This window comes from Panthera onca, chromosome B1 (assembly GCF_046562875.1).
Source record: "Panthera onca isolate mPanOnc1 chromosome B1, mPanOnc1 haplotype 2, whole genome shotgun sequence".
In the NCBI taxonomy this organism is placed as follows: domain Eukaryota; kingdom Metazoa; phylum Chordata; class Mammalia; order Carnivora; family Felidae; genus Panthera; species Panthera onca.
The window spans coordinates 11,723,827-11,834,301 of NC_138342.1; the positions used below are offsets into that span (position 1 = coordinate 11,723,827).

Below are 110,475 nucleotides of genomic sequence, written 5' to 3' on the forward strand. Positions count from 1 at the left end.
ACAACATTGTGAAGTAGGTTACGCCAACCCAATTTTACTGAAACTAAAGTTTGGAGAGGCAGAAGTAGGGTTTGCAGCCGGGTCTGATGCTTTCACCACACCACAATGCTCTTCCTCTTGTACAACTATCACACTTTATTTTCTGTGAAATACAAGTCCTTCCATGCAGCTTTGCTGGGAATTTCAACAGAGGAAAGGGGTGCAGAGAGTGGGAAATGATACATGGCAGAACAGGAGGCAGAGTGCACACTGCTTCAAGGTTCTTAGCTAAGTGCTTGCTCTCAGCTAGATTAATAATAGAAGATCTGAAATAATAACTAGGAGGTGATACTCTGTATGGTATTGGCAATGTAAGTGCCGTAAGACTTCACTCGGAGAGCCACGAGCACCTGAACCAGCCCCATCCTTAGTGTTCCTCAAAATATGGTCCTAGGAGAACCTACATTGGAATCACATCAGGTTCTTTTAAAGACCTGATTTCCAGGGGCGCCTGGGTGGCTCAATCGGCAGAGTGTCAGGGTAGAGTCTCAGGCTTCAGGTCGGGTCATGATCTCACAGTTTGCGGGTTCAAGCCCCTCATGGGGCTCTGTGCTGACAGCTCAGAATCTGGACCTGCTTTGGATTCTGTGCCTCCATCTCTCTCTGCCCCTTCCCCACTTGTGCTCTGCCTCTCTCTCTCTCTCAAAAATAAACATTAAAAAATTAAAAAAAAAAAAAGACCTGATTTCTAAGAGTCACCCTTGGACATTTGATTCAGTACATTTGGGGCAAGGACTCAGGTTCTGTATATGATTCTTATGTAACTAAAGTTTGAGAAATGCTATTCCAGTTACTATGCTTCTATAACTAAAACTGTTTTTCAACCCTGATAAGGTGGTTATAGAATTCATGGAACTCATAGTATCATTTGCAAAACATGACATGATACATTAAATGTAATAGAGCCAAATTTGGAAGATAGATTACTATAGAAATAGTACAAACTTGGGGAATAAACAGAACTGAGCTCAAATCTTTCCTCTGCTGCTTAGAAGTTGTACAACTATAGGCAAGTTTCTGAACATCTCTGAGCCCTAGTTTCCACTGCTTTAAAATATTGCTTATGACACGTTGATGGGGTATTGTGAAGACTGAAGACAATATATGTGTAATGCCTGATACATAATAGCCATCCAGTAAATGATAGGTATTCTTATTTTAATTTTTATTTGAGAGAGAGAGAGAGTGCAAGCGGGGTACAGGGGCAGAGGGAGGGAGAGGGAGAAAGAGAGAGAGAGAGAGAGAGAGAGAGAGAAAGAGAGAGAGAATCTTAAGTAAGCCCCATGCTCAGCGTGGAGCCCAACTCAGAGCTCAACCCCACAACCTAGGATCATGACCTGGGCCCAAATCAAGTCAAATGCTCAACCGACTGAGCCATCTAGGTGCCCTGATAGGTATTCTTATTATTAAACATCGAACAGTGTATAAAATAGGATGCCATATCTTAATACACTCTAGTATTAAGAGATGTCAGGGGCCAGAGTTTTTATTATTATTATTAAATATAATTCAGTGTCAACTTGGTTTCCATACAACACCCAGTGCTCATCCCAACAGGTGCCCTCCTCAATGCCCATCACCCATTTTCCCCTCTCCCCCACCCCCCATCAACCCTCAGTTTGTTCTCAGTATTTAAGAGTCTCTTATGGTTTGCCTCCCTCCCTCTCTGTAATGTTTTTCCCCCTTCCCCTTCCCCATGGTCTTCTGTTAAGTTTCTCAGGATCCACATAAGAGTGAAAACATATCGTATCTGTCTTTCTCTGCCTGACTTATTTCACTTAGCATAACACTCTTTAGTTCCATCCACGTTGCTACAAAAGGCCATATTTCATTCTTTCTCATTGCCAAGTAGTATTCCATTGTATACATAAACGCAATTTCTTTATCCATTCATCAGTTGATGGACATTTAGGCTCTTTCCATAATTTGGCTATTGTTGAAAGTGCCGCTGTAAACATTGGGGTACAAGTGCCCCTATGCATCAGCACTCCTGTATCCCTTGGGTGAATTCCTAGCAGTGCTATTGCTGGGTCATAGGGTAGATCTTTTAATTTTTTGAGGAACCTCCACACTGTTTTCCAGAGTGGCTGCACCAGTTTGCATTCCCACCAACAGTGCAAGAGGGTTCCGGTTTCTCCACATCTTTGCCAGTATCTGTAGTTTCCTGAGTTGTTCATTTTAGCTACTCAGGGGCCAGAGGTTTCAAAATGGTTCAAGTCATTGTAGTGGTTCAGCACACCAGCTTTGGTTCAAATCCCAGCTGGTCTATTTTCTCACTTACCACCAACACAGTAAATCAGCCCTAAAGGAAAAACCTGCTCATTTCTAACACTATGTGACTATCTGGGTCAGGAACACCAGATTCAGTATGTCCCAAGAGTGAACTCACCATTTTCTCTGTCCTCTGAGTTTGCCAATCCTCTGTATTTTCATTTCAGTAACTTTTATTGCTGTTCACCTAGTTACCCTACCTAGAATAACGATAGCAAACAAACCTCGGCACAAGGCACTCTTCTAAGGACTTTTTTGGTATTCAGTTAGATCTATTCACACAGAATGACTGTATGAGTGTAGGCACTATTACCATCCCCATTTCACAGATGAAAGAACTGAGATGGACAGGATACATGATTTGCCCAAGGCATTCCCATCCGTGGCGCCAAGTTTCAAATCTAGGCAGTCTAGTCCCAGAACTCGTATCTTTTAGTGTGCAAAATACTGCCTCTAGGGGCACCTGGCTGTTTCAGGTTGTGGGGCCTGCGACTCTTGATTTTGGGGTCATGAGTTTGAGCCCCATGTTGGGTGCAGAGATTACTTTTACTTTTTTAAAGATGTATGAATCTTTTTTTTAAGTTTATTTTGAGAGAGGGAGAGCACGTGGGCACATGCTTGTGAGCAGAGAAGGGGCAGAGAGAGAGAGAGAGAGAGGGAGAGAGAGAATCCCAAGCAGGCTCCTTACTGTCAGTGCAGAGGCTGATATGGGGGTTCCATCCCACAAACCACGTGATCACAACCTGAGCCGAAATGAAAAGCTGGATGCTGGGGCGCCTGGGTGGCTCTGTCAGTTTAGTGTCTTTGACTCAGGCCATGATCTCATGGTTTGTGAGTTCGAGCCCAGTGTCAGACTCCATGCTGACAGTTCAGAGCCCTTTAATTTTATTTTTAAAAGTAGTATCTATGCCCAACATGGGGCTTGAACCAGACCCCAAGATCAAGAGTGCATGCTTTTCACCTACTGGGTCAGCCAGGTGCTCCCACATAGTCCTCTTAAACATCTCTCATCCCCTCTGCTCTGTTCACACTGATACAGACTAGTTTGGGCCCCACTGGCCCTCTGATCAAACTACCGGTTTCCTTGATTTTAGCTTCTTCTCATTCAATCCTTCCTCCAAACCAGCTAGTCAGAAGTTTTTCTAAAACATAGATCGGATAAATGACTCCCCATTAGTTCAAAACATTTAACAGCAGTTTCTACAGAATGTGTTGTTTGGTGAGGAACCCAGCGCATTCCTGTTGATATGAGCATCTCTTGTTTCCCCACTAAAGTGAGCCCTCTTTGAAAGTAGGGACATTTGGGATGCCTGGATGGTTCAGTCAGTTAAGTGTCCAACTCCAGCTCAGGTCATGATCTCCCAGTTTGTGAGTTCAAGCCCTGCATCAGGCTCTGCACTGACAGTGAAGAGGCTGCTTGGGGTTCTCTCTCTCTCTCTCTCTCTCTCTCTCTCTCTCTCTCTCTCTTTCTCTGCTCCTCCCCTGCTCTCATTCTATCTATATCTCAAAATATATTTGAAAAAGAAATTAAAAAAGATAGAAAGTAGGGACACTTTTGTTCATCTTTATATAACCATATCTCCCCAAGAGCCCACAGGTACAAAGGAGGTCACAATATCGTTAACATAAGAACCTTAACGATTCATGGCTCCTCCAGCAGGTGCAGGAACTGCAGCTTTAGCAAAATCCACCATTGCTACCAAGAACTTTGGACTCCCCAGGGATGTTTCTGACACGCTCAGGAGCAGATTCTCTCCCACTGTAGCTAGGCCGCTGCCTCGCATGACAAACGAGCCACTGCGGTTCTCCCGTTCATCCTCGGGGTCCCGTGTGCTGATCATCATCATGAGCTTAGGTGCCACAGTGGTACAGAATGGCTTTCTTCCCTGTGAAATGATGTTAAAGGAGGGTTGGCTTCAGCCTCGTGAGTTTCGTGCAAGAGCTTTCACACAGAGCCCTCTAGCTCCCTGGGCATGAGATCTGTCAGGGGTCTGAGCCAGGACAAATTTGAGGTACAGCCATACCATCATGTTCGAATCCCTCCTTCCCTGCAACAATGGTTTTGTATTGGTCCAACTCATTTCTTTTTCCCTTCGGATGGTCTGCCTTATTTAAGTGACCTCGGCAAATCTGGTCAAACTTCTGTGGGGCCACCCTGGCAGTATGCTAGGTGTATACGATATGAGTCACAGAGTGACCACAGGGAACATACATGCCAAGCTACATCTGTCTCTCCCTCCCCACAACCCTCAGCAACCCCACTGGTTAGCACGGAGCTCTGTGCGTACGAAAATCTCAATCAATGTTTTTAAACGTAGTAAAAATAATTTATATGCCACTTGAGAAGAGCCAGAGTTCATCTGAGGAAAGCAGCACAACTTTGGATGAGATGAGACTCACTGGCCCTAAATCTACAACTACACGGAAATTCTGGCATTTCAGGAAAAAACAAAAACAAAGATCGTGGGCTCTCAGCTGAGATGCATTTGACTGTTGCCAGGACTCTGGGGACTACAGGATAAAATGCAGGGATGTTCTCCAAAGCACCCCTCCAAAGGAATCTGGGTCACAAGTGAAGTGCGCAAGACCACATGCCAAACCCTTCGGCTGAAGCAAGGGGAAGCTGATTCAGTTTTCTCGTGACCTACTGGAGACCGGATTGCAAGCGCCTATTGACACACTCTTTCTAGAAAGACCATTTATCCGGCAGTGATGACCTCCCCACGAGAACATGACCCTTGCAAAGGGTCCTCCACTCCTCCCTGGAAGAGAAGAGGAAGCACAGAAGAAGCGCCTGGGGCAGAGCCCCACCTCCTACTTCATGGGCATGAAATGCCAAAATGACCATCATCTTTAGCCATGCACAAACAGTAGTTTTGTGTGTTGGCCACTCCACTGTCCCCTGCCAGCCTGCAGAAGGAAAAACAAGACTTACAGAAGGATGCTCCTTCAGACGGAAGCAGCACTAAAAGCATCCCGAATCAAGATGAGTGGGAAAATATCCCAATAAGCACACTTTGGATTGAAAAAACAACAACAAAAAAAAAGAGACCATTTAGTTATCTCGTTCATGTAATGCAAATCTTTTAGATTGACTTGACTTTTCAGATTCTAAATATATGAGGTATTTGTTGTTGGTTTTATTTTTATGAAACTGGAGCCTATTAAACATTAGGTATCAATGGAGAAAACTCACCCAAACTGCTAACTGGATCAGAGTTTTCAAACATTGGTTGTGTTTTCAGTTCACTGGTATTAATTAAGATTCATTTAAAAAGAAATTACCAGTTGTTGAATACGTTCCAGTTTAATGTGAAAAATTATAAACTGCATTATTGTACTATTACAAATTGCAACTATTAATCATGAAATTTCAAAAAAAGTCATGAAATTTTATCCCATGCTTAATGATTTGAATCATGGTAGGTGTAAAGGACACTTGAATACATGTCACAGTACTTAGGTTCTATTCTTTGGTTCTTTCACTAAATAACCATATGCTAATGGGCAAGATCTTTAACCTTTATAGCAATCCCTGAGAAAACACAGTAAAAGTGCCTAGCATAACACGACATATTCTACAGAAATTCGACATTTGTTTTTTTTTTTAATTTTTATTATTTTTTTAGAGAGAGAGAGAGAAAGTGTGAGCGGGAGGGGGAGGGGCAGAGAGAGAGGGTGACAGAATCTGAAGCAGGCTCCCAGCTGTCAGCACAGAGCCCGATGTGGGCCTTGAACTTATGAACCGTGATATCATGACCTGAGCTGAAGTCGGACGCTTAACCAACAGAGCTACCCAGGTGCCCAGGAATTCAATATTTGTAAAGATGGAAGTTTTATCACATATTAAACAACTTGTATTCTTTATGAGTTACATACTAAGTAGGAATATTCTCCTATCTGACACATAAATCTGGAAAGACTCATGATTGCATTCAAATGAGACTAAGCAATATTTCATATTGCCTCTAAATGCAAATTAAATGGCATAGTATAGTGCTTTTTTATTTTTATTTATTTATTTTTTTTTAAATTTTTTTTTTTTTAACGTTTATTTATTTTTGAGACAGAGAGAGACAGAGCATGAACAGGGGAGGAGCAGAGAGAGAGGGAGACACAGAATCTGAAACAGGCTCCAGGCTCTGAGCTGTCAGCACAGAGCCCGACGTGGGGCTCGAACTCACGGACCGTGAGATCATGACCTGAGCCGAAGTCGGATGCCTAACCGACCGAGCCACCCAGGCGCCCCAGTATAGTGCTTTTTTAAACAACAGGTCACAAGCCAATTGTGAATTGAAACCAGCAAACCTTTTTAATAGAAAATGCCAGAGCAACTTGCTTAAAGTCTGAGCAAGGACTATTGCCTGTTGCCACAAATACCATCATCAATCGTAGCAACTGTTATAAGAAACAATCAGGTAGGGGCGCCTGGGTGGCTCAGTCGGTTGAGCGTCCGACTTTGGCTCCGGTCATGATCTCACGGTCTGTGAGTTCCAGCCCCGCGTTGGGCTCTGTGCTGACAGCTCAGAGCCTGGAGCCTGCTTCGGATTCTGTGTCTCTCTCTCTGTCCCTCCCCCACTCATGCTCTGTCTCTCTTTCTCTCTGTCAAAAATAAATAAACATAAAAAAAAAAAAAAAAGAAACAACCAATGGAAAGGATGTAATAAAACATGAATCGCTAGGATGGTTTGATTGCTGACTTCTCTTTTGCTTTCCTGGTATAAGATGGTCACCTTAACTATTGCTTTACTGGGAAAGCTCATAATTGTACAAAATGTTTGGCTAATATATTCCAATTATTTGTGGCTTAATGTGTGAAGGAATTTCATCTGCTACAGACAGGAAGTATCAAGATTTTCAGCTACAGATGTTCAGTCCATTTGTCAGAAACTATGTAGTAGGACATTTTCAACTTTGTAAATTGTAACATTTTAACCAAACTAATACAAATTGCAGATATATACAAACTGCATATAAACTATATTTAAAAAATAATAAAAAAGTATGAAGTGAAGGAATGTCTGACTGGCTCAGTTGGTAGAGTGTGTGACTCTTGATCTTGGGGTCGTGAGTTCGACCCCATGTTGGATGTAGAGATTATTTTTTGTTTTTTGAGATTACTTTTTAAAAAGTTCATAATTTTTTTTTTAAGTGTGAAGTGAAAACAGTATTCGAGCTCAACCTGAACGCTGAGTTGAACATTCAACTGAACATTGGCTGAACCTGGAATGTAAGGTAATGACTATATGGAGAAAAGTGTTTATTTTTTAAATCTTTTAACAGAGCTTATTTGTTTTTGAGAGAGGGTATGTGTGCGAGTGCAAGCAGGGAAGGGCAGAGAGAGAGAGAGAGAGAGAGAGAGAGAGAGAGAGAGAGCGACAGAGAGAGAATTTCAAGCAGGCTCTGCACTGATACACAAGACTCAAACCTACGAACTGTGAGATCATAACCTGAGCTGAAACCAAGAGTTGGATGTTCAACCGACTGAGCCACTCAGACACCACCAAAAATGTTTAAACAGCAAAGCTTTACTTCATCGAAGTTACATTCTTCTTCTTCCTTTTTTAAATTTTTTTTATTTTTAAGCAGTGTTTATACCCAGTGTGGGGCTCAAACTCATAACCCTGGCATGAAGAGTAACATGCCCCACCAACTGAGCCAGCCAGGTGCCGTCATTCAAGCTACATTCTAAAAAGAAAAAAAAAGTACAGAAGATTATAATAAAGATAATTTAATTTGTGGGCTTATCAAATAATTGCTACCTTAAAAATGAAAGCATAAGATCTTTACAATCAAAAAGCTACTTGGAAACAAGCTAAAATTATTGATGAAGAAAAGGAGAAAAATACATTCAAGTCCCCAGTCTAATTTCTTAGTCCACCATTGTTACTGATGAAACTTTACTATCATCATGAAAGCATATTGTGAGACAAAAGAAAGAGACTCACATGATTTCTTTGATCATATTTGGATACAGTATGTATACCTTTAAGTCTCAGCTAATTAATTAAAATCTCTGCAGACAGCACAGCTTATTTACTATCTTATAACAATTAGAAGCAATAGTTCTTACTGTAGTCTGTAGATTTCAAAATCCAATTTGATGAGAACAAATTGCATAACACTTTGATATATGTAGCAAGATCAGTTAGTACAGATCTATGTCGTTTAAATATTACATTGCACAATACCACCTCACACTTGTCAGAATGGCTAATATTAACAACTCAGGCAACAACAGATGTTGGCGAGGATGCGGAGAAAGAGGATCTCTCTTGCATTGCTGGTGGGAATGCAAACTGGTACAGCCACTCTGGAAAACAGTATGGTGGTTCCTCAAAAAACTAAAAATAGATCTACCCTACCACCCAGCAATTGCACTACTAGGCATTTATCCAAGGGATACAGGTGTGCCGTTTCGAAGGGACACATGCACCCCCATGTTTATAGCAGCACCATCAACAATAGCCAAAGTATGGAAGGAGCCCAAATGTCCATCCATGGATGAATGGATAAAGATGTGGTATATATGTACAATGGAGTATAACTTAGCAATCAAAAAGGGTGAAATCTCGCCATTTGCAACTACGTGGATGGAACTAGAGGGTATTATGCTAAGTCAAATTAGATAGAGAAAAACAAATATCATATGACTTCACTCATATGAAGACTTTAAGATACAAAACAGATGAACATAAGGGAAGGGAAGCAAAAAGAACATAAAAACAGGGAGGGGGACAAAACATGAGACTCTTAAAGAAGGAGAACAGAGGGTTACTGGAAGGGTTGTGGGAGAGGGAGGGGCTAAATGGGTAAGGGCCATTAAGGAATCTACTCTTGAAAACATTGTTGTACTATATGCTAACTAACTTGGATGCAAATTAAAAAAATAAATTTTAAAAATGCCAAATAAAATAAAATAAAATGAGGAACAAAGGCACTAAATAAATAAATAAATAAATAAATAAATAAAACACTGTACAAAACTTAATTGGATTTATTTACAGGAGATAATATATTGTTGGGTAATGTAAATTAAAAAAAAAAAAAAACTTGTGGAAAATCCAACGTAAGAATAGACAATAGTATAATGAACACCCTCATGTACCTAATACCAGGCTCCAATAATTGTCACCATACTGGGGCGCTTAAAAAATGTGCAATCCATTCTAAGCTTAAAGCTTAAATAACAAGCCACAGACTAGTTTTTTGGTCTCCAGTGTATATCCATCTGCCTGAAAGACTTGACTTCCTTTAACATTTCTTGTCTAATAGATCTGCTAGTGATGAATTCTTTCAGCTTTAGTCTGGAAAAGTATTTTGCCTTTGTTTTAAAGATATTTTATTTTTATTTATTTATTTATTTATTTTTAAATGTTTATTTATCTTTGAGACAGAGAGAGACAGAGCACGAGCAGGGTAGGGACAGAGAGAGAGGGAGACACAGAATCCAAAGCAGGCTCCAGGCTCTGAGTTGTCTGCACAGGGCCCAACGTGGGGCTTGAACTCATGGACCATGAGATCATGACCTGAGCCAAAGTCGGACGCTTAACCAACTCAGCCACCCAGGCGCCCCTGTTTTAAAGAGATTTTAAATAAATCTTATGTTTTACCTAAACACTTAAATACTTATCTTTAAATATTCTTTCTCTGGGCATAGAATTGTAGGTTGACAGGGCTTTTCCTAATACATCATGTATACTGACTTTTACAATTTGTTTCCTGAAAGAAATCTGATTTCATCCTCGTCTTTTAACTGTTTCCAAGTTACTTGCAAATAGTGCCTTTATCCTCTTGTCTCTCTCACTTTTTTTTTTTAATCTCTCATTGGTATTAAACAATTATGATGTGCCTTGGTGAACTTTTTTGCATACTTCTTGTCCTTGGGATTCATTGTTCTTGAATCTGTGGGTTTATGGTTTTCATCAAAATTTAAATACTTTTTAGCTATCATTTCTTCAAATAGGTTCTTCAAATTCCTTCCCCACACCTTAGTCTATACAACATATTGGATGCTTTTAAAAATTTCTGTTATCTTGCATTGTTTCCATTGGTAGGTCTTCAAACTCATTAATTTTTTTCTGCTGCAATATCAAATCTGCCATTTATTCCAACCGGTGTTTTATATTTCACATATTATACTTTCTTTCTAGAAGTTTGGTTGGTGTCTTTCCATCTTCCATGTCTCTACTTGATTTTTGAACAAATGGAATAGTTACAATATAATGTCTGCAAATTCTAACATACTTGTCAGTTTCAACTGATTTGACTCATCATGGGTCCTATTTTCCTACTTATTTACATCTTTGGTAGTTTTTGACTGGATGCTAAACATTAGGAATTTTATCTTTCTGGGTACTAGATATTTTTTTATTTCTACAAATCTTTGCTCTGGTACAGTTCCTTGGAAATAATCTGATGCTTTCAGGTCCTGCTTTAAACGCAAGGCAAGACAGAACAGTGCTCAGCCTAGGACTAATTACTCCCCACAACGGAGGTGAAACCTTTCTGTGTACTCTACCCAATGCCCTGAGAATGATGAGGTTTTCTTTTCCAGTCTGTCTTGTAGGAACAGACATTATTCCCAGACCTTTGAGCTGCTCTATTACTTTAGGGTGGTTTTTTCCTCAGCTGCATATGCTGATTAGTACTCACCTAAAAACTCAAGAAGAGTCCTTCCAGATTTCTAGAGCTGTTTCTGTGCAGCTCTCTTCCCTCTAATGGTCTCTGCTGCAAACTCTACAAGGACTCTCAGCTCTGTTTCCTAAGATTTCACCAGGCTGTCTCTGTTTCCCCCCTCCCTGTGCAGTGGCCTAGAAACTCTCCCAAGGCAGTAAGCTGGGGCAATCATAGAACTCACCTTGCTTCCTCTCCACGAGGGCTCACATCCTTCGTTGCCTCATATCTTGAAAAACAGTGTTTCAAATATTTTGTCTATTTTTTATTGTTAGTGTCCTGTCTCAAACTTTTAACCATCATGCCTCAGAAACAAACAAACACACACACAAACAAACCTTTGATACATTCAAGAAAAATATCTGGATAGATTCACTTGCTTTCTAAAACTCTGAATCAGAAAATCAATTATACTCGAGAAGAACATAAAACATTAACACTTTTCATAAACACTGAACAATGATTATGAGACATTAGCTTTATCATTCTTTTGAATGAAGACTGCCCATTAAAAAAACAGAATTACTATAGCACTACTTATTAATGGTTTTAAATAGTTAATCCAATTAAAAACAAAAGAAACAGGGTTAATAGTGTATCAGGCATGTGAGAATTACCCTTGTGTATCCAACTGGAACGAACTCCTAAAGACAGCACACTCATCACATTAAATAAAATGTCGCCCAGTTTTTATTTGCATTGTGTTTATTTGGGATTATTTCTCTGTTGTATTTACACATTAGTGAAATTGCATGGGACATTTTTTTCTTACAAAGGGATCATTGCATGAAACTTTTCAGTGATATAACCTTCTGTTCTATCAGCTTACATATTTCTATTGTGTTAGGAAATAATCAAGGTAATGGCGCTTAATGATGAATTAATTTGTCATATACCTACAACCATTGTTTTTGCAAATTCCATGAGTTCACTGGGAGTTACTAAAAAAGAAAACAGTGAGTCTGCCACTGCAGGCTACTTTTACATATCAGACAGATGAAGCAACTCTAAGATAGTTCAGTGAAGTGTAACCAGGCTTATAGAAGATTTTTTCACATCACTGACTTCAAAGCATCTGTTCAGTTATATAAGCTGTAGAAGAATGTGACTTCCCTCTAGTTTTCTTATATTTTGTTACATAACTCATTTTCTTCAAATTAGTATTAACTACACCTAATATTTATAGGACAAAGAAAGTAAAATGGGAAACAAACCATACTAGTACAAAAAGAAATAAGAGGAGGGACACCTGAGTGGCTCAGTCGGTTAAGGGTTCAACTCGATTTCGGCTCAGGTCATGATCTCACGGTTCTTGAGTTTGAGCCCCTCATTGGGCTCTGTGCTGCCAGTGCAGAGCCTTCTTGGGATTCTCTCTCTCTCTCTCTCTCTCTCTCTCTCTCTCCCCCCCTATCTGCCTTTCCCCAACTTGCGCTCTCTTTCCCTCAAAATAAACAAACTTAGAAAGAAAAACAGAATTCTGACAGTAGGATTGCAAATTGGTCCAATTACTTTAGCAAAACACGTGAGCACCACTAGGTAAGCTGCACAGCGACACACTGCCATCTAGCATTTGTACCTGTATTTGTTTACCAGAATTGCCATAACAAAAGTACTACAGACGAGATGGCTTAAACAACAGACAGTTATTTTCTTGGTTTTGGAGGCTGGACATCTGAGGATCAAACTTCAGCAGGTCCGGGTCCTCCTGAGGGCCCTTTCCTTGGCTTGTACGTGCCTTCTTCCAGTGTCCTCAAACGGCCTTTCCTCTCTCCATGAGTTCTCTGTATGTTCTAACTGCCTTCTGTTATCAAAACACAAGTCAGACTGGATTAGGGCCCCGTCTCAAAGGCCTTATTTGAACTTAATTATTTCTTTAAAGACCCTATCTCCACATACAGTCCCATTCTTAGATATCGGGAGTTAGGGCTTCAACATATGAATTTGGGAGACACACAGTTCAGTCCCTAACACTACCTCTAGGCATTATCAGCCAGAGAAATTTTAGCACATGTTTGAGCATGCTGATGGCAGTTTAGTTCATAATACTAAACAGACTGGATAATTCAAGTGTGCTGTCTTTCTAAATTTTCTTTTAATGTTTATTTATTTTTTAGAGAGAGAGAGAGAGAGAGACAGAGTGTGAGTGGGGGAGGGGCAGAGAGAGACACACAATCTGAAGCAGGCTCCAGGCTTTGAGCTGTCAGCACAGAGCCCGATGTGGGACTTGAACCCACGAACCACGAGATCATGACCAGAGCCGAAGTCAGACACTTAACTGACTGAGCCACCCAGGTGCCCCAAGTGTGCCCTCTTTCTAAAACGAAATGCTGTACCATCTAGTAGTGAACAAGAAGGAGCTATAGCTACATGCATAAATTTGCACTTCAGATTCTTACAAAGAGTATTAAGTGGAAAAAAAAGCAGTTACAAAAGTGTATATGTAATATAACTCCATTTATATTAAGGTGAAAAAAGGCAAAGATAAGTACTTATTTGGGGGATACATCTACGTAGCCTTAAAACTAAAATAAAGTAAACTCTAAAGAAAAGAAAGCCAATCAACAATAGCCAAAGTATGGAAAGAGCCCAGATGTCCATCAATGGATGGATGGATAAAAATGTGGTATACATACAATGGAGTATTACTCAGCAATCAAAAAGAATGAAATCTTGCCATTTGCAACTACATGGATGGCACTAGAGGGTATTATGTTAAGCAAAATTAGAGAAAGACAAATATATGACTTCACTCATATGACGACTTTAAGATACAAAACAGATGACCATAAGGGAAGGGAAGCAAAAATAATATAAAAACGGGGGTGGGGGGAAATAAGAGACTCTTAAATATGGAGAACAAACAGAGGGTTACTGGAGGGGTTGTGGGAGAGGGAGGGGCTAAATGGGTAAGGGGTAGTAAGGAATCTACTTCTAAAATCATTGTTGCACTATATGCTAACTGGGATGTAAATTAAAAAAATAAATAAAAATTAAAATAAAGAGAAACTCCCACCAAAAAAAAAAAAAAAGAAAGAAAAGAAAAGGTAATTAGTAACACAAAATTCACGATAGGGTTTCCTCTGGGAAGGAAAGAAGGGGGAATACATTCAGAAAAAGGCATAAGAAACTTACAAAGGTACCTCAGCATTCCATTTAACTTAGATGTTAGGTATATGTGTTCATTTTATTATTCTTTCATGGAGTAATAAAAAATGTATCTGATCTTAATTCCTGGTTTGGAGCTCAAAAAACCTTGGCATTTCCTGAGAGATAGGAATGTCTTGTTATTCTGGAGTCCCTTTCAACTTTATGTGAGTTTATGGTAATGAGGGGACTCGAGCAGGGGTTGGGCATATGAGGACCTTAGATTCAGGATGGAAACTGGTCAGCTGAAAAACAATCAGGTGATTACAGGGCAGGAACTTTCAGGCCCATCACCCTTTTTCCAAGTAGGGGAGAGGAACTAGAGATTGAGTTCAAATAGTCAATTATTTAATCAAACATATCTACTCAATGAAATCTCATAAAAAACCCTGAAACAACTAGGCTCAAGCTTCCAGGTTGGTGGATACAGAGACAGGCCGGGACAGTGGCATACCCAGACAGGTCATGGGAGTTCTGCACCCCCATGCCTCCCTTACCTTGCCCTACAGATCTCTTCCATTTGGCTGTTTCACTGCATCCTTTACAATAAAACTGTAATAGTAAGTACATCACTTTCCCAAATTCTGTCAGTCATTCTAGAGAATTTTCATACCTGGGGAAGGGGTGTGGTGGTCATGGGCATCCCCAAAATTTGCAGTTAGCTACATAGAAGTGGAAGCAGTTTGGGGATACCAGAGATTTGTGGCTGGTGTCCTAAGTCAGGGCAGTCTTGTGGGATTGAGCCCTTGCTTGACCTGTGGCTCTGCTCTAGTTAGATTTACATTATAGGATACCAAGTTGGTATCAAAGGATTGCAATTGACTTTAAAAATAAAGGAGAGGGGACGCCTTGATCTTGGGGTAGTGAGTTTGAGCCCCATGTTGGGTGTAGAGATTAAATAAATACACGTTAAAAAAAATTTTCAATATTGCTATTGAAATAATGTATCTTTATTTTTTTTTATTTTTTTTCAAGTTTTTTATTTATTTTAGAGAGAGAGCATGAGTTGGGGAGAGGCAGAGAGAGAGGGAGACACAGAATCTGAAGCAGGCTCCAGGCTCTGAGCTGTCAGCACAGAGCCCGATGCAGGGCTTGAACTCACAGACCTTGAGATCATGACCTGAGCTGAAGTCAGACACTTAACCGACTAAGCCACCCAGGTGCCCCTGTATCTTTATTTTTTTAATGTTTATTTATTTTTGAGACAGAGAGAGACAGACAGACAGTGCAAGCCAGGGTGGGGCAGAGAGAGAGAGAGAGAGAGAGAGAAGGAGACACAGAATCCAAAACAGGCTCCAGGCTCTGAACTGTCAACACAGAGCCCGATGAGGGTCTCAAACTCAGGAACCATGAGATCATGACCTGAGCCGAAGTCAGATGCTTAACTGACTGAGCCACCCAGGTGCCCCTGAAACAATGTATCTTTAAATGAGGTATATGCATGTATCACACACTCTCTTCTCTCACTTATATATTATATATTTAATAAGGAAAAATTCAACTACGTGCATTTAAAATCAATAAGACACCGTGAAGTAGCACATACCTTTAACCATGGGGCAATCGTTACCCAAATGTTCTAAGTCTTGAAAGAGCTGGGATTGCCTGTATCCTCACATCTAATCTTTTAGCCTAATAAGAGCTTCATTCTTTTTATGCACAAAACATTACCAATCTGTCCTTTTTCCAGCTTATTTCCCAAGAATTTACTTACAATCTGGCACACTAAAAACCCAACTTCATTGCTATTTGCCTCAGTCCTGAAAAAAATACATAAATCAAATTATTCCCAGGTGGCATTATAATGACAACCATTTGATTTTCCCCAGGTTCAGAATTCCAGAATTTAATAATAATTCATAAGGAAGCCATAATTCATGCAAAAAAAGTTATGTTAATTTCATGCATAGGTTTACTAAATATATATTTAATAGAGTCTCAAAATAACCTTTACCTGAAATAATATTTGCCAAATAACAAGAATGCAATAATTTTTGGATCAAAAAAAAGTCTTTGATCTTCTTAAGTACTCATTTAAATATATTTGCCTCAAACTGGTTCCTAAGTTTTTTAAATTAAAGCTAGCATTACAGGGGTGCTTGGGTGGCTCAGTCGGTTGTGCATTGAGCAGCCGACTCTTGCTGTCAGCACATGATCTCATGGTTCATGAATCAGGCTCTGTGCTCTATGAGATTGAGTGACCCCTACTCCTCCCACACTCACACTTTCTCTCTCTCAAAATAAATAAACTTAAAAAAATAAGGTAGCATTAGAAAAGTAAACAAAATAAATTAAACCTAGTATTATACAATAAATTGGCTTTTGGTTATAATATTTTATCATAGAAAATATTTATAAGGTAACTTTCATAGGACATAAATATGTGTGTGTATATACATATACCATGAACTTACTTCTCATCACATATAAATTTAGACCCCTGGGAGCTGTCTTTTCTCTAAATTATGCAAGCTCTTGGGGTGCCTGGGTGTCTCAGTTAGTTAAGTGTCCCACTTTGGCTCAGGTCATGATCTCGTGGTTTCGTAAGTTTGAGCCCCACATTGGGTTTGCTGCTGTCATTGCCGAACCTGCTTTGGATCCTCTGTCTCCCTCTCTCTCTGCCCCTCTGTGGTTTGTCCTCTCTCTCAACAATAGAATAAACACCGAAAAATAAATGTTATAAGCTTTTAAAGCTTTAAACCCATTAATTTTTTTAAGTTTATTTATTTTGAGAGAGAGCAATCCATGGAGGGGCAGACAGAGAGAGAGAAAAATCCCAGGTAGGCTCAGCGTCGTCAGGGAGGAGCCCAACACGGGGCCGAACTCATGAACCTGAGCTGAAATCAAGAGCTGGACATGGGGCACCTGGGTGGCTCAGTCGGTTAAGCGGCGGACTTCGGCTCAGGTCATGATCTCTCCGTCTTTGAGCTCGAGCCCCGCGTCAGGCTCTGTGCTGACAGCTCAGAGCCTGGAGCCTGCTTCAGATTCTGTGTCTCCCACTCTCAGACCCTCCCCTGTTCATGCTGTCTCTCCCTGTCTCAAAAATAAATAAACGTTAAAAAAAAAAAATTTAAAAAAAAAAGAGTTGGACACTTAACCAACTGAGCCATACAGGCATCCCAAACCCAATTTTTAAATGATACATACACTCACTGTAAATGTTAACAAAAAATGATTTCAAGAGAAAGTAAAACAATTAAAATAACTTGAAATGTCACTTCCTTCTTCTGCCTTCAGTTTGGCTAAATGAAAGTAAAATAAACTGCTACAAAGTGTATTTCTCACTCCTCTGCAGGTTCATATTTACAGACTATCATAATGTATTTAAGGTATGAACACGTGCCTCCTGAAAAAATGTTTTACTGATACCCAGAAATATAAAAACAATCCTTCAAACTACATTGTTAAGTCTTTATTCCTAGCACTGACCTAAGACTCCAAGGTATTAATAATTTCTCACCAAACTAAAATCTTTATTCTTTAATAACTCTTAAATGCCTATCCAGCAGGAGAAATTATTAAGATAGCCTTGAATAATCATTTACTCTTGCTCTCCTGTTTTTGATTTATTTCTGTTATGGAGCAAGGCAGCACAGATTTTGATTACAAAAGATTCTCTTGATTCTTCTACACACCCTTCAATCTATTTAGGAAAGATACATACAGTTCAGTTAAAAAAAAAGAAAAAAAAAAAAAGGAGAGCACCTGGGTGGCTCAGTCGGTTAAGCTGCCGACTTCGGCTCAGGTCATGATCTCTTGGTCCGTGAGTTCGAGCCCCGTGTCGGGCTCTGTGCTGACAACTCAGAGCCTGGAGCCTGTTTCAGATTCTGTGTCTCCCTCTCTCTGACCCTCCCCTGTTCATGCTCTGTCTCTCTCTGTATCAAAAATAAATAAATGTTAAAAAAAAAATTTTTTTAAAAAAAGGAAAGAAAAAACCCACTGGTGTCAATTCAACACTGCCTTTTACAATTACGCTTTCCTATAATACAGCAATTTCTTTTCTTTTTGATGAATTGTTTATCATTGTAACTCATATTCCCACACTGTTCAGGATTTCACTTACAATTTTCTTTTCTATCATAAAACATCCTCTCGGTTATATTCCAGTGGTTCCCAAACCTCCTTCTCCTCCTCAAAACAAACAAACAAAAAAAAGCAATACCTCTCATCCTTGGCTGCTGGGAGTGTAGAATGGACCACTCTATGAAGGGCAGCTGTCAGTACTTATCACATTTACAAATCCCTTTCCTATAAGGGGCACGTGGGTGGCTCGGTCAGTTAAGCTTCTGTCTCTCGATTTCAGCTCACGTCGGGATCTCAAGGTTTCCTGAGCTCTAGCCACCAGTTGGGCTCTGCACTGGCAAAGAGGAGCCTGCTTGGGATTCTCTCGTTCTCCTCTCTCTCTGCCCTTACCCCACTTATGCTGCTTCTGTCTCTCTCAAAATAAATAAACTTAAAAAAAAAATGCATTTCCTACTTGACCCAGTTCTCTTCAGACAATCTGACAGTTAATGCAGTGCAAATGTAGGATACGACATGTATTCATTAAAATATTGTTTCTAGGGGACCTGGCTGGCTCAGTCCGCAGAGCACGGGCTCTTGATCTCAGGGTTGTGAGTTTGAGCCCCACCTTGGGTGTAAAGATTAAAAAAAATTGTTTTGAATATGTAAAGGCTGGAAACTGTGTACATATAGTGGATTGGCTATAAATTGGAGTATGTCCACAAAATGGAATGTCACAGCTAAAAAAAGAAAAAGAAAAAAAAGAGAGGAAATGTAACTAGACAGTGATAAGGAATATCAGAATATACTATTAAGTGAAAAAAGCAAAGTACAAAACAATGCAGAAAATATTGAAGAAAGAATGGAGGGAAATAAGCATGCATAGTCATATTTGCTTGTATTTGCATGAAGACTGGAAGGATAAACAAGAAACTGATTAAAAATGGTTACCTTTAGGGGCGCCTGGGTGGCTCAGTCGGTTGAGCCACCGACTTCCGCTCAGGTCATGATCTACACAGCTTGCGAGTTCAAGCCCTGCGTCGGACTCTGTGCTGACAGCTCAGAGCCTGGAGCCTGCTTCTGCGTCTGTGTCTCCCTCTCTCTCTGCCCCTAACCCACTCGCATTGTCTCTGTCTCTCTCAAAAATAAAGAAACATTTAAAAAAAAATTTTTAAAAATGGTTACCTGTAGAAGACTATGAGGGACAGTACTGGTGGGGACTAGGAAGGAGCATTTCTTCTGTGTAGTTAGTGCTTGTAAAATATTTACTGATTCATGTCGTGTGAAGTCTGAGTTAAAATAAAAACTCCTGCACCTAACATTTTTTTCTATTTCTTAAAATCATAATAAAAGGCAATAAATATACGGGCGCCTGGGTGGCTCGTTGGTTAAGCGGCAGATTCTTGATCTCAGCTCGGGTCTTGATCTCAGGGTTGTGAGTTCAAGCCCAGAGCTGAGTCACCACCACCACCACCCTCCACCCCCCCATCCCCCTAACCTCCCCACCACCCCCACCACCGGTACTGGGTATAGTCTACCAAAAAAAAAAAAAAAAAAAAAAGGCGATAAATATATCAACCTTTAAAGTCTCTGGTTTGTAACAAAGATGCACTTATTTGCACTGATTTTGTCAAGAATTTAAAAGTGTGTTTTGTTAAAATCATTACAGGGCAGAAACATAAATATGTACTTATATATGTATTTTAAACCTAGTTTAATGAAATGAAGATGTATGTTAAAAGTCCGTGAGCTGTTAACCTAAAGAGACACAAGACTATGATCATTAAATACAACATGGGTCTCTAAACAAGTAAACCAGGTAAAACGGTACTAAAATTCAAAATTCCCTACAATCGTCTTACGAAGACCGTCAGGGGTAGCGTGCGCTCAAGGGCCACTCGGGGGTCCCGGGAGCGCGGGGGGATGGCGGCCGAGGCTGGGGCCGCGCTGACCTTGCAGTAGGTGCGGCTCAGCGCCACCTCGAACTTCGCCTGGTTCTGGTGCGGCTGCTGCGCCAGCTGAAAGGTCTCTTTAACCGACAGCAGCTTCTTCTCCGCCCCCATGGCGCCGTGACTCCGCTGGGACGAGCTTCGTCCGCACAGGGGTACTGCGGCCCCGACAGACTGCGGGACCAGACTCCAAATCCGCCTCCGGCTCCGGTCCGCCCGCGGCTGAGCACCCAGGGCGGGGTTACCGCCAGAGCGTTCAAAAGAACTCCCGCGGGACAAGCAAGTACCGCGAGACTACCGCGACACTGCCGGGAGGCGAAAATTTCGGCCCTGTCCGCCGTTTTGCGCGTGCGCAAAGGGTCGAGCCAGTGTTGTTTTTTGTTCTTTGTTTTTTTTTCCCGGCTGGAAGTGAGATGTTAGTGAGTGGTGAGATTAGGCCGGAAGTGGTGTTGCGTAGGGAATGGGGGGAGGGGGGACCAGCTGAACCGCCGCTCGTCGGGCGAAGCGGGAGGCTTGTGGCGCTGGTCTGGAGGTGAGAAGAAAGGCAGCCTCTGATAGGGATGGACCAGAGTCTGCTAACGGGAGATATCCCGGGTTTCATTGGGGGAGGCACCTTCTGGTTTCGCACAGGGGACGAATTGAGGCCTCCCGGGGCGAGAGGGACAGCAATCCGGGGTCTGATTGGAGCTATTCTAGGGTCGGTTGGAAGAGGCAAGCTGAAATTCTTAGAAGGCCTAGTTGGGCCCGAGAGGACCGGGGAGAAGTCAGGAATCCGCTGGAAAGAGGATAACATGTGAATATACCTGAAGGTGATACCTGCAAGTTGCTACCCTTAGGATCTAGTGTCCTACCTAATGAGTGCATCGAGGCAATACGGTAAACGAGAGTACAAGAGACAGAAGGTAATTTTAGGTTACGGGTTATGAGACAGATCTGCAGTGTCTTCAGGAGGGAATCAAGCCTTACATATCCTTTACAAATGTAGAATATTTTATACAGACAAAAGTATAAATCATACATTGTGTACTCGCCACCTAACTGCGGAAATAAATTACATAAATTCCTTGATAATATAAATTGAAGTCCTTTGTCTGACCCACGCAGTCTCATTCTGTTCCCTCTTGCCCAAGGTAGCCACTCTCCCAAGCACTTTTATGCTTTAATTTTAACAACATATATAGTAATGTTTTGCATAATTTTAACAATCAGCAGTGTATATATCCTTTTGTAGCTTGCTTGTTAACTTATGTTTTTAAGATTTACCAGTGTAACGTAACTCTGGTTCATTCATTGTAACAGCTGAACAGGTATTCCCTTATATTAATTTTTCAGTATTTATCCTTTTTTTTTTTTTTTTTTTTTTTTTTGCTTTGTATGCCCAGTGCCTGATACATTGTAAGTTCCTAAATATTAGTTAAGTGAATGAATGCTGTAGCATTTGAGGTAAATCATTTAAAGAATGACTAGGATCTCAAATGACTTAAGGATATTCCATACAAACAGAATACTAGTCAGAAGCAGAATCGTGGAAGTGCAGGACAAATTTCAAGAACTTTGGTAGTCTTAGAGCTTAAAATATAGAATTGTACGAAGGATAAGATGAGGCTTAGATTTAGAGAAATTGCCCTGAGGAGAATGCACTAGCTCAGAACCATTAGAGGTTTTGAATTATGAGAAAACTGATCAAAACTTTTTGTGAGTGCCTGGCAATAAAAATAAATGAAAAGCTGTACTTTTATTTTTATTATTACTTTTTTAATGTTTGTTTTTGAGACAGATGCAGACCACAAGTGGGGGTAGGGCAGAGAGAGAGGGAGAAACAGAATCTGAATCAGGCTCCAGGCTGCACAGAGCTGGACACTGGGCTCGAACTTGCAAACTGTGAGATCATGATGTGAGCCGAAGTTGGGCACTTAACCAACTGAGCCACCCAAGTGCCCCCAAAAGCTGTATTTTTAGAGGATAATATTCATAACACCATGGAGATATGTCTAAGATGTAAGAATTAGTGTCAGGGAATTAAAGATCACCTGTTATGCTTACAGCAAGAATGATCATTGCATTAAACATATAAGACAATCATGCATACTTCCTTAAAATCCTGAAACGTTTTCCTAGACCATTCATTCATAGCACCACTTTCCTGAAGAACTGTTTCACACCTTCTGTCAGACTTGTAACATTTTCTACTTCTGTGTTCCATGTAGCTGATACCTTGCTGATACCTTGTGTCCTGTTTCAGTTAAAAAAGGACTTACCCCCCTGGAGGCCTGGCAGGCTGAGTCAGAAGAGCTGGAGACTCTTGATCTCCGAGGTCAGGAGTTTGAGCCCCACATTAGGGGTAGAAATTACTTAATAAAAAAATAAACTTAAGGGGCGCCTGGGTGGCTCAGTCGGTTGGGCGACCGACTTCGGCTCAGGTCATGATCTTGCAGTCCGTGAGTTCGAGCCCCGCATCGGGCTCTGTGCTGACAGCTCAGAGCCTGGAGCCTGTTTCAGATTCTGTGTCTCCCTCTCTCTCTGACCCTCCCCCGTTCATGCTCTCTCTCTCAAAAATAAATAAACATAAAAAAAATTAAAAAAAATATTTAAAAAAAACAAAAAAATAAACTTAAAAAAAAAAAAGGAAAGGGTTTCCCAGGCTTTCGTTACCACTTGTACCAGGTCTATACCCTAATACATTTCCTCTACTATTATTGTAGGTGAATTGTCTGATTTAGGAGAGGGAGTACGCTCTTTAAGAATGCTTTTTGAGGGTGCCTGGGTGGCTCAGTCTGTTGGGCATCAGCCTCTTGATTTTGGCTCAGGTCATGATCTCACTGTGGGTCCAGCCTTGCGTTGGGCTCTGTAATGGCAGTGTGGAGCCTGGTTGGGGTTCTCTCTGCCCTTCCTCACTCCTGTGAGCATGCTCTCTGAAAAATAAATAAACTTAAAAAAAATACTTAAAAAAAAATATTTTTTAATGTTTATTTTTTTGAGAGCGAGCGAGAGACAGAGCTCGAGAGGGGAAGGGCAGAGGGAAACACAGAATCCGAAGCAGGCTCCAGGCTCTGAGCTGTCAGCACAGAGCCCAGTGTGGGGCTCAAACTCACGGACCGTGAGATCATGACCTGAGCCGAAGTCGGACGCTTAACTGACTGAACCACCCAGGCGCCGCCCCCCTCAAAGAAATACTTTTTTAATTCAACAGCCTGAAGTATAGCCAATTATAAACTCCTGAGAGGATTGGGTTGAAATAGGAGTGATAAAAATATTTTAAAAAACGCTTAAATGACAGTTGGTTTTGTCTAAAAGAATAGTAATTCAAACTTATAAGTGAGATACTAGTATTTTACGTGAGTTATTTTTAGGTAGATTTAGGTGCTAAGTTTTATAAACTAAATCTAAACATAGTTTACATGTATCTTTGTATAGGACCCTTCTTTCTGCTACTTAACTTTATAAGCAGTTTATTGTAAAATAGGGTATCTTTGATTATCCTATTTTAAAGAATATGTTTTACTAGCCTTTGTCTTACATATTACCAAATTGTTCAAATATAGTTTGGTAATTTATTTTTCACTGACTGGTAAAAATAGTGTCATTCATTCTCTCGTTTATTTCAAATACATTTACTGAGTACCTACCGTATGACAAACACATTCTAGGAACAGGTAGATAAGATTCATTTGTGCAAAATCAGTAACCTGAAACTACATCACATAACTATGTTAGTGCATCTTGGTATATAAGGAAACTTCCCCTACAACTAGTTGGTCAACTTAATTGAAATTCTATCCTAAAGGATGGCTACGCTATATGCACATCTGATTAAAGAGCATTATTGCTCGGAAATGACAACGGTCAACCTCAATATGTCTATCTTAAGCATCAGTGCACACGTTTATGATCTTTTAAGTTTTGGCCATGAAGGGATCTGTCCCAGCAGAGCCCATTTGGGCTGTAGACTTACACTGATGTACTTGCCCATGTTATGTATGGTATGTATATGTTCTGATGTACAGTGACTCCTAATTACGAATATGTCTCTTCAAATTAAAGTTCCCCAACTTATGGTTAGACCAAAAACAGGTTTGAGCCTAGACCCCAAAACTCCTATGACTTCCCATTAAGAGAAGTTAAACAAAAGGAGGGCAGACAAAAGACTTTGTAGCACATTTAACCCCTTTTTTTCTTTAGCTGTATAAGGTAAATATCTATAAAATACCTGGGGGAACATGGCATATTTTATCCTTAAAATTGTAATGGCTTGTGGAGCATCTGGCTGTCTCAGTTGGGAGAACATGCTATGCTTCATCTTGGGGTTTAAAGTTCAAGCCCCATGTTGGGTGTAGAGATTACTTAAAAATAAAATCTTTAAAAACAACAACAACAACAACAACAAAAACCGCTAGTGATTTGAGATTTCTTGGAGGGAAAGAAGTATTAAAAACAAGAAAGCATCCTTAGTGGAACTTTTAACTGAGAGGAAGAGTCAATAATTGTTCTCTTTCACCTTTTAAGGGCAGCTATGTATCTAAGGCAGATTGCTTTTAAGGCTACTGTGATTTCCCTCCAACTCTTCTTATTCATTAAAAAGAAATCTAGATGCAGTTGAGTTTCCAACAATTTAGTTCTGGTTTAAACATCGATGATATACACCGTGCTCTGACATCCAAGAGAAATAAACTCTCTAGTCCTTACCAACCTATCTTGGAAGACAGGACATAAGAAAAGCTCTGCCTTTTTCAGACCATGGTGAAATATTTGGAACATGCCATCTTTCAAGGAAACCTCTAACCAAGATTAAGTCAAGGCATCTACCAGTCCCCGAATTCTCTCCCAGATGCACATCTTTTTAAGTATAGCCTGGTACTGTATACAGTAGATTTCTAGTTACTTAGGCTACTTAGCCATCATTAAAGCATTTATAATAACTAGTCAAGCTGATATTTCCAAGCCCCTCCTAAGGCAACCAACATGTAAAATTGCCACCACTCTAATAAACCCTGACCTCTGTCCCTATCTGTAGGTCTTCCTGAGGGCACCAACCCTTTATATTACGGTAAACAGAAAACTATGCCAAGAGAGTGCTAGCCTAGAGACAAGGTGATGCATTTTGTGCTGTTGCGTATTACAACTTCATCCTACTCCTACAGCAACCCCCGTTTCCTCAGTGGCCTCTCCTGCCACTTCCCTGGCACCTTCCTGAAGCTGCATTCCAGCATTGCTCCAGGGTGCCTATTAAAGCTTTTTGTAAAGTTTCAGCCCTTAAATTCGAGATTTAACATTTGTCCAATGCTAAACTGACCAAACAGGACAGATTTCTCTTGACCAGCTCTTCACATCCCTGTTTCTCACTGAATTATGCCACATCGTGTGACCCATCTCACAGCCATCTTTACTCCTGCCTGTACCTCCAGATCTGTACCCTTCAGTTCTAACTTGCTTCTGTTTTCTGACATTTCATATCAGAGACCAACAAGGTACCTGAGTAGCATGCTAGGCCGTTATGACTGATGAGATCCTTGAGTAGTCCCTTTGGCATTTGAAGTCGGCCAGTATGAATGAGTTCACATTGGCACCTTTACCAAAAAAAAAAAAAAAGAAGAAGAAGAGGCATCAACAACTACACTTTGTCTATAATGTGTAATCTGTGCCCACAATTATGGTATGCTCCAGCAACAAAAAGATACACAGCCTTTGCTGATATCCTTATTTAAAATGCACCCATATGTACAGTCCAGCAGATTCCTTTGTATTTACCCACAGGAGTTGAAAAGTTATGTTCACACAAATATCTGCAACTGATGTTTATAGCTGCTTTTTTGATAATTGCCAAAATTTGGGGATGCCTAGGTGGCTCAGGCAGGTAAGCGTCCAACTTTGGCTTGGGTCACGATCTCACCATTCATGAGTTCGAATCCTGTGTCAGGCTTCACGCAGGCAGTGTGGAGCCTGCTTGGGATTCTGGCTCTCTCCTCTTTCTCTCTGTCGGCCCCTCCTCCACTTGTACATTCTCTCTCAAAATAAATAAATAAATTAAAAAAAATCGCCAAACCTTGGAAGCAACCAAGAAGTCTTTCAGTAGGTGCATGGATAAATAAACTTTTATATCTAGACAATGGAATATTATTCTGTGGTAAAAAGAAATGAACCATCAAGCCATGAAAAGACATTAAGGAACCTTAAATATGTATTACTAAGTGAAAGAAGCCAATGTAAAAATGCTTCATACTGTAAGTTCCAGTTTATGACATTCTAGAAAAGGTAAAACTGGAGACATTAAAAAAAAAAAAAAAATCAGTGATTACCAGGGATTGGAGGGAGGTAGAGATGAATAGGCAGAACATAGGATTTTTAGAGCAGTGAACATATTCTGATATCATAGCGATGGATACATGTCACACATTTGTCAATTATTGTCAAATTATTGTTAATAGTAAAGTCCATATAGGTATAATTAATGAAGTCTCACAGAAGAATATCACCAAGACTATAGCCTTTTCTTTATAGCCTTTTCTGACATCTTTTTTGCTCAAATTTACCGTTCTCTGTGATGCCTCTTTCCAAGCTGGCTTTATAGTTGAAAGGGTAGGTCCCCACATAAATATAACAGCAATAGGCTGATGAATATTGATGGCATATAGATAATGTATGGCTCATTTTTTTTTAATGTTTATTTTTGAGAGAGACAGAGACAGAATGTGAGTGGGTTAGGGGCAGAGAGAGAGGGAGACACAGAATCCAAAACAGGCTCCAGGCTCTGAGCTGTCAGCACAGAACCCGATGCGGGCTCGAACTCGTGAGCCACGAGATCCTGACCTGAGCCGAAGTCTGACGCTTAACCGACTGAGCCACCCAGGCGCCCCTGTATGGCTCATTTTTGAGAGCTGCTTGATATTCCTTATACCCATACCTTGCTTGTGTCCTAGTATACAAGTCTACTCTTTAACTCAGGTGAGGAATTGGTGGTAGTTAGAAAGGAAAATACTTAGTGTGTCCCCCTAATCAGGGGATTCTAATATTCCTCTCAGGTGAGTGGGGGAAATCTGCTCACCAGGCAAATAATAAGTAATCTTAAGATAATGTGTATTTCAGCTTTAACACTATGACTTCCTGGAAGAACTCAAGGGATGCAGGATTTATACTAAAAAGTAACAGGCCTTATGGGGACAATGGGATTAGGACCAAACTATATGACTGTGTAACTAGAGCAATAACAAAAATGATTCAAAACCTCTTCAGGATTTATCTTAATCAGGCATGATAAGACACACAGACACAGAAATGTCACACAGTAGGAAGTTTTTATACTCCCAGATCCCTAGAGGCAGGACATAGAGCATGCCAAGCCATGCAAGGGGCCACAGGGGGAAACAGGAGGTTTCAGGAGGCAGAGGGAGCAGAAGGGAAACTGCAGAAAAGCCTGTATTGTGGAAAAGCCTGGATATTTTCTAGGACAGAACCAGTGAGGCAGGATGAGCTGGCTAGGCAGGTTTAAAATTGGGTTTTTGATTGATTTCAACAGGCTCTAGGGCATAGGGGCTGTTCCTAGTTGTCAGATACCTGACTGTGAGATGACTGGGGTGGAGGGGAATATTGCCTGAGTTTAAGAGCCTGATTGGGGTGGGGTGGGGTGTGTGTGCAGGTGGGGTGGGCTCTAGAATGGTGAGTTTGCATATGAAAGTTGTGTTAACTGGTTGAGCTGGTTGCTATCTGTTGAGTTGTTTGCCATCTCTAGAGTAGTTTTGGGGGATGCCCAGTCCCTCTCTGATTCGTGAGAACCCGCAAGCCAGAGTGCATCAAGAATACAGATAATAAGAAAATATTAATGCAAATGATTCTAATAACAGTTATTCACGCTGTAAGATGTTGATTTTTTTTTTTTTATTTACTTATTCTGAGAGAGAGCGTGTGAGTGGAGGAGGGCTAGAGAGAGGAAGAGAGAATCCCAAGCAGGTTCCACACTGTCAGCACTGAACCAGATGTGGGGTTCAAACTCACAAACCGTGAGATAATGACCTGATTCGAAAGCAAGAGTTGGACACTTAACCGACTGAGCCACCCAGGTGCCCTTAAGTTGTTGAATTTCTAGTAAACACTACAGTAAGTGTAAGGCTTTACCTCCCTCCCCCAGAAAGGCGGAACAACTTGATGGAACGCTATGTAAGAAAGTGCTGTGTATGATACTAAGACCCAAATAACACCAAGGTCAAAGGGCAGTGCAGTGAGCACAGGTTTCCCCTTTGAAAATAGGGCATTCCTCTGAAATCCCCTGCTTTCAGAAAGTTGGTGTGAGGCCACTTTGCTTTTACCAAAGACCTACGTTAGTATGGTAACGGCTCTTTTCACAAAAGTGAAAATCCTCTTTGGATTTCTTTCAGTTAGCAAAAACAGGTATCAATGTAGGTCTGCCCTAGAAGTGAAATGGCATAACACAACCTTTTAGAAAGTGGGGGATACCTGTGCTTCTACGATGGACATACCCAAACTGAACTGGGAGGAAGTCTAAAGTGGCAGATAAACCATGGGCCTCCATGGCTCGCTGTATTCAGCTTTATTAAGTATACTTTGCAGTTTCTGATGCCAACTTCCAGGTTTTACAGACATCATTTTTTCTTTTTTTATTAAAAAAATTTTTTAGGGGCACCTGGGTGGCTCAGTTGGTTAAGCATCTGACTTCAGCTCAGGTCATGATCTCACAGTCCGTGAGTTCGAGCCCCATGTTGGGCTCTGTGCTGACAGCTCAGAGCTTGCAGCCTGCTTTGGATTCTGTCTCCCTCTCTTTCTGCCCCTCCCCTGCTCATACTCTGTCTCTCTCTGTCTCAAAAATAAATAAAAACATTAAATAAAAATTTTTTTAAATGCTTAATTTACTTTTGAGAGAAAGAGAGACAGAGACAGGCATGAACAGGGGAGGGGCAGAGAGAGAGAGACAGAGACAGAGACAGAGACAGAATCCGAAGCAGGCTCCAGGCTCTGAGCTGTCAACACAGAGCCCGACGCGGGGCTCGAACTCACGGACTGCGAGATCACAACCTGAGCTGAAGTTGGACGCTTCACTGAGCCACCCAGGAACCCCTGATATCATTGTTTCTATTTACCAATCTTGGTTTAGGTCATTTGCCTTACAGAAATAGACCTAAGCTGATGTGACATAGTGATGAGAAGAGCTTTAGGCCTTTTGCTTCAGGACCCGTGATCTTGGATATCCTGAAGGTTGCCATAGCTGGCAATAATAACCTCTGTATTCTAAAGTTTTAATGTCATCTCTCTGCTCTTATTCCCAGGCCAAGGATGCAGTCCAAGGAAGTTCTAAAAATATATCATCAGGTCCAACTTGGTAGTTGACCTAGCCATGGAAAGCCTCATTGGATCCTCACTGGGTCAGACCATAACTGGCATTCTTAAAAACTCTTCCCATCATAAAGTATCAAGAAGGAAAGTGTAGGATATATACCTACCACTTCAAGAAAGCTCCTGTACCAGCCAACAGCCTAACAGATTAGCTAGCTGCTTTGATCATCAAGCAGACGTACTCAAGCTCAGCACAGCACAGGAAAAATCTCTCTATCAACATTTTTTCACATTCTGTGTGTGACCTATTAGCGGGTCATGAAATCAGTTCTGTGAGTCACAGTGAAAGTTTTTTTAAAACAGTAAAATATATCAAGTGTTTTGTGTGATTCCTCTGCCAGAATTGTGCTACCAGGAATACTAAGGTCAATTTCAAGATCTGAAAAGAAAATTAACTAATGGAGGGCATATAATGAACAGAATGTATACTGGCTAAGAAATGGCTTTTCAAGCATTTGTCCACTGGTGTCTTGTTTCGTTTTCATAATAATAAAATTGGTGAGCAGTCTAGTTTATGTTCCCGTGACTTACAACTAGATGTGAAGTCTGAGATGTTCAACTGAGATGCATTTGCAAACTATATTTTTTGGGAAAGATGTTATCTAGGCTATATATATATATGTATACATATATATATACAATTTTTTTAGTGGCATTTAAAACATTTTAATTAGCATTACTTTTAAAATGGATCCTATCGTTTTTAAAAGAAAGAGGAAAAATGAAGTGAAATGTGCAGACACTTGTTCAAGTTCAGCTGCTGCACCTGGAAATGTGAATAGTGACCATGTTGAGAGAAATACTGACTGTAATCTGCAAACTTCAACCTCGTTTGAGCCACATTTCAAAAAGAAAAAGGTAAGTGCAAGACGTTATAATGAAGATTATTTAAAATACGGTTTTATCAAATGTGAAAAACTCTTTGAAAATGACAGACCTCAGTGTGTTATTTGTAATAATATTCTTGCAAATGAGAGCTTAAAACCTTCTAAATTAAAAAGGCACTTAGAAACTCAGCATGCTGAACTTACTGATAAGCCTCTTGAGTATTTTCAAAGAAAGAAAAAGGATGTAAAGTTGTCTACACGATTTCTCGGTTGTCCTACAGCTGTTAGTGAGAAAGCCTTATTATCGTCGTATTTGGTTGCATATCGAGTGGCGAAAGAGAAAATGGCTCACACGGCTGTTGAAAAAATAATTCTTCCAGCGTGTTTGGATATGGTGCGTACAATTTTTGATGACAAATCGGCTGATAAATTAAAAACGATATCTAGTGATGACATAATATCTCTTCGAATGTGCACTATTGCGGAACACTTAGAAACAATGCTTCTTACCCGGTTGCAGACTGGTATAGACTTTGCGATCCAGCTCGATGACAGCACCGATCTGGGGAGCGGCACAACACTCTTAGTTTATGTCAGATACGCGTGGCAAGAAGATTTCATGGAGGATTTTTTGTGTTGTTTAAATATAACCTCACACCTAAGCGGGTTAGATATTTTTACAGAATTAGAAAAGTGCATTGTTGGCCGATATAAATTAAACTGGAAGAACTGCAAAGGGATTACAAGTGACGGAGCAGCAAGCATAACCGGAAGACACAGCAGAGTAATTAAAAAATTGCTAGAAGTTACTAATAATGGCGCCGTGTGGAATCACTGTTTTATACATCGTGAAGCTTTAGCATCCAGAGAAATCCCACAGAATCTCTTGGAAGTGCTGAAAAACGCAGTGAAAGTTGTTAACTTCATTAAAGGCAGTCTACTAAATAACCAGCTTCTTGAAACATTTTGTTCAGAGATTGGAGCTAATCGTACCCACTTACTATACCATACCAAAGTTCGTTGGTTGTCTCATGGCAAAATACTAAGCAGGGTTTACGAACTCAGGAACGAGATCCACCTTTTTCTTACTGAAAAAAAATCTCATTTGGCAAGTATTTTGGAAGATGACATTTGGGTGACGAAATTGGCATATTTAACAGATATTTTTGGCATTCTTAATGAACTGAGTTTAAAACTACAGGGGGAAAATAGCAATATATTCCAACAGGTTGAACGCATCCAGGGATTCCAAAAGACACTATTGTTATGGCAAGCAAGGCTTAAAAGCAGCCGTCCGAGCTACTACATGTTTCCGAGATTTTTGCAACATATCGAAGAGAACGTTATTAGTGAAAACCTTTTGAAAGAAATAAAATTAGAGATATTGGTGCATCTCACTTCTCTGTCTCAAACTTTTAACTATTTCTTTCCAGAAGAGAAGTTTGAAACGTTAAGAGAAAACAGCTGGGTGAAAGATCCCTTTGCTTTTCGAAACCCAGAATCGGTAATTGAGTTAAACTTGGTGCCTGAAGAAGAGAGTGAATTACTGCAGCTCAGTTCCTCATACACATTGAAGACTGACTACAAAGCATTAACATTATCGGCATTTTGGATTAAGGTAAAGGAAGACTTCCCTCTGCTAAGCAGAAAGAGTGTCCCGCTTCTGTTACCATTCACGACAACCAGTTTGTGCGAGCGTGGGTTTTCAGTCCTGACCCAGTTAAAAGCAAAGGAAAGAAACGGGTTGAAAGGTGCAGCAGATATGCGGGTGGCACTGTCCTCCTGTGTTCCCGACTGGAGCGAACTTCTCAGCAGGCAAGCGCACCCGTCACCTTAAGTGAATCTTCCCTGATTTGTGTTCTTGTGTTTCTTATTTTGTGACATTTTTCTATGCTGAATTCAGATGCTAACACAGCATTGTATGTGCTAACTTGGTTTTTATTTTTGGCATATTTAAATATTAATGAAATCATAATGTAATTTCCATTCTTTGACCAAAACTTTAATAAACTTCTGTTAGAGGCCAGGAAGTTTTCTAGAGACATTTGGGATGCAAAATGAAGAAAGCAAAGATCATTCTGTAGTGGAACTTCGTGGAACTGGCAGGGAGAGAGACAGACAGACCATAAATAACCCTTAAAATATTTTAAAGGTAATAAGTGCTATAGAAAGAGCAATAAGAAAGAAGGCTCGGGAACTGTTATATGGGCACCAAATCATGAAGGGCTCTGTAGACCATCAAAGGGCCTCTGGGTTTTTGCCTGAAATGGAGAGCAGTTGAAGGATTATGCAGAGGAAAGATGTGATGTGAATTAGGTTTTAAAAGATTCACTTCATAGGTGCCCAGCTGGCTCAGTCAATAGAGCATGTGCCTCTTTTTTTTTATTTTTTATTTTTTTTAATATTTATTTATTTTTGAGACAATGCGAGAGACAGAGTGCAATCAGCGGAGGGATGGACAGAGGGAGACACAGAATCTGAAGTGGGCTCCAGGCTCTGACCTGTCAGCCCAGAGCCCGACGCGGGGCTCAAACTCCCAAACCGTGAGATCATGACCTGAGCTGAAGTTGGATACTTAACCAACTGAGCCACTCAGACGCCCCTAGAGCATGTGCCTCTTGATCTTGGGGTTGTAAGTTTGTGCCCCACATTGGGTGTAGAGATTACTTAAAAAAATAAAATAAGCTGAAATAAATAGAAGACTCTGGCTGACATTTTGAGAATAAATGGAATTCAACGTTAACTTCCCTAAAGAGGATTTTCCTAACCCACCTTAGTTTTTGTTCCATTATTCCCTTTGTTTCTTTTCTTGGTAGTGTATCATTTGTAATATTTTTATTTATTTGATAACTGATTCTGTCAATCTGCTACCCTGGAATGAGTGCTTCATAGGAGCAGAATTCATGTCCATTTTGTATGATACACAGTAAGTGGGGATGTAATGTACATCTTATTAACAAATAGTGATCTCTAACATCTGTAACTTGAGGTTGTACTCTCAGGAATAATTATTAAATGTGTGGCAAAGTCTCTTTCACATTTTTAAAAATATTTATTTTTGAGGGAAAGAGACAATGTGCGAGCACGGGAGGGACAGAGAGAGGGGGACAGAAGCGTGCTCTACATGGACAGCAGCGAGTCCAATGTGGGGCTTGAACTCCCCAACCTTGAGATCATGACCTGAGCTGAAGTCAGATGCTTAACTGACTGAATCACCCAGGTGCCCCCCACCCCATTTTTTTTTTTTTTTAACATTTTAAAATCTGATTTGGTCAGATAATCTCTATAAGCATTCAAAAATGGCATTGATTGATATGGCTTCCTCACATTGTTGCTGATAATTAAGCAACTTAAATTGCTTAATATGTGTTCCTCAAATTAATTTCAACTTCTGCCTTTATATAGTCACTGATTCCAGTGGGTGGTGTTTCTCTTGGCAAGGGCTCTCTCTAAAATTGTAAAGGTGAGCAATTCCTTTCCATCAGCTACCATGCTTAGGATTCTTGTAATATTTGTGTTTTCAGATTTTGTCTTCTATTGAAGGTGATTTTTTTACTTGCCTTTTTGGTACTCGAAATAAAGTGTTGGAATACAGTTCCCCATGAATATCTCACATGTCTGCTCAGTGTGGATTCTCTGAATGAAGGTATTTGCATCCACATTAAGAATGTTTGTAAAGGGAGACAGTTGAGGATCATGAAGCTAGAGACATACCAGGGAAGTAAAGATAAAGCCTTCTTTCCCTCCCTTGAGTTGTTTGCTTGCATTCCAGAGTAATGGATAATCTCCCTGGAGACGAGGATGGGAAGATATACCAGCAACCCCACAAAACCCTAGAGTCTAATATCATGCAACCCACTGCATGATGGAGAGGTGACATCTGATCCTTACCATGTCACGCTGTGGGAGTTGGGGTATGGGGAGCTAACAAACAAAACTGATGTGTCTGCTTCTTTTTTTTTGGCTGTGAGTAATAAATTGTTTCTGACTCAAACATCGTGTGTCTTTTTGTCGGTATATGACACTCTGCCGAATCCCTTTGTGCAAGGCACACATTCAAGGTTTCGGGGATTAGGATCTGGACATCTGTTGGGTGGTGAAGGGGGGACTCAGCCTATCACAGTCCACTCTTACCAAAGACTCAGACGCATCTTGCATGAGAAAGATACTCACCCATCTTGAATGTGACCAGAAGTCTCAGCCCATTACATCAACTCAAGTCCAAAACCTTGTCTAAGTCTCACTGGCTCAAAGGCTCAAGTCTTCCACCTAAATCACCTAGATTAGGTGTGGGTACAGTATCTGGGTATAATCTATCCTGAGGCAAAATCTTGCATCTGTGACCTGTGAAATTAGAAACCAGTTCTGTGCTTCAAAATACCCAGACTGTTCTAGGGTAATAGTCACAACCCATTCCCATTCAAAAAGGGAGAAAAACATTAAATTCTGGTTCCTTTTTGTAACAGTTCCCTCCTTTTTATCTCTTTTACATTTTACTAAAAGCCACAAAAAAACCCAGGACATACCTCCAATACTTCGCTTGGAAATCTCACATAAAATCCAAGTTCGTTGCTCTCAAGTCCTGTTTTCTATATAATTATAGGACATAATCCATCCTAAACTTCCCCTTTCTATCATTCTATAACAGAACCCCAAAAAACCCAAAAACTGTTGGTGAGGTGCTTCTGAGCCCTCACAGCAGTGCTTTTAACATCCAATTATGCTACAGTTTGTTTACAATGACTTAGGTATTCTTTTTTTTCTTTTTCTTTTTTAAGTAGGCTTCACGTCCAGCAGGGAGCCCAACATGGGGCTTGAACTCATGACTCTGAGATCAAGACCTGAACTGAGATTCAGAGTAGGATGCTTGGGGCACCTGGGTGGCTCAGTCGGTTGAGCATCCGACTTCAGCGCAGGTCATGATCTCAGGGTCCGTGGGTGTGAGCCCCGTGCGTGAGGCTCTGTGCTGGCAGCTCAGAGCCTGGAGCCTGCTTCGGATTCTGTGTCTCCCTCTCTCTCTCTGCCCCTCCCCCACTCACACTCTGTCTCTCTATCAAAAAATGAATAAACGTTAAAAAAAAATTAAAAAAAAAGAGTAGGATGCTTAACCTACTGAGCCACCAAGGCACCCCAATGATACAGGTATTCTTTAAGACCATATAGGTTTGGGGTGCCTGGATGGCTCCTTTGATTTCAGCTCAGGTCATGATCTCATGTGGGGCTACACGCTGACAGCATGGAGCCTGTTTGGGATCCTCTCTCCTTCTCTCTGCCTGTCCCCCAGTCACTCTCTCTCTCTCTTTCAAAATAAATAAATAAACTTAAAAAAAAAGGATGATATAGGTTTTTTCTACCATGCTCTTCACTCCTGAGACCTCAGAGACCTGAGTCTTTGACACCCATATTTCTACTAACAATCTGTTTTAAGGCAATGTAGATTTCTTCTACTGTGTTCCCCCAAATGGTTTCAGCCTCCGTGAAGTTGCAAACCACTTCCATATTTTGAGTATTTGTTCCAGCAGACTTGCCAAAATTTGAAGCCAGAAAAATCTCATTGTTTCGATGACTAGCTGTCTCATCTGTTCTCCAACTTCACCTCTGCTTTGGGGCACCTCCTTGCAGATTCTGGCCAAGATTAGCCAAGAGTAACTGTCCCTGGTGACATCCCAAGCTCAGTCTCGGAACTGAAGAAAACAGGGAAACAGAAAAGGGATACTTCCAGATCCTGCTCTAACAAGCTACCATAAACCTAGTGGCTTAAAACAACATGTATCTGTTTAGAAATGAGGTCAGAAGTCCAACGACAGTCTCCCAGGACTAAAGTCAAGATGTCAGCAAGGCTTGTTCCTTCTGGAGGCTCTAGGGAAGAATCAATCTCTCCTTTTTTTTTTTTTTTTTTAATTTTTTAATGTTTATTTTTGAGAGACAGCGACACAGACAGTGTGAGTGGGGGAAGGGCAGAGAGAGAGGGCGACACAATCTGAAGCAGGCTCCAGACTCCAAGCTGTCTGCACAGAGCCCAGTGCGGGGCTCAAACCCACAAACCGTGAGATCATGACCTGAGCCCAAGTCGGACGCTCAACTGATTGAGCCAATCAGGTGCCCCCCCATTTCTTTTTTAATATTTACTTTTGCAAGAGAGAGAGTGAGAGGAAAAGGGGCAAAGAGAGAGAGAGAGAGAGAGGAGGACAGAGGATCCAAAGCAGGCTCTGTGCTGACAGCAGACAGCCAGATGTGGGGCTTGAACTCACGAACCGCGAGATCATGACCTGAGCCAAAGTTGGACGCTTAACTGACTGAGCCACCCAGGCGCCCCAGGAAGAATCTTTCTATACATTTTCAAGCTTCAAGAGTCTGCCTACATACCCTGTCTCATGGCCCCATCCTGCAGCATAGCACCCCCAAGTATCTCTCTGCTTCCATCATTACATTGCCTTCTCTGTGTCTCTGATCCACCTGCCTCCCTTTTATAAGGGAGACAGAGCGGGGACTGGACTCAGGCCCCCTCAACCCTAACCCAAAACCCAGCATTCCTTGATAGCTGGAACTCTAGGCCTCTTGAGTAGCATTATCTTGCAGGAATGCAAATGAAGCATGCTTACCTAAAGGAGGGACTTCATCATGTACACTGGCAGAGAGCTAACCAAACCAGCCTTCGCCAAGGTGGACCCCAGTGCTGACCTTTCACCGACTTTCTCCCTCATTATAATACTAAAAATCCTGCGGGGGCGGGGGAGGGAGGGAGGGTGGAGATTGAACATGCTAATGAGACATGCCCCAAGTGCTTGCCCCACTTCCTATATCTCTTCCCACCCATTCATGCTTAGGTCACTCCTTTCCCTCCTCAGTCTCTTTAAAAACATTCCCTGGCCTTTGTTCCTGTTGGACCCCCATCAATTTCTATTTCTTGGGGAACCCAAGGACTGGAGCTGGTGATATAAGGACCCTTTAAAAGACATTGGACCATCCAGACAATCCATTATAATCTTTCCATCTCAAGATCCTTAACTTAATCATTTTTGCAAAGTCCCTCCAACTGTGTAAGGTAATGTATTCACAGTTTCCTGGGGATTAGGATATTGTGGAGCCGTTACTCTGGCCTGCCACAACGGAAAATAAAAACAAGAAGCAAATAAGATGATAAGATGAATAAGTATTCAAAACATTCATTGAGAGAACATTATGAAACACACTGTGCTAAGACCTTTAAAAGCCTCATTTCTCTTCATCCTTTAGCAACCAAGAATGCCAGCCAACAAAAGAGACATGTTTAATAAGGAAGTCCGGAATTACTGAAAACTCTTAAAGTTCAAGGAAACAAAGTACAAATTAGTACTGAGTTCAAGGTTTTTGACTTGTGACCCTAGCTTTCCTATCAAGTCTCAGGCTAAACTCTATTTATCAATAAAACTAGCTTTTGATCTTTTTCCAGAAAAAGTCCCATGCTTTCCCATTATTCTGCCTTTGCTTGAGCAATTGGTACCATCTGAAATCTCTTTCCTCCAACTCTGGATGTCAGCATTCTATTCCTTTTTCTAGAACTTCCTATAAGGGGAATAATAAATTATACATATATTTTTTCCTGTAGCTTCTTTCACTCAGTGTGAACACTTTTAGATGCTTCAGTGTATCAGTAGTGTATGCCTTTGCATCGCTGAGTGGTATTCCATTGTATGACTAGATCACAATTTGTTTATTCTTTTCTTGTTGGACATTTACATTGTTTAGTTTGGGGGTTTTATGGACTAAGCTCAATGAACATTTCATGTGTAAATCTTCAGATAGACATGTGTTCATCTTTTTCTTGGTAAATATCTTCTTTGGTGAGGTATTTTTTCAATTATTTTGCCGATTTAAAAATTTGTGTTGCGTTTCTTGTTGTTTCTGAGTTGTTGAGTTCCTTCTATTTTCCAGACACAAGCTTTAAATCAATAATCAGCATTCACAGTATTATGACCTGTGAATATCATTCACAGTTAAACTTACAGTATTCTATGATTGTTTCCTTTCTTGTAAACTTCCTGCTCACCCCAGAGGTAATAACTATCTCCCCTCAACCCCCAGCCAAGCTTATTTGTTTATGTACTTGGTATTCTATTTAGTTTCCATGTATTGTGCTCTGGGAAGGATGTTTCTAAGGAAAGAAAAAGAAAAAGAAAGAAAGAAAGAAAGAAAGAAAGAAAGAAAGAAAGAAAGAAAGAGGAAGAAAGAAAGGAGGGAGGGAGGGAGGGAAGGAGGAGGGAAGGAGGGAAGGAGGGAGGGAAGGAAGGAAAGAAAGGAAGGGAAAGAAAGATATCAAACACACCACCTAAAATACAGACTGATACTTAAAAAAAAATTTTTTTTTTACTGTTTATTTATTTTTGAGAGAGAGAGTGAGAGAGAGAGAGAGAGCGTGCACGCACAAGCAGGGGAGGAGCAGAGAGAGAGGGAGACACAGAATCCCAAGCAGGCTTGAATTCATTCACAAGCTGTGAGATCATGACCTGAGCCAAAGTCAGAGCCTTAACCCACTGAGCCACCAAGGCGCCCCCAGACTGACACTTTTGAATGCATTGAGAGATTCATGCGTCTTGCAGAGAATTTGACCATAATCATAAGTGTCCATAGGATACCAAGCAAGCAAACAAAGAAGTGTGGGTGGTGGGTGAAGAATGGGGGAAGGGAGGAGGATAACAGAGATTAATTCTTTCCTCTAGGGTAAGGAAAAAGTTCACAAAAAAGGAAACAGAATCATAGAATACCACAAGCTCAGCCATGAATAATACTCACAGGTCATAATAGATGCTGATTACTGATTTCAAGCTTGAGATAAAACACTTGGGATGATGAAAGGCACAGAAAGATGCCTTCTGAGGATGTGTGAGGTTAAAGATAAAATTTCCTTTTCCATCCTAGGAAGTCAAAGAATAATATCCAAGATGGAAACATCAAGAAACAGCAGATAGCAATGTTTTTTGGAAACGCAGAAGTAAGTAAAAGGTTTTTTTTGAAATAATTAAAAATGCTCATTTCTGGAAAGTGAATTGAGTCAGGGAGGACTGGACAGGAGAATGTGGGTTTTGGTTATAAACTTTACAAATGAAAAAGAGAGTCAGGGCGCCTGGGTGGTTTAGTCGGTTAAGCATCTGACTTCAGCTCAGGTCATGATCTCACGGTTTTGAGTTTGAGCCCCACATCGAGTGAGCTCGAGCCCCGCTTTGGGTGAGCCCCACTTCCCTCTCTCTCTGCCTCTGACTCACTTGTGCCCTCTCTCTTAAACAAAACAAAGCAAAAAACTAAAAAAATAATAAATAAAAAATGTAGATGGGACACCTCGATGCCTCAGTCAGTTGAGTGTCCGACTTCAGCTCAGGTCATGATCTCCAGGTTTGTGTGTTGGGTTTGTGAGTTCTAGCCCCGCATCTGGCTCTCTGCTGTCAGCAGGGAGCCCCGCTTCTATCCTGTCTCGCATTCTCTCTGCACCTCCCCCACTTACACTCTCTCAAAAATAAATACACGTTTAACAAAATAAATAAAAAAGAGAGAAAGAGTCACATAAAATGTTATAGAACCCCCAACCCCTCCCCTCGCCAGCTCCCCATGTTTACCAGATGCTTGCTGTGGGCACTCCGTTCACAGCTATCATTACTGTGAGAATTGAGGATTAGGGCCTCCAGAATTCCAAGTGCAATTCTGGCAATCCTGGCTGTCTGAATTGCCTACCTCTGGGAGTTTGCATTTATCTGGAAGGGAGATTATAACCTCCCACAAGTTCCTTAACTTCCCGGCGTTTCCTCATCTCTAAAATGGGGATGAAAATAAATAACAAAATAAATAAATAAATAAGTAAATAAATAAATAAAATGGAGATAATAAACCCAGCTGGGAGGGATGTTGTGAAAAGTAATTGAAAACTATGCTTATAGAGCGCTTGGCACATAATAGCAGCTCAACAAACATTAGTGTTTGTGGTTATTACTTCCTGAAAACAAAACCCACTCACCATTGACCAGTAGAAAAGAGGGCTTCTATCAAAGATGTCAGAGTTTGGGACCAGAAATATCTTTCTTTCAATGACTAAACTTCCCAGGCCTATTCCCCAACCTTGTTTCTTTGGGAGCTCTTTCCTCCTGGCCAATATTAGCCCAGAGCCTGTTTTTCTGTTTGTTGTTTGTCAGACTGGCGGTTGCCAGGACGGGGGTGGGATGGGCGAAACAGGTAAAAAGGATTAAGGGGCTCCTAAATTAAAGAAGTCAGGAAGATGAAAAGTATAGCCTGGGGAATGTAGTCAATAGTATTATAATAACCTGTGATGACAGATGTTGACTACATGTGTGGTGAGCATGCGGTAATGTACAGAATTGTCCTACACCTGAAACTGTATGCTAATTACACTTCAATTAAAAACAAAACAAAAGATGGGGCGCCTGGGTGGCTCAGTCGGTTGAGCGTCGGACTTCGGCTCAGGTCACGATCTGCGGTCCGTGAGTTCGAGCCCCGTGTAGGGCTCTGTGCTGACAGCTCAGAGCCTGGGGCCTGCTTCTGCTTCTGTGTCTCCCTCTCTCGCTGCCCCTCACCCACTTGCATTCTGTCTCTGTCTCTGTCAAAAATAAATAAACATTAAAAAAAAAAAAACAAACAAAAGAGCAGAAGAACAAAAGGGGCGTCTGGCTGGCTCAGTCCGTAGAGCAGAGCACGCTACTCTTGATCTCAGGGTTGGGAGCCCAAGCCCCACCTTGAGCGTAGAGATTACTTAAAAATTAAAATCTTTAAAAAGAGAAGAAGGAGAAGAAGGATGAGGGGGAGGGGAGGGGAGGGGAGGGGAGGGGAGGGGGAGGAGATCAGCCAAGAGCCAGAGTCCTGTTCCCGGTGAAGTCCTAACTCAGTCCTGGAACTGAAGCAGCTGGCAGGGGCGGACAGCGAGGGGGTGGGGGTGGGGTGCGCGTCTGCGGAGCGCAGCTGGAGGGAGCCGGCTTCGTGCAGGGGAGAGGAGCGAGTCCAGAAGACAAAGTCCGGGGGATGGCAGCCCTGGGGCGCGCGTCCTCGCTGCTGTCGCTGCTGCCGCTGCTGCTGGTGCCCGCTGCGGGCGCAGGGGGCGCGCGGTGGCGCGGGGAGGGCACCAGCCCGCACCTACGGAGCATCTTTCTGGGTCGCTGCGCGGAGTACAGCTCCCTGCTGAGCCCGGAGCTGCGGTGAGCGCGGCGGGGGCGGCGGGAGGTCTGGAGGTGAGGAGGGCGCGGGGAGTCTGAAGGTCGGGGCCTGGGGGGAAGGGGAGGATCTTGACCCGAGAGGGGTGGGGGAAAGTGGGGGTTCTAGAGGTGCGGGGAGCCAAATGTGGAGAGTGGGGAGTCTAGCGGTGTGTGTGTGTGTGTGTGTGTGTGTGTGTGTGTGTGTGAGGCAGGCTGTGGGTGGTCGGCCTAGAGGGTGAGGCTTAGGTAGAGGGGAGTTTGGATGACAGACAGCATGTGCTCAGCCAGAGGGGTCAGACCCAGGAAGAGGGCCTTCCGCTGGAATTGGTGAGTCCCGGGACTTGGGCAATTCATTATCAGATCCCCTAAGGTAGAGGACTTTCTAAGTTTGAGTCTCTCTTGCCAGCACAGTGCTTTGTACTAATCTTTATACCTTCTTTGGACCTACTTTTGCTGTTTTCATAATGTCCTTTTCTTGTGCCAGGATTTTTTTTTGGTGACAAGGTTCAGACAAATAAAAACAGCAGACAATCGTGTACAGAACACCCATGATAGCCACTGCCCACCACAAGACATAAAAAGTTACAAATGCCTTGGGGAATGTTTTTGAAAAGCTAGAATGGACTTCAAGAGTGGTGGCTGTCGCTGGAGGGCATCCTTCCTGCTTCAGTGTCACCTGATGCAAAGGGTGACGGCTTGGGCGTGTCAGCAGATAGATCAGCCCAAATCCCTTGGCTTGAGCGATTGTTTTTTTGAGCGAATGTTTTTTATTACTTTCAGCGAGGAAGGAGACAGGGATAGTTCTCAAAGCACTGTCTCCTCTAACACAAACTTCAGAGCTGCTTATACTGCCAGCCGCACCATTTTGTTCAGTTATTCTTACAAATAGGTAGCTGGTCACAGGAACTTGGTAAACTTTGTAATCTTTCCAGCATGGCTTACAAGGGGTTAGCTTAACTACAATTTCCCAGGAACATTTATGATCTGTGTTCCCAGGCATCTACTCTCTCTCTCTCTCTCTCTTTTAAAAAATTTCTTTAAGTTTATTTATTTTGAGAGAAAGGGACAGAGAGAGTAGAGAGTAGAGGGTGCACGCGTGCGCGCAGACACACACACACACACACACACACACACACACACACACACACACACACACGTGGGGGAGGGGCAGAGAGGAGAGAGAATCCCAAGCAGCCTCCCAACCATCAGTGCAGAGTCTGATGTGGGGCTCCCAACTCACGAACCATGAGATCGAACCATGAGATCGTGACCTGAGCTGAGATCAAGAGTCAGACACTTGGGGCGCCTGGGTGGCTTGGTCGGTTAAGCGTCCGACTTCGGCTCAGGTCATGATCTCACGGTCCGTGAGTTTGAGCCCCGCGTCGGGCTCTGTGCTGACGGCTCAGAGCCTGGAGCCCATTTCAGATTCTGTGTCTCCCTCTCTCTCTGCCCCTCCCCTGTTCATGCTCTGTCTCTCTGTCTCAAAAATAAATAAACATTAAAAAAAAAAAAAAAAAGAGTCAGACACTTAACCGACTGCACCACCCAGGTACCCAAGGAATCTACTCTCCCGAGTAACTTTGGAGGGTTCCCAGAAACAGTGAGGTCCTCAAGGACTCGTGAAGCTGAAAACAAATATGCTGGAGAAACAAGATAGTTATTTTCTCACTGATGAGACATTAGGTCCCTGATGTGACCTTATTCCTAACTAACATTAGCAGCAGGTGTAACAGCTTTTCTCAACACACAGAGCCCATGCCTGGTTTTATAAGGTCTTGTCCACCAGCCTGATCTCACCTGGCCCCTGACACAATGGACCTTAGGTCTAAATGGAGAGGCACCTCAAATTGGGGGCCTGCATTGGCTTATTGGAATTGTCATCCTCCAGCACAGTGCTTTTTCTGCTGGTCTCTGGGAGCCTGAGACAAGACTTAGGTTCCTTAGCTCTGAAACACGTGTGTAACTCCTTCTGAGACCACTTTCACGGTCAGATTCCTAAATCCGTCATGGGTTTGTCTTCTCCTCTTCTGAGCTGGGGTTAATGCATGAGACATGACAGTTTGCTGCCCTTCTCATGCCTAGTTCTGCAGAGTTAATAAATGGCAAAATTGCTTGTAAAGCTGTTGAACTTTGAGAGAAACGACAGTATTTCACATCACATCATGATGTCGTTGTTTTTTTTTTTTCTTTTCTTTTTTAACTTGTACTTCTGTACAGGGACAAGAACTGCACAGCTATCTGGGAAGCCTTTAAAGTGGTTCTGGACAAGGATCCCTGTTCTGTATTTCCCTCGGACTATGAACTTTTTATTAGCCTCTCCAGACACTCCATTCCCAGGGACAAGGTAAAATGTTCTTCTCTGTCTCTACAGAGATAGATAGTGCCTGGGCCAGTATCTGTGACCCTGTGGGACCCTGTTTCAGTATCACCAAAAAATCAAGCAACAAACTCACCTGAGCTCTCTGATGGGAAGGCATCTTCACTGGTAATCCTGGGTCTCCTGCCTGTCTGGGCAGAAGGGACTTTCCTAGGTCAACAAGTCTGTGCAGGAATCACCACATAAGGACGTTGCCACACCTTCTTCCTGGGCCTCTGCCCCGAGCCAATTCTGAATAACCTGTGTCCCAACTGGCCCCATTTGGTCTGAACTTTGAGGGACTCAGAAAGGCTTTAACCTCAATATCTTCCCAGAAGACTGATCCCTCCTTTTATTATTATTATTATTATTATTATCATCATTATTATTATTATTTTAATGTTTATTTATTTTTGAGAGAGAAGGAGAGACAGAGTGTGAGCAGGGGAGGGGCAGAAAGAGAGGGAGACACAGAATCCAAAGCAGGTTCCAGGCTCTGAGCTGTCAGCACAGAGCCTGACGCGGGGCTCAAACTCACAAACTATGAGACTGTGACCTGAGTTGAAGTCAGATGCTTCACCAACTGAGCCACCCAGGTGCCCCCTGATCCCTCATTTTAAGGAACCTTAAGATTCTATCTGTTCAGTATCATTAAGAAAACCACATGTCTATGTTCTGAGTTATTTTTTTTTTTTTTATGTTTTGAGTTCTAATAAAATCAAAATAAATGAGAAAATCTACATAAAATGCTTGCTTAGAACAATACCTTGAGTTTAAAGAAAGATACCTTTATTGTTTCTCTGACAACATAATTCTTAACCTGATTTTTCATTGTAAAATCAGGTAACAATAATGTTTACCAATGAGAAAATCTTAACATCATTTCTGATAGAGCTGGAAGGTTCAGTGATATAATAGATTGAAAATAGGTTGCATTTTGTACCTTGCCAGCTCCCTGCCAGTAAAAAGAGGAACGATGAATTTTGTTCTTTCTTTGGTGCTAGCTGATGAACTCAGGAAATAGTTCCCAATTTACTTCCACCTGCTGAACATTGTGCTAAGGCAACAAGTGGACAATGTGCAACAGAGAACAAAACAGCCCCTCCCCCAGGAATCTTCCAGTCTGGGCATAGACCAAGTGGACTACTAAGGATCTAATGAGATTATGAGCGGGATATCGTTATTTGTATTACTGTTGTGTGAAAACACCATAGCTTTACGGTGGAAACTGTAAAACATAATATAAAAGTCACATATTTCTGAGGCACTTTATGCTCTGGGAAGTGCTTTTTTGTGGTTACATATTATCCTGAACACAACTGTGGTAGAAGAGAAAGGGCTCATGCTCCCCATTTTCCAGATGTTGAAACTGAGGCACAGGGAGATTACATGCTTTGCTCAAGATCACACATCTGGTGTATGAACAGACTCAGGATTCAAACCCAGGTCCTTTGATCTTTTTTTAAATCCAGGAATGTTTATATAAACGCTGCTGGGAAAGTATTTTGTTAATGTTTGCCTGATACCCTAGGAATAAGGGGAGTAAATATCGGGATACTCTCTGGGTAAACAGAGACACAAGAAAGTTCAGTTGTCAGGCAAGCTGGAGTTGAATGAGCAATGGACTGCCTGACGTGTCTGAAAAAAATCTGCCTTGATTTTATTTTATATGGTAATTTTGTGTTTGTTTTTTCCTTAGTCCCTGTTCTGGGAAAACAACCACCTCCTTGTCACTAGCTATGCAGAGAATGCCCGTCGCTTTATGCCTCTGTGTGATGTTCTGTATGGCAGGATTGGAGATTTTCTGAGCTGGTGTCGACAGGAAAATGCCTCCGGTAAGACTCCTGCACAAACCACAAGAAAAGTATGAGCTCCGGGGGCCTGGCTGGCTCAGTTGTTGGAGCATGCAGCTCTTGATTTCGGCGTTGGGTTTGTGAGTTCGAGCCCCCGTGTTGGGTGTAGGATTACTTAAAAAAATAAAATCTGTTTTTTAAATGTTTATTTATTTTTGAGAGAGAGAGACAGAGCGTGAGTGGGAGAGGGACAGAGAGAGAGGGAGACACAGAATCCGAAACAGGCTCTGAGCTGTCAGCACAGAGCCCGTTGTGGGGCTCGAACTCACGAAGCGTGAGATCATGACCTGCGCTGAAGTCGATGCCTAATTGACTGGGCCACCCAGGCGCCCCATAAAATCTTAAAAATGAAAGAAAAGTAAGAGCTCTCATTTAAGTAGATATTGTGCATTTGTGCTAAATGCTTTCATATGCATTTGTCTCATTTGATTCCCCCCAGATCCTCTGAGGTAGGTGGTAATAATAATTAATAATAACAATAATAGGTAGAAAGCACTTATCTTTTGCTGGGTACTCTCTAAGCACTTTACATATACAGTATTAACTAATTTAATCTCTGCACCAGCCCCAAGAGATAGGTCTTCTCCTAATTCCTGTTTTGATAAATGAGGACCCTGAGGCCCAGCAAGGTTAAGAAACCTGCTGAGGAGTGAACAGCCAGGAAGCAGCAGAGGCAGACAGTCTGACTCCAGAACATACACTCCCAATCCTGCACAACTTGGCCTCACCACCCTCAGTTTCCAGAAAGGGAAACGGACGCTTAGGGAGGTTAAATCACTGGAAGAAGCAGCGCCAGGAGTTAATTCTCTCCTGATGGATTCTGAAGCCTGTGCTCTTAAATGCCACGCCAAGTGCCGGCAGACATTTGGAGACTGAAATCACAGTGAAAGTCACAAGGGCTGGCCTGGTGGGAATGAAAACTCTCCTCATGCATCCTCATGCATTTTATCTCCCAGATCCTTCTGGGAACTGGGGATAACAGAGCCCCCATCCTCGGGGCGCTTATAGCCTTGTGAGGGACGTTCCCTTCTGTGCTGTGCTCTGACGCAGGAAAAGCCAGGTCCTAAGCAGTAGCACAGACACCAGCCTAGACCAGGGTATCCGTGAAGCTTCCCAGCAGTTCTTGGTTCTCAGTGAGTCTCCAAGGGTGAGCAAGAAAGGTGGAGGCGGGAGGGGGTGCTCCCTTGAGAAAACTGGAGATTCCTCCTCCCTGGGTATTGGAGTCACGTTCAAAGGTAGCCTAAGCGCAGTTCTGTGTATTCTCCTCCAGTCATCCATTCATCCAACCCAGAGCCATAGAGAGCCTACTCTGTGCCAAGCCCTCCTCCTGTAGGCACTGGGAACACAGCAGAGGATAAAACAGGCAAATTATACCCCATCCTTACACTATAGATGGGAGATAAAACAATACACAGGCAAGTAAAATAATCTGTGGAAGGGTGTCTGGCATATTTAAGGAACAGCAAGAACCACAGTGACTAAAGAGAAAAGTACAGGCTGTGAGGCTAGAGGAATAAAGGAAGGCCAGACAGCATGGGACCTGTGAGGACTCTGGCTTTCACTGGTGGGGAGATGGAAAATTGCAGGGCTCAGATCAATGCACATGGTCATTTGTTCAATGGACAGTGACCAGGAAGTCTGTGGCTATCCTGCAGCAGGGTGGGGAGAATGGGGAAGGGGTGTGAGAGAAAGAACGTGAAGGAAAGGAGAGTACGGTATAATCACAAACAAATGTTTGGTCTTTGTCCCCATTTCCTGGCACACAGCTTCTAAAGCCCTGGGAATCTGAGGAGAGAGAAGAGTGTCTTTTGTGGGGTAATGAGATGACTGATGGCTGGGGGCCCCTAAATAGCTTCACATGGGGGTTGGTCACCAGGAAGACCAAGGAAAGCCTGATTAGAGCCTGTGAGCTCTCAGCCCCGTCTCTGTCCTCCAGGATGGAAAGAGGGGCTGGCGGTTGAGTTAACTGCCAAACTGGCGATTTAATCAGTTGTGTCTGTGTAATGAAATCTCATAAAACCCTTGTGTAGTGGGGTTCAGAGGGTTTCTGAGTTGGTGAACGCAGATGCTGGGAGGGTGGTGGACCTGGAGGGGGCGTGGGAGCTCCCCATACTTCCCCTCGGAAGCACATATGTTGCCCTGTTTGGTTCTCTCTAGGACAACTTGTCACTGAGTACCTTCTCCTTTTTTATAGAGTAAATGGTGGACATGATCCCATTATATGGCTGCTGAATTCTTTTATTAAAATTTTAAAGAATTAATACATTTTAACACTTTATGTATATATGTATATGCACAAAAATGTTTATTTGAATTTTGAAAGATTATGTAATATTATATTAGTAACATTTTAATTTTGAAGTTTATAGAATATTACTCTTTTTATGTTTTTTTAATTTTTAAAAATTTTAAAATTTACATCCAAGTTAGTTAGCATCTAGTGCAACAATGTTTTCAGGAGTAGATTCCTTAGTGCCCCTTACCCATTTAGCCCCTCCCCCTCCCACACCCCCTGTAACCCTCTGGTTACAGGAGTAACCCTCTGTTTGTTCTCCATATTTAAGTGTTTCTTATGTTTTGTCCCCCTCCCTGTTTTTATATTATTTTTGCTTCCCTTCCCTTATGATCATCTGTTTTGTATCTTAAAGTCCTTATATGAGTGAAGTCATATATTTGTCTTTCTCTGACTGGCTAATTTCACTTAGCATAATACCCTCTAGTTCCATCCACGTAGTTGCAAATGGCAAGATTTCATTTCTGTTTGATTGCCGAGTAATACTCCATTGTACACATATACTACATCTTCTTTATCCACTCATCCATCCATCGATGGACATTTGGGCTCTTTCCATACTTTGGCTATTGTTGAAAGGGCTGCTATAAACATTGGGGTGCATGTGCCCCTTCAAAACAGCACACCTGTATCCCTTGGATGAATTACCTAGTAGTGCAATTGCTGGGTCGTAGGGAAGTTCTATTAATTTTTTGAGGAACCTCCACACTGTTTTCCAGAGCGGCTGCACCAGTTTGCATTCCCACCAACAATGCAAAAGAGATCCTCTCTCTCCGCATCCTCACCAACATCTGTTGTTGCCTGAGTTGTTAATGTTTGCCATTCTGACAGGTGTAAGGTGGTATCTCATTGTGGTTTTGATTTGTATTTCCCTGATGATGAGTGATGTTGAGCATTTTTTCATGTGTCGGTTGGCCATCTGAATGTCTTCCTGGGAGAAGTGTCTATTCATGTCTTTTGCCCATTTCTTCACTGGATTCTTTGTTGTTTGGGTGTTGAGTTTGATAAGTTCTTTATAGATTTTGGATACTAACCCTTTATCTGATACATCGTTTGCAAGTATCTTCTCCCATTCCATCGGTTGCCTTTTAGTTTTGCTGATTGTTTCCTTCATTGTGCAGAAGCTTTTTATTTTGATGAGGTCCCAGTAGCTCCTTTTTGCTTTTGTTTCCTTTGCCTCTGGAGACGTGTTGAGTAAGAAGTTGCTGTGGCCAAGATCAAAGAGGTTTTTGCCTGCTTTCTTCTCGAGGATTTTGATGGCTTCCTGTCTTACATTGAGGTCTTTCATCCATTTTGAGTTTATTTTGTGTATGGGGTAAGAAAGTGGTCCAGGTTCATTCTTCTGCATGTCGCTGTCCAGTTTTCCCAGCACCACTTGCTGAAGAGACTGTCTTTATTCCATTGGATATTCTTTCCTACTTTGTCAAAGATTAGATGGCCATATGTTTGTGGGTCCATTTCTGGCTTCTCTGTTCTCTTCCATTTATCTGAGTGTCTGTTTTTGTGCCGACATGTTATATATTTTAAATTTTATAAAATATCTATTTTTTGGCCAAGGACTATCACTTTCTTGGTGTATTTTTGTTTTATTTATGTCCAAGACCAGGGCTAACTGGAGAAAGCACTTCTCCCAACAAAGCCAAGGTTTTTTTTTTAATTAAAAAAATTTTATTTGAGAGAGAGAGAGAGAGAGAGAGAGAGAGAGAATCCTAAGCAGGCTCCTCACTCAGTGTAGAGCCTGATGTGGGGCTCGATCCCACAAGCGTGGGATTATGACCTGAGCCAAAATCAAGAGTCAGATGCTTAACTGACTGAGCCACCCAGGCACCCTGCAAAGAGTTTTTTTAAAAAATAATTTCACCCGAACTTCAGTAAAGAAATAACCCAGCTAACATGCTGATGCTCAGTGGTCGGCAGCCTTACTCATTCACTAACTGCTTAGTTCTCTGCCTTCTTCACGTTTGTGCTGAGCAAAATGACACCTGTCCTGCTGTCATGGATTGGGTGATCCCTCACCACGTTCCTTGTGGATTGGGTGGGCAGAACTACTGTGAACGTCAAACTTGTAAACACAAGCTAAATAGATTTTGTGGGGCCAGCAAATATTTTAAATTAATTCTTCTCTGATGCAATGTTTGGAATGAAACATGTTTGTCTGTTTTCCCCTTAGGGCTCGATTATCGGTCCTGCCCTACGTCAGAAGATTGTGAGAACAACCCTGTGGATTCTTACTGGAAAATGGCATCTATGCAGGTAAGCATGGGGAGGGCAGCCGAGAGGCTAAGCAGGTATAGGCCTGCAAACATGAGACAGTGGGGTTCAGAGACTGGGCCCATCGGGTCATGACTTAACTTCTCTGAGCCTCTCTTCCCATCCATGTTTGGCACAGTCTGATTCACTCTGCTCCGTAGAGGTGTGAGGACGTAGGAGCCCAAATACTGCAGCGCCTGGCACAGGGGACACATTCAGTGAGTGTTGGTATAGATGAGGATATTAACTAGTCACTATTACTACCACCACACCACGGCTGCCCTAGTATTTTAAATCAATGTGGTTTTGACTGCTATGTAAAATGGGGTGACCCTTGTTTTATGCGAACTCCTGGGACACCTGAGATCGAGATGTGGGGGTCAGAAATGTCCCCGAGACTGATATTAATGATAGAGGAGGTGATAGGTGACAGGTGAGCAGAGGGTAAACTGGAGACCCGGAAATGGTCTTTTGTGGAAGGTCTATACAGCCACCAGTTCATGATAGTCTATTAACCGTTGGCTGTATTGACTAGGAGGCCAGTGGGCTTCAGGGTCCCATCACCTACAACCTCCCACCCCCTTTCAGGGCTGTCCATGTCCCTTTTTGTCCCATTCTGGATCCCCAGGTGTCCACTGGGTCCATTGTTAATCAGGGTGACTTTTGTTCGACCCTCTTCCACGTTGTGGTTTAGAGCAGGGCAATGGGCCTGCTCCAGGCAAAAGGCACTGTTAATGTCTGCACTCTCCTGCTGCGCCAGCGGGGGCACCCCACTTTTGCTCACTACCCATAGGCTTCGTTTCCAGTGGAGACTCCGCTCAGTGAGCATTGGGCTGCCAGCGCTCACGGAGGCTGTGGGTGCCTCATCGCCTGAATGTGGGGTTGGTCGTCACAGTGACTCAGGGGCAATGTCAACATTCTCGTAAAACAACAACAACAACAACAACAACAAACCATGTACTCTTTGCAGTGCACCTGCCCCACGTCAAAGAGTGTGCTCCAAACCAATCTCCTCTACCTTCTCCAACTCTGGAATGGGAGTCCAAGAATCATACCCACGTTTTAGGAGTCCTTGGAATGAGCTGGGTCATCTATGCACAAGGAGAGGAGTTTAGCATAACGATGAGGAGAGGGTCTGAATTGTAGCAGAGAAGTATTCATTCAATAGATGTTAATAATTATTTAAAAATTTTTTTAATGTTTATTCAGTTTTGAGAGAGAGTGAGCAGGGGAGGGGCAGAGAGAAAGACACAAAGTCTGAAGCAGGCTCCAGGCTCTGAGCTGTCAGCACAGAGCCCCATGTGGGACTCGAACCCATGAACCATGAGATCATGACCTAAGGCGAAGTCAGTCAGACGCTTAACCGATGGAGCCGCCCAGGTGCCCAATAATTATTATTTTAAATGATTGAATCTTTACAACAATCCTATGAGGGAGGGATCCTTATGAGGCACAAAGGGATCAGGAAACTTAACCAGGCTTATTACAGAGCTCGTAAGTCGAGGAGTCATGGACTTACATCCGCTGCGTCATATAGCTTCAGTATATCTGCATGCATTTTTTATTACCTTTTTTTCTTATCAATGTAGTAGCTGCTCAGGATTAAAAAGATGACACATTAGGGCCGCTTGGATGGCTCAGTCGATTAATTGTCCGACTCTTGGTTTTGGCTCAGGTCGCGATCTCCCAGCTCATGGGTTCAAGTCCCAAGTTGGGCTCTGTGCTGACAGTGCAGAGCCTGCTTGGGATTCTCTCTCTGTCTCTGTCTCTCACACTCTCTCTTTCAAAAATAAACAAATAAGCATGTTTTAAAAAAAGAAGAAGAAATATCTGGACGTTCTTTCTAGACTTATTCTTAAAAAGTTATTTTTAAAAATGACAAATTATAGAAAATATAGATAAGAAAAAATTCATCGTGTATAAGTAAAGGTGACCCCTTCAGCATAGTGGTCACCAGACTTTGGCATTTGTGGGTTTAACCGTGACCATTAACATTATTTTGAAGCAAGCTAAAACGTACACAGCGTGAAGTGCACTGTCGCTTTGCTGCTGCTGGCATTAGGTGTCACTTTGTCAGAGAAGAAGTCCAGCCGTGGATATCTCATTGCCACCTGCCTTTCCGGCCCCCGCCTCGCTAACGGAAACATTTTATCAGGGAAATCGCATGTTCCAGTACGATTCTTTTTCTTTCTTTCTTTCTTTCTTTCTTTCTTTCTTTCTTTCTTTCTTTCTTTCTTTCTTTCAGATTTTATGTTTAAGTCATCTCTGTGCCCAACGTGGGGCTCGAACACACAACCCCAAGACCAAGAGTTGTATTCTTTACGGACTGAGCCAGGCAGTAGTATTCTGAACTGGAGATTTGGGAACTTCTCTGGACCTATCCCTTCCTTGGGAATTTTGGGGGGTTGACTAATGTTCCCAGACTTTTGCCCGTTTATTTTGAGCATTGAGGGCTCATGCTCAGTCTACGTCATCCTGCATTTCGTTTTAAATGTGAGCGCTTCTTACACTTTTGCAAATCTCGTGTGGACTTTTAGTAATGGTTGGCTAATATTTCAGACATGTGAGTACTTTGGGTTACTTACCATTCCTCTGTTGTTGCCTATTTTAGGTTGCTTACAGACAACACTGCCACACACACCTCTGTGCACAGTGCTTGTGGTGGTCCCTAGGGTTGTGTAGAGTTCTTTACAAAATATGTCTGGCTCATCTTCCACACACATGGTTTGCATTTCCCTGACTGTTCAAGTTGCTTGGGTGTGACTTGCGATGGCCAAAGAGATGTGAGAGGGAGTGTGCGTGGTTTCCGGGCAGGCACCTTTAAGAACTGGTCTGTGATCTGCCACCGTCCCCTTCCCCTTCCCTGACAATCAGCGACTTTACAGACATGGAGTCTTCATCAGCTTGGGTCCCAGAGCGAGGACTTATGGAGCAAAACCTCAGTCGACCTGTGATAAACGTGTAGTGTGAGCACGAAACAACTCTTTCTTGCTTAAAGCCACTGTGATTTTGACGTTGTTTGCAATGGCTGTGTAATTTAGTCTGTTTCAGCTGCTACGATGCTGGAATCACATTGTTTCCTCAGTAGATTCCCAAACACGGAATCACTGAGTCTATGAGGTTTTGACATTTCAGAGCAATTTGCTTTACAAGATACACTAGTTGTATCCCTACCAGCTATATGGAATATCAAAATTGTTTGGAAATACCAAATTTTAGTAGATCCTTGCTAATACTGAGAATCATTAGTTATATTTTTTATTTTTTTACTTTTTTGAACGTTTATTTATTTTTGAGAGAGGGAGAGACAGAGCACGAACAGGGGAGGGCAGAGAGAGAGGGAGACACAGAATCCGAAGCAGGCTCCAGGCTCCGAGCTGTCAGCACAGAGCCCGACGAGGGGCTTGAACCCGTAAACTGCAAGATCATGACCGGAGCTGAAGTTGGACGCCTAACCAACTGAGCCCCCTGGGCTCCCCGAGGATTGTCAGTTTCAAAAACTTGCTCATTTCGTAGCTGAAAAATGACATGTGTTAATTTACTCAAAATAGTTGTTTCTTCTTACAGTATTCGAGGGATAGTACTGGGGTGATCCACGTCATGCTGAACGGTTCAGAGCCCAAAGGAGCCTATCCTGTGAAAGGGTAAGAATACCAGCATCAACAAATACAACGAAGAATGCCGAAATGTTCATTTTGTGTTTTTAAATGCAGGCTTAAGAAAATTGTCTTCATTCCCAGTGTAATGCTTGCTTTTGTAAATTCCAGTAAAGCAAAACAATCGAATGACCTGGAGATCAGGGCCACGTCTACACATTTCTGCCATTAATAGCTGATGAATGCATGAATGAAATAGATCACCTAAAAATAAAAGCTAAAAATACCCCCCCAAAACACCCCTCAAAACAAAAGTGATGTGTAAATCAACTAACGAAATGGGAAGAGTATCCTATTGCTTTAAGACTTTAAGAAATGCCTTTCCTGTTTCTCAGTTTTTTTGCAGATTTTGAAGTTCCCTACCTCCAGAAGGATAAAATCACACGAATTGAGATCTGGGTTATGCATGAAATCGGGAGACCAAAGGTGTAAGTCATGGTGTTTCTGATGATGGTAATTGTGCAAATATGCTTTTCTTGATTTTCATATGATCAAGTCCGTTTTACATTTTCATTTTTGGGGACACAACACTCTTCTCTGTTTCTTTTTAATTAAAAAAAAAAATTTTTTAATGTTTATTTACTTTTGAGAGAGAGAGAGAGAGAGAGACAGGTGTGAGTGGGGGAAGGACAGAGAGAGGGAGACACAGAATCCAAAGCAGGCTCCAGTCTCTGAGCTGTCAGCACAGAGCCCGACATGGGGCTTGAACCCACAGACCATGAGATCATGGACTGAGCTGAAGTCGGATGCTTAACTGACTGAGCCACCCAGGTACCCCTCTTCTCTGTTTCTAATGTCATGGGTAAAGAAAGACAAAGGCTTGACTTTTTTGGAAATGCCACTAACCAGTCCCGAGTCCAGAGAGAAAACCTCCTTTATTCAGATACTATTCTCAGCTGAGGAAGATTGTCCTTTCTGAGCTACCTGGGTAGCATTGGAGAGTTCCTTATGCATTCGTGTGGGTCAAAGCCAATTTCTCCTCCTGGTTGTTTGAAGGCCCCCACCAGGAGTTCTCACAATGAACCCAAGGAGTATGTAATGAAAACTATTCTCAGAAAAGACCCAGTTCTACAACTGGATCTTAGTTCACTGGCCAAGGAAATGGTTAAGGTCCATCTTTTCTGGAAAACCACCTGAGTTTATATAAATGCAAGCCTGAACTCATCCTTCTCGTCAGTGAGGGGCATTGCTGGAAAAAGTAAAGATAAGAAACATAAACTCAGGGATGTCTGGGTGGCTCACTCGATTAAACGTCTGGCTCTTGATTTAGGTTCAGGTGGTGATCACGTGATTAGTGAGTTCGAGCCCCACATCGGCTGTGTGTTGAGTGCAGAGCCTGCTTGGGATTCTCTCTTTCCCTCTCTCTTTGCTGCTCCCCTGCTCTTTTTCTTTCTCTCTCTCTCAAAATAAATAAACATCAAAAAACAAAAACAAAAACAAAAACAAAACATAAACCCAGTTGATTCAGAGACAAGCCGATCTGGCAGCTGCAGTGGAATGTCAGAAGCAAGTTGGGGCCTTGTTCTTCAGAGCACTGATGCAAAGCGTTGACAACCCCAAGGACTATGTTCTGGGAGAATCTTAGCAACCTCCCCATTTCAGGCCCCTAGGACCCTCTAAGACTCACCACATAATGAGCGATTATTTTTTCCTGTGTCTTAGGCAAGAGATTAGGTTCGCAGATGACTTACTATAGTTCTACCAGATCTGCATTTCTCTTCCCAGAAGACAAAGTATACTTATGTTGCATAGAAAACAGCACATGTTATTTGTCTTACTTCTGTGGGAAGTTGCCTCTTGTCAGGAAATTTTGCTTCCTTGTTATTTTAACGTTTCTCTCAGAGAAAGCTTGCCCTTCGAACCTGCCTTTAGTGAGATAAGGAAATTGCAAATGATGACCTGGCCTGAAATAATCCTGTCTTTTCTTTTGCTGACAACTTCCTCGTCACACCCTCCTGCCCACACAAAAGCTTTCCACCTTGTGCAACTCCTCAGGGCGCTGTTTCCTAGAAGGGTCTATTCCTGAATTGTTGAATGAAGCCAATTAGATTTTCAGATTTCCTCAGTTGAATGTTCTTTAACGCTATGGAAGAACCTTAAAATGCATTCAAAACCGTGGTGCCAGAAAACCTACTTTCAGGAATTTATGCGAAGGAAATAAGTAATTCAAGATGGGTGTGAAAAGGAAGCTTCAACAGGGTTCATTTTAGTGTGACATCAGCCTTGAGGATCAACAAGAGGGGACTGGTTTTATGAATCATGTCCTGATGATGACGGTGATCATGCCGGAAGTACATATATACACTTCAACAGACACGGGCCAAGGCACACTACAAACTGCATTGGATAGCAGAAGGCTATTGTTATACTTAAAAAGTCTCTGGGGCGCCTTGGTGCCTCAGTCCGTTAAGCGTCCAACTTCGGCTCAGGTCACGATCTCACAGTCTGTGGGTTCGAGCCCCACATCAGGCTCTATGCTGACAGCTCAGAGCCTGGAGCCTGCTTCGGATTCTGTGTCTCCCCTTCTCTCTGCCCTTCCCACGCTCATGCTCTGTCTCTGTTTCTCAATAGTAAATAAAAGTTAAAAAAAATTTAAAAAAGTCTCATGGGAATGAATGCATTTCAAAGATTGAGAACGGTATACACCAAAATGTGAACCGTAGTTATCTCTAGCGATGTGCGATTGGGGTGATTTTTTTCCCTATGGGTTTATTTGCATTTTTAATAATTTTTGGTTTGTATGTTCTTGCTTTCATTTAAAACATACTGTATGGGACACAAGTCGCCAGCATTCTGGGGCCCTGGGGCTCTTCCCTAAGGTGTGTTGCTGGGGGGAGGGCTGCGGGGTGCCCTGTGACCACCACCATGTGCCAGGGCAGGTCCCCCCCCCCCGCCCCCCCCCCCTCCCCAGCTGGACCCGCCAAGACAGGTTCTCAGCGTTCAGCTTTCTAGGGTGCAGCGGGTTTTCCCATATTCCCTCAGAGTGGAGACTAACCCAGGAAGCACGTGGTCATGGGACATTGTAATTCACCCAGAAACAACTTCCTTCTTCCTCCTTTAATTTTATTTATATTCTATGTTTTTGTATTTTAGGGAATCCTGTGGAGAAGGCAGTGTGAAAATCCTGGAAGAGAGACTGGAGAAAATGGGCTTTCAGTACCGCTGTATTAATGATCACCTGTAGGTGGTATATCCTAATGAGTGCACAATTTCCAAGGCGGAGTGTTGATTTTGGAGGGCAAGGGGCCGTTGGAAAGGGTCCTGCTGGGATCAGCGCTGAGGGCCCCTGGACTGTGCCTTCTGGGTTGTCACTGGGCGCGAGGGCTGAGGGTGCCTTCTGGCCAGGCCTCTGCCTGGGTCCCACCCACTTTTGTCCAGAGTCTTTAAGAAAAAATGCTTCAAGGGGATACCTGGGTGGCCGAGTCAGTTGAGGGTCTGACTCTTGATTTCCGCTCAGGTCGTGATCCTGGGGTCGTGGGATTAAGCCCTGTGTTGGGCTTGGGCTCCATGATGAGTGTTGGACCTGCTTAAGGTTCTCTCTCTTCTCCTGTCTCCAGCATGTGTGCGTGCTCTCTCTCTCTCTCTCTCTCAAAAAAAAAAAAAAAAAAAAAAAAAAAAATGCTTCAAGGACAGACAGTAAAGTCCTGTTTCCTGGCTGCTTGTCCCATTTCCCCTCCCTTGCTTACAGCAAAGGTGAGTCGCCTGAGGATAGGCACTGTGGTCCCGGGATTTGTGGATGCCATGGGTCCTTGCCTAAGATAGGTGCTAAGGTGGGTTTGTTTGAGATACTTACAGATAGACCTTGACAGTGGACCCATAGGAAAATAGTAACAGCTACCATTTACTGAGCACATTGTAGGCTAAGCACTTTATGTATTTACATATTGCCTGAGGGCTTTCCTGATTCTTGGAAGTTTAGATAAGCTTGGCTGAAACCCTGATACCTGTTGGAAACCCTCCCCTGGACTGGGAGTTCTTACCTTGCTGCTTCCTGCTTTTCTCTGCCTCACTGCCTAAGTCTGCAGCCTTGCTCGGTTCCTCGGGGCCGAAGTCCAGCACTGCAAGGCCTTAGTGGCTTTCCCCCAAATTGGCAAGGGTGGCAATTACATCTGCGGTCTTGGCCAGGCCCCACGACCATCCGTCTGGCTCTACTGTACCATACCTTCTCCGTGGCTCTGGGGGCTGGGTAATCGTCCCCACCGAGCAGAGCCCACGGGAAATGTGGGCTGTCCTCCGCTTTCCCAGAGAAGGAGCCCCACAGCTTGAAGCTGGCCCAGCGTACTCATCTGTTATTGTTAACGCTCTCAGGAGACTCAAAAGTTAGGTGTTGCCATCTTCTATTAAACACAAAACAATGTCCTCTTTTGGGGGAAATATAAACTATGTACGGGAAAATGCACAAGCCCTAAGTACACGGTTGAATGAATTTTCACAAGTTCCACACGCACCTGTCTGGATCGAGGAACAATATAACCAGCACCCCAGAGTCTCCCCACCTGCCCACAATAGTAGCCTCTGTCTAGACTTGTGGTGGATTCGTTTTGTCTGTTGTTAAGCTTTGTATAAACACCTGCTTTCCATGGAGGGATAAATTAAGGGTCAGAGAAATTAAATAAGTTTTGCAAGGTCACTACTCTGTGGCAGAGCTGAGTTTTGAACCTAGCATCGTATGGCTTTGAAGTATGCTCTTTTCTTTCTATGAGAGGACTCTTTCTTTCTTTCTTTCTTTCTTTCATTTTTAAATTTATTATTATTTATTCTTGAGAAAGAGAGTGCAAGCAGGGGAGGGGCAGAATGAGAGGTAGAATCTCAAGTGCCACACTATCAGGGCAGAGCCCGACGTGGGGCTTAAGCCCATGAAACTGTGAGATCATGACCTGAGCTGAAATCTAGAGTTGGATGCTTAACCTGTTATGCCCAGAATTCGTGATCCCCAAAGACCGCCAGGGAGCCGAGTCCTATGTAAAAGCAAAAGAACCTTTATTCGAGCTAGCTCGAGCTCAATCCCCTACCTGCACCGACCCAGCGGTGAGATACCGACCCAGCGGTGAGATACCGGAGAGAGAGAGTTTCAAAAGGACAAAGGTTTTATTGGGGCCTAGGGGCAGTTGGTGAGGTAATGGCTGTGGCCTCAGCCGATTGGCTGGGGAAGGGTCCAAGTCCTGTTAGGCAGGTGAGGGGGGGGGGTGGGTGTTACACAAGGGGAGGAGGTGTGGTCAAGGTGAAGGACACAGAACAAGATGGAGTCAGCCGGGCCGGCCCGCCCTTTCAAACCGACTGAGCCACCCAGGAGCCCCTCTACTATAGGACCCTTCCTTTCTTAAAGCACCAGATTTTATTTTATTTATTTTTAATGTTTTCGTTCAAATTGCAGTCAGTTAACATACCATGTAATCTTAGTTTCAGGTGTACAATATAGTGATTCAACACTTCCATAGAGCACCCAGTGCTCATCACAACAAGAAAGCACCAGATTTTTGTATATTTTTCTTGAAAGGCAGTTTTTGTCTTTTGTTTTGTTTTTGTTTTTGTTTTTTTTTACTAAAACTGCTCAGTGATGGAGAAAATTGTGCCAAAATGTTCCACATGTGAGACACTTTGCTTTGGCCCAGAACTCCCTCGAGGAAGTTGTCTTTGTAAGTCGTCAGGCCACGTATGGTGACCCAGGCCAGAGCCCAAGGTCTCCTTCCCTGCGCATGGCTGTCCTCAGGGACTTAGCCTGCTGTCACTTGCCCTAGTGTTGTCCCCACTGATGCTGGCCTTCAGGGCTCTTCCCTTGCAAGCCTGGGTCAGCTCCCCTTCTCCCACTTCTTTACTGCCCACGGGCTCTTGTGTTAAGGTGGGGTTTTGTTTTGCTCCCGGGGCACAGGGGAGGTAACAGAAGGCTTACTGCAGGAGAGTCACAAAGGGTAACAAACCAAACTCCAACCCAGATGTAACTGAGAACCTGCCCCATAAAATTCAGGTGATGTTGTCCTCTGTCCTGTGGCAGACGGAAGTTCTCTGTCCTGTGGCAGACGGAAGTTCTCCCCAAGATTCTTGCCAATTCTGGCCACATCTTCTCTTGTCATAGCCTCTCTTGCCTCCTGGTTGCTTTCTGTGAGCGCTGTCTTGGGCCAGACTCAGTGAAACTCAATGACTTTGGAGTGGGGGGCATGAAGCCACAGCAATAAACTACGGTCATAGCAAATAGCTGTGTATCGTAGACTTTACTGGAAAGTAGGCAAGCCTCGGGGAGCAGTAGAGCGTACACACATTTCCTGTTTCTCCAAAGTCCCTTCCAGCCACCTGGTCAGGGAGGGAGCCCCTGTTGGCCTGACTCCTACCTAGTGTGCCCTGTGCTCCTGTTACCCGGCTCCTCTCTTCACTACTGCTTTCCCTGCCCTCCTGGGATGCCATGTCTCCTCCCTCTACTCGCAGAGCCAGTCAGCTTTCTTTGTTGCTGGAGCCTGGGCAAAGGCCATCACCCGTGTGCTTCAAGTCCAACTTTCTGGCCAAAGAACTTATCAAGAGGATTTTCCAGGCAAGACTGTACATGCTTGCTTGGGTGGTTCTGCGCTTGGGCTCTGGAGTGAGCCTGCAGGGTTCGCATTCAGCTCACATTCCGCACCACAGCCGTTAGTGTGTGTTCTTGGGCCAGTTACTCTGATCAGCTTTCTCACCTGTAAACTGGAGATGGTATTAATACCTGCTCTGTTTGGTCTTTGTGAGGATTAAATGGCAAAGTCTATATAGAAAATCTCATCGGGGGTGCCTTGGTGGCTCAGTCGGTGAAGCGTGAAACGTCAGCTCAGGTCATGATCTCTCGGTTTGTGAGTTCGAGCCCCGCGTTGGGCTCTGCACTGACAGCTCAGATCCTGGAGCCTGCTTTGGATTCCGTGTCTCCCTGTCTCTCTGTTCCTCCCCTGTTCGCACTCTGTGTCTGCTATTTCTCTCTCAGCAATAAATAAAGATTAAAACAATTAAAAACAAATAAAAAAATCCATCATCAAATTTCTTGGTATGTAGTAAGTGCCTAATAAATGCTGGCTAATATTTTTAAAAACAAACAGTTTGTGTTCTTTTAGGTGAGAGACTTTGTATCCCCGGTACTTTCCAGGCATACCGTATATGTTTGATGAGTGAGAGTCATTTAAATAATCCCTTAAATATTATTTCTTTTCATTCTGTAGACCAGTGAAGCTCTTAATGTGTGTGGACCACAGCACTCATCCTGACTGTGCCTTAAACTCGTAAGTAGCTGTCCTGCCCTGACCTTTTTGCCTCCCCAAGATAAGCGGGACTACTTTTAGACCACTGATGAATTGCAGTATGATTTTACACACGCGCCCTAGAACATGTGGCTGCGGAGGGAGTCCTGTGCTTCTGCACTGAGCGGCTCGGGCTCTCTGAGCGGCTAAGATGGTGCAGGTTTGATGAACACCTGCCCAGGTGAGCTGAAGTCCATACCATCCGTTCTTCCATCTGTAAGGGGAAAAGAGTACCCTGGCTGCTGCACATTGTGCTGTGTGCGTCACATGGAATATTTTGTCCATTTTGGGGCGCCTGGGTGGCTCGGTCGGTTGAGCGTCCCACTTGGGCTCAGGTCGTGATCTCGCGGCCCGTGGGTTCGAGCCCCGCGTCGGGCTCTGTGCTGACAGCTCGGAGCCTGGAGCCGGCTTCAGGTTCTGTGTCTCCCTCTCTCTCTGGCCCTCCCCTGCTCGTGGTCTGTCTGTCTGTCTGTCTCTCTCTCAAAGATGAATAAACGTTAAAAAACATTAAAAAAAAAAGAATATTTTGTTCAGTTTCCTAACTAGTCCATTAGAAAGAGAGAAACAGGCAGACACAGAAAGAGAGAGAAGGACTGCTCACCATCCCCACAGAGCTCTTGTCTCCTTCATTTAGTACGGGAACCCTCGCATTTCAGTTGGGCTCACGGCTGCCAAGAGCAGCGGGCGTGTTTCCTGGCTTCCCTTTGCGCTGCGGTGGGGCGATGGGCTCGACTCCACGTGAAAGGAAGGGACGTGTCTTCCCTGTGTGCGTTCCTGCCGCCCCGTGGATGGACCTGGGCCACGCGGTGGGGACCGTCCTCGGCTGGGCGCGCAGAGCCGCACAATGGGGGAGGCTGGGCGCTCCCGACCGTGGAGCTGCCGTGTCCGCCCCCGGACTGTTCCTGGGAGGGAAGTAACGAGCAGATCCCACCATGACAGCATGTGACCCTGGAGCTGACCCCTCGGAGGAGGCACGCAGTTTTCTCATCCTCTCATGAAAGAGCAAGAATGTCCTATGATCCTGGGTCCTCACTTGCTTCACGTGGAAAGGACACCCACCGTCCCGTCCACGCTGCTCAAAGACCTTCAAGGTTCCTGTGACCGATCCAGACTTCTAGTCTGGCCTTCCGGGTCCTTCACACTCTTTCTACACACACCAACCCCCAACTTCTCACCGGGAACTTTCCTGCCCACAGACTGTGGACACTGAGCCTTTGGGCGGCGGTAAGAGCACTGCGCTTGGAGTCCCATAGCCTGAGGTGGGCGGTTTTCTCAGGCCCCAAACGAAAAATAATGGAAACCACCTCACAGGATTGTCGTGGAGATTGAAGAAAGCAACAGGTGTATTAGCCCCCCACCTCCTTTCTCGACAGGACACTGGAAAGACTCTTAAAGAGCCAGGTCTGGGCACAGGGCCCAGGTTCCTCAAGTTCAAGTAGGTAGGGCATCGGTCGAAATTCTTGTCTACAAGCATCACACATCAGCTCTAGGTAGTTCAGCAGAAATGGGATGTATTCAAAGATTTTAAGGCACCGCACAGAATCTTCCTGTGAGAGCCGGGGAAGCGGGACCGGAGTCCAGGCCGAAGTCTGACCCAGAACTGCCAGAGGGGAGCCTGTGTGGGTACACACAGCTCAGAGAGTGAGTACCTGTGCTCACACCTGGGTGCTTCCACAATCTCTGCCACTGCAGCCTCAGAGCGCTGGTGCCTTAGGCATCCTCACGGTTAGCATAGTTTACTTTTTAAGCTTATTTATTTTGAGAGAAAGAGAGAGTGTGAGTGGGGGAGGGGCAGAGAGAGAGGGAGAGAGAATCCCAGTGCACTCAGCAGAACCCAGTGTGGGGCTTGATCTCATGAACCATGAGATCACGCCCCGAGCCGAAATCAAGAGTTAGACGCTAGTCAAATGAGCCACCCAGGTGCCCCTAGACTAGACGTTGGGGGGCCCTGCTGTCTCAATCCACTGTGCTCCAGTGGGGACAGCTGGTTGGCAGAGTTTGGTCATGTGTCTGTGCGCTAACTGCAGGGCAGGGTGCGAAAGTGAGTATCTGCTTTAAATCCAGCCTCGTGGCTTTAAATCTCACCTATATGCTGGTGCCTCCGGAATGAATGTCTCTAGTCTAGGTCCTGTACGGAACGCCATACTTGCATATTTAACAGTCTACCCAGTGTTTCCACTTGGATGGTCTAATACGTATTTCAATCTCAACACATCCCAAACCGAACTGAGTTTACCTGCTCTGGTAGGCCGAATCATGGCGCCTAACGATACCCAGTTGTCATCCTTGGAATCTGTGACTATCACCTTGTATGGCAAAGGGACTTTTCAGATGTGATTACGTTGAGGATCTTGAGATGGGGAGACTATCCTTGGTTATCCAGGTGGACCCTAAATAGAATCACAAGTGTCCTTATGAGAGGGAGGCAGAGGGAGATTCGATGCACAACACAAGCAGGCAGTGTGATCATGGAAGCAGAGATTGGACTGGTGCACCTTATTTATTTATTTATTTATTTATTTATTTATTTATTTATTGAGAGTGCAAGTGAGCAAGGGGCAGAGAGAGAGGAGAGAGAAGCGGGGCTCACCTGAAGCGCGGCTCACCTGAAGCGGGGCAGGGCTCCAGCTCACCCGATGCGGGGCTCGAACTCACAAACCGTGAGATCATGACCCGAGCTGAAGTCAGATGCTTAACTGACTGAGCCACCCAGGCGCCCCTGGAAGGGTGTACTTTAAAAGGGCAGGGAAACCAATTCTTCCTTCAGGAGGCTCTCCGGAACGAAGGAGCCCCACTGACACCTTGACTTTAGTGTGGTGAGACTGGTTTCTGACTTCCGACCTTCAGAACTGTAAGAGAGTAAATGTGCGTTGTTTTAAGCCACTGATTGATTTATTGCAGTGGCAACAGGAAACTAAGACACCTCTAAACTTGGTCTACCCAGAGTCTTCCTTGTCTCAATTGATGGCAATGCCCAACTTTCCCCAAATCCCCAAATGCCTGTTCCAGAAATCTTGGAGCCGTCTTTGATTCCTTCCCTTCTCTCATGCTTTACCAGAAAATTCCACTGGTTCAACTTACAGATTGATGGAGTATGCAGTCACCTACCAGAACCAGCCCGGCCAGCAGTCAGCTAGATTACTTAGCGGGCCCTAATGAACCTTCTTGCTTTCACCTTGTCCCATCCTTCATGGCCTGTTTGAGGCCCAGCTGCCATTTTAATTGTTTATTAGGGAAACTTCCAGAAGTTCACAAAGTATAGAGTGTAGTTCTGTAACTATTCAGTCATGGGAGTTGTCGGCTCACAACTCTGCAGTCACTCCCACATCGCTCAGAGTAAGAGCCAAACAGCCTGCTCTGGCCCAGTTTTCTCCAGCTTCTTCCTTGCTCCCTTCTCCTTTCTGTGCCTCAGAGTGGCCTCCTGGAACATCCCAGGTGCATTCCTGCCCCAGGGCCTTTGCCTGCATTGTTTCCTCTGCCTGGAAGTCCTTCCCCTAGCTGTCAATGGGCTAACTCTCTCACCTGCTGTATTAGCTTGTATCTCACCTCCAGGAAGTTATCCTGACCTCGGTATTTTAAATTACAGCCTGCACCATGGACTGGCTCTGTGAAACCCCTCCTGTGGCTCTATTTCTCTTTTTTATGATGTTTATCAGCTTCTGACTTATTTGCTCATTAAGTTTATTCTTTTTTTTACACACTTTTTTCTTAAAGTTTACTTATTTTGAGAGGGAGAGAGAGAGCAAGAGAGAGTATGTGTGCATGCAAGTGGGGGAGAGGCAGAGACAGAGAATCCCAGGCAGGCTCCACACTGTCAGTGCAAACTCACAAATGATGAGACCATGACCTGAGCTAAAGTTGGATGCTTAACCGTCTGAGCCACCCAGGTGCCTAAGTTTATTCTTTACTGCCTATCTGCCACCTGTTAGCACATAAGCCCCAGAAGGACAGAGACTTTTACCTGTTTTGTTCACTGATGGATGTTTCCCAAGAGATTAGTATGGAGCCTGCAACCTGGTAGGCACTTGGGGGGGGGGGGAGGGTAAAGGAAGAAAGAAAGAAAGAAAGAAAGAAAGAAAGAAAGAAAGAAAGAAAAGAAAAGAAAGAAAAGAAGAAAGAGAGGGAGAGAAAGAAAGAGAGAGAAAGAAAGAAAAGAGGGAGAAAGAAAGAAAAAAGAGAAAGGGAGAGACAAAGAAAGAGAAAGAAAGAAAGAAAAGAGAGAGGGAGAAAGAAAAAAGAAAGAGAGAGAGAAAGAAAGAGAGGGAAAGAAAGAAAAGAGAAAGGAAAGAGGGAGAAAGAAAAAGGGAGAGAGAAAGGAAGAAAAGAGAGAAAAGAAAGAGGAAGAAAGGAGAGAAGAAATAAAAGAGAAAGGAAAAAAAGGAGAGAGAAAGAAAGAAAAAGAAAGAAAGAAAGAGAAAGAGAGAAAGAAAGAAAGAAAAAGAAAGAAAGGGATTGGTTTCCTCTTTGTGGAAGCACGTGTTTGAGACAATGTCTCAATCCGGCCAAGTAGCCAAAAGGAATGACAGATGCCCTAGGGAAGTTGGAGACATGCCTGGTGGTAGCAAATGTGTAAGTTCCAGATTTCGATTGCAAGAAACAGAAACCGATGGTTCACTTAGGCGGAGAAAAGGGGAATAAGGTTGTGGGAGGATTTAGTGGCCTGGGCAACCCAGTTTGCTGGGGACTTCAAAAGGCCTGGCCGCGTAGGCTCCTTAGCGTTACAGTGTAACTCGGGTCTTTACGGTTTTACTCCGTTTCCTTAAGCAGACTGTCAACTTTATACAGATACAGATCACGTAAAGTTTCTTTTTGTAAAACCACTGGGCCCTCCACTGCCATTCCTGAAAGAGGCAAGTGGTGCCACGCTGGCGCCCCGTGCCTCAGTTTACCTCCTCTGCTGCAGGATGTGCCGGGTGACTGAGGGTGGCTCTCCTTACCTCTCCCAGGCCTTTCTGAGGACTTTGGGTGTGTCGGGCTTCCAGTGCGGCAGTCTGGGGTCATCATCTTGCCTCCTGATCACGTTCCTGGAAGGTGGGCAATTTGATCCCACCAGTGATGCTGAGGGGGCTAAGTGATCTCTTAGAGTCATTCAGGACTGGCTAGAGCCACGCCCAGAATGCAAGTTCGTGTGTCAAATCCTTGTTTTTCCCACCAAACCACACTGCCTCAAAATGTCCCTGTGGTTCACATCACAGCAGATAAGGAAGGATTTTTTTAAAAAATGTTTATTTTTAAGAGAGAGAGTGAGGGGGAAGGGGCAGAGAGAGAGACAGGATCCAAAGTGAGCTCTGTGCTGAGAGTGGAGAGCCTGATGTGGGGCTTGAACTCTCAAAAGTATGAGATCATGACCTGAGCCGAAGTCAGACGCTTAACCAACTGAGCCACAGGCACGCCAGGAAGGGGCTTATAGTCCCTGATCTGTTCTTTACTTTGTTTGGGCATTCTTTCAGTGATTGTTGAATAGATTTATTTATGACAGTTCTTTCCCAGTTCCATTGAATGTCAAGAATAAAACCCTCTTGGCACTTGCACCCCCATGTTTATAGCAGCACTATCAACAACAGCCAAAGTATGGAAAGAGCCCAAATGTCCATCGATGGGTGAATGGATAAAGAAGATGTGGTATATTTGTAGAATGGAGTATTACTTGGCAATCAAAAAGAATGAAATCTTGCCATTTGCAACTACGTGGATGAAACTGGAGGGTATTATGCTATGCAAAATCAGTCAGAGAAAGACAAATATATGACTTCACTCATATAAGGACTTTAAGGTACAAAACAGATGATCATAAGGGAAGGGAAGCAAAAATAATATAAAAACAGGGAGGGCGACAAAACATAAGAGACACTTAAATATGGAGAACAAACAGAGGGTTACTGGAGGGGTGGGAGGGGGGAGGGGCTAAATGGGTAAGGGGCACTAAGGAATCTACTCCTGAAAACATTGTTGCACTAGATGCTAACTAACTTGGATGTAAATTAAAAAAATAATAATAATAATAAAAAAAACCCAAACCCTCTTTCACTCGTTGCCAGATTTTCCTCCACTCTCATTGCCCTGGAAGGAATTTTACTGATCTCTTTTTTAAACAACTTCATTAAGAATATTGATGGATAATTTGCAAGAGATGATCCCCAAATGGCAAATACGGAGAATGAGTTCCTCCTTGTAGTAGTAATGAGATATAATTTTTTTAATGTTTATTTGTTTTGAGAGAGCACAAGTCGGGGAGGGGTAGAGGGAGAAGGGGACAGAGGATCCTAAGTGGATTCTGTGCTAAGAGCAGTGAGCCCGATGTGGGGCTCCAACTCACGAACTGAATGGCAAGATTATGACCTGAGCTGAAGTTGGATGCCCAACCGACTGAGCCACCCAGGTGCCCCAAATGAGATACAGGTTTCATGAGGTGCAATTTTCACCACAATGTCTTTGACATACAGTGGAAAAAATATTTTAAAGATGTTATTAAATGCTTGATGCCATTATAAGTTTGTAAATTGCTTTGGGAGAAAAATTTGACAATATGTATCAGGCATTATAAAAATATTCATAATCTTTGACCTTAAGTCAGACCTTAGGGTACTTCTGGTACCCTCTTCTAAAGAAACGATTCAGAATGTGGGCACAACCTCTATGCTCAGAGATGTTCACCAAAGCATTCTTTATAATACTGAATCAGAGGTAGATATCCAATGAGAAGTGAATGGTTACATCAAAGGGTTACATTTACTGGAATAGAATGTAGACATTGTATGTAGATTATATCTCCCTAAAGCTGGGTGGGGGAAACAGTGATAGGATAATCATACAGCAATATGGAGAAATTCTCATGAACAATTTCTCATGAAAAAATATGTAGAAAACAATCTTGTAGACTCCAGTATTGGCCAAAAATTCAGTACAATGACAATACAGGATTGGTGAGGAAATGAGAAAACAGACATACTTATGTTATTGAAATAAGGACTCCTTGTATCAATCGAGGTCAAGGAGAAACATCAAAAGTCTCATCTTGGTCGGAATTCTCTGTCCAAAATGCATTGTCTCTCCTCCCCCCACATACCCTAGGACACAGAAGTGGGAAATCCAAGCTCAACTTGCTTTGGAATAGTGGAACAAAAGACTTTTAATCTACAAAGGTTTAAAACGGAATATATAGATGTTAATATAAATCCAACTCATATTATTAATAGTTTTGTGGAAAGTTGGGGCGCCTGGGTGGCTAGGTTGGTTGAACATTCGACTATGGCTCAGGTCATGATCTCATGGTTCATGGGTTTGAGCCCCATGTCAGGGTCTGTGCTGACAGCTCAGAGCCTGGAGCTTGCTTCGGATTCTGTCTCCCTCTCTCTTTGCCCCTCCCTTCTTCGAGCTCTGTCTTTCTCTCTCCAAGATAAATCAACATTAAAAAAAATAGTTTTGTGGTAAGTTTAGGAAGAACTTGCATTTTTTGGTATTTAATTAAATTTGGAGCATTTTAGAGAATTTAGCATATAAAAATAGCCCTGTGATTCCAAATATGTATGTAACTATTAAATAGCTGATTGTAGACTTGGGTTTTTTAATGTTGAAAGTTATAAGAGATTTTACTTTTTAGCCAAAATTGGAATGTTTAAGAGAATTAAGATGAAATTTTATACCTTTATTAGATTTACTAGAATCAAGTGTTTGAGAAGGTGTGGCTCGTTTAAAGTCACTTGAAGTATTTAAAAAAATGTAACATTTAAAAAAGATAAGTTTAAAATAATTTAGTCTAAAATAACCTGAGTTAAAAATATTCAAGGAAATTTGATTAAGTATGAAATCCCCTTAAAACTTATTGTCAGAGGCACCTGGCTGGCTTAATCTGTAGAGCATGTGACTTTGGATGTTGGGATAGTGAGTTCAAGCCCCATGTTGGGCACAGAGATCACTTTTTATTTTTTAATTAATTTATTTATTAAAAAAATTTAATGATTTATTTATTTTTGAGAGAGAGAGAGAGAGAGAATGAGCAAGGGAGGGGCAGAGAGAGAGGGAGACATAGAATCAGAGCAGGCTCCAGGCTCTGAGCTGTCCACACAGAGCCTGATGCAGGGCTCGAACCCATGCACCATGAGATCATGACCTGAGCTGAAGTCAGACGCCCGGCTGACTGAGCCACCCAGGCACCCCAAGATTACTTAAAAAAAAAAGTTATTATCAGAGGTCCCTAGGTTTTTTTATTTTGTTTTAAAAGTAAGCTTTAGGCCCAATGTGAGGCTTGAACTCGTGACCTCGACATCCAGAGTTGTGTACTGAGCCCACCAGGCGCCCCCCGCCTAGGTTTTTAAACAGAAAAATATGACACGTAAGTCAACTAGAAAAATGTTTGGAGAAATAAGGTGTTTGAATTTATAAGCTTAATAGCTAGAATTAATTTTTAAAACCAAAGTAATTGCAAATAGTGTTTTTTCTTTGCGTAAAAATTGCCCTCCAGCACAACCTCATGTGGACAGGAAAAGTTTAAGTTGTGACAAATCAATGCCTAGAACATGAAGCCAGTCGTGAAAAGCAAAGGAGAACTACGTGTTTATGGGTGTGCGCGATAATGGATGTCAGTGATGAAACGGTCTAAGGAAATGAGCTCCAAATTGCTACCAGTGGTTACTTCTATAAAAGGCAGTGAGAACTGAAAAAGGGTGGAGACTCTTATTATGACTATGTTTAGTTCTGTAATATTTTATTTTCCTAAAAGAATAAAAATAAGTATACCCTTGGATTCGTTAATTATTGTAAAGAAAAAAAAAATTTTGAGTAAATCAAGTCTGAAACGTGAACTGAATCAAAAGTGCAATTGTAGTAAATTTCCAGCAGGGGGAGCCCTAGTACAAACTTGTGGCTGCTTGAGGTTCCTTTATTCCATTTTTATTAATTTGTTTTTTATTTGAGTGTAGTTGACACACAATGTTACATTAGTTTCAGGTGTACAATATAGTGATTAGACAGGCTTATACATTATGCTATACTCATCCCAAGTATAACTACCATCTGTTAGCATATAACGCAGTATCATTAACTAAATTCTCTATGCTTTTCTTTCTTTTTCTTTTTTTTTTTCTTTGTGACTTATTCATTCCATAACTGGAAGTCTGTATCTTCCACTCCGCTTCATCCATTTTGTTTTGCCCATTCTCCCACTCTCCTCCCCTCTGGCAACCATCAGTTTGTTCTCTATTTACAGGTCTGATTCTACTTTTTGTTTGTTTATTCATTTGTTTTTTTTTTCTTTTAGATTTACATATAACTGAATCATATGCTTTTTGTCTGTCATAATCTGAATTATTTCACTTAGCATAATACCCTCTAGGTCCATCTATGTTGTTGCAAATGCTAAAAATTTCATCCTTTTTGTGGCTGTGTAATATTCCTGTGTGTGTCTGCATGAGCACGTGTGTGTGTGTGTGTGTGTGTGTGTGTGTGTGTGTGTGTGAATACCACATCTCCCTTATCCATTCATCCATCAATAGGTTGCTTCCATATCTTGCTATTATAAATAATGCTGTAATAAACATTAGTGAATGAGGGGTGACCAGCACTTAGATGGAGTCCCAAACCATGGGATAAATTTCCAAGCCAACATTCGATGGTTTCATGATTTAAAAAGATGTATCTTTGAATTGGTTTTTAAAAATTCAGTAATTTCTGTTTTAAAAAATCCAGTCAGTGGTCAGACTCTATTTGTTATGACAAGTCCATGTTTTGTTTATGTATTTATTTTTGAGAGAGAGGGAGAGAGAGAGAGAGAGAGAGAGAGCGAGCAAGGGAGGGGCAGAAAGAGAGGGATGGAGAACCCAAGCAGGTTCTGTGTAGAGCTTGACGCAGGGCTCAAACCCACGAACTGTGACATCATGACCTGAGCTGAAGACGGATGCTCAACCAGCTGAGCCACTCAGGAGCCCCGACCAGAGTCCATTTTTTTTGGCCGGGTCCTCTCTTGGTGTCTTTAAGTCAAGATAGGTTTTTCCACGCCAGTTAAACTCTGACAATGTAATGTCGATCAGTAGGGAAGTTGGCTAGGTTTATGGTATATCCATACAGTAAGAATTCATCCATGAGGAAGAATGAATTAACTCATATGCACAATATGAAAGTATGTCCAAAATATGATGTTAGGGGAAAAAAATTACAGGTTGCATTTGTACTCAGATGAAAGGGTGTGTGAAGGTGTGTGTGGGAACATGTGTAATGCATGCATACGTGTTACGTTCTTGGGAAGACAGTTCAAACCGTCAGCAATGATTCTCTGTGGAAAGCAAGAATGGGGGAGTCGAAGGCACTTTTACTCGTCACTTGTTAACTTTCTGCACTATTTCAATTTTTTTTGCAGCATGCATGTGTATTTTTGACAGTAGGCGTTGCACACCAATACTGAAATTTTCTCTTTCCTTTTTAATTTACAGAGCAGTAACCTCCACTCGAAGAGAAGCCCCACCCCTCTGTGCAGAACATGGTGCCAGCCTCTTCATTCCTTTCTTAGTGGTTCTGGCTTCAGTTATTCAACCGTGACTGGAAGCCCAGCTGTGCTGCCCTACCATCCCCAGCCCTGAAACCCGCCCTTGCACATTCCTCTGTCTTGTTCTGTGCATACCAGGTGGTTCCACTGTCTAAAGAAGCTTCCTTCTGGGAAAAAATGTTAATGTTTTCAATGATACACAAGCTCGGGATTTCAGAGACAAGAAATTAGTCTAGTTCTACTTAGCAGGTTAAAATTGCTGCATTAGAATGAAAGCAAGTTATTAGTTTCTTGTGTCATATTGTATAAAGCATTGGGACCCAGACTATTGTTACATAATAAAATATTTTTAGAAAATTCTAGTAGAATTAGATTTTATATTTTTTCTGAATTTTCCTGTATCCCCTGTGGGGCACACTGCTTGCTTATTGATAGCTTAAGATATATATACACTCTATAAATGTATATATATTTGACGTGCAAAGATTTATGAATAAAGGTGTTCACTTAATGGTTATGTATAATGAGGAGGAGAAACTCATAATGTCCAATAATAGAGAACTGTTTTCATATGGTTTGGTATATCTGTAGGTTAGAATCGCGTTCAACTGGTAAAAGTCATGTTTACCAATCCAAATGTCCTTCAGCTGGTGAATGGATGGGCTCACTGTGGTACATCTATACAATACTCAGCAACACTCTCTATATAGTCAGAAAGAAAATGTTACATGAGTAACACTCAGATGTGCTAATACAAGAAGCCAGACCAATAGACGACATACTGTATTATTCTACTTATATGACATTCTGGAAAAGGCAACACTGTAGGAATGGAGAATAGATCAGTGGTAGCAAAGGGTTAGGACTAGGGGAAGGGGGTAACTACAAAGGGGTAGTGTGAGGGAATTTTGGGGGAGTGAGAAACTGTTCTGTATCTTGATTGTGGTAGTGAATCTATGTCTTTGTCAACACTTAGAACCGTACATCAAAAAGAGTAAATTTCACTGTGTGTAACTGAAATGTTTTCAAAGAACGTTTAATGATACAGAAAAATGTCAACAATAAGTACAAGAAGCGAGATATGAAACCTTCTAAAATATAATACAAATTTAACAAATTCTATTATGATATGCATATTGTAAACGAATGAAAGAAAAAGTAATAAACTCAAAGGCAGAGCAATTATCTCTGAGTGGTGGTCTTATCAGTGATTCCTATTTTTGACTTTGGCATTTTCGAGTTTTTCGGATGTTCTCTAATGAGTATGTGTTACTTTTATAATCAGAAAAGGAGAAATCCACACACATATACACACACGCACGTATCATACGTGTGTGGTACTTTGTCTTGACACAAAACATTTCCAGAAGACAAAAATAAAACCAAAAGCTTGTCACAGACACTTCTCTGTTCTCCTTATTCCTTTTCTTACCTAAAGCATGTGTGGGGGTTTCAGACATGAGAACTCCCTGATTCTGATGCCCCGGTACCCAGAAACAGGCAGCGGGAGCTCTTTCACTTCCTGCAGGGCCTGTAAGGGGGAAAAAAAAGATTGTCTGAGGGCGGTAGAGCTGTTCCTCAAATGTGTAACCCTGAGCACAGGGCTCTTTCTCTCTTACCCCAGTGCCCCTCATCTCTAGGTGAGGCCCCCCTGGCAGTGTCTCTCCTCAGTTTTTGTGGACACTTGACCAAATAGTCCCTATACAGTTGGAAAACTGAACAGCCTCATGATCACTGTGTATAACATAGACACACATAACAACCCCATGAATAGCTAAAGAGCATCTCAGACTGCCCTGGGCTGGCCTCATCTCTCTCCCTGGGAATGACATCAAAGCCTCTTGACTAGTTCCCTCTGTCTCCCATCTCTTTCTCTCCTGTTTCCTTCTCTCCCACCGTTACCCCTCCCTCGTGGCATCCACCGGCTCATTGGCCCATTGCTGGTGATTTGGCAGGAGAGACCAGCTAACTTCCTTAATCACTGTCATCAGCTACCTTCATGATCATCACCATCATCATGACCATAGCTAGCATTTCATGAGTTCTTATCATCAGCCAGGCACTGTTGTAAATGCCTGATAAATGATTTAATCATTCACATAGTTATCATTACTATCTCATTTTGCAGACAAGAAAACTGAGGCTTGACACTTCCTCAAGGTCACAAGGCTAGTAAGTGGAAAGGAGTTTTTACAACTAGAGTTGGAGTGCTTGCCCATCTGCTGTACTAAATAAGATCCCACAAATGTTAAGGATCCCTAGATTCTGTTTCAGAACCATCTGAATGGACTCCTTTCTCAGTAGATTTCCAACCTTGCTATCCACGTATCGTCTTTGCTTTTGCTTTTCCCTTGCACTTTGACACAAAACAGTCTCTCTTTCTCCCAAACTGGACTTCTCTCCTGTCCATACTGGCACCTCTCTTGCTTGCCTTGGCATGTTTAACGACACCTGTCAGGGTAACATAATTTCTATCTCACTTCCAAGGGCTGATGTTGTCATATCCCTACTCAAACCGCCTGAGCATTGCAGGTGGAAATTAGACTTACAGTTAATGGAAACAAGAGTTTTCCATGCATATGAGCCTGGCTATTCCCAGTGCCCAGATTTCTATTTTAGTAGCTGAGATCCCATGGGTTTTTTGAGAAACCTGGTGTGGGTGATTGAATTTGGGGGTGTTTTTTATTTTTATATAAAGGTTAGCCACTTGTAGCCTTCGGCATACAATATCAGACCACGGATATCTTCCTTTAGCTTCAAAGGGGGTTGGCCAAACATTTGGCCAAGGTTTATATAAGAAGGTGGGGTGGGGGGAGAGAAAGGAAGGAAGGAAAGAAGGAAGACAAGAAGGAAGAAAGGAAATCTCTGGAGTGTTTCAAAATCCTGCCCCAGTTCCAGCACCGTGACAACCCATATCCTATGACAGGCAGTAGGGCATTGTTACAAGATCAGGCAGGATGAACAAGCTTGCCAGAGCAACTTTTCTTCTCATTGAGGCCTTGGAGTTTCATGATTTCTTCTTCCTTGTGTAGATTCCAGCGTGACACTCCCAAAATGAACTCTAAGAGGTTTCCAGACCTTACTAGATACTGTGTTATCAAGAATATCATTTGAGTTCCCCTCTCTTCCCATTATGTCTAGCAACGCTAGATTAGACAAGGGTTCAAACAATACAATCCTACCGGCCACAGAGGAGGGAGGAAGCAGAACCAGCCTCAAAGGCATGTGATCTGTGCAGGGGCCCAGGGACTCCTCCTCAGAAGGGCCCAGCTTGGTCTAATGCTCTTCTGTTTCTGTCTTTTAAATTTTAAATTTTTGAGCAAGGAACCTAGCATTTGCTCTTTTCACTGGGCCCTGCAAATCATGTGGCCGGGCCTGAGTGGAAGTAAAGTATTGCCAGACAAAGGGGGTTTTATTTTGTCTTAGGTGGCTCTGTTTCATAGATAAGAAACAGGACAATGGAGGCTCTGGCTCTGTCCCCTCTTGGAAAACAATGCCTCCAGGCTTGACTACAGACCTCCAGCATAAAGGGTGAGGTCTAGCTCCTTTGGAGCACATTTCATACGCCTGGGGGCCTTCTCACCCTTTAAGTCCTATGTCTCCAAGAAAGAAGCTAGCCGTCTGCTTCCCCCTTTGCCCTTGAAGCCAGGATGCCGATACTTGATGTAAAGCTCACCAGTTGGGTGCACGTGCTTGAGGCTTCCTTTCCGGGGACTTGCGGCCAAGGAGTCAGACTGTCCAGAGGAAAGGACAGTGGTGGGCGGGGTCCTAATGGTGACGCTGCTGTTTCCGTCCGAGGTGACTGTGCCGGTGGTGGGCTCAGGATCTCTGCTGGGCGGTCGGACATGGTTAATTGGGGCTTGGTTCCGAGTTGCACAGTCTGGAACCTTCATCCCCTGGCTCTCCTGGAGATTCTATACTTGCTCTCTGCTTAAACTGGCCGGAGTGGATTCTGTTCCAAGTCCTGACTGATCAACTTGTAATTCTAATTAAAGGTCTCCCAGCCAAGGGCGAAGGGAGGAGATGACTTGGCTCAGCCATGTCTCCACATTTTCGTAGCTTATAGGGTTTTTCATTGGTGAAGAGGGGCATCCCCCATGTGAAATGGCAGTTTTTGCCCGTGTGCACAGAGCTGGATGGACTGCTTGTCTGGGCTTGTTCTGCTGGTCGTGAGGCCCTTTGCTGTGCACATTCTTTCTAAGCCCCGTGATGCACAGCAGTACTGAGGCTTCGGCAGTTAGCGGTTTGAGCCATCACCTCTTGTTATGTGAATCCTACCAGTCCCTCCTGCCCCACAGAAGAGGTGCTGTCATAGTCTGTTTGGGCTGCTATAACAAAATACAACAGGCTTGGGTAGCTTACCACGAGCAGAAGTTTCTTTTTCATTGTTCTGGAGGCTGGGAAGTCCTTGGTAAGTCCAAGGCACCATCGTGGTCGCGTTCTAGTGAGGACCCTCTTTCCAGATCCACAAGCTCAGGCCTTTCTGCTACATCTTCACATGGTGGGGCACTAAGGAGCTTTCTGGAGCTCCTACATATGCACCAATTGCATTCACGAGGGCTCCACCTTCCTGGGGGCCTCCCAGAAGCCCCATCTACTAATGCCGTTACTTCAGGCAATAGGATTGCAACATGGGAATTTGGGGGGGACACAAACATTCAGACCGTAGCAGGGGCTGATGCCCGAACAAACTCAGAAGAGGCTTCACTGCTCTCAATTCTCCACCATTTCGCCTGAGAGGAGTCAAGCAAACTCTATCGACGAAATGGTCTGACTCCCTATGGGTTCAGATGTGCTAATCTTCTGTTCCACCTTCTGTGTCCACCAAATAACTCCAGCCCATCATCTGGATCTCAGTTCAAGGGCCTCTCCCTCAGTGATGGTTTTCTTGACCAATCCTCCCAATCGAGGTCAGGTTCAGAGTTTTTTTTTTTTCTTACTTATTTCACTTTGTAATTACACGTGTGTTAAAAACAAAGGTGGGAATTGGAGGTGGCATTAAGAAATATTTAACCATTGTGGTACAGCCTGGTCAATCAGAGCAGACACCCAATGGCTTAAGCAGGAAAGCCACCAGCCTTAACAACTGGCCCACCATGTTGTGGGTACCAACAGCAGCCATGGCAGGGATGAACTAACTCTGCTCATGGCTGCATCTTCAGCCCCTGGCCTAGGGCTTAGCACTTAAAAGATGTTTAATAGATGTCCAGTGAATAAGTTATTGTTCTCTGTTGTTGACCTTTTTTTTTTTTTTAATGTTTATTTTTGAGAGAAAGAGAGAGAGAGAGAGAGAGAGAGAGACATGCAGAGTGCCAGCAGGGGAGGGACAGAGAGAGAGGGAGACAGAATCCAAAGCAGGCTCCAGGCTCTGAGCTGTCAGCACACAGCCCAATGTGGGGCTCAAACCTATGAACTGAGATCATGACCTGAGCAGAAGTTGGACGCTTAACTGACTGAGCTACCCAGGTGCCCCTTGACCCTTTTCTTTCTTTTTTTTTCTCCTTTTTTAAGATTTTATTTTATTTTTTTAGTTTACATCCAAGATAGTTAGCATATAGTGCAACAATGATTTCAGGAGTAGATTCCTTAATGCCCCTTACCCATTTAGCCCAGCCCCCCTCCCACACCCCTTTCAGTAACCCTCTGTTTGTTCTCGATATATGAGTCTCTTATATTTTCCCCCCATCCCTGTTTTTATATTATTTTTGCTTCCCTTCCCTTGTGTTCATCTGTTTTTGTGTCTTAAAGTCCTCATGAGTGAAGTCATATGATATTGTCTTTCTCTGACTGACGAATTTCGCCTAGTATAATACCCTCTAGTTTCATCCACGTAGTTGCAAATGGCAAGATTTCACTCTGATTGCCGAGTAATACTCCATTGTGTGTGTGTGTGTGTGTGTGTGTGTGTGTGTGTGTGTGTATATATATATATATATATCTTCTTTATCCATTCATCCATCCATCCATTGATGGACATTTGGGCTCTTTTCATACTTTGGCTATTGTTGATAGTGCTGCTATAAATATTGGGGTGCATGTGCCCCTTTGAAACAGCATACCTGTATCCCTTGGATGAATTACCTAGTAGTGCAATTGCTGGGTCGTAGGATAGTTCTAGTTTTAGTTTTTTGAGGAACCTCCATACTGTTTTCCAGAGTGGTTGTACCAGTTTGCATTCCCACCAGCAGTGCAAAAGAGATCCTCTTTCTCTGCATCCTCGCCAACATCTGTTGTTGCTTGAGTTGTTAATGTTAGCCATTCTGGCAGATGTGAGGTGGTATCTCATTGTGGTTTTGATTTGTATTTCCCTGATGATGAGTGTTGTTGAGCATCTTTTCATGTGTTGGTTGGTGTCTATTCATGTCTTTTGCCCATTTTCTTCACTGGATTCTTTGTTGTTTGGGTGTTGAGTTTGATAAGTTCTTTATAGATTTTGGATACTAACCCTTTATCTGCTATGTCATTTGCAAATATCTTCTCCCATTCTGTCGGTTGCCTTTTAATTTTGCTGATTGTTTCCTTCACTGTTTAGAAGATTTTAGTTTGATGAGGTCCCAGTAGTTCATTTTTGCTTTTGTTTCCCTTGCCTCTGGAGACGTGTTGAGTAAGAAGTTGCTGCAGGCAAGGTCAAAGAGATTTTTTCCTCCTTTCTCCTTAGGATTTTGATGGCTTCCTGTCTTACATTGAGGTCTTTCATCCATTTTGAGTTTGTTTTTGTGTATGGGGTAAGAAAGTGGTCCAGGTTCATTTTTCTGCATGTCGCTGTCCAGTTTTCCCAGCACCACTTGCTGAAGAGACTGTCTTTTTTCCATTGGATATTCTTTTCCTGCTTTGTCAAAGATTAGTTGGCCATATGTTTGTGGGTCTGTTTCTGGGTTCTCTATTCTGTTCCATTGATCTGAGTGTCTGTTTTTGTGCCAGGCCCTTTTCTTTAAATTCCACTTTTGCTTCATGACTTTCTTGGACCTAGTATTTTGGACCTTCTGAGACTTCCTAGGGTATGGATACCAGTTAGCTTTGTTCCGCGAAGCTACTTGGCACCTCACTCAGGCACCTGATGGAACAGTAGATTCCTTCCTTCAAGCCAGGACACCCTGGGGCTCCCTGGGGGTACCACCTACACAGAGAGTGGGTGAGGTTGGAAACGAGATCAAGTTCAGAATAGGTTAAGTAAACAAACTATGGGAGAAAGAATGGAAGGGAATGAAACCCAAGAAGATCGGCATGTGGTGGAATGTTCATTAGTGTGGCCACTGGGATGGTTTATGAGTGGTGTCAACTTCTTGGAGAAGTTGTACCCAGCTGGGCACCATCAAACCATGTACCTTGTCATGACCCAGATGTGCCCTACTCTCTCAGCCCTAGGAGTCTTGAACATGCTGTCTCTCTGCACTGATTTTCCTTCCTGCTCTGCCATCCATTGGGCAGACTTTTTTAAAGATCTTCCCCCAGCATCATCTCCTCATTGAATCCTCTGGCACTCTCTCCTATCGGAGCCTTGGTTGTGATTTGCCTCTTTCTCCCCAGCCCCCTGCGAATTCCCCTAACATGGTCCATCTCCACTGTCTTGTCATTATTTGGAACTATGGCTTCTTTGAAGACTCACCCATCTTTGCATCCCCAGCCCAGCCATGCCTGGATGAAGTGTACATTCCACAAGTGGGTTTCATGAGAGAATGGAGATGTGGATGAACTGGGTGGGTGATTCTTTAATATCCTTTTAATGTAATTTTATTCATGTATTTATTTTAAGTCAGCTCTACGTCCAACGTGGGGCTTGAACTCATGACCCTGAGATAAAGCCTCACATGCCCTGCTGACTGAGCCGGTCAGATGCTTTTTAACTTTCTTTCAGTGTAAGTTTTGTTGGAGGAAGTCAGGGATGGTACGAGAGGAGATTGAAAGCATCATAAGAAACAAAAAGCATCATGGGTCATACTTTTCTGTATTTATGCTCTACACCCATAAGTGTATATGACATATGATTAGTGGGGGCTAGGGGAGCAGAGCAGAGGGTGACAAGAGACACAAGAACTTGGAGTACCTAGAAAGGAAGAGAAAAGGCCCCAAGTGATTTCTAGTCCACAGTTTGTGTCGGGGCCAGCAGCTTCTCAGGCTAATCCCATGGAAGCCCCAGCCAAGGCATCTCTTGGGCCAGGCTTGGAGAACACAGTGTTCACTGCCTTTCAGTTGCCTGGGTTACCGGTTGGCCTGCACAGTCACTCACAGCACACCGGCCTGTGACTTATTTAGATGCTGCCAGTGATCTAGCAAGTAAATGGGTTTCTGTGGAAAAAAAATGCTTCATTTAGAAAATAATAATAACTTTCCTGCTTCCTGAATCTAAAGTTAATAACACCTGCTCACTTGAAAGATTTTCAACAATACCAACAAGGTGGTGTTTTGTTTGACATTAGGAATGGAATCGAGAGCAGAATCATTAAATGTCACGTTCTAGGCTTTCTACACATTAAAATGCTGATTTCAGTCATAGAGTTGCCTCTTGACTGGTCTCCTGGCTTCTGATGCATTTTCCCTCCAGCCTAACTTCTATAACACTGCTTGAGCAATCATCCTGAGCAAGGGTCAGCCCTACTTCAAAATCATCAGTGCAAAATAAAACCATTTTTATTTTTTAAACATTTTTAATGTTTATTTATATTTTGAGAGAGAAAGGGAAAAAGAGGATGAGCAGGAGGGTATAGAGAGAGATAGAGACTGAATCTGAAGCAGGCTCCAGGCTCTGAGTTGTCAGCACAGAGCCCGACATGGGACTCGAACCCACCAGCCATGAGATCATGACCTGAGCCAAAGTCAGATACTTACCGACTGAGCCACCCAGATGCCCCTCTAAAAACCCGTTTTTAAAAGTAACATTCAAGATCTTTTCATTTGACCCCAAGCTGCCTTTCCAGCCTTGTGTCTCCAGAGACCCTTCATGTTCTCCAGGTGCCCTCTCTCAGCTCCCCATTCTCACTCAGAGCATCCACATCTAGTACCTTTGCTCACCTCCTCCTTGATGCCTCACTTGGTTCCAGTCTCAAATGCATTTGTTTTTATGTCTCTCTTGAGGACCGAGTCTTGTCCATTTGTCTTTGTGTCTGTCACCGTGCTTCACCCTGACCAACCATGACCCAGTGAGCACTTGCTATGTGAAGGATGTGAGAAATAGGTCCACCAACCCAATCAAAGGAGGGACATGGAGACTCAGAGCACAGTGAAGTGAGGCTTTAATCAATGTTCTTACATGAGTGGGTGTCTGATGGACAGGCACACCCAAGGCAGTTACAGCAGACAATTTATCTCCTAGCATGCAAGTCCCTCCCCTGGTTCCTCATTGGCTGAGCACTACAGAGGTACTGCCTTATCAGGAAGTCGCCTCTGCCCATGTAAGGCAAAAAATAGTCTGATTGGAACAAATGTACATTCCCTGAGGTGATGCAGAGACTTTCAGTCCCTCCTACCTTAGTTCTTTGGTGCATGCTCATTACAAAGTCCAAGAAAATAAGCCCTTGAAATGGAGAGGAGAAGAACCAGGAAGTGAAATGTCTAAAGGTTTGGGACTCCATTATGTGGGGGGACGGGTTTGTACATATTTCCCATAGGTTGTAAACCCATTGTTAACTAGACAGCACAGTTTTTATTTGGTATTTGTGAAAATGAATCATTTCCCTTACTTCTCACAAAGGAATCAATGTTGAATCTGTATTTAAAATTTAGTAAGATTATCAGGTTTGAGGAATGTAAAGAAAAAACCTCCTCCTGTGTTTCTCCTGTGTACACAGAACATTTCACTTCTGACATTCTGGTCACCAAACATGTGGGGTTTTTTCCACATCAACCAGTTTTCTGACACCAGTTGGGTGACCTTCAATTCAACTGAATTCTGACACTATCTACCTGGAGATACCTTCAGATTCTACACGTTAAGGGTTCAGTCCTACAAGACTGTGCCCCAAACCCTCTTTACACCAATCATGAATCCGGATTGTCACCTGTGCTTCTGATTGAATTGCTGTAGATCAGCGGTTCCCATGATTTTCTCCTTGGGTTAAATTAATTTACTAGAGTGACTCACAGAACTCAAGAAATCCATTTACTGGCTAGATCACTAGTTTCATACTCAGGATATAACTCAGGATATAACTCATACAGGATATAACTCAGGAACAGCCAGGTGAAAGAGACACATAGGTCGAGGTATGGTGAAAGGGTCGGGGGCTCCATGCCCTCTCCAAGTGCTGTTTTCCCCCTCATCTTCATGTGTTCAGAAACCTGGAAGCTCTCTGAACCCCATCCTTTTGGGTTTTTATGGAGGCTTCATTTAATAGGCATGATTGATTAGATCATTGCCATCGGTGACTGATTCAATCTCTATCCCTTTTCCCCTTCCTTGGAGTCAAGGGATGGGACTGAAAGTTCCAACTCTTCCCACGCCTATTTGGCTCACTTGGTCAACCCCTAGGTGTGGTCCAGGGTCACCTATTAAAATAACAAAAGACACCTTAACCCCTCTCAGGATATAGGAAATTCCAAAGGTTTTATAGTGGCTTTTTGCCAGGAATGGGAGGAAGACCAAATATTTATTTCTTACTATAAATCATGATAGCACTGGGAACCATGTCAGGTGGCCGCCCAATATTGTGGCTGACAGCATGTGTTCTGGGGTCTCACAATCTGGCCCAAATCCTGCCTTTATGACTTGCTAGCTGTAAGACTTTGGGCAGATTGTCTATACCTCTGAGTCTTTCATTGTAAATAGTAATTACAAGTGCTTAAAACAAGGGGTGTCTGGCTGATTCAGTCAGTAGAGCTTCTGACTCTTGATCTTGGGGGATGCGAGTTTGAGCCCCACATTGGGTATAGAGATTGCTTAAAAAATAAGTATGTAGGAGAGCATAGGTGGCTCAGTAGGTTAAGCATCCACCTCTTTGTTTCAGCTCAGGTCATGATTTCACGGTTCATGAGTCCGAGCCCTGCATAGGGCATGGAGCCTGCTTGGGATTCTCTCTCTCCCCCTCTTCCTCTGACCCTCCCATGCTCTCTCTCTCTCTCTCTCTCTCTCCAAATAAATAAATAAACTGAAAATATAAGTAAATAAATTTCTGAAAACAAACAAATGAAGTGCTCAGAATGAAATGAGTTCGTGTGCATAAAGAATCCAGAATGGTGCCTGGCAGGTAAGTGAGCACTGTGTAAGAATTCGTGGCTAGTACTGTTGTTACTCCTACTATGACCCTGTTTTACAGAGGAGAAAACGTGAACATAGGGAGCTTTCCTTTCTTGGCCAAGATCCCACAACTTCGGTGCCCCTGAGAGGTCCTCCTGGTCTGGATGGCAGTCAGCTTGAGCTGAAGCAGCAATGCCAGTCGGCTTCTTCATGAGCTGACACATCCACTGCCAGCACCACACCAGCACTCAGCAGGAACTTGATGCATGTCAGCTGAGTGAGTGATAAGTGATTTGACCATAGGAGAAATGCTCATGGAAGGCCCCAGAGCAGAAATAGGCAGGTCTGTGGGAGAACTGGGTTCTGATCTTCTTTGTTTTGTTCTGGGTCTCTGTGATAGCCACCCTAAAAGGTGGTCATTCCCTCTTGCACAATAGACTTGATAACAAGGGACTTTGGGACTTGAAGAGGAAATGGTAGAAACCATGATGGTCAAGACACTACCCACTCAACAAGTCTGAAGACACAGTAGCTTTAACCTGCACAGCAAGGCAGGGCTCTCTGATGGGAGCTGACTCAAAGCCTACAAGCCCGCCTGGCTTATTCAGTCCATGTCAGTGTTTCCAAAAAGCTTCATAGGTAGCAGGATAAAATAGAAACCCAATCTGGAAAGGAATTTCAGACAAATTAGGAAAAACTATCGCCATCTATGTGAGGCCTTCTTTGCTAAGACATTCAATCTGCCTGGTGCATCCATCAAGGTAGTGGAGGGACATTCACAGAGACTGGAGAATGTGGGAATGTTAATCAGGGAGGACCCAGTTTTAAAGCAAATGATGATGCTGGTCAATAAAAAGGGAGAAAAAGAATGAGAAAAAAAATCCCCCCCCCCCAAAAAAAACCCTCCTGAATATTGGTGGATTTAAAATATATTTGGGAAAGCACAGGTCTTCAGTCAAAAAGCATGCCAACCCTTTTCCAATGGTCTTCAAGGATATGAAGTGGGAGTGATCATATCTTGGTTGCCTGATAGGTTACATGTCTGAAATTCACCCTGGACACAATTATTATCGACTAACTTGCGTCTGCCCCAAATTCGTATTTTGTTAAGGCAGCCCCAGCAAACCATTAATGAATGTGTCAAAAGGAAGGTGTAGAAGCACACATGTGCTGAAGTGAAAACCATCATTCATGATTCCTTCTTTCATGAGATCATGGAAATCGAGGTTTGCAAAGGGTGCCAGGTAGATGTGGGTGAATACACAGTGCCACTTGGAGAAGTGATCGTGGACCCCACTCCACAGGGGACTGTCCAAAGCAGAGCTGATCCTGCTCTTAGCGCTTATTCTTCTGTAATTCCTCGGTGCAGAAAGTGGAACTCATGGAAAGGAATCTTCATCGAAAACTTTGCAGTTGTCGGAAGCTAATTAACAGGCTTGTGAAATGCAGAACTCAGCTTCACACTACACAGGGGACTTTTGGCGCCAAGAGGAAGGGGGAACTGCAAGCCTGTGCTGGCCAGCAGGGCACCAGTATTGTTGAGACTGGGAAACTGCCTTTTTGAGACCTGGTGAGGATTCTGAACATTCACGTTAATAACCAATGAAGCAAGTTGTAGAATCTGAACTTTGCTAATTTCACTACAATTATTCCTTACTTATAGCATTATGTTTTTGTGTTTTCTTGGTAGAGTCGATCTTAAGATATGTCCCAATAATAAGAAATGTATATGTATTAAATTACTTTACTTAGCATTTTAGGAATATAGTTCTTTCTTTCCCTCAAAGATATGGATTGCAGCAGGTTCTCTAAAGCATATTTATTCATTGTTATGATATTTTGGTACCTTGAAAGTCATATTATCACATAGCTGTTAAAGGGTAGCAGTCAAGATTACTACCCAAAGTCTTCATTGAAATGACCTGTTTATTTGCGAAAAATGCACAGTGCTGAAAAGCCAATCCAAGTGTGTGAATTTCCACCTTGTGCAGAAGTAGAAGGGATTTAATTTGGCTTGTACCAGCTGCATCTGCAGGATTTTGTGATACAAGTGTGACATGATTAACTCTAAGATGGTTCTTGTAAAATTTTACTGTTTGGGAAGAACTTGTGCATAGTTAAAAGCTCTCAGAAGAACACATTAAACTTGCTTGGATTCTGAGCGACACAGCGATCTGTACAGAATTACAATCAGAATGAAGTTCTTTACTGCTGCTGCCGTTAAAAGAATTCAGGGGACATGGTGTGGTGGTTGGGGGTGGGGAGAAAAAGAGAGAGAGACTCTCCAGACCCTCACCAACTGATCACTAAATTGGTCATGGCTCTCTCTTTTTATGTGTGTGATGGAGACACAGGGTGTTTGGGGATTCATGGTGGAGGACCTAATCTAGTCTAGTGTCAGGGAAGGAAGACTTTCCAGAAGGAGTGACCTATAAGTTGAGATGGGAAAGATAAGGGTTCTTTAGCCAGATGAGAAGTAGGAGTGTGAGGGGTGAGTTGGAAATATTTCCAGGTAGGGAGACTTACATGTGCAAAGGTTTATATCCTCAACTACTCAGTTTGTTTTAAATGTTTGCACTTTATTGATTTATAAATTTATATACTCAGCCAAAACTTACTGATTATCTTAGGACTCTGGGAGAAGTAGTGACACATGTCTTACATCCAAGGACACAAGACTGTTTTGAGACTCTGCTGGTCCTCTCCTCTAATAGATTTGTCAAACAAGGCTGTCTTAGATGAGCACAAGCACCAATGGAAATTAGCTATCATTATTTAACCACTGGATTGTCAGGCTTTCCACTAGGGGCCACCCCTGTGTAACCAAAGGTGGATAAGCCCTCGAGGATGTCACACACATGATGTGGTAACCTTGCCCAGGAGTAAACATGGTCCAAGAATTCCTTGCTCTTAACACTTATATTACGAAGTTCTTCCTTTCTGAAAGAGGGTGATGGAGGTTGGGAGGTGGAAACAGGAGAGCCTAGGCTGATAAATAGGGAGAAATGCTGAGAAATTCTGTCCCTACCCTGGATAGCCTTCATGAAAAATCACAGTGAGAGGTTCTGGGAAGCTCTCAAGCTTCACAGGGGCTTACAACGTAGTGTGTATATGTGTTATGGTTGAAGGGGAGCCATAATCAACGGTATTTTTTTTTTTAAGATTTTTTTTTTTTTTGGGGCGCCTGGGTGGCTCAGTCGGTTAAGCGTCCGACTTCAGCTCAGGTCACGATCTCGCGGTCCGTGAGTTCGAGCCCCGCGTCGGGCTCTGGGCTGACGGCTCAGAGCCTGGATCCTGCTTCCGATTCTGTGCCTCCCTCTCTCTCTGCCCTCCCCTGTTCACGCTCTGTCTCTCTCTGTCTCAAAAATAAATAAAACGTTAAAAAAAATTTAAAAAAAAAATTAAAAAAAAAAGATTTTTTTTTTAAATTTTTTGAGAGACATAGAGAGACAGAGCACAAATTGGGGAGGGGCAGAGAGAGAAGGAGACACAGAATCCAAAGCAGGATCCAGGTTCCGAGCTGTCAACACAGAGCCCGAAGTGGGGCTCGAACTCACAAACTGTGAGATCATGACCTGAGCCGAAGTTGGACGCTTAACCGACTGAGCCACCCAGGCACCTCATAATCAACAGTATTATTGACAGTATGTGTCGATGGTCCACAGCAGGGGCCAAATTTGGCCCATCACTTGCTTTTGTACAAAAAATCCACGAGGTGGTTTTGCCTTTTTAAATTGTTGGGAAAAAAAGCAAAAGAAGAACAATATTTCATGACATCTGGAAATTACATGATGTTCAAGCTTCAATGTCCATAAATAAAGTTTTGTTGGAACCTAGCCATGCTCCTATCTGTGGGTGCTTTCAGGTTACAGTGGCAGAGTTGAGTAGTTGTGACAGAGATTGTGTGGCCCTCAAAGCTGGAAGTATTTATTATCAGTCCCTTTACAGAAAATGTTCCCTGACCTATGGTCCGAAAGTCCAAGAAGGTCAGCAGTCCCTGACCCAGCTGCTACTCTGGGAGAATCACGGACAATCTGGTTGGTGCATGACGCCTCCACTCTCTACTTTCTTCTCTGATGCACGATACAGACAAATAATATTTTATTTTCTTATAACATCTTCAGCTCAGCTCTGTGGTCACACTGTGACAAGCCTGTGACAAGTTGTGAAAAACAATTTCTTAGGGAAGAGGAGGAGGTCCTCCCTCCCACTGGCTTTTGCTGAACTTTTTTTTTTTTTCTTGAGAACCTAAAAATCAAAGAATCCCTTTCATTACTTGAGGCAGATTTAAGTCTGTTGTCTGATTTTAAGTTGTTGAATTTCCTCAAAAGTAGACCCTGTGACAGAGTAAATACTGGTGGTTGCTTTGGAAGGTTGTTTCCAGAAAGCACTGGTGAAGGAGCGGAAGTGAGACTAGAAGGGCAGGAAGCCAATCCAGGGTTACCAAGGGAAGGCAACTGGAGTTTATTTCTACAGACAGCATAGGACATACTTCCGAGTGTTGTACCTGAGGCGGGAGGAGGTTGAGACATTTATCTACCAGAGACCTGCTCCATGAGGACATCTAGCCTGCACTGTGGTTACAGCTGGCTGCCGCAGCAGAGATGCATCAGGGGAATCATCAAAAGACCATTGCGTAACTTTACATTTAAAACCATATTTGGGGCACCTGGGTGGCTCAGTTGGTTAAGCGTCTGACTTTGGCTCAGGTCATGATCTCATGGTTTGTGAGTTCGAGCCCTACATCAGGCTCTGTGCTAAAAGCTCAGAGCCAGGAGACTGCTTCAGATTCTGTGTCTCCTTTTCTCTCTGATCCTGTCCCACTCCTGCTCTGTCTCTCTCTCTGTCTCTCAAAAATAAATAAAGGTTAAAAAAATTACAAAAAAACCCCCAAATTCAGGGGAGCCTGGGTAGCTCAGTCAGTTAAGCATCCAAATCTTGGTTTCCACTCAGGTCATGATCTCACAACTTTGTGAGTTTGAGCCCAATGTCAGGCTCTGTGCTGGCAACATAGAGCCTGCTTGGGATTCTCTTTCTCTGTCTGTCTGTCTGTTTCTCTCTCTGCCACTCCCCCACTCGTTATCTCTCTCTCTCAAAATAAATGATTAAACTAACAAAACAAGGGGTGCCTGGGTGGCTCAATCGGTTAAGTGTCCGACTTCAGCCCAGGTCACGATCTCACGGTCCGTGAGTTCGAGCCCCGCGTCGGGCTCTGGGTTGATGGCTCAGAGCCTGGATCCTGCTTCCGATTCTGTGTCTCCCTCTCTCTCTGCCCCTCCCCCATTCATGCTCTGTCTCTCTCTGTCTCAAAAATAAATAAACATTAAAAAAAAAAACTAACAAAACAAAACAAACAGGGGTGCCTGGTTGGCTTTGTTGGAAGAGCATGTGACTCTTGATCTCGGGGTCATAAGTTTGAGACCCATGTTGGATGTAGAGACTAAAAAAAAAAAAACCAAAAAACAAATTCAGACTTACACATAATTGACTTGTACAAGAGTTAAATCTTTTTAGAAAACTGCAAGTTATCTGTTCTAGGGGTACTATAATTTACATTATGAAATAATTTTTCTTACTTAGTTTAATGCTGTCAAAGCCTCTAAAATACAGGTTACAACTCTAGTAACAGCTGTATCAGCAGAAAATCCTTCTCAAAACTTAGATGATCAAAATTATTTGTGATACGGAATTTGCCAAGAGTGACTGACAAGCTTCAGTTAAATGGGTTGACAATGAAGTTGCTAAAAGTATGAACTTTGATGACCTGATAAGTGAATTTTCAGAGAGGTTGAGCCATGGCTGTGTTTTGGGTGTTGCAATTGTGCAACATCTGGTATTGATCTGAGATCTGAGTATTTCCATTCTTCCAATGTGCAGTAATTCAGATAAATGTCCAAAGGTCCCTTTGAGAAAGCTTTGGGGAAATCATGATTTTACATGCTTGCTGTGGCATTATAGGCACCTTCTTCCCCTAAAATGATTGGATGTGGGTCTGAGATTCCAGATACAAGTCTGGGAACTGGGTGGTAGGTTGTGACCTTCCACAGTAGTAGTTGACATCTGCCTTTGGCTCAGTTGATCAGTTTTGATGGTAAAGGTGGAATGCATCTTCACTGAGTGCCCATCTCTCTTGCTGTAAGGAACTATAGGATCTCATAGTCTCTGTCTCAGATTCCTGCCTGTCAGTTCCCCATTAGCCATGTTGACTTTGTTGCCATTATGGCGGTCATGTATGCCTTGCCTCTGCTAACTGAGTGCTGCCTCCCAGGCTCTGCTATTTCTTCTTGGCTCTAGGAAGCCCTGTCTCATAACTACATCCCCACCATCATCCCTGGCCTTCAGCACACAGTCATTCCGAGCTTCTCCATGAGGCCAGTATCCTCATTACAAGCACATTCTTTCCTGCTTTAATAAATCATAATAGTCCTGTTCTTTCAAGCATGCCCATCTCTCTGAGCCTTTAACCCCACCCAACTCCTTTTTTACTGCTCTGCCAAAGTAGAGTAGTAGATACATCTTATTTACTTCAAGGCATCTTTTTTTCCTAGGTTTCAATGAACCATTCCAACAGTGTTATTAAGACTGACTCTCGGTGTCCTTGGTGGGTTGTTAAACTTGAGTGGTAGGACAGTGCTCCCTTACAATACATTCTGTCTTATCCAGTTTCTATGTTCCATATCACCATGCCCAGTCCGGTACCATGCTTAGGCATGTTTTCCCAGTTCTTGGCCTACATATTAGGCAGATCCTGTAATTTTCCTGGTTAATAATTCCTTTTCTACACGAGGGCAAATTCTCCCCCCGGGTGCATGCTTGAGCCTAGTTATCAATCTAGAAGCAACTAAGGAATGTAGATCCTGGAGAGGACAAGCATCATCTTGCAATGTAAGGCCTGTGCTGGTCTCCAGGTAAAGGGAGCTGCTACCCCCCAGGAAGGGGGAGAGAGCTGCTCCTACCAACTCTGGGGGCTCAGAGATGTCCCCATCCCAGGTCTCAGGGCCCTACACCTTCCCTATCAGGGAAGGATGTCTACCAGGATGTGAATTTGGACTTCTTATCCCTCTGCTCTGCTCCACAGTGAACATGCTCACTCATAGTACACCTAGATGTTCAGCACAGTTTGTCCTGGGCTACCTTCCTGTAGGGAATAAGGGTCTCCTTACATACACCATAGAGGTCTCCTGACTTCACACCATGCCCCGAGTCAATGGCTAGCTGACCCTATTCTGTCATTTCCTTCCCTTAGCACTTTGTGGCAGTGGAAAAACCATCAACTAACTCCACATCCCTTATAATCACCCTTTTGCTTTCATCTCTCAGTTGTTCAAACGGTGTGTAAATCAACGCACCCATTTCCCCCAGCACGTCACAGTTTGCCTCAGTGAGGGTCGTAGTGATGTAATGTGGTAGTATGCCAGGGGAGGGGGGCTGAGACTGGGGAGGGAAGAAGCCAGTGATGGATGGATTGCTAGGCAAAGTGTCACTGAGGGCAACTAGAAATGAATCCTGCAGGGAGTTTGGGTTGGCAGGGTGAAATATTCCTCAGAGTTATCTCAGTGGAGGCACACGTGAGCTGAGGCCTTTCTCCTTCATTCCTGTCAGTCACTGGTTGAGCGCTGCTCCCAGGGAGGATGTTAATCCCTGGGCGTGTTCAGGCTGCCCTGAGCATGGGCAGAGCAGGTTTTGGAAATCAGAGAGGGCTCTGGGGCAGAGTTACAGGTGCTTGTCGGAAGTTGGGCGGGTATGCCCAGAGATGATTATTGCCAAAGGGACAAGCATGAGGCACCAGCATTTTCTGCTATAGCCAGACTTTTTGTCACTTGATTTAATGCTTCCCAGTTGACAGTTTAGATTTTATTAATACATTTACTTTATTCAGAGCTTCTTTCTGGGATCTTTTTAATTTTGCCCCTACCTCAAAATTCTTTTATGCTTCTGGCTAAATCCATGGCAGACTTCCTATTCTATTCACTATCTTCGTCACTTCCTTATTGTTTTATTTATTAGATTAACAAATCTAAGAGAGGGGGGCAGGGAACAGGAGAGAGGCAGAGACGGAGACACAGAATCCAAAGCAGGCTCCAGGCTCTGAGCAGTCAGCACAGAGCCCGACGCGGGGCTCGAACTCACGGACAGTGAGATCGTGACCTGAGCTGAAGTCGGATGCTTAACCAACTGAGCCACCCGGGCGCCCCGTGGAAGACTTTTAATATGTGTCTCTGCTCAGAACTAGAGATATGTTTATTAATTATTTGTCAAAGAGAGCAGGATAAGTAAGATATAGATCTCAAACTCAAAGAGCTGCTGCCAGGGCTATGCTTTCCAATATGGTAGCCACTAGCCATTTGTGACTACCAAGAACCGATATACGACCAGTCCCAAGTGAAGCGGGCTGTCAGTGTAAGATAAACACTATATTCCAAACACCGAGTACAAAAGGGAGAAGAACATAAAATATCACATTCATAATTTTTATACTGACCTCATGTTGAAGTGACAATGTTTATTTATTTCTTTTTCTGGGCACCCTGCATAACACATGCACACAATGCTCACTTTCCTGAATCAGGCTGTGCTTATGTCCCTGGCTCTCATTTTTAATCTCACTGCATAAGCTCCGATATTTCTTATTTTTCACATATCGGATGCGTTCCTCTTTCATAACAGTTCATGGTAATGGGGGAAGGCGGCTTGTGTCAGATAAGGAAGTAAATTGCTACCAGTTTAGAAACATGCTAAAAAGCTTTAGTTTCGTCCTCAGAGCAATGGGTTGCTACTGAAGACTAAACGACTCTGACAAGGGAGATGTGTGGTCAGATTTGTGCTTCAGTCGCAAATTCACTAACAAATAGCACTGTGTGTCTATGGGTTCTGGGCACTGTTCTAAGTGCTGGGATTACTTCAGTGAGTGGACAAAAACCCCTGCCTTCTTGGAGTACACATTCTAGTAGGCGGTGGGCATAAGCAATAAGTCAGCTCGTATCAAGTAGTAAATTGTATTTTGCAAGGTGATGCATACTATGGAGAAAACTATAGCAACGAAGGATACAGCAAGTGTTGGGCTGGCCTAGGGTTCTAAACACAGAGGTCAGGAAAGGGTTCACTTAGATGACACTCAAGCAAAGATGCAAAGTTGTGGAGGGACGAAGCTGTGCCGATATCTGTGGAGAGAACATTTTAGGTAGAAGGAAACAGCAGAAGCAAATGCCTTGTTGCAACCCCATGTCTGAACTATTCAGCAACAGCTAGGAGGCCAGGGTGGGAGGATCACTGTGAAGGAAGGGAGGAGGCCAGATCAGGCTGGGTCTTGCAGGCCATTTCACAGACTTTTCTCTGAATGAGATGGAAAGCTGTGAGAGGGCACTGAAAGGGGCCTTGCAAGGGTGCCTAAGAGGCTCGGGTGCCTAAGCGTCCGACTCTTGGTTTCAGCTAGGGTCATGATCTCACAGTTTGTGGGATCGAGCCCCGCATGGAGTTCTGCACTGATAGTGCAGAGCCTGCTTGGGATTCTCTCCCTCTCCCTCTTTCTCTGCCCCTCCCCCACTTGCTCGCTCTCTCTCTCTCTCTCTCTCTCTCTCTCTTTGTCTCTCAAAATAAATAAATAAACTTAAAAAAAAGAAAAGAAAAGAAAAGAGCCTTCTGGCTATAGTGTGTTGATGCTGAGGATGTTAACCAAAGAGAAATCACTAGGAAGGTAAAGTGTTATCCTGTTAGAGTTGTAGGTGGCAATGGATGAAACTCCTCCTTCATCATATCCTCCTCTAATATGATACAAAATACATCACACTGTACTCTTCTTCCAAAAGTCAGACCGTCTCTGGAGCTCAGATAAGTCTGGGCTGATGGCATGGGGCTTCCAGAAGTCTGCTTGTCGGGGAAATCGTCAGATAATCAAGGAGTTCTGGAAGTGGAGGAGAATTAGATGGTCGCCATGTTTGTAATGGAGACGGTCTTTGTGTGTGCGTGTGTGTGTGCAGGTGTAAGGACTAAACTTCCTGGTTGGCCCACTACCAGGCCAATTGGTGTCCTTTGTCCGGGTGTAATCATGAATAGCATCCTAATCAGCTAGGGAGAGCCCCGGGGAGAGAGAGCGTTGTGAGATACAGAGTCACGAATGGCATGGTGCGGGGACCCAGCTTTCAAAAGGTGACCTAGCCACGGCAGAGCTGAAGATTCTCAGCGAAGGTGGCCGCCAAAGACAATGGGGGGACGCAACCAAACTGCCTTGCAGAAAGGACCAGAGTCTGTAACAGTCAGGGTCCCAGCAGACACAGATGATACACTCAGATTAAGATACTGTGAGGAGAACTGAAGAAAGCACCCCTTACAGAGGCAGCGATAGTGTGCTGGAACACACGGAGGCCCGAAGGGAAGAGCGGATGGGGGTGGCCACAGGGATCTGGAGGGAAAGGGTCCCCTGGAGAGGTCATCTCTAGGGGAGCAGCGCCCTTCTGTCAGTGAATCCAGCAGGCACAGCCCTGCAGGGAGGGAGCCAGTTGGGGCAATGCTATGGTCTGAGTGTTTGTTTTCTGCCACTTCAAATTAATATCTTGGAATCCTAACCCCTGAAGACAGCAGTATTGGGGTGTGGGCCTGTGAGAGGTGCTTAAGTCATGAGGGTGGAGCCTGATGAATGGGATCGTATCTTGTAAAGGAGATTCCACACAGATCTCTCACTCCTTCCACCGTGTAAGCACTCAGCAAGGAGGCACCAGCTATGAACCCGGAGGAGGGCCCTCGCCAGAACATCCCCAGTGCCTCGATCTCGGACTTCCCAGCCTGTAGAACTGAGGGAAAGAAATTTCTGTTGTTTATAAGCCCCCCGATCTTTGGTGCTTTGTGACAGCAGCCCTAAAGGACTCACTGTCCTTCCTCTCTCTGGGAGAGCCTGTCGGCACAGAGAGCCAAACGAAGAGAGGTGAAGCATCTAGAAGGCCAGCGGTGCCTGACTGACTCAGTTGGTAGAGCGTGAGACTCTTTACCTTGGGGTCATGAGTTTGAGCCCGATTTGGGGTGGAGATTACTTAAAAGAAAAAGCATCTAGAAGGCCAGATGGAAGATGTGCAGCCTGCAGCCTCTTCAGTGTAGTCACCAGTGGTGAATGAGCAGGAAAGGAAAATCTGGATAGAAGCCATGGGGCTGTGTGAGCAGAGATGAACCACTTGCCATGAGGACCTGCAGAAATAATGAAGGGGGAGACTCTCTGAGAGTGGCTAATGCTCTGCAAAACAAGGAGAGGTTTCAAAAGCTGCTGAGGTAGAGCTTTTGGGGGGTCACTGTGATCCCATCGTGAAGAGGCCAAAGGGACCCAGGGAAATGGGTATGTTTAGCTTGGGAACATTTCTGGATTTCCAAATAGTCTTCTGTTAGGCATACACATATTCATGAGTGCTTCCTTTCTAAGGGACTTATGATAAATATTTATACTTCCTTTCTGGGGCTCTGTTCTCAGCGCCCCTGGGGTGGCTGCAGGAGGGCCAATGAGGAGAGGGAGGATATTGTCATTAGCTTTGTGTGGTTTTGAATCACATGAAGAAGGAACAAAGGATAGGCGGCTGTACACACGCTGAATTTTGTTGGTTTCTCAGCTGGAGGGGCTTTGATAAGCATGCCCCATAAGAGGTGAGACCCGTGCTGTCCCCAGTGGTCCATTTTAGTAATATAAACAGCTATTTTTGTCTTAGATCATATCTGACGATGTTCACATTATTTCTGAAAAGGCAATCTATATACGTGGCTCGTAAATGGAAACAACAGCAAAAGCCTCATTCCCGCCCTGGATCTTTCGGTTCCTCCACGTTTCACTCTGATGACCACTTTTTTCCTTGCTGGAGACACAGCACCTATGGATAAACATTAGGACTCCCCATCTTTTCTTACACAAAAGGGAGCACTCAATCCACAATACCTTGTGTCTTGCTTTTTTCTGCGTACTAACGTATCCTAGACATTATATCAACACCTAGAGAGATTCCTCACTTTTTTAAAAAAGTATAGCTACATAATATTCTGTAAGGAAGTTGTTCCATAATTCACTTAACCCATTCCCTGTCTACAAATTCAATGCCTACTGCGTTCAATTTCCAAATCCGTGAAGTAAGTATGGTAGTATAACCTCCCTCAGGGGGCTATTTTCAGGATTTAATAACATGATACATGTAAGAGCCCAGTGGCATGTTCAGCACCTGCTTAATGCTCGGTTAATGTTTCCTCTTCCTGTTTCCTTTTCTTCCTCTTTCCCCTCTCCTCTACTTCCATTTTTTCCTCCTCTCCCCCCCCCCCCCCCCCCCGCCCCGCCATTCTCTTTCCCTCCTCCTCCTAAGAGTGATGAAAAGCAGCATGTGAACAGTTCTGCCTACGGAAACAATTTTCCCTATTTCCAGGTCCAGGAGGAGTTATGGGGAACAGTGCCAAAAAGCCACCGTGTCATTGGATAGTACCATAAACTAATACATGCTAAATATACCTCGTTTCCTTGTCTTTTTCTTCCCCTTGGTTTTTCCCCAGCGGCATCAAATATGAAATGGGCTGTCTTCACATCAGATCCAGGAAAATTGGACAGAGCTGCATTAAAGAATGTAAACTTCCATAAGGGCAGGAACTTTTTAAAAACATTTCTATTGAGATATAATTCATGTACCATAAAATTCATCCTTTAAAGTATACGATTCAATTTTTTTTTAGGTTTATTTTTGAGAAAGAGAGAGAGAGACTGAGCAAGTGGAGGAGGGACAGAGAGAGTGAGACAGAGAATCTGAAGTTGGCTCTGCATTGTCGGCACAAAGCTGGATGCTGGGCTCGAATCCACGACCTGAGATCATGACCTGAGCTGAAGTTGGACGCTCAATCAACTGAGCCACTCAGGCGCCTCTCACTGGCTTTTAGTATATTCATAGTTCGGCAACCACCACACAATCCAACTTTAGAACATTTGAATCAATGTAAAACGAAACCCCATCGTCTTCACTACTCATTCCCCTAACATACAGCTGTAGGCAACCAGGAATCTATTTCCTGTCTCTATAGATTTGTCAGTGCTGGGCATTTCATATAGATGGAGCTATACGATATGTGGTCTTTTGTAACTGGCTTTTTTCAGTTAGCATCATGTGTACTAATTACTAATTCAAATATTAACAATAAAGTATTAACCAACAATAAATTATTAATAAATCCAACCAGCCAAATATCAATGATACATTAACCAATTTAATTATTAACAATAGATTATCAATTAATAACCGATTATTAATTAAATAAATAATTATAAGCAGTAATATAATTAATACATTATTCATTAACTAGTATTACATTATTAATATTAATGGTATTTGCTTTTTAATTTTTTTTTAACGTGTTTATTTATTTTTGAGACAGAGAGAGACAGAGCATGGATGGGGGAGGGGCAGAGAGAGAGGGAGACACAGAATCGGAAGCAGGCTCCAGGCTCTGAGCCATCAGCCCGGAGCCCGATGCGGGGCTCGAACTCACGGACCGTGAGATCGTGACCTGAGCTGAAGTCGGACACTTAACCGACTGAGCCACCCAGGCACCCCGATATTTGCTTTTTAAAATGACATTTGCTTTTGAGTGATAAAGTTATGAGTCATTTAATTTTCTTCGTACTCTTCTTAATTTTCAAAGTTACATAGGAGCATGAGATTGTTATTATAGCTTGAAAAAAGTAATTGTAGACCTGTTACTTTGCAAGAAGGGGTATCTTTCTAAAACATAAATTTAAATTTTATTTGACTACTAATTACTTAGTAAAATCAGCAGAATTTTAAAACTCTTTAGGGTGAAAAAAATTTAGCTTCAGAACACACTACAAAATGACCAAAATGGCCTTTAGTAAGTGAATGGATAAATAAACTTTAGTACATCCAGACTATGCAATTATTCAGTACTAAAAGGAGATGAGCCGTTAGGCACGAAAAGGCATGGTGGAACCTTAAATATCTATTACTGAGTGAAAGAAGTCAATCGGAAAGCCTCCACACTCTGTAATTCTAATTATATGACATTCTGGAAAAGGCAAAATCATGGAGACAGTAAAAAGATCAGTGGTTGCCAGAAGTTAGGGGCAAAGGAGGAACAGAGGGGCACAGAGGATTTTTAGGGCAGCGAAGCTATTCTTTGTGACACTGTAATGGTGGACATAGGTCATTTATACGTTTGTCAAAACCCTTGCTATTTCTAGGATTCAGAGCCCCGGGAGCTTTGTATTTTCTGCTCAATGTTGCTGTGAACCTAGAACTGCTCTAAGAAGTTAAATTTATTTAAAAACAGAACAAAACAAAACAAATCAAGGGGCCGCCCGGGTGGCTAAGCGTCAGTTGAGCGTCTGACTCTTGGTTTTGGCTCAGGTCATGATCTCATGGTTTTGTGAGTTCAAGCCCTGCATGGGGCTCTGTGATGGAGTCTGCTTGGGATTCTCTCTCTCTCTCCCTCCCTCTCTCTGCTCTTCCCCTGCTCATTTTTTCTCTCTCTCTCTCTCAAAGTAAATAAACGTAAAAAAAAAAAAAACCCAACACAAAAAATAAATAAAAAATTTTAAGGCAGTAAATAATATTCAGTACCTTCACTTTCAGTGAATTTTATCTGGGGCTTTGAGTTTTGCTTTGTTTTCTTTTGAGCCTGCTCTCAAGAGTACATTCCTTGCAGTTGCCTCTTAGATATTCAAGAATGTGCTCTCCTCCCAGCTGAGATATTTGACCTTTAGCCTCTCTGTGTTGGAATAGAAGAATGGAAAGCCCAAGTGTGCCAGGAAATCAAGTAAACATCTGACAAGAAAATCTGCTGAGAAAGTTTGGGCATGAATTTTGGGGTGCTCTGGGTGGCTTGAAAAGCATATGTGGGATGACCGATCTATAAACGGCCCAAGTTGTTAGGAGTGGGCTTAATCTGACATTAATCTGTGAGCTTTCCTGTTGTTTTTGAAATTTGGTCTCTATTCACCCCTCTTCTGCTGACAATATCCTGACTTTCCTCTGGGGAACTTGGTGGCTGCTGGGCTCTCAGCCCAAGTGCGGCTCCACTCCCCCAGGTCAGGAAGCTGGAGACTCAGACCCAACGTAATCAGAGCACATCAGCCACAGGATGCGGGTTTTGAACTAAAGGCAAGGATTTTCTTTCTTTCTTTTTTTTTTTCTCTTTCACCCCAAATAGCTATCATCTCTATCTATCTCTATCTTTATCTCTATCGTCTCTATCTCTATCTCTAGATTTGTATATATGTATATATATATATATTTTAATGTTTATTTATTTTTGAGAGAGAGAGAGCATAAGCAGGGTAGGGGCAGAAAGAGAGAGGGACAGAGGATCTGAAGTGGCTCTGGGCTGATAGCAGAGAGCCTGATGCGGGGCTCAGACTCACTAACCGTGAGATCATGACCTGAGCCAAAGTCAGATGCTTAACCACTGAGCCACCCAGGCGCCCTTCAAGTATACATATATTTTAATTTAAATCCAAGTTAGTTAACGTATAGTGTAATATTGGTTTCAGGAGTAGAATTTAGTGATTCATCACTTGCATATGACACCCAGTGCTCATCCCAACCAGTGCCCCCCTTAGTGCCCATCACCCATTTAGCCCATCTCCCCACCCACCTCCCCTCCAGCAACCCCCGGTTTGTTCTCTGTACTTAAGAGTCTCTTATGGTTTGTCTCTTTTTCTGTTTTTATTTTCTTTTAAGGCAAGGATTTTCTTAAGTGGCTGGAACTATGTAGGGGGTGTGTGTTTGCTTGGCTACCAGACAGCCTGGTGTAGAGGAGCGTATATTCTGGAGCCCATTGGGCAGGTTTGAATCCCAGCTCCCCAATTCACCTTGGGTAAATCACTCATCCTCTCTGGGCCTCAGTCTCCTCCTGTAAAATGGGGCCAAGTGTACTCCCTCACTTGTGGGTTGTTATTGGGGTTGAATGGTCATATTTGTAGGACCCGGCACGGTGTTGCCTCCCCAGCGTTTTCACTTGGGTATCTCATTGACATCTCAAATGTAACCTGCCTCTAATGAATTCTTCTACCAGAGTCTTCCTCAACTCAGTAAATGACAATTCCACCCTTCCAGCTGTCTCAAGCCCAAATCCTTGGAGTTGTCTTTGACCTCTCTTTTGGTCTCTTTACTCTGTAAAAGATCCTCCCAGTTCTACCTTCAAAAGACACCCAGAATCCAACCACACCCACAGATGCCGCCCTGGTTCAAGCCACTGTTATCTCCTGTCTGGATGACGGCATCATGGCCTCCTAAGTGGTCTCCCTGCTCTGCTCTTGTCCCACTTCAATTTATTCTCAACAAGGAGTCAGAGTGAGTCCGATGAGATGCAAGTCCGGGAATGTCTTCTGCCGTCGCTGCACACACACCGCCCCATCTCTGTTCTCATCTTCTTTCCTCCTGCTCTGTCTGCACCACGCTTCCCGTATTTGGCCTCTGCTGCTCCCTCAACACACCAGATGTTCAGCACTTGCACTTTGTTTCCCTCTCTGCTGGAACTCTGTGTCCCCAGATGTCCTGTGGTTACCTCACCTTCCTCAGATCCTTCCTCAGACGCCACCTTCTCAGTGAGAACATCCTGGCCTTCCACCTGACGTTGTAATCCTCTCCTCTAATCCTTATCCCATCCCCTGCCTGTTTCATTTCTTATCCCTCATCACCACCTCACATACACTATGATTTACTTTTTTATCTTGTCTATTGCAGGTCTGACCCCCCCCATTACAATTTTTTTAAGTTTATTCTTTATTGTTTATTTTTTAATTTAATTTTTATTTTTAGTAATCTCTACACCAGTGTGGAACTCGAACCCATGACCTGAGATCAAAAGTCATTTTCTTTTGTGACTGAGCCAGCCAGGTGCCCTAGGACAGAATTTTTTTTTTTCTTTCTTTCTTTCTTTCTTTCTTTCTTTCTAGATATTTTTTTAAGTTTATTTATTTATTTTGAGAAACAACATGAGTGGGGGAGGGGGGTAGGCAGAGAGAGGGAGGGAGTGAGAGAATCCCAAGCAGGCTCCATGCTGTCAGCACAGAACCCAATGCAGGACTCAAACCCACAAACTGTGAGATCATCACCAGCCCAAATCAAGAGTCAGATGCTTTCTAAAAAAAAAAAATTTTTTTAACATTTATTTATTATTGAGAGACAGAGAGACACAGAGCATGAGCAGGGAAGGGGCAGAGAGAGAGGGAGACACAGAATCCGAAGCAGGCTCCAGGCTCCGAGCTGTCAGCACAGAGCCCGATGCAGGGCTCGAACTCACAAACTGCGAGATCATGACCTGAGCTGAAGTCAGACGCTTAACTGACTAAGCCACCCAGGAGCCCCTACTTTTTTTTTTTTTTTTAAACCTTTTTATTTAAATTCTAGTTAGTTAACCTACAATGTAATATTTGTTTCAGGTGTACAATATAGTGATTCAACACTTCATATATCACTTGGTGTTCATAACAACAAGTATACTCCTTAATCCCCATCACCTATTTAACCCATCCCCACACCCACCTCCCTTCTGGAGGTGTTATATATAACATTTTATTGCTCGATTCATCATTGATGAGTGGGTTGCTTCCACAACTTGGCCATTGTGAAGAATGCTGCAGTGAACATGGGTTTGCAAATCTCTCTTTGAGATCTTGTTTTTAATTCTTTTGGGTATACACCAGAAATGAACTTGCTGGATGATATGGAAGTTCTGTTTTTAATTTTTTTTTTTCTGAGGAAACTTCATACTTTCTATATAGTGGCTGCACCATTTTACATGCCCACCAATTATGTGCAAGAGTTTTTAATCTCTCCACTTTCTTGCCAATACTTGTTATTTTGTGTAATTGTTGTTTTAATATTAGCCATCCTAATGGTTTTGATAGTCTCATTGTGGTTTTGCTTTGCATATCCCTGATATGCCTGTTCCTCATTTGTATATCTTCTTTGGAGAAATGTCTATTCCAGTCCTTTGCCCTTTTCTTTAAAAAAATTTTTTTTTTAAAAATTTATATCCAAATTAGTTAGCATATACTGTAACAGTGATTTCAGGAGTAGATTTCCTTACTGCCCCTTACCCATTTAGCCCATCCCCCCTTCCATAGCCCCTCTAGTAACCCTCTGTTTGTTCTCTGTATTCAAGAATCTCTTATGTTTTGTCCCCCTCCCTGTTTTTGTATTATTTTTGCTTCCCTTCCCTTGTGTTCATCTGTTCTGTGTCTTAAAGCCCAGGACTGAATTTTCTTAAAGCACTGTATCCTCAGTCCCTAAAACAGTCCACAGAACACAGAAGGTGCTTAGTGAGTATTTAATGGATGAATGGAAGAATAAGTGAATGAAAAAAAAAAAAGATTTGTGTTAAAGTGTGATATTCATCAACACACAGTTTTGTAGTGCCTACTAGGTACCAGGGACTTGTAAGTCATTAGAATCATACTCAAGAAAAAGACTGTTTCGGAGTTCATTTACAGTCTAGTGTGGGGAAAAAGGCGATGAGGAAACCATCCAAATCCAAAAATAGAAGCAGGAAGTATAGGATGTATGAAACCTCAAGAATGACAGCAATGAGAAAGCTCATAAAAGATGTCCAAGGCATAGGGTGTCTAAGCTGTCAGCTGAAAGTTCAGGAAGAGCAAGTAAATAGGTAATGAGGGTGGAGGGTGGAGAGAGTTGAGAACTTACTCGATCTGTTAGGCTGAGGTCAGCCTGAACTGAGAGAGTGGTTGAGAAGTTGACTTCTCATGCACTCACACCTCTACCGGTTTAACTAAACAAGCAAGCCAGTGATGCCCAAGTGAATGAAAAGCATTTCAAGGCATTCTCCAAAGTTCTACTAATTCTTGTATCATTGACAATGCAGAATAAAGAGCGAATTCAGCTCTGCTCATTTGCTGGATGTGGGAGGAGAAATCATAGCTTTCCTTGTGAAAAGGAAAAAACTACTAGAAAAAACCAGATCATCGGCTGACATCAATGAGTGTGCTTCTCTGTTGTTTTTTGTTTTTGATATTCAGCATCTATTCACTTTTTTTTTTTTTTTTGTGTGTGTGTGTGTGACAGAACTTTAATTTGAGGAGGTGTAAAACACCTTGAGAAGATAAACACCTTCCTAGGAAAACAAGTCCACCCCAAGTTTTTCAGTGATGCTCAGAGCCTCATGGTTGCCACAGACCCATGCTCAAGAACATGTTTCCAAAAGGCCCCACTCTAGATCACAAATCCTCTGCCAGCACAGGATCAGTGTGCCAACTCTGAGCCAGCACATAGTGGGTGCCCTTTAACTATCTGTTGCCTAATGGCACAGGGGTAGTGTTAGCTGGACCGTCTTGAAATGAGATTGTCTGGGTTCACAACCCTTCTTGACTAACTTAACTTTGGCCAAAACTGCTTACCTTTCCAAGTCTCTGGTTCCTCATTTGTAATACAGAAACAATAAACTGTTTACATGACAGCAATTGCTGTAGGGCATTGTACACAACGTATTTGACATGCGACAAGGTTAGCAATTATTGCTGAAGGAGGAAAAAGAAGAATTATGTAATTAACCCTAGCCTCTCCCATCTTCTCCCTTCAACACTGCACTTCACCACTCAGCAGATGAACAACAGACTTTGATGGATGGGTTATAGCTGGGGAATCTGTTGAAGACCTTGGACCTATTAGTTTCTCTATTCCTGGTGGATGATCAGTCTGTTGTCACTGGGTTTTTTGAAAGCATTGCTTGAAAGCCAATTTCATACCAGGCATTGATCTGATGTTAGGGGCTCAGTGGTGGACAAAGATGGGCATTGGTCCTGTTCTCATGGAGCCAACCTTCTAATGGGAGGTGTAAGGAAAGGAAGAAGCCCCATTTCTAAGAAGTTGTACCAGGGCTGTTCTTTACAGGGTCTTACAAACAGCCCAAGACATGGGGAGATATATAGGATCAGATACTCAGCTCAAAGCTACCAAGGGGTGCAGAACGGGGATCTGAACCTGACTCAGTGTTTTGGGAGAGGAGACAGAGGCTGGCAGGACCAGTGTTTTGGGAGAGGAGACAGAGGCTGGCAGGAACCACAGTGAAGTGGAAAGAGCAGAAATTAAAAAAAAAAAATGTATATATGTATATATAAAATATCAAATAGTATATAGTATAGCTACTTTTAAAGCCATCAGAGATTAAAAGAAAGGCTAGAAGAAAAGATACCAAAATGTTAAAGGTAGTTGGGTTAGGGTTTTGGAACGCGGGTGGGGACATTTTTCTTCTTTTTCTCTTTCCAATTTGTAAAATGTGATTGTATTCCTTGAATGATTTAAAAATAGCTAATGAAGGAAAGAAGAGAGCTCAAAACCCACACTTCCATATGCCAGCTATGTGGCTCAGAGGTAGTCACTCCTCTCGTGCCCTAGAGTTTTTCAAGATCCCGGCAGTCCAAGAGGATGTACCAAGTGGCACTCACACTAGCCTTGCCCAAGAATGCAGGTTTTTCCACATTCACACAGTTACACTCTCGGACTTGGCTTTGTCTTCATTTCTGGTTTTGAATCAGCAGTGATTTGGGAGCACTTCAGCTTTTAGTTTCTCCTTCTGTTAAATGTAATGAACCTTGGAAAACGGAATCTAAAACGACCCTGCAGTCTTTTACTCCTGCAAAGTCATTTCCTTTGTGAACCTTCTCATTTGGTATTTCTCTTTCTGCAAGTGAGGTGTTCAGCTACAAGTGTCAGACACTCTAGTATGCCCTTGGGGATAAAGATTACAAATGCAAAAGAAAGTGACCACCCTCCCAGGACGCCATCTAACTGTGTTCTGATTTGGGGCAAGTTGCACTTTTGAATTTCATTTTTTCCTCTGTAAAATGGACACAGTGTAATGCCTACTTGTCAGGTTAAAGTAGGGATTGGGGCGCCTGGGTGGCTCAGTCAGTTGAGTGTGCAACTTGGGCCCAGGTCACGATCTCATGGTTGGTGGGTTCGAACCCCACATTGGGCTCTCAGCCGTCAGCACAGAGCCTGCTTTGGATCCTCGGTCTCCCTCTCGCTCTCTGCCCCTCCCCCCCTCAAAAATAAATAAGCGTTACAAAAACACTTTTTAAAATTTTTTATATTTATTTATTTTTGAGAGAGAGACACAGAGAGACAGAGTATAAGTTGGGGAGGGGCAGAGAGAGAGGGAGACACAGAATCCAAAGCAGGCTCCAGGTTCCGAGCTGTCAGCACAGAGCCCGACACGGGCCTTGAACCCACAAACTGTGAGATCATGACCTGAGCCAATGTCAGTCGCTTAACCAACTGAGCCACCCAGGTGCCCCCAGAAAAACTTTTTTGAAAAAGTAGGGATTACCTGGGATAACAGACATACCTAAGACAGGCTGGGCACTCGACACATGGTAATGTTGTTATTGTGGACTTATTTGCACATAGTTACAATGCACTGAGGCTCCAAAAATGGTGTATTTTGACATTCATTCATTCAATCAGTATTAGGGACCTTGTGTCAGGCACCATGATAGCTTGCTGAAGGGACAGACATAGACTGGCCTTGAGGAATCCCTGTGTAGAGCAGTAAGAACACAGCCTTTCCGATCAGGTAGACCTGAGTGGGCCCTTCCCCTTGGGCAAGTAATCAAAGCTTCTCTGGAGGACAAGTTCCTCTTCTGTAAAATGGGCTTAAAAATATCCGTGGGTATCACTGAATTATTTTGAGAGTTGAATCAGGTGACATATACAGAGAACTTAGCCGAATGTCTGGCATCTAGCAAGAAGCCAACAAATAAGTACAGTGGTCCCCCTTAACCACGGGGCACGTTCCAAGACCCCCAGGGGATGCCGTTGGCACTGAACCCTATATTTATTCTATGTTTGTGCCTATACATACACACCTATGAAAACGTTCAATTTGTAAATTAGGCACAGTAAGAGATTAACAACAATAATTAATGATAAAATAGAACAATTATAACAACGTACTGTAATAAAAGGCATGTGAATGTGATCTCTCTGTCAGAATGTGTTATTGTATTGTACTCACCTTTCTTCTTATGTTGATGCCTGCGAGATCAGAGATGCAGGGAGGTGAACGGTGCCGGCATGTGAATAGCGCCAGCCCGTTATTGACTTTCTGGCTATTTTTCAGAAGGAGCATCTGCCTCGGAACACGGTCACCACTGGTAATTGAACCTGGGGAAAGTGAAGCCGTGGATAAGTTGGGGGGATGGCATGAGTAGTGTTTGGATGGCTGCGTGCAGACAGGAGAGATCCCAATGAATCAGAGTAGATTCTAGGAGGGCTTTGGAAAGAAAGCGACACTAGATCACGCTGTTCAAGGACAAAGAGAAAGTGGGGGAAGGCATTCAAACAGATCTGTAGGGATCACTGCAGAGTGGATCCTGGGACGTCTGGGGGCACTAGGCCCTTTGACCCCGGAAACCTACTTTTTAAATTTGCTGACACAAGAATATTTATTCCAAAATTTTATGTCATAACAAAGGAGCAGAAAATCTAAGTGCCCACTGATATGGGTCTAGTTAAACAGACTTTAGTAAGCTATACAATGGAATCCTAGAAGTCACTTAATAGAATTAAGTACAGCGATGTGTGCTAATAGAGAATGTCTTCAACATATATCACTATGTGAAGAAAGCCTGGTGCACAACAGGACATATGATACGCTATGATTTTTATGAAACTGTGACAGCTTGCTTCTCTGTATCTACATATCTGTATGAATGCTGCTTGCTCCTTACTATAGTAAGAGGCAAGTCCAGGGAAGCAGAAAGAATGATTTTCTGCACATATCACTTTGTTCTATTTGACTTGCACTTCATGTATATTTATTATCAAAAATAAACACCCTTTCGAAAGGGGCTGTTTTGTGGCAGCTCTTCAAGATTTTACAAGCCTGAATAATAGTGGACTGCTCGGTTCAGCAAGGAATGGGTGCCAAGCTTTGTTACACATGAAGTCATTTTGTTTTGTTTTGTTTTCTTTTGTTTTGTTTTTATGAGTAGATTTATTGAAGATTGAACCTACATTGTAGAACAGGAACTATTATCCCACCAATACTTTTTTTTTCCCAATATATGAAGTTTATTGTCAAATTGGTTTCCAGACAACACCCAGTGCTCATCACATGAAGTGATTTTGACCTTGCACCGTCTTTATATATATAAAAGGACATTTGTGCTTAGGACAAGAGTGTCGAGGAAGCGAGATGATGAGCAGAGAAGAGGATGCTCAGCAAAACCAACATTTCTCATCCCATTTCCACATAATTTTGTTTAGATCTGGGATTGTGAGAATAGCTCTATGAATGCAGTTTAGAAAGGGTAGAATAATGGGTGCCACGAATAAAATTTTGCTTGGTCATTCATTTATTTATTCATTCAACAAGCCCTTGTGGATACCACTTTGAGTCCTGGGACACTAAGGTAATAAGCTTCAATTCCTGCCAACTTAGCCGAGCAAACTCGGAGCAAACTCCGAGTCCTGTTGGGAGGGGACATCCAGAAAAAATTTTCAGAGGATGTGTTCCAGGGCTGGGCTGTCCAGACCAGAGCTTTGGAGAACAGTACTGGCCCGGGAGATCTATGGGTATCTGTGTTATTCTGTTAGGAAAGTGTTCCATTTGGAGATAGAACCCAGTTTGGCAGCTACATGGGATTTGGATAGGCTACCTGAGGACGTCACATGAAGGAGATCAGTAGGAGTTAGGACGGGGAGGCAATGGCAACTTTGAAGGCTCCGGGGAAGAGCTTGGTCTGGTTGGGGACAGAGGGAAGGCTGGCAGTTCTGGAGCGCCTTGGGGTTGGGGACAGACGTGCCCATGCAGGCTGGGGGAGTAGCCAGGGGCTTATGCACTTCTTGCTAGGTCGAGAACGAGTGGAGAGGTGAGGTCATCAGGACGATGCTTCAAAAGTTACTTCTTTACAAAGGTTGGCTAAAAGGAAGCCACCCCCCTGTCTGTGGTGGAAAGGATGACAGAGGAGGTGGGGAGGGCAGATTTGGGGAGATCGGCTGGGAGCTCTTCCTAGGTGAGAAAGAAGGTAGACTTTCTCTTAGACTAAGCCAGTGGTAGTGGAAATAACAAAGTGGATACTTAATGGTGTGTAGGCAGAAGGAACCAACTTCTAGGTGGGTATGTAGGATGAGGGGAAGGAGCGCAGAAGATTTGAGCCATGGAGTGGGGATGTGGATTCTTTTTGCCAGATTTCAAAAGACCAGAAAAGGAAGGGCACCGGGCTGGCTCGGTCAGTAGAGCATGCAACTTTTGATCTCAGGGTCATGAGTTCAAGTCCCACATTGGACATGGAGCTTACCTAAACAACAACAACAACAACAACAAAAATAACAACAACAACTAGAAAAGGAGATGGGAACCGGTTTGAAGGAGGAAGGTGAACAGCTCAGTTTTGGAAGGAGCGACTTGTAAGTGGAGATGTTCCCTCCTCTAGCAACATTTTGGCCTCCTAAGGACCTCCCCGGACCTGGGCTCTCCTCTTCAGTGTCTCAAACCCTCCTTCTGCCCTGACTTCAGTTTCTGCGGGCCTTTGGAGAGATGGCCCATTATTAAAATCCCATCTTTGCTTCCCTCCTTGCTTTTCTCTTACTCCATTGTACTTACCTGGGGTGATCGGCTGATCGGTGTCCCCCTTGCCCCACATTTCAATGCTGAAGGTGACTGGATTTGGAGACGGGGCCTTGAAAGAGGTAATTTCAGTCAAAATGAGGTCATTGAGGTGGGCCCTAATCTGATAAAACCGGTGCCCTAAGAAGAAGAAGAAATTGGAATGGAGATACGGGGACACACAGAGGGGAGACCGTGTGAGGACACAACAAGAGGGCAGCCGTCTACAAGCCAGGGAGAGAGGACTCAGAGGAAATCAGCCCCATGGATACCTTGATGTGAGGCTCCACAACCGTGAGACAGCAAGTTTCTGCTGTTTAAGCCGCAACAGGCTTTGTGGCTTTGTGTATTTGCTCTGGCAAACCCACAAACCCCAGCCTCATCACACCTCCCTCTCTGCCTACTTTCTGCCCTTTCTACTAGGCAGCGGGGAGCAGCTAGACAAGAAGAACACCCCCTCACTGACTGGCCTTTCTTTAAATTCCTGACCGCCTAACGACACCCCGAGACCGTCTCTCATTTCCTTACTCCATCCACCACTCTGCTCGCCTCCTGCGTTCTACCAGCTCTCACCCACTCATTTCACTGAGAAGCGCTCACGAGGGTGTCCACGTGTCCCTGCCGGCCAGTCCACTAAGCCGTGTTCTCTACCTTCCTTCTGTGAGGCAGCTGGACTCCCACCCACACCCCCCCACCCCTGCCGTGCCTCAGTTTCCTACCACCTCCGCATGAGCTTTGCAAATTTTAAGCTTTTTCCAGCAATTCTCCCCTCTTCTGCATTATCAGCTGTTGCCTGTCTCTTGGGTCACCCAGTCATCCCACAGACATAAGGTTGTAGGTCTGTCCTCAGAGACAACATTTTGTCCTCCTGCTACGTCCTCATTTCTCTATCCGTTTGACAGAAAGTCTTCAGGATGAGCCATCGAGATCACTGACATGTCTTCCTCTCACACACTCTCATGAACCTACTCTCATTGGGCTCTGTCCCTCCACCTTCCTCTGCAATGGCTCTTGTCGAGCATGCACCGGTAGCTCTCTGGTCTCAGGCTGCTGTCTCAGGGGTCGCCCTCGCCAGCATCCTTTGCCCGAGCCCTCCTCATCTTCCTGACCTTCAGTACTCATTGAGTCTCTGAAACTTCTGATTATCCCCTTGGCTTTAAAAACTGTCTGTAGGGGGGTGCCTGGGTGGCTCAGTCGGTTGAGTGTCCGACTTCGGCTCAGGTCATGATCTCGCGGTCCATGAGTTCGAGCCCCGCGTCGGGCTCTGTGCTGACAGCTCAGAGCCTGGAGCCTGCTTTGAATTCTGCATCTCCCTCTCTCTCTGAACCTTCCCCGTTCATGCTCTGTCTCTCTCTGTCTCAAAAATAAATAAACGTTAAGCAAATTTATTTTTAAAAAAAATTTTTTTTAACGTTTATTTATTTTTGAGACAGAGAGAGACAGAGCATGAATGGGGGAGGGGCAGAGAGAGAGGGAGACACAGAATCGGAAGCAGGCTCCAGGCTCTGAGCCATCAACCCAGAGCCCGACGCGGGGCTCGAACTCACGGACCTCGAGATCGTGACCTGAGCTGACTTAACGGACTGAGCCACCCAGGCGCCCCTGCAAATTTAAATAAATAAATAAATAAATAAATAAATAAAAACTGTCTGTAGGGGGCGCTTCCTGGGTGGCTCAGTCGGTTGAGCATCCCACTCTTGATTTCCGGCCAGTCATGATCTCACAGCTTTGTGAGATCCAACCCTGCGTGGGGGCTCTGTGCTGACAACGTGGAGCCTGCTTCGGATTCTCTCTCTTCCCCTCTCTATACCCCTCCCCTGCTCGTGCTCTCTCTCTCTCTCTCTCAAAATAAATAAATAAACTTAAAAAAATAAAAATAAATAAAAACTATCTGTATGGTAAAGCCTCCCATATTTATGTTTCCAGTACTGACCCCTTGAATTCCAGATATTTTTACCCAAATAGCTACCTGATGTCCCCTACTCGGGGTCTACTGAACATCTCAAACTTACCTCCCAAACCAAATTTTTGGTTGGAACCTTTTTTCCCCAAACCAAATCTATCTCACCCCCAGTTTTTCCATCACTATAAATGGCAGCGCTGTCCTTCCTTTGGTGAGTTACTCAGACCCAAATTCCTGGACTGCTCTTTGACTCCTTTTTCTTGCAACCCCCCTCCCCCATCTGACTCCACAGCAAATCCTTTGTTGCTGCTACTTTCAAAACGTATCCAGGATCCAACTGATTATTTTCCTGACTCTCTTGTTACTACTCTCCTGGTCAAAGTCATCATAACCGGTCTCCACCTTTCCATCCTTCCTTACTTTCCTACAATTTATTCTCAGCGCAGAAGCCAGATTGAGCATTTAAAACGTCAAGCCAGGGGCGCCTGGGGGGCTCAGTCGGTTAAGCTTCAGACTTTGACTCAGGTCACGATCTCATGGTTTGTGAGTTCAAGCCCAAGTTGGGCTCTGTGCTGACAGCTCAGAGCCTGGAGCCTGCTTCGGATTCTGTGTCTCCCTCTCTCTCTCTCTGCCCTTCCCTGCTTGTGCTCTGTCTCTCTCTCAGAAATAAATGAACATTAAAACAAAATTTTAAATGTCATGCCTGGTCAAGTCACCCAATGACCTTGAATGTGTTCAAAATAAAATTCACAGTCCAAAAAGTCCTTATCCTGTCCCACAGGGCTATTAGTGATCTGGTCCCCTGCTACTCTCTGACCTGTTCGGTCTCCCTTAACCCTGCATTCCAGCTCCAATGGCCTCCTTGCTGCTGCTGCCACAGGTCAAGGGCTTTTTTTTTTTTTTTTTTTTTTTTTTTGCCTCAGAGTTTTTGCACTTCACCCTCTGGAGAACTTTTGGCCCAGGAAGTCCTGTGGCTTGATTTTTCACTTTCCTTAGGTCTCTGCTGAATGTCACAGATGGTCTTACTGCTAAGGAACCTTGAGAGAGGACAGGCAGGGCATATCCGAGACTAGTCAGTCGATTATTTATTGAACCACCACTTGGAGTGCTTACGGCATGCCAGATACTTTTCCAAGCACATCCCATGGGTTATGGAAGCAGGTGGTAATAGCTAACATTTATTGAACACTCAGCCTGTGCCAGGCATGGTGCTAAGCACATTGTAAATGTGAACTCTCTTAACCCTCACCATACCCCATGA

General features: G+C 43.3%; 3 protein-coding genes across 10 annotated transcripts; 2 read left to right on the forward strand and 1 right to left on the reverse strand.

Moving 5' to 3' along the window:
- Nucleotides 1-3,897: 3,897 nt before the first annotated feature.
- Nucleotides 3,898-20,306, reverse strand: LOC144616200 (uncharacterized). The gene is made up of 2 exons (XM_078446253.2): nt 20,085-20,306; nt 3,898-4,196 (listed from the first exon to the last, which is right to left on the reverse strand). The coding sequence occupies exons 1-2, from the start codon at nt 20,193-20,195 to the stop codon at nt 3,945-3,947; spliced, it is 363 nt and encodes a 120-aa protein (XP_078302379.2). The 5' UTR covers nt 20,196-20,306; the 3' UTR covers nt 3,898-3,944.
- Nucleotides 20,307-20,462: 156 nt separating this feature from the next.
- On the forward strand, nt 20,463-34,241 carry ZBED11 (zinc finger BED-type containing 11). 7 transcript variants are annotated; one of them, XM_060655400.3, is made up of 5 exons: nt 20,464-20,613; nt 29,354-30,278; nt 30,529-31,865; nt 33,772-33,893; nt 34,020-34,241. In XM_060655400.3, exons 3-4 carry the CDS (start codon nt 30,591-30,593, stop codon nt 33,850-33,852), a joined length of 1,356 nt encoding a protein of 451 aa, XP_060511383.3. In that variant the 5' UTR covers nt 20,464-20,613; nt 29,354-30,278; nt 30,529-30,590; the 3' UTR covers nt 33,853-33,893; nt 34,020-34,241. The 7 variants fall into 7 exon arrangements, 4 of the variants coding, with proteins under 4 accessions (XP_060511381.3, XP_060511383.3, XP_060511382.3 ...); XR_009616520.3 differs by having other exon boundaries at nt 30,529-33,893; XM_060655399.3 differs by having other exon boundaries at nt 33,772-34,241.
- Nucleotides 34,242-41,183: 6,942 nt separating this feature from the next.
- Nucleotides 41,184-72,738, forward strand: BST1 (bone marrow stromal cell antigen 1). Of its 2 annotated transcripts, none has more exons than XM_060655403.3 (9): nt 41,184-41,421; nt 43,636-43,762; nt 45,474-45,609; nt 50,091-50,173; nt 53,738-53,814; nt 54,162-54,254; nt 56,920-57,006; nt 60,999-61,058; nt 61,161-61,530. In XM_060655403.3, exons 1-9 carry the CDS (start codon nt 41,249-41,251, stop codon nt 61,198-61,200), a joined length of 876 nt encoding a protein of 291 aa, XP_060511386.1. In that variant the 5' UTR covers nt 41,184-41,248; the 3' UTR covers nt 61,201-61,530. The 2 variants fall into 2 exon arrangements, with proteins under 2 accessions (XP_060511386.1, XP_060511384.1); XM_060655401.3 differs by lacking the exon at nt 61,161-61,530 and adding an exon at nt 71,501-72,738 and having other exon boundaries at nt 41,187-41,421.
- The last annotated feature ends 37,737 nt before the right edge of the window (nt 72,739-110,475 follow it).

What these genes read in the sequence shown, in the direction of transcription:
- LOC144616200 (XM_078446253.2), bottom strand. Translation starts at nt 20,195, where the DNA reads ATGGGGGCGGAGAAGAAGCTGCTGTCGGTTAAAGAGACCTTTCAGCTG. An exon ending in TGAGCCGCACCTACTGCAAG is followed by an intron (nt 4,197 to 20,084) that starts GTCAGCGCGGCC and finishes ATCATTTCACAG; the next exon opens with GGAAGAAAGCCATTCTGTAC.
- ZBED11 (XM_060655398.3), top strand. Translation starts at nt 30,591, where the DNA reads ATGGCTCACACGGCTGTTGAAAAAATAATTCTTCCAGCGTGTTTGGAT.
- BST1 (XM_060655401.3), top strand. Translation starts at nt 41,249, where the DNA reads ATGGCAGCCCTGGGGCGCGCGTCCTCGCTGCTGTCGCTGCTGCCGCTG. An exon ending in ACTCCATTCCCAGGGACAAG is followed by an intron (nt 43,763 to 45,473) that starts GTAAAATGTTCT and finishes TTTTTTCCTTAG; the next exon opens with TCCCTGTTCTGGGAAAACAA. An exon ending in CCTGACTGTGCCTTAAACTC is followed by an intron (nt 61,059 to 71,500) that starts GTAAGTAGCTGT and finishes TTTAATTTACAG; the next exon opens with AGCAGTAACCTCCACTCGAA.